At 32.0% G+C, this 144,179-nt stretch overlaps 5 protein-coding genes, 1 long non-coding RNA gene and 1 other non-coding gene across 9 annotated transcripts; 2 read left to right on the top strand and 5 right to left on the bottom strand.

The window, feature by feature from the left end:
- Window positions 1–1,833: 1,833 nt before the first annotated feature.
- LOC103498361 (putative gamma-glutamylcyclotransferase At3g02910) lies at window positions 1,834–2,762 on the top strand. The gene has a single exon (XM_008460941.3). The coding sequence runs from the start codon at window positions 2,056–2,058 to the stop codon at window positions 2,587–2,589; it is 534 nt and encodes a 177-aa protein (XP_008459163.1). The 5' UTR covers window positions 1,834–2,055; the 3' UTR covers window positions 2,590–2,762.
- Window positions 2,763–26,202: 23,440 nt separating this feature from the next.
- On the bottom strand, window positions 26,203–26,666 carry LOC127151715 (uncharacterized). Its single transcript, XR_007824848.1, has 3 exons — window positions 26,512–26,666; window positions 26,346–26,426; window positions 26,203–26,262 (listed from the first exon to the last, which is right to left on the bottom strand). It is a non-coding gene; the product is annotated as an uncharacterized LOC127151715 (long non-coding RNA).
- Window positions 26,667–42,783: 16,117 nt separating this feature from the next.
- On the bottom strand, window positions 42,784–54,239 carry LOC103498395 (uncharacterized). The gene is made up of 5 exons (XM_008460980.3): window positions 54,052–54,239; window positions 53,356–53,479; window positions 43,787–43,880; window positions 43,300–43,380; window positions 42,784–43,045 (listed from the first exon to the last, which is right to left on the bottom strand). The coding sequence occupies exons 1-5, from the start codon at window positions 54,086–54,088 to the stop codon at window positions 42,905–42,907; spliced, it is 477 nt and encodes a 158-aa protein (XP_008459202.1). The 5' UTR covers window positions 54,089–54,239; the 3' UTR covers window positions 42,784–42,904.
- A 1,815-nt stretch (window positions 54,240–56,054) lies between these two features.
- Window positions 56,055–69,739, bottom strand: LOC103498397 (uncharacterized). Of its 3 annotated transcripts, XR_539608.3 has the most exons (14): window positions 69,386–69,739; window positions 68,797–68,877; window positions 67,333–68,445; window positions 66,848–66,933; window positions 66,646–66,740; window positions 66,454–66,540; window positions 66,068–66,370; window positions 65,465–65,971; window positions 64,555–65,311; window positions 64,185–64,415; window positions 63,964–64,088; window positions 60,327–60,733; window positions 57,579–57,696; window positions 57,216–57,232 (listed from the first exon to the last, which is right to left on the bottom strand). XR_539608.3 is itself a non-coding variant. In XM_008460981.3 (13 exons), the coding sequence occupies exons 1-13, from the start codon at window positions 69,455–69,457 to the stop codon at window positions 56,285–56,287; spliced, it is 4,812 nt and encodes a 1,603-aa protein (XP_008459203.2). In that variant the 5' UTR covers window positions 69,458–69,736; the 3' UTR covers window positions 56,055–56,284. The 3 variants fall into 3 exon arrangements, 2 of the variants coding, with proteins under 2 accessions (XP_008459203.2, XP_008459205.2); XM_008460981.3 differs by lacking the exon at window positions 57,579–57,696 and having other exon boundaries at window positions 56,055–57,232; window positions 69,386–69,736; XM_008460983.3 differs by lacking the exon at window positions 57,216–57,232 and having other exon boundaries at window positions 57,576–57,716.
- Window positions 69,740–88,744: 19,005 nt separating this feature from the next.
- LOC103498398 (GPCR-type G protein 1) lies at window positions 88,745–112,150 on the bottom strand. Its single transcript, XM_008460984.3, has 14 exons — window positions 111,783–112,150; window positions 107,614–107,714; window positions 106,259–106,366; window positions 105,907–106,027; window positions 105,274–105,403; window positions 104,484–104,562; window positions 104,053–104,141; window positions 102,204–102,296; window positions 96,847–96,873; window positions 96,624–96,710; window positions 95,905–95,976; window positions 95,294–95,424; window positions 94,297–94,460; window positions 88,745–89,080 (listed from the first exon to the last, which is right to left on the bottom strand). Exons 1-13 carry the CDS (start codon window positions 112,034–112,036, stop codon window positions 94,307–94,309), a joined length of 1,446 nt encoding a protein of 481 aa, XP_008459206.1. The 5' UTR covers window positions 112,037–112,150; the 3' UTR covers window positions 88,745–89,080; window positions 94,297–94,306.
- Window positions 112,151–113,127: 977 nt separating this feature from the next.
- On the top strand, window positions 113,128–113,201 carry TRNAR-UCG (transfer RNA arginine (anticodon UCG)). Its single transcript has one exon. It is a non-coding gene; the product is annotated as a tRNA-Arg (tRNA).
- Window positions 113,202–121,760: 8,559 nt separating this feature from the next.
- On the bottom strand, window positions 121,761–122,717 carry LOC103498399 (probable carboxylesterase 12). The gene has a single exon (XM_051079086.1). The coding sequence runs from the start codon at window positions 122,715–122,717 to the stop codon at window positions 121,761–121,763; it is 957 nt and encodes a 318-aa protein (XP_050935043.1).
- Between the last annotated feature and the right edge of the window lie 21,462 nt (window positions 122,718–144,179).

Raw genomic sequence — 144,179 nt, 5'->3', positions numbered from 1 at the left:
ACAAAGTCACGAGAAGTGTACCTAAAGTGAACAATATCATACTATTGCGGAGATATTCGATAGTTTTTTGTCTTTAACAAAAAAAAGAGAGAAATTAAGGAGTTTAGAAATATACACTCTAGATAGGCTAAAGAAGCTCAAGGAAGAAGGAGATGTAGAGTAAGAGTATGGAGGTAAACATATACTCTAATAATTATGGTGGAGGTGGGAGAGCAAAGAATAAATTACTAATATAGTAATTAGCATATTTATTTACTTGTGTTTGGATTTACACTTGGAGAATGAGTTTGCTTCTTACAAAAACACCTAATGAAAACGATACATGCCTATGTTGTACGTAGACGACTACTAAAATTTTGAAAGTATTGTTTAGTTGTGGAAAGTGTTTCTTTAATTCATCTTGATTAACAATTAATTTACAATAGGAATAGTTGGTTTGAAAGTATCATGATATCTTACATATGGAATGAGAGAAATCTTGACTTGAACTCTCTACTCTCAAGTCATCCAAAAATATCCAAGTAACTTTATTTGAGGGAGATTCAAACTTGACATAGAATCAAGATGGAATAAATGAGATAGATGTTAGGTCATTTTTCACACATACAAATAACTTAATCGTTAAGACAATTTTATTTCATTTGGAATGAGCGGGACCAAATCACATACCATGTGCGAATAATCGATAATGTACGGAAGTAAGTCATAGTCAAAGCCAAAGCAAGTGCAATAGTAGCTAAGAAGTAAGTTTAATATAAAAAAAATTGTGGCTTTCTTACTAAATATTCTCTTGCCCTCATGCCAAAGTTAAAAAGATCAAAATTTGATTCAAATAACAAATGTGGTGTTTGATCCAACGAGTTAGAGTTAGAGAAACACGGGGTCAAAGTCTACTTCTCCTTTGGTTTTAGGAGATGATGAGCCAATGTTACAACGTAATTCATTGATATTATATATATTATATATATTTGTTACACTATGAGTTCCACGACTAGATTTTTTTCTATCAATGATAGACTATAACGATAAGATGCTTTACTACTTATTTGGTTTTAGGAGATGAGCCAAGCCCAAAACTCATCAATATTAGTTTATTAGTTCACTACACTAAAGGTCGGATGATTACAAATTTTTTAAGGACAATTGCACATATAGTAATAGATTCAAAATATATTAGCATATATAACAAACTTTTAAACAAAATACAAATATATCAAAATATGTAAGAATCTATAAATGATAAAAGTTCATCAATAGTGGATCACATTGCAAATATTAAGTCTAATACTAATAGACATTATGACTTTGCTATACACTCATTTTTTAAAACATTTCTATACATAATAATTATCTCTAAAATTACTATCTATTGGGATTCATTTGTGATGTCATAATTAAGTCGGGTCAGATTCCCATTTACTTTGTTTTTTAATTTCCTACGATACATGATTACAAATTAAATTATATATTATTTTCCTTTACCTTTTTCGTTTTTTTATCAAGAATAGTAATTTATGTGCTAGATAAGGGTAATTTTGGAATAACAAAAAAACATAGGTGCAAAATTATATATATTAAAAAATGGGTGAATAAAAAAATAAAGGGATGTGTGATTGTAATTGGCCCAACTCAAGGTATGGACAAGTGGAGAAAGCAAGAGGAAGCATTCTAAAATATTGAAATTAAATAAATGAAAATAATATAGATCCTCAATTAAAATAGTAAAATTTATTTTCACCTCTTATTTTATTTAGCGGCTTAAAATTAATATTATAAATAAATAAAGATACTTTAAATTTACCATTCAAAATTTTTAAAAGAAAAAAAAAACGAATATAAATGTGAGACTCTTCCCATTGATTAAACTAGAAAAGAGAAAGAAACTCTTTTTTCCCCTAATTTTTCTCGCAAAATTTTCCTCTCTCTCTCCCCAACAGCTTTCCGATTCGATAATCAAACAAACTGCTGATCTCATTGCAAAATTCTCCTCCCTCTCTTCTCTTCCTCCGCCTGCGGCTGCATCATCAAGATCTTAAAGCCAGAACTGAGGGAGCGATGGTTGCCCAAGCCAAACAAACGGTTCCTACGACTTTCATCTTCACCTACGGTACTCTCAAACGCGGATTCTGGAACCATACGTTATTGCAAGACCTGATGCGAACAGGAGACGCTTCTTTCGTCGGAAGTTACCGGACGAGGGAGAGGTTTCCGCTCGTTTGCGGACCCTTTCAAGTCCCGTTTCTGATAAACTCGCCTGGTTCTGGTCACATAGTTGAAGGCGAGGTTTATGCGGTAACGAAGGGAGGATTAGGGAGAACGGATGAACTGGAAGGATTGAGCCGCGGACACTACGTCCGGCTCCCGATTGATGTGGAAGCATCGGAGGGCGGAGGTGTAGTAGCGGCGGAGGCGTATTATGCACATCCGAGTTACGCGATGGAGCTATGGAAGAAGAAGAAGGAAATGGGTGGAGTGATAAGTTCGTATTCGGAGAAAGAAGCGAAAGGTTATGTGAAACGTAAAGATAGGCCTCAACATTTAACGTTCCTTGATCATATTAGTTTGTTTCTTTCATCTTCATCTGATTAGGCCTTTTTCTTTTCTTTTCTTTTCTTTTTTCTTTTTTTCTGCTTCTTCAAAATTTGGGGCAATTTTTGCCCTAATTTGTGATGAAATCTTGTGTGTAATTGTTGATTGAGGATTTCGTTTACTGGAAAATCAAAATCCGATGGTAATTAGGGTTTCTTCTTTTTGATTGTAAATTTTCTCTAAGACTTTGGAAAATTGGATGGATGTTAGTTGGGCTGTTTGGATACGGAGAAAATTGTAGGGTGGAAAATGGAAGGGGGTGGCCCTGAAAAAACGTACCCCTAATTTTCCCTTCAATTATAAATATCTTTCCCTTTTTGGTAGGCTGATTTTTATATTTACCCCCTTCATTATAGCTTAATAGATAAATAAATGGTTATAAATTCTAACGTAGAAGGTTCCCTTAATTGGGTTGGGGTATTCTTTTTAACCAAACAGAAAAAACCTAAGGTCCTATTAGCTTGTACTCCATATTCACTCTTATGTTGGAAAAAACTTGGGGGTAGTTCAACATGATGTTAACACGTGACATTTTGTGTGGTAGAGCAGTGGTGAGCACAAAGGGCGTCCTTGCTCAACAAAGAATGCAGTCACACCATGCTTGATAGGCTTATTTTAAATGAAGAGCAATAAATTGGGTTTTAATACATTACTTCCTTCCACCACCATCATGATCTAAAATCTTAATTCCATTATTTAATATAATATTTATTTAACACTTTCCTCTCGGGGTCTAATAAAAATAACTCGTTATATATATTTTTTTTATTTATGAGCCATAAATATTTTTCCATTCTTTTTCGGAAATTACCTTGTATTTTTTTAGATAAAAAATCAAACAAAATATCGATGCCATTAGTTTGAACATCCCCTAATTATCACAATAAAAATAACAAATTAACGAAAAATAATTTCAAATATTCAATTTTTTATTTTTCTTTCCTAATTATCACAATAAAAATAAAAAAAATTAACGAAAAATAACTTCAAATATTCAATTTTTCTATTTTTTGAATTATAGATTCAAAATTGAATCTCCCCTAAAACTTAGCCAAATATAATCAAAAAAGAATTTCAATTTTTTAATTTTTGAATTATAGATAACAAATTAAAGAATTTCAAATATTCAATTCTTTATTTTTCAAATTTTGAATCTCTCCCTAAAATCTAGCCAAAGATAATGCAATAATTAATTATTATGATAAAAATTTAAAAATTAACGAAAAAGAATTTTTAATTTTTAATTTTTAATTTTTCAAATTATAGATTTAAAATTAAATCTCTTCCTAAAGTTAATGCAATATTAATTATTGGGATAAACATTAAAAAATAAAAATGAATTTCAAAGATTCAATTTTTTAACAAATCAAAATATAATGTAAATAATTATCATAAATTAGTTAAGTTTAAATTTAAAATTCAATCCCTTCTTAAAATCATGTCAAATACTATGCGATAATTATAAAAATTAACTAATTAAGAAAAACTAAATTAAAAAATTCAATTGGAAGCAACGGTGGAAAGCGATCTAACAATCAACCGAAACCAAGTAAAAGAATGGACGTGCGAACAAACAAACGAATATGGGACAAATCCAAAGAATAACTCACTGTGGAAAGCGATCTTAAAAGTCACCGAAACGGAGGAAAGAACGGAGATGTCGCGCAAACGAAAGTTTGAAGTAATTGAGATGCTAATCGAAGATCTGAAGCAATAAATATGCTAAAGGAACAAAGATACGAAGGAAAGGAGATGACACAACAAAATTTCAAGGTTTTCAGAAGATGTGAAGTGATTGCATGCAGAAGATGTTTATTTTCTTTGGGGGAATTAAAATATTCAAGTGTGGGTGAATAGTTTTAATTAATTATAGAGTATTTGTGATATTTGTTACAATTGTATTTAGAAATCACATTTGTCAATTAGTAGGGGCATTTAAGACATTGTTTTCTCATTTATTATTTAAAAATTAACTATTTTGCTATTTTTTTAATTCAAAAATAAAATTGTTATTTATCCAAAGTAAACCTCTAATTTTTCAATTCTTCTTTGTCAGACCTTCAAAAATTCGAATCAACCCAACCCGAATTAATAATAATAATCTATATATAATTTATGTTATAGATATTTTATTATTTATTTAATATTTATGGATAATGTTTTGAATGTTGAATTTTTATGGATGTTTGAAACTTCGAATTTATAAATGTTTGAATTCTTGAATGTGAGTATTTATCGAAGTCGTACAACTCTTTTAATCCAGAATGAGAAAAAATAATACAACCCGATAACCCACCTCTTAAAATATGGGTTGGATTGAGTTGAAAATATAATTCGGATTATCAATTCAACCAATCCAAAAGTATGGATTGAGTTGGAAATGTCTCTCAACCCAACCCAACCCAACCCAACTTGTTTACACCAAAAGGTAGAGCTTAAGTTTTGAATTTTGAATTCAAATTTCAAAATTGAAATTGGAACCAAATTTGTTTTAGAATAGAAGAATAATCAGTTTTTGTTTTCTTATTGAATTCTTTATTCTTCAAAATAATTTTTAAACTACGACTCTTATGTTTTCGAACACGATTTCAAGTTGTTAGAGTTGGGTTGAATTAGAATGGGTCTATGGGTGGTTAGTTTTCATTTTTGTTTTCTTTAATTCAATGCTTTCAACCATCAATCTAGAAATGTTTTTGACATTTGGTTGGATATGGAGTCCTTTCTATAATAAGTGATGGGTGTCTTCAAAAAGAAAAAAAAAAGGATTTTTTTATGATTAATATTTACCTTTATATATTTGTAATTTTAAAATGTTCTTGTTGATTTATTAATTTTTTTTATTGTTTACTTGTTCAAAGTTTTTACACTAAAATATAAGAATAAAATTTAGAAAGAAGATGGAGAGTTTAATTCATTATCTTAAAAAAGAGATGGAGGATTTCTTTTTTACTTCTCTAAAATACATAATCTTGATATAAGTACCTAATTCAATGAGATATTAACAAAAAGAAAAAGATAAGAAAAAAAAACTCCACCCATAATAAAATTAATTTAATTAGATAATATTATTTAACTATTTAAAAAGTACTACCATGTGAAATAATTATCTACGTAATGTTTTTTCTTCCTTTTCATTTTTATTGGAAGTGAATGAAATTTTACTTGTTACTTCAATAAAATTGTACTTGCTACTATGATATTGCAATGGAAAATAATTTGGGTGCACTCCAAGCTGCATATGAACAAATGACATTGTATCCTTTTTTTCAAAAAAAGATAAATTTTTTCTTTTCTTTCTCTCTCTTTTTTTTTTTTTTTAAGAAGAGGTGGATATAAAGATAAGATTGTACCTGATAATTATCCAAAAGATAATATTCACTCAAGGATTTAATACCAATGAAGATCGACCATAATGAAAATTTGTGGTGCCCATTACTCATTCGAGTGTTTGGTCCATGAGTTTGGAATCAAGGGGATTTGGCATTTAAACCCAAACTTGTATTTGGTGTAACGAATATGGTAATTTTAATTTTTAATTATCTTAAGTTTAATTTAGACCATATTGATATTATTTTTGGTGTTATTTGAATTAATTGTTGAAATTATTTGATTTTGTAGAAATTATACTTAATTAGATATTTTTTAGAAAATATTTAATTATTTAATTAATTATTTGAAATTTGAAACTTTTGGTGGAAAGATTTGATTTAAGTGAATGCTATTGGTTGATTTTTATGGTTAAAGTTTAGAGAATTTTGGATAATTATATATGTGGATATATAATTAATTTGTTTAGTAAAGATAAGAATAATTATATTGTGGACATAATATAATTAATTAAGAAAATTTGATATTGTTTGGAGGAGAAAAGAAAAAGAAGATAAAAGTGATGATTTGATGGAAAGAGTCAACGAAGAAAGAGAATATTTAAGTTTAAAAAGAACATTTGATTGATTTTAAACGAAGAGAGAATGAGTTAGTTTATTTGAAAAATGAAAAGTAAAAAGAAAAAGAAAAGAAAATAATAGAAATTATATTAGTATTTTTGTTTAAATAAGGCTTCATAGTGCATGTGTTACTGTTTACCTTCTCATTCATTGCGAAACCCTAACCTCACAAAATCCCTAGCCGTCAACAAGGACCCGCCACCGCCGTCATTGTTCTCCTCCGTCAACGCCATCGATCGCGTCTTCTTTACGGTCGTCGATCACCGGTCAAGCTTCCAGTCGAGCCCTTCAAAGTTTGTCGCATCAAACCCCCCCTCGTTTCTGCTTCATGTCCGATGCGCCTCCACGTCTTTTTAGCTCCATCCATCGGTCACGTCTCTTCCCCGTCAACCGCCACCAAGCGTCGCGATCTGTTCATATCCGTCGTGTCAGTCGCCATTCGTGAACCGATAGCCGATTGTCCGCATCAACCAAGTCGTGTCTTTGCGTAAGTCGAGCTGCACCTGCGCCTTAGTCAAGCCCAACCCAAGCCGCACGCGACTTTTTCTAAGCCGTACGTCCTTGTATGCCGAGCCGTAGTGCGAGCCGACCCCTCTACCCGAGCCGAATTCCTCCTTTAACTGAGCTGCATGCGTCTGCTTTCCACTCTAGCCAAGCCGTTTTGAGCCGCCAAGATTATTTGTGGGTCTTTTTCACCTATTTTTTTGGTAAATTTGATTGAGTTTTAGTTAAAGCCCAACAAAGATTGATTTTAGACCTTACATAATTTAATTTTGGATTAAATTGAATTTTTTTTTCTTAAACGACTAGTTGGATCAAATTTGGAGTTGGTGATGTGAAATTTTTCCTAAATCAAGGTTGATTTGGAATTCAACCTCAACTTTGGGTAAGTTGAACTAAATAATTTTTGGGTCTTTAGGCAATTGCTAATTAAGTTATTAAACTTAGTATTTTCCCTTACTATTTAGAACTTGATTGTTTGGGAAAGTTTGGCTTTTGCTGTTAAAACTATCTTTGGTTAAGCTAATCTTCAGGTAATAGATTCTCCTAATAGACCCTTGTACTAAAGTAAGAGTTTGCATGTGATTTTCTTATTATGCATTGACGTATCTAAAATGAATAATGTATTGATGTTGATGACGACTGATAGTTATGACTGAGTTTATTTTGATGATGATGACTAATAGTTATGACTGAGTTACGTAGATGATGATGATTGATGATGTTAATATTAATGCATAAAATATTAATCTCGTGATTAAGAATGCTATGATTAATATTCACGTTATGCTCATAATGTTATGTTATGCTACATGCTATGGATAGGATGTTCTGTTACCTTTATCTATTAGAGTCGTACCCACATGGGTATCCCTCGGGATCACCACCTTTTTATGACTGTGTAGTCCGACAGGATCACCAGTCCAGTATGAGATGATATGTATATGAGTGACTTGACGAGATCACTCACAATCCGATTGTCTTACTGTTTCTTTTGAGTTCATTAAAGACCAATTTGCCTTAGGTGTTCCTTTGTGTTCACTGAAGACCAATTTTGTCTTAGATGCTCCTTTGGGTTCACTGAAAACCAGAGATGTTCTTACGGGATCACAGATTGCATGTATTCGAGAATGCACCAGTTTAGGCGTACTACTTTGCAGGATTCTAATAGGAAGTTAACAGACACCTAGTGGGACTAGTAGTAGGTCCCTTACTGAGTATATTTTTATACTCACTCTTTAATTGTTTAATGTTTCAAGTAAAGGTAGAGGAAAGCTGGCGAATGATAAGAAATGACCGTGGTGTACCATAGGGAAACATTTTGTTTCCGCTGTTATGTTATCAATTTTGATTTCAGTATTTTTTTTTTTGTTTTTTGTATTTTCATTATTACTCTTTTAAAACTAGATAGAGCCCGAGCTACTATTTTATTTTAGAGATTTATTTCTACATACATTAGGTTATTTATGATTTTAATGAGTACTTGAGGTTTTGATTATGAAAATTAGTTTTATTTTCCATTTTGATTTAAGAAAGTTTTTATTATCCTTTAAGTAGCAATGATCTCAGCTTAGTATAAAGAGTTTGGTACTTACATTTGGACACTTGAATAAAATTCTTGGGATTAAGAAACTAAACTCATGAACAATAGTTATTGTTAATGATCGATTTTTGTGCCTATTAACAACCGGTCGTAGTGATGGTCAATGACCAATAACCATGACCCTTGGCGACTAATTGTTCATGATGGTCGGTGACCAACCAATCATCTTAATCATTGACAACCGTTGACTGTTCTTTACCATTTATCCTCAACTATCTTCACAAAGACTTCTTACACTCTTTCTCATGGGTTTGAATAGTAAACACTATTCAAGTCCATGGATTACTTTTTTAGTTTTTTCTAATTCAATCTAGAAAATTCTGTTGGCCAACTTTGAACATTGCCCTCGGTGACCATTGTTGGTTGACCACTAGTATCATTTTTGACAATTTCGTCGATGAACTTCCGACCATTAACTTCGTCGACCGCTGCTAACCTTGAAAAATGAATAAAAACATACATTTGATTTAATCACAACAATATTTTTTAAAATACACATTTTCTCATTCTTTTGTTTTATTTTCTTTATGTGTTTTTTTAATAATAATTATTATTAGATCATCTTTTTTATTTATCTCTTTTCTCTTCTTTGTTTAAAATTAATAGTTCCTTCATTTAAGAAGATCTTTTTTATATATATATTTTTCATAGGTGAAAATTGATGACCAAATCTATTGTGGTCTCAAGTATAAGTCAAATATTAATATGTTGGTAATATATGAAAATTGTAAATATATATCGCATATACCATATGGTTTGTATTTAGTTTAGTAGCATTTTTCTTTTTCTTTTTTCGTTGGTCAATTTAGCTAGAAGACTTGGGACTTATTTGCATTGACTTAAAAAAAATGTTTTAAAAAAACCCATTTTTATTTAAACCCTTTGATAGAAGTGGTTTAAAATACATTGCATGTCTATCATAGGAAGACAACTTTGACCGTGGCTAAAAGTAACTTTAATTGATTTTCACTTTTGCTTGACCCTTTTGGCTATGCTATTTAGAAACTTATTAGACCCTTTTTAATGTTGCTTAATTGACACATTTCTGTAAACCCCATCAGATTGCATGACTTTTTATATTTTGTAAATGGTTTGTAGTATTCCTAATTAGACCATTCATGTTAATGCAACTATAATCTAAATTATTGTTATTGAATGTTAAAATTTTTCGTTTTTACATTATTGTCTTAAAAGTTTAACAGTGTGAAGAAAGTGAACTAGAGGTACAGAATATGAAAAAAAATCAATGAAGTTTAGAATGTACAATTAAAAAAAAAACTAAACAGATTAGCTAAACTCATAAATTCAAAACCAACACCTCAAACACATGCATTAGAAACTTGTATTTCCAAATTATGCATCTCAAACACAAGCATTTTTAATTTTCAAGTATAAGAACTCTATTTAATAAACCTAGAGACATTTAATTTTCAGGAATTTGATTATGAAACTATGTACCAAATGTCTTTTTATACCTCAAAATTAGAAGGATTCCATATATGTTTATTCTCATTCTTTAGTTACAATTGCAAGGAGATAAAAATTGAAGCTTTACAAGAGAGAAAAAGAGAGAGAACTTTATGGAGCATATGTGATCAAACCAACAAGGTTAATTGCTTTTTGTTGTAGACCCAAAATCTTTTGAGGCTTTGAGGGATGACCCTTTACCTAACCTATCTTTTCATTATTATGTTTCATTACTTTACTTTATAGGTGTAATGATTGGACTTTTTAGACTAAGACTTTTTAAACTAAGACTGATTAGGGAGTAAGTTACTATAGTTTTATATTACTATACTTTTATATTACTATAGTTTTATATTACTATAGTTTTATATTATTATAGTTTTATAATAATAGTTTATGTTGAGGATATAAATTATTTTAGTTTGGATTATAATATTATGTATTTGATGGATAGACTATTTTAATTTGATAATTATCGTTGTACAAATAAATCTCATTTTAACGGATAAGTAATGTGAAAAAGTAAAAAGCACGATGACCATTAGGCAAACCAGCAAACAGTTTCGTCACTCATCTTGTATGTCTTTATCTTTACCAAACTGTTATTTTGAAAGAAAATATTGAGTATTAAAAATACACTGTACGTAACTTGGATATTCGGGTATATGTACTCACATTACACACAAAGACACAAGGACAGAATATGTAGGGACCTAAACCTTTTCATCAACAAAGCATTATTTTTGTTTGTCCTCCTCTCAACTGAAGTAATCTTGGCAACAGGGGAAAAGGTGTCAGAGAAGTCATGACTTGACATGGGAAATTAAGGGCACGTTTGGTAACGTTCTTGTTCCCTGTTTCCTGTTTCTGTTTCCACTTTTTAAGAAATAAAGATGTTTGATAACGTTCTTTGTTTCTCGTTCTAAAAAAAAAATAGAAACGTTTCTCATTTTATAAGGAATTATTGGGAACAAAAAAAGTAGTTTCTTCTGTTCTGTTTCTCAATTACTTCTGTTGGTTTCATTTTTCTCAATTTATTTCTATTTGTTTCTTTTTTCTTTTTTTCAATTATTTTTATTGGTTTCCTTTTTCTTTTAATCAATTATTTTTATTGATTTCCTTTTCATTTTTTTCAATTATTTTTATTTCTTTTCCTTTTTCTCAATTGTTTTTATTGGTTTCATTTTCCTGTTTCTCAATTACTTTTATTGGTTTTCTTTTTCCTTTTTCTCAATTATTTTTATTTGCTTCTTTTTTTTTAATTATTTTTATTTGTTTCCTTTTCCTCTTATCTCCATCATCTTTCCCAAGTAATCATTCTCTTTCTCTTTCACTCATCGTTTTCCTCTACACACCGTCTTCCTCTTCACCTCTCATCATCTTCGTCGACAACCCAAACTCTTCCTCTTCACTGGAATATTCCTCTTCGTCGGATCCATAGTTTTTGCCTAATTGTTCCTTTTCGTCAGATCCATAGTTTTTGTCTTTCTCTTTGTGCGAATCTGGGTTTTCGTTATTGGTTTTTCTCTAAAGTATCATAGGTAGTAGAGTTAAAGGTTAAATTTTGTTTTGTTTCTTTCAATTCTGAATATTGAAGACATAATAATTTATTTTAAAATTAATATTAAATTCTAGATGTCATGAAATAACGATAAGGTTGTTGAAATCGATGGATTAAGAAGTGAGTCAACATCATCTAAGAGAAATGGCCCGAGTGAGAGATGATATTGCCAATCAAATTTGGCAACATTTGAAGGATAAATACAATTTTATGTTTATGTTATTATTTTTATTTGTGCATCGATACTTTTTCGTATTAAATTAATAAATTTTTGATAATTTTATTCTTTATGTTTGATGGATAGACCTATATTTTTGTTTAATGTTTAATTGAAGTAGATGTGAAAAATAAAAAATAAATCTAGAAGAAAATCAGTAAAAAAGAAACAGTTATCAAACACATTTTTTGTTTCTGTTTTTTTTTTCAAGAAACAAGAAATAGAAACGGTTATCAAACGCATTACTGTTTCTTGTTCTAAAAAAAGAAGAAATAGGAAACAAGAAACAAGAAACAAGAAACAGAGAATATGAACGTTACCAAACAGGCCCATGATTGCAACTTAATTAACCTATTTCATTTACAAATTTGGTAATGCATTATGCACGCATGTTTGCTTTCTTTTCTGGTTGTCCTTCAGATTATGAACCACATTCTCAATCGTTTTGTTTGTATATTAAACTTAAACATATTAACCACCCCTAACACACAACCTTACAAGATTCCCATCAATTTCATGGTTGTGAGGTCATTTCCACCATACTCTTAATCAATATTTTAAGTCTTTTTCATTCTCATAATATATTAATTAAAAATTAATCCCATGAATAAAAATATTGGGTAGGTTCTAAAAAAAACAAAGACATATAGTATGAGAGAGTAATTAAAGTTTGGCTTTGTATTTAATTTGTCTCGTCTAACATCCAAAATAGCCCATTTGTACATTAAATTAAGAGATTATTCTTCGTTTGTATTTTCTATGACAAATTCCTTTTTTTTTTTAACTGGGAGTATGATCGGTTTTTAATTCTTTTTTTAGTTGGTTGGAATCCATTTTTCTACCAAATCATCATCGAATCAATTATGATCGCAGTTTAGTAAATATTCAAACCGGCTTCGATTATAGAGAAACACAAACAGTCGTTGATCGATCGACGTTAGCTTATGTAGATTTAACTTTTGAAAATTGTCAAAAATATTCTCAGTTTGAATTTTTTTCTAAACCAAGACTGACCGAATTCTTATCTTCGACTAGTTACCTTCGATTTAGACAATTTTGGTTATAGATTGATCGATTCGATTTTTTGATCTATCATACTTGGTCGTACCAGATGCTTAATTACAAACACTACTCTAACTTAGAGTTTTCTTGCTCAATTACATATTTTACAAAAGTGATTTAAAATATGAGTTTTTTTTAAAGAAAAACAAACTATTTACCCTTGAGGGTTAAAAAAACTACTAAAAGAAAAAAAAAAACTCATTATATTTGATTTTGTCACGAAGTGTAAATATTTTGACCATTTTGCCATGTTTGACAATCTCTGGTACATTTTCATATATATCAAAATGAACTAAATCACTTACAAAATATATCAAAATTATTTTTTTGTCACCGATGGATACTGATAGGCTTCTATCAATATCAATATCTATCAGTGACATTGATAGAAATATATTAGTGTTAACCAATTTCTATCATAATCATTAATAGAATTTGAAATTTTACTATATTTTACCTAAGAACTTTGTAACTTAGAATAATTCCCTTATCTAAAAACTTTTAAATAATAATAATAATTAAATATATAATGTAACGTCACTTAGAAAAAAGTTGTAGGGTCTTAGAATATGAAAATATGTTTAGTTCATGTTTAAAAATATGAGAGAGAATTTAAAATTTTCCCCGTGGCATTTTTAAATCCATTAAAAAAATTATATTTTGCAAATAATTCTCTTTACTATTTATAATAGTTCTAAAAGAAATTATGCAGTCGTTTAACTGGTTTTTAATATAAAATTTAAAATATTAAATTTTATTTAAAGAGAACAAAAAAATTATTGGTTTGATTTTGTTATTTTATAGGAAAAAACAGTTAAAACCAATCTAAACCAAGGGGTGTTCGTAAAATATAGAGTCTTTTTTTAATTTAACGAAATTATAAAATATTTATATTGTACAGAACAATTTCAAAAACAGAAAAAATCTATAGACTCACAATGGAAAATAACAAAAATATCCTGTCAACCACATCGTCAACAACGTGCGTAATATATTTGGTACACGATCGTTTAGATTTAGCTATCATTTAGATTTAGTCGTTTAGATATGGATAGCCAAATTTAAGTGATTTATTTTTTGTATTAAATTGGTTACACGATCATTTAGATTTAGTCATTTAGATATGGATAGTCAAATCTAAGTGATTTATTTTTTGTACGTTTAATTTGGTTACACAATCGTTTATGATCGTTTAGATTTTGACTATATTTTTTTTTTCAAAATTTTGTACACAATCATTTAGATTCGGCTAAACGAATTTTTTTAAGATTCTTTTGTACACGATTGTTTATTTTTTTAAAAAAAATTGTTTTTAGATTTGGCTAAACAATTTTTTAAAAAATTCTTTTTGTACACAATCATTTAAATTTGTCTCTACAATCGTTTATTTTTTTTCTCAATCTAAACAATTTTTTTCAAAATTCTTTGTACACGATCATTTAGATTTGGGTAGTCAAATCCAAATCTAAACAACGTTTTTTCAAGTGTACACGATCTTAAACAACCAAATAAAAGTAAAAAAAAAAATCTTTTATATATTTGATACACAATCTTGAACTAAATAATAGTTAAAAAAAATATGATGGAAAAAAAAATCAAATGGCAGACGCAGACGAAGTGGGGAAGAAAGACGAGATAAAAAGAAGGGTAAATATGAAATATTTAAAATATGACTAATTTCATAGACTTTGTTTGCCCAAGTTGTAAATATTTTATCGATTTGTTATATTTACGAAAAGTTCCTTAAAATACTCTGATTTGTTACTTCAAGTATTCTATTATTTTGTACGGATGTAAGTTCAATTATTACTTGTACTTTTATTTTAATTTTTGAGTTTTCTCCCGGTTTTGAGTATTCTACATCAATTTTTGTATATTTTTTTTATTGTTTTCTTTGAGCTCCTTTTATAAATATTTTTGTTTTTTAAATTAAGTTTATTCTGTTGTTGAATGATATAACATTAAATTTATCTCACCTATTAACTTAAACTTTTTAGGACAATTAATGATTTAAGACCTCTAAAATTTTTTGATTGAATTTTATTTTTCTTTAAGTAAAAAAGCTTAAATTAATTTATAAGCAAATCGTAAAAATAAAAACAAAATTTAAAAACACTTATTTAGTTTTCAAAATATGGCTTGAATTTTTAAAACATAAAAAAGTAGAATGAATTTACAAAAGCAAATAAGATTACTAAGCAAAACTTTTCTTTCTTTTCTTATATTTATGATAATAGTTGTTCACCGCTAACATATTTTTTAGGAATGATGTAGATGTTTAAAGCTTCACAAGTCCGTCCAGTAAAGTTTATTGTGATAAACTTCGGTACAAATTAAAAAAAGGTAGGATTAAATCGTTACAAATTAAAAAACGTGGGATTAAATCAACAATAATTTGTATTTCCCTTTCTCTTCTTATTTATTATAAATATTAATAATAAATATTAAATAGAGAAATTTAAGCTATATTTACGGTCCGTATAACGAAGTTCATAAACTTAGTCATTTTTTAAATAATCCAAATTAATTTGTCCTTCCGTCTTGCTTCTCCTCTTCATCTACTTCATCTCTTTCTTCTTTTCTTTTCTTTTTATTTTTCCTTTCTTCCATCTTCGTCTGTTTCGTCGTCTTTTTCTTCTTTTTTTTTTTTCTCAGAGTGTTATTTGGTTCATCGTGTATCAAATATAAAATATCTATTTTTTCAAACTTTTTTATTTGGTTGTTCAAAATTGTATACTAAATATAAAAGACTAGAAAAAAAAACGACAATTTGGATAGCCAAATCGTCTAAACAATCATGTAAAAAAATAGCTAAATCTAAACAATCCTATACAAAGAATCCTAAAAAAATTGTTTAGATTAGGGTACTCAAATCTAAGCGATCGTGTATAAATGTAGATAAATCTAAACAATCGTGTACGAAAAGAATTTAGAAAAAAATCGTTTAGCCAATCTAAACAATCGTATACCAAATCTTGAAAAGAAAATCATTTAGATTTGAATAAAATCTAAACAATTGTGTACCAAATAATAGTCAAATCTAAACGATCGTGTACCAAATATCTAAATTCGATCGTGTACCAAAAATAACTAAATTTAAACGATCGTGTACCAAATATATTATGTATGTTGTTGACGGTGCATTTTTTGTATTTTTTATGGTAGGCTTGTGTTCTTTTCCGATTTTGGAATTATTCTATATAGTATAAATATTTTGTCGTTTTGTCATATTTTTAAAAAGATCCTTATTAAATATCTATACGTAGAATAATTAAGAAACAAAAAGTCTTCACCCACTTAACCTATGTATACTACAAACATACATTCTTCTTTTTCCTTCGAATTTTCATGTGTCAAAACATTATTATCTTATTTATTACCGATGTTTCTTAAACTTATACTTCGTTAGTATCTTTGTAATCTACTGCCTAGTTGCTTGTCTCTTGACTTATAAATAGAGGCTTTTAATTAATGTTGTAAAAACACACAACATTGATGAGATTCCAAAGAAAAGAAAAATAGTGGAAAATCCTAAAACTTTTTATAATTTTATTTTATATTTATTTTTAATATTATATATTTTCGATATTCGTATTCATGTTCTACTCCATATTATTATTTTATGATTGTTGTTGTTATTGGAAGGTAAACAATGTATTGCATACAAAAGAGAAAGTTGGAAAGTCAATAAAAGTTGCTGCTTGTTATACTAATAGAAGAATACGCTTACGTAACTAAAATAATGTTTCATATTATTAATTAATGGTAACTTTTAATTCCAAAAATATTATTGCTGTAAACATAATATTGTCATTCTCATTGCTTATTTGTTTCTTTAAATAATTTAAGAAATTATATATTTTTTTTTTATTTAAAAATTTTGAGTGGAAAAAGAAAAATTACTTTCCAAATTCCCAGTTTGCCCCTGAATGGGCTTTTTAATAGATATAGTGTAACTTCTTCAAACTTGAGTTATTAACTTTAATACATACAAAAAAAATATATATAGAATTTACATAAATATAATCAAATTCAAAAATATTTACGGCTCGTATAACATAAAATAAAAGCTCACGAAGTCGGTAAAATATTTTCATAATTTTCAAATTTATCCTTGAATATTACGAACGGTTCGTCATTTCTCTTCCGGATTTCTTCTTCTCCTCTAATAGATTTTATTTCTTCTATTTTAAAACGATTTATTCTTCTATTTAAATCTTTTATTTCATCTTCATCATTTTTGATAAAATTCTATAAAACTACTTCATCTTTTTCGTATTAAAAAATATCAAGATCGTTTAAATATCATTTTGACATGAACTAAATGATTCTTTACCATTGTGAACACAATCATTTAAAATCGTTTACCATGGTCAACACGATCATTTAAATTTGAAACACTTTTTTCCATTGTTTAAAACGAACTATATACAATCGCTTACGTTAACACGATCGTTTAACATGGTTAACACAATCGTTTAATTTAAAGTTTTTAACGATCATTTACATTAGGCTATACAATCACTTACTATAATTAACACAATCGTTTTTCATGATCAATACGATCGCTTGCCATAGTCAACACGATCATTTAACATGGTCAACACGATCATTTAAATTTGAAGTCTTTTTCCCCATTGTTAAAAAGAACTACACGATCATATATCATGACCTAAACGATAATATGATAGTAGATCACTTGTTTAGATTGTAGTACTCGATCGTTTAAAAGAAAAATACTGGAGCGTGTGTGGCCAATTAATCGCGTATTAACTTGGGCATTTTTGGTATTTTTCATTGTGTCTTGGTGAGTTTTTTCCATTTTCAGAATTGTTCTATACAGGGTAAATATTTTACGGTTTGTTATATTTTTTAAAAAAATCCCTAAAAAAATTGTAAAATAGTGATTTACCATATTTCGAACATATTGATTCTATTAAAAACTAAATAAATGAAAGTTTAGAAATAATCCTTACTCAATTTTCTACTCAAATATCTCTTACAAATCTATCTAATCCTTGCAATTGCATCCTTGGCAATAATCATCAAACTAAGCGAAGCATCCCTAACACACATGCCTTAATGGAAAAGGCGTGACAAAAATTTTCATCGTGTTGGCCTACCTCGTTGTGATAGGGATACAACAACCTTGGACTAGGAGGGATGTCCCCAACACATCAGAACTTAGAACATTGTTAATACGGCTACATTTTAAGCATGAGATTATATTCATTTGTTTCTGGGAGGAATGTCATTAAACATTGAAACACCGGAAAAGGATCATCTGTACCAAAAAAAAAACATACACACAATTAAGCCTATGGCCTTTTCAATAAATTGCAAATGAGCAAAATATATTTGTGAGACTCGAACAGCTAAATATAAATTTTTTCTATATTTGCAAAGTTTTATGAACTGTGTTATATTTGTTAATACTTTAAATCCTTTGTTATATTTGCAACAACTTCTCGTTTAATTACAAATTTTTATGTCTGAACATTTATATAGATTAAAGATTTAGGTCTAAAACAAAATTTAAATTTTAAAGGTAAAATGGTAACCTTCTGAGACCTAGGGATTAAATTGATATCAAACAATAAACTTAAGAACTAAGGTCATGTTTACACCGATCGAAGAGTGTAGGTAGACCCACTTGATTATTTTTGTTGTTCTTCACCTGTTTTCCTTCATTGTAATGATATGGAACACACATTGAAGTTTGTAATCAAATCTTGTATTCTAATCGAGGAATAATTAAAAAGTGTTCAATTGGATTGCAATTGAAAATTACTCACTACCTTTATTATTATTATTACAAAAATTGTTATTGTAACTGTATAAAAGTTATGAATTTGCCACATTTATTGTTACCGTTACTATTATTGTGATTGTTATGATAAACAATAACGATAATGATAACGGTAACAGTAAAATGGGACAAGCTCATAGTTCTAAATAAGTGTGATCAAGAGCAACAAACTTGTGTTTAAAATTCATACCTATTACGGTTCATTCAAGAATGGAGTTCCATTTTGATTACACCAATTTTTATTACGGTTTCATGAACGTGACCTAAAAGTGTAATGTTTTGAAACTAAAAGATTAAATAAAAAACTAGTTGTAATATTTAAGAAACGTGTTATGTGGAGTTAACTTGTATTGATGTTGATTTTGATCCGATTTACTTTGATTTCTAGAGTTTGATCATCTTATTCTCTCTCGGTTTAATATGCATACTTAATTTGCAAAAGTTCACACGAAATTTGCAAAGAAACGTGTTCCGTAGAGTTGAACTTGTTTTGATATTGATTTTGATCCGATGTACTTTGATTTCTAGAATTTGATCCTCTTATTCTCTTTCGGTTAACAATGTATGCTTGATTTGCGAAAGCGAAGCGCATGATGTTTTTTAAATCGAAATTTTAGAAGAATATTTGATTCTTCAAAAAACTTTGTCAATCCACAAGTGTGGTCAACTTCAAGAGTTAGAAAGTCTTATGATTGTTGGGCAAATTCTCTAGTAGCCTTAGTGGGCTTAGCTCATTAATCCATGGACTTGGCTCTTGAGAACAACTATTTTGGATTTGGACCTTATTTAGCATTTGGACCAAAATTAAGCCTATTTACGGACTCAATTAGACTTTAACCAAATTAATTAAATTAATTCAAAGATCAATATAAACACACGTAGCATCATCAGACTGTGTCAATTTATGCCCCAATTCTAATTTGGAAGGCATGTCAAATTTTTAACTAATTTCATTTCAATTATTCAGAATTTTATCATTAATTTGGTAAATGATGAGACAATTTGTAATTAAACCAAAATTTTCCATTCACCTAAGTGCCTAAATTTTAAAGATTGGTACGTATACATGTGTATATGTGTAAGTGAATCTAGAGAAAAAAATAATTTTGAATATGATCACATTTTAATTTGGGACAAATTTGGAGTTTCTGTTTACCATGAAATGAAATTTGATGTACACCCAAATATGAATATTGAGATCTAAATGGATTTGGATAGCTTCATCTTCACAATTTTAAACTAAATCTTTTCAAATGTTTTTGAGTTTAAGCAAAGATAATCAAACTTAAATATAAATCAATTTCTTAATTTGAAAATATTTGATGCTAAATCTAATTAGCCTTTGTGGGTAATTTTTTTTATAAGCTTTTCACTCTCTTTTTTCTTCTCTTGTTGGCTCTTCTTTCTTTCTTTCCTTCTCGCTCCTTCTCTTCTTCCATCTTCCATCTTCCATTTTAACTTCTTTTTTAAATTTGTAACAATCACTTGACGATGAGTGGATCAACTTTTTTTTTATTATTATTTTTTCTTTACTTTTTCACTTGCTACAGACACCGTTGTTCGACCACCATGAGAGCTCATAATGCCCTGTCATTTTCTTATGACCTACTAGAGGCAGCTCAAAAATCTTGGAAGACTACGAGAGGATATGATTATCTCAAGGAAGTTTCTAGCAGTCGTCTCCTTTGGTTGGAGGATTTAAATCTATATAGATTTTCACATTTACTTTCTTCTTACCACGTCGAACCTCTTCGAAAAGGCAAAGGTCATGAGGGCGATTGGTTTAGCTACTAGTGATACGGAGATATCAACCTTTTCAATTGATGAATCCAAAGCATAAGCTCTCGTTAAAAATTCATCATTGTATTGCTCTGCAAACTCTCGAAGACAATCGTTCAAAGGTGACTACAAGGATAAATAAATATACAAATTATTCACTAAAGTAAAATAAAAAGAGAGAAGATATATGAACTAGTGGTGTCGTAGTTTTAACTATTGAAGCCCTTGAACCCCTCCAAACAATAATCATCATCTAATGTCCTTGCTTTGAAAATATTTTCCAATAAGGATCACTCGTGCTGCTAGCACTCTCATCTTTGTGATTCCACGAATTTTTTTTTAGGGTAGGAGTCATTAGCTCAATCAAATAAATTTGTTTACCACTTAAGTTAATTCCTTTGTTCTTTGATAGTCTAGGTTGCAATGGAGGAGGAATGATGCTACTTACTAAAAGATGTCTATTGACCTTAAAATAAGTCTCGTGCTTCGTTAGCCACAAATTTCAAAGTCGCGATGTCACATGATTGTTGGGTACTAGTGTAGGGCAAGCAAGAATACCGCCTCAGATAATGTTCTACGCATCGTTCACATCCTCCACTGATATAATACATTCTTTGGGGGTAATGATAGGTACTAATTCCCCTATATATCATTAGAAATGTCATAGTATATAAAAAACAAATTGTCGACCAAATCGATATGGACTATACAACTTTATATTCAAAACATTCCCACACTAGAATGATAAGTATCATGATTGCATGCTTCAGAAATAGAAAAACCATAGGAATGATAAATCATGACCATCAATCATACGCTCATGCTTATATTGGTTCTGAATATTTGCATGCCACTAATACTTGCACTTTTGTGGATTAATTCTCGCGACTCATATTATCCAAACTAATAGACCCACCTTAGTTAGAAAGGTAAGCCAACTTTGGACCTCGAATCTTTACTGGAATAGGGTAGTGCGTGCCAAAATAATGAGCTAGCTAATCTTGAACATAATGCATGGAAAAGGGAAAATCCATTCGTCCAATTGGTTTGATGCTTTAGTTATCAAACCTAACCCAACATTTTTATTAGCTAGAACTGGGATGACAATGTTCTAGGATAGTCATGTTGGCCATTGAGCTAGCAATTCTTAAAACTTTAGGGTGAATAAAGGATCTCTTTTGCAGAAACACAAAAAGGCATAACTAACAAGATAAAAAGGCAGCCAAGTAAGTTCCATCCTTCACGTTGACTTTTATTATGACTTCTACAAACAGAATATTTTCTTTGGTGGACTATTTTTAATACTCGATTCTCATACCATCAAGATTTTGGGTAGATTTGAAGCGTGACGCCTTCTATTGCTTTCGTGTAGTGGGTTTATCATATCTTTTAGTCCCAAGGAACCAAAATGAAATCTAGAGACTAATGGTTACTTGGAAGTCATTTTTGGATGGCGTTATGCATATCATTTCTCTACATGGAAACTATTGGATGATACACCTAAAAAAGATGTTCACAAGTCTTTGGAAGATATCTCGCGAGATAATTAACTCTTTAAGAGAAAGAATTACTCCTTCATAAAAACTTCCCTTAATTGGAAGACTCCAAACGACCACATGTTGCGTAAGAAAATGGATAATTCACCTGCCATGGTGTGAAAAGTGTTTGCTGAAGGACACCAGACTTCACAAAAGGCTCGAACCACATCACATTATGATCGTAAGTGTACAAAGAGGTCGTCACTGCCAAATAAACAAATATCATAAAGGAAACGCCTATTTCAGCCAACTACAAGCTTCATCCACTCCCGATAACAATTAGTAAAGCCAAATTCTCTTGGGACTTTTGTCACAAAATCTTAGTGCTTCTAAACTTCAATTATATGGCATCTAATAATTAAAACTTGGTCAAAACTATAAGACTCGTCATGGATAGAAGATGCAAACTCACAAGTTTTCTCATTAGGATAAGGGTACTTCTACCACTAACTTAGGAAGAGTAATGTTGTTGTCTAGATTAGGCCAATAATCTACAAAGGGCTAGTTAATGGTTTCTTTGCAAGTAAGTTGAGTCCATCTTCTTTCTATCACTTCTTCTTTGTTAAATTTGTAACTACCACCTGATGAATGGTGGATTGACTTCTTTTTCTTTTCTTTTTTATTTTTTTCCTTCTCTTTTTTGTCTGCTACAAACATTCCGACCAACCATCCATGGTAGTGAGCCAAGAAGTTGATCATCGAACACGAGCAACAAAAAACGACGACACAATTTGCCACCAACCCGACGATGCATCATGGATTAAGAGTGGTGATACCATAAGATCAATGCATGTTTCGATAATAGTATCTCTTAGTATTATACATCTACTTCTAGCCTAAAAATTAGGCTAAATCCCACTAGAATTTCATTAATTTTTTCTTTTTTTCCACATCTCCTTTCTCATTAAATTATACAGTCCATACTTAATTTTTTCTAGTGATCTTTCTTTTGTAGAATAATGGTTTACTTTATTGAACAACTTTTGTCTAGAGAGACATCTTGTGATCCTTGCAGATAGAAGTTAACTAAAAAAGGATGGGTTCAGCCTCCTCGTAGAGAAATCATTAATTGGCCCTTTTGTGGATTTTTGGCTAAGTTTAAACAACATGACTCTACCTAAATTATAGAAGTATCCTTGTCTCAAGGAGAAAGCGTGTAGGTTGATCTTGCAATTTTCTATCCATGACAAGTTTCCTAGTCTCGACCGAATTTTAACTCTTAGGTGCCTTATAATTAAGGGTAATATAGTTGGGATGTCGTGAAAAAAGTCCCAGAACAATTTGGATTTACTGACTCTTATTAGGTATGGCTGGAGCTTGTAGTTGATCGAAAATATGTGACTTTTATATGATATTCGTTTCTTTGATGTAGTGATGACTTCTTTATACACATTCGACCCTACTAATTATGTGGTTCAAGCCTTCTATGAAGCCTAATATTGTTCATGTTAGCATAATACTTTATATCTATATAATAGATTAACCTAGGGGCATTCATGTTAGATTGTCAAGAATAAATTACATGTTGGATTCAATTGACGAATTGATGATGAAAATAAAATGGCTATTGTATTCCTCAACTCTGAATGTACTTAGTGAGATCTTTTATCTCGATGGGACACAAGAAAGACTGATTGCTTATTGTTTTGGTATATATTGAAGACCATAGCCCTAAGTCTCCTTATATACTAGTTCAATTAGGATTTCCATTAAATCGTAATCAATCTAGGAATAGGAATAGGCTTCTACCCATTTAGTCCACACTCAGTTAGGAATCTTGGGTCTTAATTAAATAGGTTACATAATAGGCACAATCTAATAAAATAACCCAATGTGAAAAGTTATTAATCCACATACATAGCCAGCACCTTAATTATACATATTATAATTTAAATATGTCTAACAATCTCACACTTGGGTTATGCTTGTGTACGTAATATGATTAAATCACATAAACAAGTTATTTCAATAATAGAATTCCTTTATAGTTTAATTTGGTCCACCTCCTATATAAGTAGAAAATCAAGGTGGCTTTTGTTACTACCCTTGTAACTAATATGTTGTCTTAAAGTTCCAACATTTTCTCTTCCACCATATTTTGGATCTTCTCTATTGTCCTCTCCACTATCATTTATCTCATCTTTTTTTTGTTCGTTACAACCATCATCCTTTTGTTTGTTACAACTATCAACGTCGTCATTGTTGTCAAATTCATCATTGGCTTGAGGGTTATGAATTTGATTCACTTTTCCTTGCATTAATATTTCTTCAGTCTTCGACTTCCACAATAATTTGTCTATCTTATTGTTCAATTATTCATAATTGAACAAGAAGACATTTAGTATATTAGACTATATGTATTAAATTTGTAGCTTCGAGGAAAGGATATATTCACATATCACCAAGTACTCAAAAGAAGCGGAGGGGAGGAGCAAAGCCATCAATGGTAATGGGGTCTCCTTTCACAACAAAGTTTGGATCAGCGGAACCGAAAAAGGAATAAGTATAGTACAATAATCATGAATGCAAAGGGTTATCTTTCAAAATTATATGACAGTGATTTTACTTTGTTTTCTACAATGAAGGGTTTTACGTTATAGAATATTATGTCTTACCGATTTAAGATTTGTTTCGTGAAAATTTGTAATTGTTGAACAAGGTTGTTTGGTTGTTAACATCATTTATATGTGTAGGGTTATATATAATATAACAAAAGTTTTAAAATATATCTTTGTTTGATTTTGAGATGATTATATTATTTGAGTTTTATTATGTGGGATATATGAAATAATTCAAGTTATATATATTTATTATGTGCCTTCAAAACTAGTTGTGTACTTGCCTTCCAAGATCAGAAGTATATATTATATATGGAAGGATATATATGTTAACATACCGAGGTTGTTCAAATTCAACATATACGCAAATGTTGGTAACATCTTGTATGAGTCTAAGAAAGCTTCACGTGCACACCAAGCTTTTTGGTAACTTATGTTCAAACAATGCTCAGAAAAAATAAAATGGACTATATCTATAGCTGTGCTCAACTCTAAATCAGATATACTCATTTTATTCTTTATTATGTCCACTACAAGAAATAACATAAACGATAGCTAACGAAAAACGCTATAATAGACTTTTTATAGCGTTTTTCGAGAGTCCTGACAGCCCATGTTATTAAAAGTCTGGGTCTTTTTATAGCGTTTTTTTGAAGCTATAACTAGTGCTATCGTAGAGTTTGAAGATATAGCTTATATACGTTGCTATAAAAACATTTGATAGCGTTTTTCGTTAGAGCTATAATAAGTTTATATAGCTTAAATAATGTGCTATCTTTAAGATATAATAGCCCTTTTTCGACGCTATAGTATAGTATTTATAACTATAATTTTCAGCTATAATAGCCTTTTTTCGATGCTATAGTATAATATTTATAACTATAATTTTTAGCTATAATAGCATTTTCTCGATGCTATAGTATATTGTTTATAACTATAATTTTCAACTATAATAGCCTTTTTCGACAGTATAGTATTTATAGCTATAATTTTCAGTAATAATGCTATTTAATCGTTTTCAATCAAAATATAGGTAACATTTTTCTCAAAAATCTATAAAACCATTCATAATGTATTAAAATTACCAAACAATGTAGTCATTCTAAATGTACCAATCATACACATTAACAATCAAAATACACATATTAGTAAATAATGTATGAACCACACAAATTAACCCTCAAAATACAAATAAAGTTCATCATAAGTCTACAAGCAAAGTTCGTCATAAGTGTACAATCTCTAGTCCTCTGGTGAAGACGACTCCATTTCATTCACCTACATAAATTTATAAAACATATATTAATTAAAAAAGTATAGAAAATCTTTAACAAATGTAGACAAAAAATATTAGAATTAGACAACATCCTAATGATCACTTTATTAGATGGCCATGCAACTGTACTTCCCAAAGCTTCTTCAATACATGTCATTTCTGATGTTGGCCTCCACAAATATGCATTTGGTTTTTTTGCAACATCAACCCATACTCTAATTGCATGTGGACCAATAGGAACATGATGGACCAGAGCAGTTGGATCATTAGAAGACCATCTTCCTTAAGCAACAATCTCTCCCGAGCCATACCAATCTAATAACTTGCACTTAGTTTGACTGTTGTTATTGATACTCTGTGAAAAGACAAATATGAGATACTAGAATAAGAAGATAATGACATCATAAACAATTTTCGTCCTATTACAAATAAATTTACCGATGGAGAAGGCATTGGAGGAATATTTAGTCGCTTAAGCACACTTGCAGTAGCATTTGAAAGTTCCTCACTTGGTTCAGTCTATGATAATCACATATGAAACCAAAAATATAGTTAACTACTACGAGAAAAAAAATCTAAGTTAGTAAAAGAAAAAAAGAAATACATGTTTCTTTAAATAAGATAACATAAGTGCTTTCATTTCAATCATTTCATCTTTCATTGTTTTCATTTCTACCATTTCTTCCTTCATCTTCAAATATTCTTTTTCAAGAACCTTATACTTGTGGTCTTGTTGAGACAAAAGAGATAGTTTTGAACGAGTCACACCAAACCCAAATCCTCTTACATGACCATGATCGGGGCCAAGAACTTTACTCAAAGCATCATCAACCACGTTTGTTGTTGAAACTGTCTTCTCAGCCTCAGTTTGTTCAATACGCTCCTAGCAATATATAAACAAACAGACCTTAACAATTCTTAAAGATCTAAGCTGCTGTAACTTTTAGCTATTGTTTTAAGCTGCTGTTTTATTAAAGATCTAAGCTACTATTTTAAGCTACTGTTTTATTAAAGATCCAAGCTACTATTTTAAGCTACTGTTTTATTAAAAATTTAAGCTGCTGTAACATAATTCTTAGTGGACTGTAGGTATTTTGGCTTGCTATTTTGTAACTTTTACCTACTGTTGTGTAACTTTTACCTACTGTTTTGTAACAATATATATACGCTCCTAGCAATATATAAACACATATCTAACATTATGCTTAGTCAAAGTGATGTTTAGCAATTCTTTAATACAAGCTTAAAACAGCCTCAGTCCACTAAAAATGTATGTTATGCCAACAGTGTTTAATGTATTTCAGATGCTATAGTCATTTTGTGGGAAGATGGAAGAGTTGGAAAATGAAATTAAATAAGGTTTAGGAAGGAATAAGGTTCTCCCTTTTCTAAAGGAATTTTTGTAGACATATTTGTACTTTTGTTCCTAAACTCAGGCAAAGAATCAAGTACCAAACTAGTGAAAGTTTTCTGAGCAATATGATTGAGGTTAAGACTACTTAATTCCAATATAATTATGATGTTTATGGAAATCAAAATCACTTCATTATCGACAAACACCTCCTAATTACCCATCATATCTCAACAAAAAGCTACTTAAAAAAAATGAGTCATCAAAGGTTTACCTATGAATATGAAAGAAACTTCAAATAGGTAGAGTGAGCTATAGTTTATTCAATGTTTGAGACTCCAATTATATTTGTCTTTATAGTAATGCTTACAATTTTATATTTAGACTAAAACAGTATACTCTACAAAACACAAACTATTATAAGCCACATTATAATAATCAACTCTTCCAATTGAATTGATAGAATACATTATGCACATGAAGAAAAAGTGATGGTATACTATATTGTCAACAACTTAAATGAAATAAAGCAGACACTCTCGATCAAGAAGTTAGAAACTCGAATTTTCAAATTGGATGAGGCTTCAACTTTTTATACCTTAACCTTGAAGTTGTAAGCATCTTGTCTCAAGATCTTTTATTAAAGATCTAAGCTACTGTTTGATTAAAGATTTAAGCTGCTGTAACATAATTCTTAGTGGACTGTAGGTATTTTGGCTTGCTGTTTTGTAACTTTTACCTACTGTTTTGTAACTTTAGAAGAACTAAATTGTAGGTCTTTTTCATCACTGTAAAAAATTAGAAGAACTAAACTTGCTAGTACAATGAAAGAGTAGTTCCTCTACTTAAAAGCTAAAAGGTTGACATCATTAAAAGGCAAAAAAACGACACAGTTAAAAATGGAAAACAACAATTTCATCATTAATACACTTACTAAAAACACATGGAAACAGGTACTTGATAAATTTAATTCAGTATTGTGCTGTAATAATTTCATAAGTCACAAGCTAAAGACAAATCAGATCATGACATCATCAGAACATTTCCAGACTACCTTCACAATGACACCATCTGAACGACAAGGCTATTACAGTGTAGCCAAAGGAATTAACCAAAAATAAAAACAGAACAAAACTCTTTAGCAGATTGTACACCTTTCATTTGTAAGAAAATTATACACAAGCTAAGCAAACACAATATTTGGTTGCATCAAAGTAACCAAAGTTATCAGATTAGGAAAAAGAAGGCTAAATGTAAGCAAACACGATATTTGGTTGAATATCAAAAATCGTTAGAAAAGCTAAAGATTCCTGCACACAGAAAGACCCAACAACATATATAATTAAGATACCACAAGATTCAACAACGATAATCAAGTCTAAGAATACAAACACAAATTGCAAAGAAGACATACAAGTGTCTCGGCAACTTGTGAATTCACTGGTTGTCCATCCTTCCTTTTGTGTGCTTTAGCCCATAATGCAACCCTTGTGACCGAAGATGGATCCGAACTACTTTTTCTCTACAAAATGAGATTTATACAATGAAACCACATATACGATACGAAAGCAAATTTGAAGTATAGTAACAAACTTTACCATCTCTTCGGCCAAACGAGCATACCCTTTTCTACTACATGTATGTGAGAGTTGTTTTTTCTTCATGGCTTTGTACTTTTCACTTTTCAACTACTCAAATAAAAGACATTCAAACTTCACACAAATTAATAATAATCAAATGTAAGTGTATATGTTTTGAAGTAGAGATTTACGTACCTTGAAGGTTGCACTAGTCTTCTCACTCACAAAATCCATCCAATCATCTCTATAGATTGTAAATTATCAGGCATTAGCTTCAAAATTGTATCCTTTGTTGGGGCATCTCGAATTTGTTTTACTAAACGAGATTTTTCAGCCCTTCATAATCTACCCATCTTTTGGAAGAAAAACTTTTTTTGCCAATCTTCCACATTGTACCTTGACTGAAGTATAAAAGAGTTAAAAATGAAAAATAATGTAACTTAATAAAGTAATGAACTTATTAGAGAAAAATAAAGTAACTTAATACCTGGATAGATTTCCATAACACTACTTTCAATCTTGTTGGTAGTTTTAGCCAATTCTCAAGATTCACTGGTACAACCTCCCTCACTAGTGGTCCAAGAAAAGAAGCCAATCCTACCGATTCATTACCAATGGGTTGTCCATATTCATTGAAAACAATGTCCACTCTTGATTGTTTTTCAACGGCTATTGTCTTCATTTTGTAGGTCCTCTTGTATTTTTTCGCAAAGTCATCGTTTCAAATGGTGGTTCTTCATCGACAACATGATCTTCAACTGCCTTCTCATTAGGCAAAGTTGTCGTTTCCAATGGAGGTTCTTCAAATCCATTCACGTTAGAAGTTGTTGTTTGCCTACGAATTGCTAATCTTGTTCGAGCAGCTGGTGAGTCTAATATAGGATTACCTTCAACTATCTTGTCACTAGGCTTGGGTGATAAAGTATTGGGGTGGACATCAATGGAAGAACTTTCCATGTTTTCCTCATTTGGAAGAAGCAAACTGTCGGCAATAAGCTTCCTTCGTGTAGACCTTCTCTTACCTTTTACTTTTAAGGCCATGGTATCTTGAAAGATAAAGAACAAAGATTCATTGTTAAGCACATTCATTTAAGTGAGATAAGAATACATAAAAAGAAAAACATAAAGGGAGTACAACTGGATATAAAACAAAATATAATACTCGTTACTGATGATTCACATTTCACAAAAACGAATAGTCTAATGCTATAATGAAAGAAGAAAAAAGAAGAGGATATATAGAGAAAAGTCTAATTTACAATATCTCTATTGAGATGGGCACACCAAAAAGTTATAAGAACACTTTGGTTCTTCAAAAATCTATTTCTGGACCCTGCTTCCTTTCTATTATCTTCCTGCTTGCAAAGGAGAAGAGATGACCAGCTTTTCTCAAACTACTTCTCAAACAACTTCTGAAATGAAAACACCTTCACAATCTTGTCTTGCATAAGTAAGCTCATCACTTTCATCAACATCTTCAACTGCATTACTTATGTTTTCATTACTAACCAAAGTATCATCATAATTCTCATCGTACATTTCCAAGTCGTGAAACACTCTCGGTGGTGCTTTTAATATGACATACCAATTTAAAGTGTCATTTTCTCTAGCGTAAAACACTTGTTTGGCTTGGGAGGCTAGTATGAAAGGCTCTTGTACAAACTTGCTTTGACTTTGATGTAAGTTAACAAGAGTGAATCCTTCCTCAACCTTTACTCCAATGCGAACATTTACCCAATCACATTTGAAGATTGGAAGCTGGTAGACATAATAGTCTAACAAGATGATTTCTTGTAACACTCCGTAATAAGCAACTACATCCATAACTTGAGATTTATCTTTGACACTAGATCTACATAATGTTGTAGCATCTACAGCAACACCATTGTTCTAAGTTGATTTTTCAACACTCTTTGTGTGAAATCTTTTCCCATTTATGATGTATCCAATGTAAGACATTGCATTCTTTCGTGGTCCATTCGCAAGCCATTTTAACAACTCAGAGTAACCTTCAACGGATGAATCTAATTCAATCTGATAAGAATAAACATATCTACCTGTTAGTTAAAGTATCTTACAGTTTCATATATGCAGTGTTTGATAGGACGTTTACAAATTAGTTAGTATCACCTTAGACTTCAACCACAATGGAAATTGTTCTATATGAATCTTCCAAAGTAGATTGGAATCTTTTTCTAGTCTCTTGTCTAAAACCATGAGTTCATTCATATGCATCCTGTCCAAATAAACTATCATTCATAGACTCAAATTACAATATTAATAATATTGTTTAGGGTCATATCTCACTCTATAAATGGTTCCACCTCCGATGTGTTGAATAAGACATATCGATGTGCATTTTCAAGTACATCATCGAATAGTTCAACTGAAGTTCTAGAAGATATAGGATGACCCTCTAAGATGACATCATTTTGGTATTCTTCATTACGTTGTTGACTATTCACTACCTTAACTGATTGTTTAAAATACTTGTTTGAAAAGTCAACACATTCATCAGCTAAGTAACATGTTGCAATGCACCCTTCTGGTCGTGCTTTGTTTCGTACATAACCTTTCAATACCTTCATGTATCTAAAATAAATGTTATTAATACATGAAAAATCATAATTATGAATGGACCAAAGACATGTACCTTTCAAATGGGTACATCCAACAAAATTGAACCGATCCACATATGCAGGCTTCGCGACCCAAATGAATTACTAAATGTGTCATTATGTCAAAAAATGACGGAGGAAAATACCTTTCAAGAAGACATAAAATGTCCACCACTTCTTTTTCAAGATCCAACATAACCTTTCTATCACTTATACGTTGGCAAAGTCTATTAAAATATAAGCATAACCTGTATAATGCATGTCTTGGACCTTTTGGGAGCAAGCCTCTAAGCACCACTGATACAAGTTGTTGCATCAACACATGATAATCATGACACTTCAACCCCATCACTTTGTATTCATCTAATGATACACACTTTGAAATGTTTGAACTGTATCCGTCAGGCAACTTCAGTTTGTACAATCTTGAACAAAATAATTTTTTCTCGACTTCGACAATGTATGTGGAGCCGGAGGTAGATAAGTTCTTCCTCCACAGTCTTGAGGATACAAGTCAGGACAAATTTTCAAAAGCTGTAAGTCTTTTCTTGCATTAACCCCATCTTTTGACTTTTCATTTATATCTAATAATGTACCTATAATACTCTCACATACATTCTTCTCCACATGCATGACATCCAAGTTGTGTCATATTGGTAATTCCTAAACGATCAAAGTTTCAAATAGTTTATGACATAGTTCGAACCATACTAATTTGAAATGTAATAAGATATATCATAAACTTCAAGTTGGTTTACCTTCTAATATGGTAGATCAAAGAAAATCGATCGCTTCTTCCACCTTTGGTTTGACAAATCTTTATGACTTTTGCTCTTTTTCTTTTCACGTTTTCCCCCAACAATTATCAAAATTTTGAAGTTGGGAATAAATTACACTACCTGTAGCTATTTTGGGGGTAACTCTTCTTTTATTCTACCGTCAAACCATGCTTTTTTTCTTCGATATGGATGAGCCCTTGACAAGAATCGTCTATGACCCATATATGCAAATGTTTTACTATGTTTCAACCAATAAGAACGAGTACAATCTCCACATGTTGGGCATGCATATTTACCTTTTATAGTGCATTAGGCAAGATTTCCATATGCTGGAAAATCATTTATAGTCCACATAAGAATTGATCTCAAATTAAAATGTGTGTTGCCTACAATATCATAAACTTGTATTCCTTTCCATAGTTGTTGTAAATCTTCCACAAGGGGTTATAGATATACATCAATATCATTTCCGGGTTGTCTAGGACCAGGAATCAACAGTGTCAACATTATGTTTTTTTTTTCATGCATAACCAAGGAGGAAGATTGTAAGTAACAAGCATGACCGGCCAACAACTATATCGACTACTTAAATTGGAGAAGGGGTTAAACCTGTCTGTAGCAAGGCCCAATCTAAGATTACGTGGATCCATTGAAAACTCAGGTCATTTTTTTATCAATTGTTTCCCATGCAACAGAGTCAACGGGATGTTTGATCTTTCCATCAGTATTTTTATGGCTCCAATGCCAACGTAAACTTTCACTAACTTCATTTATTTTAAACATCCGTTTAAGTCGTGGAATGATAGGAAAGTATCTCAATACCTTGGCGGGCACACCTTGTTTGATTTGGTTTGTTCGTTCATCAATCTTCCATCTTAAACTCGCCCAATGAGAACAACTTTCTAACTTTTCATTCTCATTTCTAAATACGCAACAGTCTTTAACACATGCATGAATTTTTTGGTAACCTAAATCAAATTCGTTAAATAGTTTTCTAACTTCATAAATGGATCTTGAAATAACATTGTCCATTGGGAACATGTCATGCAAAAGCCTCAAAAGGCTAGTGAAGCTTGTATTTGACCAACCATTAAAAGTTTTCAGTTTGTACAATGCTACAACTGCTGACATCTTTGTATACTTCGTACAACCACCATACAATGGCGTATTTGCCTCTTCCACCTTTTGAGGAAAATTGTTTTCCTTCCTTGATGTAGAATTGTCGTGAATGATGTCCTCTTCTCCCATATATGTGCTCTCATAGAAGTTTGTTGCTTCACACATAAAACTATCATCAACTTCATTCTCCATTTCATCTCCTTCAATTACTTCCCCATGATGGTACCAAAAGTTATATGTAGGGTCCATTCCCTTAATGACCAAGTGTTCATATATGATTTGAAAATCACAATGTGCCATGTTTCTACAATCTTTACATGGACATAAAATTTTGTTGGCATTTGGCTTCATTTTCTTCACTTCTTGCAGAAAATTCCATGCTCCTTCCATATACTCATTAGTAGCACTATTAAATAAAGTTAATTCAGTTAAATATGCATTAAAGGTTAGCTCAATATTAAAAGTTGGTTAATTTCATATCGATTTAAATGTACCCAATCTTTGTTGAACATTTTTTAGATGTTGGTGCACTTAATTGAATGACCAGTTCAATCGTCAATGACTTGGTCAACAAGCACTACTTGAGAAAAGGGATTATGAAAAGAAGTCAAGGAAGAAATGAAAAGGAACATAGATACTACTCATTATAGTTGAGAAAAGCATACATGGTTAGAAATTTGTTTAGTAACACCTTTAATACAAATTGAATTCTAAAAGAGTATTTTTATGTGGGAGAATTATTGAATTTAGTGACTGAACAAGAGCGATGTACAAGAAACAGAAATATTGGATGTGTAAAAGAAAACATTGAGCTAGAGAGAGCTCTGAATAATACTTGGCATGCTATATAAGCTCAAGTTCTGAGAATGCTTGAGTAATGAATGAATCTCATACAATAATATTGAACTAAGATTCTATAAACATAAAGCATCGAGCAACTTAAACATAAGGGACGTGAAAAAACATATTTCTTATCTTAGTACAAAAGAATAATGAAATTAACTTCAAGGTTGCACTAATTAAACCAACGACCTCCATTCGAAGGTCATGCATATGGAAGAAGAAATAAACGCCTCCATTGAAATCATATGAGTAACATTAAGCATTGGCACTCTCTTTTACAAAGTTTATGTCTTTTAAAGTACAACAAGCTAGCATATTCAGCAACCACTTACTAAGGTTGTTTTCTAATAAAGTGTGAGAAATTTTTTGGCAATCATTCTACACCACGCTTTAAGTTTGAAGAATGATGAAAAATAAATAATGATGACCTCAAATAATCAATAACCAATCACAAAACAAACATGTCATCAAAATGTTCAGATGATGTATCTCTAATTTAGAAAGATTGCACCTACAACTCAAGCATGTCAATACAAGCACAATGTCATAACATCATGAAATTGGACAAAAGAAAATGAGCACCAAGAAAAGCTCTGAATTTGAGAAATTTAGCTTTTCAAGTTTTCTTACCTTGAGTATATTGTAGCATATCTTTTTCTTTAATAAAGGTGACCGCTATAATTCTTTTCTTCAATACCTTATAACAAAGAACAAAGATTCTTATTTAAGATTTTGATTTTGATATTTCCTTTGGAAAAGTCACAATCTTTATTATTCAGTCCTACAAAATGAACAATATCTTTCGCTATGACACCACTTGATAACGCAGACCATTCCACCTTCTAAATAGATTCTGTTCATTTCACTACTACTTCCAACTAACAATAAACTTTTGTATAAATCATAGGAAGATTCTGGCAAGTAAATCCATCAAACTGAATTACCATCTTTTTTAGAAACAATAAGATCGAAAAACCAAAAACAACCTAAACATAAGTTGTAAAATATTCATAATAAGGAGTATGAAGAATGAAAGACTCCTCCAAAACTGTTTGCACGAGGTAGTACACCAAATACATTTTAACTGCAATGAACATGAGAAAGGGAGATAACCCTCCGTCCTTAGCCTTATCAATAAAGAAAGAGATAACAAAAACGTCAGATTAGTGCATTAGTCAGCAAATATAGCACCTTTAAATTCAATCAAAAAGTTTGAAAAATAGAGTGAAATACTCTCCAGCTCAGGACAATGGTTATCCCAAAACTATTTCCTAACAATGATAAATACTACCAAGTACAAAATCATTGCAAAAATAGACCATCTTCTTCACACATATCTTATATGCACACTTACTGACTCCCATTCAGCATACCATTTCTGACACTAGTGCTAGAGAATTCAAACCAAACCATAGACCTGTTAAAAATTTCAACCCTATTTGATAACCATGTCATTTTTTCAATTTAAAAGATTAATCTTAAACTAATTCTACTCGTAAGTTTTGGTTCTATTCATTCAATATTAATATTTTCAAAACACCCAAACTAAAACACGAAAAAGAATAGATTTTATTTTTAAAATTGGACTAAAAATTGAAGTATTCTTTTTAAAGAAATATGAACAAAGAGTATGAAAGATTGCCAATAACTTTCAACACATTAATCTAGAGTGAAATTATAAAATGATATTTAAATATATGAATAACATTGATAACTAGATGTAATATAATCGTTATACATTGAAAATATATCCAGCTTCAATTCAACAAAAATTATAAATAATATGCATAGTTGATTTAAAAAACATAATTTTTACTAAAAATAATATTGATAATAAAAAATAAATAGAAAAAATATAAAAATAATAATGATTTTAAAACAACATACTTATGTATACCTCTAAATATAGAATGGCCAGAATATATAGAATGAAAAAAATATAAATTCACCAGAAAAAATGGAAGAGATGAATAACACAATAAAATGAGTTTAATTTATTTGACCGGCAGAAGAAAGAACAAAAAAAAATGGATGGATGAAACAAAATGGAACATAGAGAGATTGGAGAGATATGTTTTAATTAAATTCAATAAACAACTTACTCCAATCGTAGGCAACATATAACATAATTGGTTATGCTCATTATTAAATAGAATCAAATAAATAAAACAAAGGGATCTTTTTACAAATAGAACAAAATGGCAAAATATTTATACTATATTGAACAATTCCGAAAACGGAAAAAGCTCACAGACCCACTGTGTAAAATACCAAAAGTGCTCTGTCAACAACGCGCACATAATATACTTGGTACAAAACGGGCGCACAATATATTTGATACACAATCGTTTAGATTTGGCTATTGTTTGGTACACAGTCGTTCAGATTTGGTCATTTAATTTTGCAATTATTTTTTTAATTCTATTGTTTAATTTGATTACACGATCGTTTAATTTGGTTACATTTAAAATTAGTTACACGATCGTTTACATTTGATCGTTTAGATTTGCGTAGGCAAATCGTTTTTCTTTTAATACACGATCATTTAGGTTTGACTAAACGGTTTTTTTTAAATTTTTTTGTCTGCGATTGTTTACTTTTTTTACACGATCGTTTAGATTATTTTTTTACACGCGATCATTTAGATTTGTCTACACAATCATTTATTTTTTTAAAATTCTTTAGTATACGATCATTTAGATTTGGATAAACAGTTTTTTTAATTATTTTGGTACACGATCATTTAGATTTATCTACATTATGGTTTATTTTTTTACACGATCATTTACTTTTTTTACACGATCGTTTACATTTGGTTACTCCAATTTAAATGATTTTTTTCAAGGTTCTTTATATACGATCTTTTAAATTCTGCTATTTTTTATACACGATAGTTTAGATTTGGTTACCTAAATTTAAACGACCTAAAAAAGAAGAAGAAAAGAAGACGATGGAAAGATTAAACGACATATAAAAAGAAGAGGAAATGAAGAAAGGTGATGGAAAGAAATCGCAACGGAAAAAAAGAAGAAAAGAAGAAAGACGATGGAAAGAAATCGCAGCGAGGAGGAAAAGAAAGACAGAAGGGCAAACATGAAATATTTTTAAAATGGCTAATTTTATGAGCTTTGTTACACGGGCCGTAAATAGTTTGGTGTTTTGTTACCTTCATGAAAATATCCCTAAAATAAAATAAGAAAATATTATATAGTTAATATTTCAAATATATAAGTTTCAATATCAATAAATGCACTTGAATATACTTAAAATAAATAGAATCAAATTCTTATAAATGTTTTTTTTTTTAATTATTGATAAGGTCAAATTCGTCCCAAAAATTGGCTAAATCTAATTAATGAAAAAAACTGAAAATTTAGAACAATTGTGAAATAATGAATTCAAATTAGACTATTCCTCTAAATTTTCAAATTATTAATCTATATACAGATTATTATTTAAATATGTCTAACACTACCACCAACACTCTTCACACCATGGTAGATGAACTATCCATTTCCTTGTGAGATATGTGGTCGTTTGAGAGTCTTCCAATTAAGGGGGAGTTTTTATGACAAAGTCATTCCTTCTCTGGAAGAGTTAAATGGCTTGCAAGATAAAACGAGATATCTCCCAAAGACGTGAACATCTCTTTCAAGTGTATCATTTCAATAGTTTGCTTAAAGAGAAACGACCGCACTCCCTCCAAGAATGCTCCCAAGACACCATCATTTTCTGAATTTCATTACGGTTATTTGGGAGTCAAATATATGATAAATCCTTTACATAGAAGCAAAAGAATGTCTCACGCTCCAAATCCACTTAAAATACTGATGGTATGAGAATCGAGAATCGAGAATCGAGTCTCTATTTTGGTCCTTGAGAGAAAATATGTTATTTTTATACCTTGAAGTAAAAGACAACTTGAAGGACGAAACATACTTTGCTGCATTTTTATCGTTGGTTGTGTCTATTTATATTCCCACAAAATAGATGCTTTCTTTGCCCTGGAGTTTTAGGAATTGCTAGCTCAATAGCCAACTGGACTATCGAAAACCTTGTCGTTCGAGTTCTAGCCAATATAAATGATGGATTAGGTCTTATAACTGAAGTGCATCAAACCAATTGAATGAATAGACTTTCACTTTCCCATGCATTATGTAGATGGTTGGTTAGCTCATTATTTTGACACGCACCACTCCGTTCCTGTATAGATTCAAGGTCCAAAAATGGCCAACTTTTCTAGTTAAGGTGGCTCTATTTACTTGGAAGAATATGAGTTGCAAGAATTAATCCACAAAGGTGAAAATATTCAGTGGCATGTAAATATCCAAAATAAACATGAGCGTATGACTGATGGTCATGATTTATCATTCCTATTGTTTTCCTATTTCTCAAGCATGCAATCATGCTACTTATCATTCTGGTGTTGGAATGTTTGAATATAGAATTGTTTAGTTATTATCAATTTGGCAACAAACTCCCGTTGTTACCAAGGCATTCCTAATGATATAAAGAGAATACTACCTATTATTACCCCCAAAGAATGTATTATATCAGTGGAGGATATGCACAATGCATAGAACATTATCTGAGAAATTCTTGTTTGCTCTACATTAGTACCCCTACAATCATGTGACATTGCGATTTAGAAATTTGTGGCTAATGAGGCATAAGACTTATTTTGAGGTCAATAAACATCATTTAGTAAGTAGTGTCATTCCTCCTCCGTTGCAACCTAGACTACTCAAGAACAAATGGAGTAACTTAGGTGGTAATAGATTTATTTGAAGCAATGACTCCTACCCCAAAAAGATGTTGTGAAATCAGAAAGATAAGAGTGATAGCAGCACGAACCATAATCAATTGAATAAATTTTCAAAGAAAGCAAAGAGATCGGATGATGATTTTTTTAAAGGGGTTTTAAGTGCTCTAATAGTTCCTAAAACTAATAAGCCACTAGTTCATATATCTTCTCTCCTTTTTTTTTTTCTTCTTTAATAGATAACTTATTCATGTATTTATTTTGTAGCCACATTTGAACAATCATCTTCAAGAATTTGTGGAGCAATGAAGTGATGAATCTTTAACAAGACCTTACACTCTTGATTCAGCTATTGAGGAGGCTGATACCTCCAAATCACTAGTAACTAAACAGATCAAACAATCCTTTCGACCCCTTACCTTTTTCTAACAAATTCGACGTAGCAAAAGGAAAGTAGATGTGAAAATTGAATCGACAAATATTTGAATCCTCAAACTAAAGGAGACGGTTGCTCCAAAGTGCAATTATAGAGAAAGTTATATTCTATCATGATCCTCTTAAGATCTCTGAGCTGCCTCCAATAGGTCATAAGAAGTTGATGATAGGATACCCAAGCCTTCTTAGTAGATTAGTGAAATAGTGGTTTCAAATTTCTTTCAAAAAACAACCTTACGCTTGTAGGAAAACATTTAAGACAAGTTCGCATGAACTCCTTTTGAATACATCTCAAGGCTTAGACTAGAAGTTTACACTCTTGAAGTAGGAAGCCATAGACTAGAAAGAATTGGAAGTTGCCAAGATTAAGAAGAAGTTAACAGTCTTGAAAACACCCCTACTAGTTGTATTTGAGTCTAATAATGAGTCGATGAGAACGTCTTAGTTTCTTAAGGGAGTGATAGTAACTCATCTATGGTGAACAATGGTAAGTCTTTTAACCCTTCCCCTACTCATAATGAGTTTGAAGAACTATCCTTGTTTTCTACTATGCTTATAGCATGACATGCAACAACTTCTTATGCTTTCTTCGAGCAGTTATTGTAGAAGTTATGTGGAATAAAATCTACCAATGTCACATGTTGGCCCTGGGTTGAAAAAAGCCTTCACCTTCCTCAATAAGCTCTAGCTTCCACACCTTCTTCTTCTCTTTCTTTCTCTGAATTTTGTTTCATCTTCTATAATTTTAGTAGGAGCGAGACTCTTTAATTGTCTTCTTTTTTACGGTTTACAACTACCCACCATTCGTTATCATCTATTATTGGATCTTCCTTTTCTTAGGAGCCCTTTACTACAACCTCCTATTGGAACCAAACAACAATCGACTTGAAGATCCCAAAATAGATCAAGCTTTCCTATGATCATAAATCATAGTTGACATCAAAACATTTGGAGTTACCATCACTGCAGCATGGTTTGTCTCAACTACTTCCTTTAAATCTAGCTCAACTTTTTTCTCACAAGTCAATTTTAGAATTAGCTCCTTCAGGACAAAACATTTTCTCATCAAGTGATTAATAACCCAATGATACTTGCAATAGTTGGGATTGTCTATTTTTCTACTTGTTCTGGTCGTTTACACTCTGATAATTGAATAAATTGTTTTTCTAGTAGCTACTTCAGCATGTTTGCAATAGCAAAATTGGAAAATGAGTAAATTTTTTCCTGCCTTTTTTTCAAAGTTAGGTAATGTCTTTCACCTCCGTCATTTTTCCTATTTGCACTTGCTTCTTTTTCATTTTTGGAAGAAAACTTCAACATATTGTATTGACAACCATGGATTCTTTTACGACAAGTTTGTAACAAAAATGATTTAAAATTACTTAAATTAGTATTTCTTGTTTGGAAACACACAAAGCAAAAAAAAAAAAAGTGTCAATTTACTCTTATACCCTCAAAATTTTGTAATAACTTATTTTAATAATAAAAAATTATTTCAGGGTGCAATGCTACTTACATATAATTATAAAAAAGATATTTTATAGTAAAATAAAGGAAAAAATAAAAAACCAGCACCGAAAAATTGTGGGGGATTTTACGTAAGACGAAGAAAGTTAGATACAAATGGAAGATATTTGAGGAGGAAGTTTATAAACACATCTATGGACAAAATTGGAAATTACTCGTTTTTAGATCAAAATAAGTCTATGTGATCAATTTGGAATGGAGACGTTTTATTTTAGAGAAACGCGATTTCAAATTCTAACAGAATTCAAATCTTTGAAATTTTTTAAAGATCCAAACAACAAAATTGATTTCAAATATATTATGATCTAAAATCTTCCCAAATTCCACGGTTCCGAACAAGGGGTTAGTTCCTCTATTAGAAATGCTCAGCTTTGTATCATAAGTATGAGTTCTCAACTCTTCAAACATGTGGGAGTTTATTACCGGTAAAACAATGCATACCTTGAGACATCTCTATTACGAACAGAACAACTCGCCACTTGCAGTTAAGACTAATAGCTCTCCATCAATTGATGTAGTCGATTACTGGCTCACTTTTGTTATTTTTTGTTTGTCAGCTTCATTATACTTACAGTACATTTGGTGTTGTAGAAGCGATTCAAGAATTCTCTTTCTCATTGTTTCCAACTATCAATCACTTCAAGCTCCATATCAATGTACTACTTGAAAATGTTCTCTTTCAACTTTGAATGAGCGATTGTTTGACCAATTGGTCTTCTCAACTTCTTGCATTTCTACATATTTTAATAGAATGAGCAATTTGTTAGCTTTGAATTGTCTCCTATTGGAACTTTGGAGGTTGGTACCCAACAAGCATCCTTAAGTTGTTAATCTTCTTAGTATACAACTTGGAATACATAAGAGAACTCAGTACCAATCCTCCATACTAAGCCTTTATAAAGCTCGTGATCATATCCTGTAGTTGTTGGATCGATAAGGAGGCGACAGAGGTGACGTGTTGCAGTTGGCTTTCTGTAACTCAGTTTTTCTTTTATTGTTTGTTTTAATAACGTGAGTTTGACTTGACTCGGCAATTTCAGGCAACGATTTCATGATCTCGCTTCTTGACACTTCTATTAGGAAAATATTTTCTCCCACATTTCTGCTATGGCTACCTCAACTATTACATTTGCTATCAAGACAAACACTATTTCAAAGTGCAATTCTTTCTCCGATCCACAAAAGCAAAATTGTCAAACAAAAGATTTTCTTCGATGATGATCTTGTCTTTAAGAGATTCTGTGTTAGTTGTTCCCCGCTTTTCTTCGTGAGGACAAAGCCTTAGGAATTTTTTTAATTATTGGAAGAATTCTCCTTGGATCTATCTAGATATTGTGGGATTGAACCCAATTAATTCATGGATCTGACTCTTGAGCCAAACCATATTAGATTTAGACATTGTTTAACATTTCGACTAAATTAAAGCCTATTTTCAAACTCAATTAGGCTTTAGCCCAAATCTTAGTATTTAATTTGACCAAATTAATCAACGGTCAATACGAGGACACATGGCATTATCAAGATTTACCGGTTTATGTCATCGATTTTAATTTAGAGCACATGTAACTTTTAATTAATCCTAAATTTGTCATTAATTTGGTACATGACATCGCAAGTGTTGTTGAACCAAAATTTCTATTCACACATGTTATTGTCAACAATCCCGACAATAAGAAGCAAACTTGTAATTGACCCTACTTGAAAACTCGTGATCATCTTCTTTGAAATCTCTATACCATTTTTTCAATTATCTAAACTTCTGAAAATGCACTACTAATTTTCAAAAATAAAAATTGAATTCAAATAATATATATAACAAATTCTAATTTAACTGTAACTAACAATCGATTTTAAACCTGATGAATCCAAAAAAGAAGTTGCAATTAAAAGTTGTGGCATATTGTGACATGAATTCAATATATGGTCTATAAGAAGGTGAAAATTTAAAACTACCTTATGTTGAACAATGTTTAAATTGAATTTTTACATGGTAGCTTCAATCTCGGGTTCAGCTTCTTCAACTGGGACAGCTGGAGTATTGTTTCCACCTCTCAAACGTGATGATACATTATCAATCGCTGAATTCAATTGGCTTATTTTTGCATTCAATGTCTGTCTCGTTTTCTGCATTTCAGAACAAATCATAAACTATTACTCTCTTTACAGAAATCATTTTGAATTATTTTTCTATTTGACAAACATGGGATGATTGGTCACGCTTTAACAAACAAGCCATTCAATAAAATAAAATATCACTCCGTCCTACTCTTTTACACATTATCCACTAAGTGATCTATAGATACAACTGAATCCCTTGGATAGTTGGAGACTAAATAAACACCTCAATCAGAGTTCGAGGACTTATATTTTATAGTTACCTCAAGACCTTCGTCGTAGTACATTGGACGCTTAGCCCTCCTAAAACCGTGCTCGTCTTCATTTAGTATAGATCTCCTGATCTGCATTATGTCCATACAAACAGAAACGAGAAAGCTTATAAATAATATTTGAACCTATGAGAAACCACAGAACTCACTCAAAAACGAGTAAGAAAAAGCCAGAGTATAGCGCATAGAGGAGTCTCAATTTTCCTATAACTAACAAACAGCAGCTCATGCGCATGCCATTTCTGAAATTCATATAAAGCTATGCAACCAAACGCTACATCAAAACATATGATGGGCAAAGAAATAGTTAGCCTTCTGATTTTGCATATAAAGTTGAAAATAACTCTTTAAAGTAAATTGTTGACTTCATGAAATCATCTAAACAGACATGTTTCTGCGAACATTTAAAATATACCCTAGCTGAATCAGAATGATCGAATTGCCAGAGAAGGAACTTTAGACAAAAACATTTAATCACCTGGGGAGCAAAAAGATAAGCTAAGGTTCCAAATACAGCACCCCCAAGAAGAAAACCAGCAACAAAATCCCCACCGCCACTTCTACCACCATCACTGTAACAGAAAAAACAAACCCGTAATTATTAGTCCAACTATCCTTTAGGAAGAAAACAAAGGAACAATTTCCTCGCAGGGAATAAATCTCTGGAGTAAATAGAATTGGGCTGCTTTCAAAACTTAGAAGAGGCTACATAACTTTACAAACAGGTCACTACAAGGCTAAGCTGAATTTACCTACGTAATAACCTAGAACCAGAGGAAAGAAACAAGAAGATTTACAAAGAAGTTTGCTATCATTAAAATGACTAAGTGAAATCAAGACATTAGGGTGTGTTCGGTAGCCCGCAATGGGATAGGTTTGTAATATGATGAAATCTGAAACTCATATTTAGATCAAGTGTTTTGGACCTAATTTGTAATACAAAACTCATTCCATTTCGACGGTTCTCAATCCAACCCTCTTTTTCACTATTTTCACACTTCACGATCTCATTTTTGTTTCGTCTTCAATTACTCACACTTTCTAACACTCCTCTGATTCTCATTTATCTTGATTATATTCCCTATCCAAACAGCCTCTTAATGTTTTGGCCTTGTGTTGTCAAAGTCAATATATACAAGACTAACCCATGGGCATCACTTGATCCTGAAATATTTGGATTTGAAGTCTATTCTCATTTCTCCTTTCATCACAATATACACAGTCCTTGCTTCTTGCAATTAATTTCTCAGTCTTGAGGATGCCTTGTTGGGTTCTTGTTTTAATGAATCCTCATCAATGAAGTTTTGTTATCCATATTGAAGTTTGAACAGTAAGGAACTAGTAGCAAACGCATCAAAAAAACATCCAATACTTTCTTTCAAGTCCCAGGATGGAAGAACTACTTCAGGAGTAAACAAATGTATATAATGAACTATCATTTTATGTGTAGTAAACAATCATAATTACTAAAATTCATTTGTAAAATTGAAAACCTACAATATATACACAATATATATATATATATATATAAAGAGCTATAAAAAAGATCTTGGAATTTAATACTATTTGTGTATAAATATTATTGTCAAATATTTTCATTATTGCCTTTCAGTCTTTTACATATTTGTAAGAGGTCTTTCTCTCATATAAGAAGACCTAAATTGCACATACTCAATAAGAAAAATACTTTTATTAAACTTAACATGGTAACAGAGCAAATAGCCCAAGAAGTCATGTGTTCAAACCCTACGTGATATTTTCTTCCCAACTAATATTGGCTTTCACTTGTTGGGTCATTTATGTATTCCAATCATACAAGTGAATGGAGAATTAGATGATAAATATTAGATTTACTTTCGCCCATTAACTTAACTTTTTGGGTCAATCGGTGTTTAAACACTATCTCTTGATATAAAGTACAGTCTCCTCCCTTGTACAAAATAAAAAAGAAATAAACACGAGCTTGCTTCTTTTCTATTTTATTATGTTTCTTTCATTTAAAGCCATGCACGCTTTAAAGGAAATGTTATTGTTAAAATTAGTACTTTTGGAAAAAATAAAATATAAGATTTTATTTCCTAAATCTTTTCCTTTCTTATTCCTATTGTACTCTATTTATACTCCCTTTGTACCTATTGTTTTTGTTCATAAGAAAAATAATAAAAACTAAAGTATCGTGGTTTTTCTCCCGGTTCTCGGGTTTCCACGTAAGTCTCGGGTTGTTGTTAATTGCTTTCAATATGGTATCAGAGCAAAGCAATAACGAAACCCTAGAAAATAACCTAGGAGAAACCCAGATCGAAACTGAACCCGTCACCGCCGCCGTCGCCGCCGCCGCCGGAATCGCCGCCGCCGTGGACGCCGCCGTCGCCGCCGCCATGGAGAAACTGCTCCAGAACCTACAGAAACCGCCGATCTACCCAACGGGAGTGGTTCCGCAGCCGTACGCGCCGCCGTCTGACCAGAAGTTGATTCACGCGCCGCTCGTGTCCGGCGCGTGGGCCCACGCGCCGCCGCCGTTTCACGTCACCGCCCATCCCGTTCCCTTCTACGCGCCGTCGGATGTCCAGCCGTCAAACCCTTCCGGCCATCCGCATCCTCATGCGCCATCTACGAGCTCCGGACAGCATCCCTCAACCGTAAATCTGTCAAATCAGTACAGTAAGCAGCAGCTGTACGTTGACCCTTTACAGCAACCGCTGTTTTCTGGTAACGGAATTGATCAACCCCAAAACAGATCGGACATTGAAGCGGGCGAATCTTCAACGCATTCCAAACCAACCGAGTTGCCGATGTATTCCAAGAACCCGGTAACTTCGTTCCCTAATTCACAGTCAAATTATATAACTGGCTCTTTGGGTTCGTCTACAGGGAATTTTTCAGGCGAAAAATTAAATGGTCAAAATTATTTTTCTTGGTCACAATCAATAAAGATGTTCCTCGAAGGTCGATACCAGTTCGGATTCTTAACTGGAGAGACTATACGTCCTCCACCAGGAGACGCCTTGGAACGACTCTGGAAAGGAGAGGACTCACTTATTCGGTCCATGCTGATTAATAGTATGGAACCACAGATCGGCAAGCCTTTACTATATGCAGCCACAGCAAAAGATTTGTGGGATACAACTCAGACCCTTTACTCGAAACGACAGAATGCCTCTCGGTTATATACACTGCGAAAACAGGTCCATAATTGCAAACAAGGGACCCTGGACGTAACTACCTATTTTAACAAGCTCTCTCTCCTCTGGCAAGAGATGGATTTGTGCAGAGAGACAGTTTGGGACACACCAAATGACAGTACACAATATGCTAAACTTGAAGAGGCTGACCGTGTTTATGACTTCCTTGCAGGACTTAATCCCAAATTTGATAATGTTTGTGGTCCTATACTCGGACAAAGACCTCTTCCCTCCCTAATGGAAGTTTGTTTTGAAGTCCGCCTGGAAGAGGATCGCACTAATGCCATGGGTGTATTGACTACCCCTACCATCGACTCAGCAGCCTTTAGCGCTCGGTCCTCAAATCATGACAGTGACAAGAATAATGGGAAGTCAATTCCTGTGTGTGAGCACTGCAAGAGACAATGGCACACCAAGGATCAGTGTTGGAAACTCCACGGTCGTCCCCCAGGAGGTAAGAAACGGTCCTCCAACGAGAAACAGAACTCAGGACGTGCCTACATTAGTGAGACTACACCTGCTAGCACTTCTCAATCAACTGATCCTACTGTGAGCCAGACCAAGACTCCGACTCTGGGTGCCATTGCTCAGTCAGGTATGCCTCAGTCCCTTGGGCTTATTAGCGTTGATGAGAAGAATCCCTGGATCTTAGACTCGGGGGCTACAGATCACTTGACAGGTTCTTCAGAACACTTTATCTCATATGCCCCGTGTGCCGGTAATGAAAAAATCCGAATAGCCGATGGCTCTCTAGCTCCGATCGCTGGCAAAGGACAAATAGTTCCCTTTAACGGTTTTGCTCTCCAGAATGTTTTGCATGTCCCTAAACTGTCTTACAATTTGTTATCTATAAGCAAGATCACTCGTGAGTTGCATTGTAAAGCTATCTTCTTACCTGAATCGGTTTATTTTCAGGACATGAGCTCGGGGAGGACGATTGGCACTGCCCGGCATAGCAGGGGACTTTACATCCTTGATGATGATACCTCATGTAGTAGTTTGTCTAGGGTTAGTTTACTGTCATCCTACTTTAGCACTTCTGAACAAGACTGTATGTTGTGGCATTTTCGACTAGGCCACCCAAACTTTACATATATGCAACATTTATTTCCCCACCTTTTTTCTAAAGTTGATGTCTCTTCTCTATCTTGTGATGTGTGTATCCGGGCAAAACAACATCGAGTCTCTTTTCCCTCACAACCATATAAACCTACACAACCGTTTAACCTCATCCATAGTGACGTTTGGGGTCCTTCCAAGGTCACCACCTCCTCGGGAAAGCGGTGGTTTGTAACTTTCATTGATGACCATACCCGTCTCACCTGGGTCTACCTTATCTCAGATAAATCCGAGGTTCCATCCATTTTCCAAAACTTCTATCATACTATCAAAACACAATTTCATACAAAAATTGCAATTCTTCGAAGTGATAATGGTCGGGAATTCCAAAACCATAACCTTAGTGAATTTCTAGCCTCCAAGGGGATTGTTCACCAAACCTCATGTGCCTACACTCCTCAACAAAATGGAGTGGCCGAACGAAAAAACCGACACCTTGTGGAAGTAGCCCGTTCACTTATGCTTTCCACTTCCCTTCCATCATACCTGTGGGGAGATGCTATTCTTACAGCTGCTCACTTAATCAATAGAATGCCTTCTCGTATCCTCCACCTTCAGACTCCCTTAGATTTTCTTAAGGAGTCTTACCCCTCTACTCGTCTTGTTTCTGAGGTTCCTCTTCGTGTGTTTGGGTGCACCGCCTATGTCCATAATTTCGGCCCTAATCAGACCAAATTTACCCCTCGGGCTCAGGCCTGTGTGTTTGTTGGGTATCCCCTTCACCAACACGGTTATAAATGTTTTCACCCGCCGTCTAGGAAATATTTTGTCACTATGGACGTTACTTTCTGTGAAAACCAACCCTACTTTCCTGTTAGCCATCTTCAGGGGGAGAATGTGAGTGAAGAGTCTAACAACACCTTTGAATTTGTTGAACCTACTCTTATTACCGTGTCTGACATTGATCCTCATCCCATAATCTTACCCACAAACCAAGTTCCCTGGAAAACATATTACAGGAGGAATCTCAGAAAGGAAGTTGGGTCCCCTACTAGTCAACCGCCGGCTCCAGTCCAAAATTTCGAACCTCCTCGAGACCAAGGTATGGAAAACCCTACAAAACCTTGTACTAATAATACAATGAGTGAGAATGACAAGTCTGATATTGCTGTTCTTGAAAATATGGAAGAAAAGAACTGTGATGATGAGACTGAGGTTAGAATAGAAACCAGTAACGATGAAGCTAAACAGGGTCATACAAGAAAACTTGATGAGTATGATCCCTCTCTTGACATTCCAATTGCATTGAGAAAAGGTACCAGATCATGCACTAAACATCCCATTTGCAACTATGTTTCCTATGATAATCTCTCTCCACAGTTTAGAGCGTTTACAGCAAACCTTGACTCTACCATAATACCGAAAAATATCTACACTGCTCTAGAGTGTCCTGAATGGAAGAATGCTGTTATGGAAGAGATGAAGGCTCTCGAAAAGAATAGAACTTGGGAGATCTGTGCTCTACCCAAGGGACATAAAACTGTAGGATGCAAATGGGTATTCTCTCTCAAATACAAAGCAGATGGTACGCTTGATAGACACAAGGCAAGGTTAGTTGCAAAGGGGTTCACTCAAACCTATGGTATTGACTATTCGGAAACTTTTTCTCCAGTTGCTAAATTGAATACTGTTAGAGTCCTGCTATCTGTTGCTGTGAACAAAGATTGGCCTCTATACCAGCTGGATGTTAAGAATGCTTTTTTGAATGGAGACCTTGTGGAGGAAGTCTACATGAGCCCCCCACCAGGATTTGAAGCCCAATTTGGTCAGGAGGTGTGTAAACTCCAAAAATCTCTATATGGTCTGAAACAGTCTCCGAGAGCATGGTTTGACAGATTCACTACCTTTGTCAAGTCCCAAGGGTACAGTCAAGGGCACTCTGACCATACTTTATTTACAAAGGCTTCCAAAACAGGAAAGATAGCTATTCTAATTGTTTATGTGGATGACATTGTTTTGACTGGAGATGATCAAACAGAAATCAGTCAACTAAAGCAGAGAATGGGTGATGAATTTGAAATCAAAGACTTGGGCAATCTGATATATTTCCTTGGAATGGAGGTGGCTAGATCAAAAGAAGGTATTTCCGTGTCTCAGAGAAAATACACCCTTGATTTGCTAACCGAGACAGGTATGTTGGGATGTCGTCCTGCTGATACTCCTATTGAATTCAACTGTAAACTAGGAAACTCTGATGATCAAGTTCCAGTTGATAAAGAACAATATCAGCGCCTTGTAGGTAAATTAATTTACTTATCCCATACTCGTCCGGATATTTCCTTTGCTGTGAGGGTTGTCAGCCAGTTTATGCAGGCTCCCTATGAGAAACATATGGAAGCTGTTAACAGAATCCTGAGATACTTGAAAAATACACCTGGTAAAGGGTTGATGTTTAGAAAAACAAATAGAAAGACCATTGAGGCATATACTGACTCAGATTGGGCAGGATCTGTTATTGATAGAAAGTCTACATCCGGTTATTGTACCTTTGTTTGGGGCAATCTTGTAACTTGGAGGAGTAAGAAGCAAAGTGTTGTGGCCAGGAGCAGTGCTGAGGCTGAATACAGAGCTATGAGTCTGGGAATATGTGAGGAAATTTGGCTCCAGAAAGTCTTGTCAGATCTTCATCAGGAATGTGAGACACCATTGAAGCTTTTTTGTGATAATAAAGCCGCTATTAGTATTGCTAACAACCCAGTGCAACATGATAGAACTAAACATGTTGAGATTGATCGGCATTTCATCAAAGAAAGACTTGACAGTGGAAGCATATGCATTCCGTACATTCCTTCAAGCCAACAGATTGCTGATGTTCTTACCAAGGGGCTTCTCCGACCACACTTCGACCTTTGCGTTAGCAAGTTGGGACTCATTGATATTTACCTCCCAACTTGAGGGGGAGTGTTAGAATTAGTACTTTTGGAAAAAATAAAATATAAGATTTTATTTCCTAAATCTTTTCCTTTCTTATTCCTATTGTACTCTATTTATACTCCCTTTGTACCTATTGTTTTTGTTCATAAGAAAAATAATAAAAACTAAAGTATCGTGGTTTTTCTCCCGGTTCTCGGGTTTCCACGTAAGTCTCGGGTTGTTGTTAATTGCTTTCAATAGTTATTATGTAGGGTTAAAAAGGAATATTTTTCCAATTTACTCCTTTTTTTAAAACTGATGGAACCGTAGAAAATTACTTGGACTTCTAGTATGGGAAAGGAGGATGGAATTCACCTTATCATCTGCAATAGAATTTCGTTAAATTTAAAAGTAGAACCAAAAAAGGTTGTCTTGAGCTTGAAAATCTAAGAAAAGTATGGCTCTTGCCTCATAAATAAATGAGGCGTGCTTCACTATAATTGAATCCCTCAAGTTATATACAGCAGAATTCTCAATAGCACTACTAAAAAGGATAGGACAGCCTAAAGGCAAGGGGTTGGGTAAATCCACAAAAAACATTACTAGGTATGCATTACAGTAAAAATGTAAAATACCTTGTCTAGAAAAGTAAAACCTATTTAAGTTTTAAGATTTGAGTACACTACTTTCCTTTTCAGTTTTCACTATCCATTCACAATCATCAGTCTTCCCCTACTCGTATTTAGGCCTTCCCCTTGGAAGTAACCCCAGAACAATTTCTTTCTGAAATCTAGTCACGGACAAGGTTAGAAATATGTTGCCCTCTTAGAAAAGAAGTTTTTGTTTTCCAAAAGGCAATTCGCATACCCTTATCATGTTTGCACTGAGCGGTCTCCCAATTTACTATCTCTCTCTCTTAAGAGCTCCTAGTTCAATTTGTAAGCTTATGAGACTTTTTGTAGAAAGGGGTAGATGAAGGTAAAGAGCCCACCTTGTGAGCTGGATGGTGATAGGGAAGCCTGTAAACATGGAAGAGTTACACCAGAGAATTTAAGAACTTGTAAGTTGTAACAAAGCCCTATTGGCAAAATGGTTTTGGCTGGTTCCTTGAAGGGAAGTATCATTGCAAGTAAGTATGGGTCTCACTCCTTCGAGTGGCTATCAGTTTAGATTAAAGGAAAACACAAAAATTTTTGTAAGGATATTTTCTTTGAGTTCCCCTCATTCTCTCATCGTGTCCCTTGGTTTGTGAAGGAGGGAAAGAAAATGGATTTTTTGGAGGATCAACAGGTGGGGGATAGATGGCTCTACACAATGTTTCTTCATCTATCCCAAAAATAAATAATAACTAAATCAATAAAAATGTGGCTGAAATCTTAGGTAGGTGTGGTAGCTGTCTCTTTTTCATTTAATTTATGTAACCCTTTGTCCAAACAGCTAATAAGAAAACGAAGGATGTTACAACTATCCTCTCTTTGATATAAAAGGTTAATTCTAGGATTGGGAGAAGAGATTTGTGTATTTGGAGTTCTAACTCTTCTGAGAGGCCTTCTCTAGTAGTTCCTTCTCGTGTTGCTTACTCCCTTCTCCCATTAGATTTTGTTTTTCTTGACTTCTAAAAGATCAATATTCCAATAAATGTTGAGTTTTTCTCCAGCAAGAATTATTTATGGTAGTTTAACATGCTGGGATGACCCTCAAGAAAGAGGCCTTTTTCTTATTGCCTCAGTATGTTGTATCCTCTGTCTGAAGGCCTGGAAGACCTCGACCATTTCCTTTAGAGATGCAACTTTGCACCCTCTTGTGAAGTTATTTTTTTTAGACATTCAACTTTCAGTTGGTCTGCCGTAAAGACCTGAATGAGATGATTGAGCAGGTCCTTATTTTTACACCTTCAAGGAAAATTGGTCATTTCTTGTGGCTTGTCAGGATGTGTGCTTCACAATGGGACCTTTCCAGTAGGAGGAACAATAGTGTTTAGAGGTTTGGAAAGAGACCCAAGTTACAAAGTATCCATTGCCTCAAATTCAAATTTGATCTCCTTCCATACTTCACAAGCAGCAGCTAGTTTAGGATTCCATTTACTAGCCTCGTGGCTAATTTCATTACCTTCATGAGCAAGATCACGTCCCTCATTACGAGCACATGCTTCTAGAGCTACTCGGTTAGCTACGGCAACCGGTGCATTACCCCAAGGATGCCCCAAAGTTCCTCCACCGAATAGTAGTACAGAACCATGTTCCTCTTTAGACACAAATTACAAAGGTTCTTTTTTAATTACTCGATAGGTGTTATTTTACAGAAGTGGAAGCCCTTTCTCTAGTGGTCTTTATTTTCTGTGGGCTTGCTTTTTAGTTCTGTGTATTCTTTCATTTTATTCTCGGCCTAAGTTTGATTGTCATTATATATATACATACATATATATATTTATATCCATACATATATATATACATATATATATATATATATATATACACACACACATATATATATACACATATATGTATGTATATATATACATATATGTATGTATATATACATATATGTATGTATAGATATATAGGTATGTAAATACTTATTTTACATGTTCTCCTATGTGCTCATCCCTACTCTCACCCAGTAGCTTCTTTCCTCATAAGAATGTCCGATTGTATTGCAACTGAGCAGTACAATCCATCCTTTCACTAACTTGACGCTCAAAAAGCCAGCTGTCTGAAATAATTTCAGATTCATGAAACTTTAGAAGCCCAACACTAAATGATTAATCACTATATCCACCCCATTTATCATTCATGCTGAAAATACAGCCTGTGTGACTTTAATAAGAACAAAATACTTCAACCATTAAAAAATTAAATTTAATAAGCTTTCTTCAATGAACTACATCACGTACTTGTACTCAGCGCGAACTGATAACTTGTGGTTGGTTTTTGAACACTTCCTCCGGATGGCGAGTTTTGGTGTTTGCCCAAAGGAAACGGACTTTGAAGAGAGATCCGAGGCCTTGATCAATCCCCCTAGACACATAAGAAAAGATTGAAAAGAAAGGAAAATTGAATTACCTTGTTGAAAAAAAACAAGCTACGAAAGAGAAATAGAGTTAAAAATTTAAACGACCCAAGTTCCAAAAAGCAATCAGATTACCACCTTCAATTTTCGTCCAGAAATTCAATTTTCGTCCAGAAATTCAATTTTCGTCCAGAAATTCAATTTTCGAGAGTAGTTTCCAAGAAAATATTTCGTTCAAAACGAGGGGCAAAGAAGAAAAACCCCAACAATCTATCATCAAACATTCAAAAAAAAAAAAAAAAAACTTCTACAACAGCAATATCTACATCGAAATCAACGTTAATTAAAAATCCAAAATTCATCACCGTGGGGGCATGCATAGTAAAATTGCACACACAATTGAATACAAAACTCATTTCCATTTAAACCCATCCGTTTCCATAGATTATCAGAGAAGCCTGACAACAGGCGATAACTACTACAAAGATGATCAGTGGAAAGAAACGCACAATCAAATGAATCTGCATACGAAAATGAAATCCTAAAAGTAGTATGGGAAGAGAGGAAAGGTTAGATATACCAGATACGGAGAGCGACGGAGCAAAGCAGGCGGCCATGTGAAAGGAGAGGATTCAGAGAAGAGATCTGGAGAGGAATTGGAGAAGAGCAGTGAAGAAGGAAGAAGAGAGTGTTGAGTTGAAGATAGCCGGCTCTTATTTGGGAATCTTTTTTTTAAAATAATGTAAAAAACATGGCATGAGAAACTAATCCCATTTCTCACGACTAGGTTAAAGTATCCATAAATTAGTTGTCCATCTACGTATGTATGTATTTAATTATTTTGTATTAAATAAAACAATCTACCCTGTATAATTAATTATATTTGTTTCTAAAATTTAGTTTTTTCTAATTTGTTTCTAATAAATTGTTTTTAGAAATTTTTTCAGTCAACAAACTTATGGGTAATTAAATAATAATATAAAAGGTGAGTTTTTTTCTAATTTACCCGTAACAACTTATGTTTAGTAACATTTTTTGTGGAACTTAAATTTTGAGTATTAGAAGGAAAATCAATTATTTTTATTTTTTTATTTTGTGTATACATTCAACTAATTTAAAATTGCATTCTAAAGAAAATATTCTCGTCTAATATAAAATTTTTTAAATTATAGTATAAGAATCGGTTACAAATTTACAATTTTTATTCTTATTTCAATTTTAATTTATAAACTTCATTTTTCTTTTCTTTTGCGATATTTTTAAGAAATCTAACATTGTTTTAAGTCAAAAAAAATTGAATTTCATTAAAAAAATTGTAAAATTTCTATTTAACGGGTGCATTTTAAACCATTTATAAAAATTTAAGATTAAAATCGTAACTTTTGAAATAAGTTATACGTTTTTAAAACAAATAACAAGTTTTTGACTTTTTTTAATAATAGTTAAATTAGTTCATCTACTTTTCGTTTTTTAAATAATAATTCAGAACTTCCTTCAAACTATCGAACTATTTACAATGGTTTGAGATTATATCTTATTTCTGAAATTTATTTTGATACTACCACTTTTTTTTATTATTTAGAAAAAAACATTATTGGTGATTCCATAATACCAATTTTGCAATATATAAACTCCGCTATTAATTCTACATTTATTTATATTGAATTCAGAATATATGGAATTTTTTAAAATAATTAATTGCAATTGCCTTGCACTCCCTAAAAAGATCTTTTTGTCTCGGCAAGAGTATTCAAGACAATCCGGAACCTCTTTTACCTCAAACTTTATTATTTGATTATATAATTGAAAAATTATTATAATCGTAAAATATAATTGCTATGTAGTTTTGTAAAACATAAAAAGTTTCAAACTTTATCAATAATGGAAAAACTACATAAAAAGTTTTACAGACATGATAGACTTCTATTAGTGTGTCGCTAAAAAGATAATAATAGTGCCTATCATTCAAGATATCTATGTGGACAAGTTAGAAAAAACTCTACAAATTCAAAGAAACGATGAGTTTCAAGAATAAGTAACTGCTTCTGCCATATGGTCCGAGTTTCTTGTCAGCAAAAGAGATTTCAAAGAAAAATGTTTTCCACATCTCTACATCATACCTCATATTTTCCAGTTAAAATTTGAGCATCTTAGTATAACATCAATCTCCAGATTTCTCATCTCCTAAGATGACCTTGATGGCTCAACCATATAATAATCATTTTTGGAGAACATAGATCAATTGAAACATATGGTGCCTAACAAAAGATAAGAACAAGAATCGTAGCTAAACTCTGAAATCTACTTCTATTAATTAAAAATAAATCAAACAATTAACTTCATATGAAAAACCATGATACTTCTCAAAATTTGATATTCAACATATGAACTATAGGAGGGGCAGCAGAGTGAGAGACAGAGTAGTGTTTAAGAACATATTAATTTGTAAAACCTGACTGTTAGCAAGCAAATATTATTTCTGTTTTGCATTCTACTTATATATACAAACGGCCGTAATTCTGATCTTAAAAAAGTCAAAAGTGCTCAAATAGGAATAACTAAAAAGCATAACCAGAAAAAAGGTGGGAAAAAAAGAGGTAAAATAATTACTGGTATATACTTTTGAGAGGGATATGAACAGATGGGAAAGCGGGTTCTCGCATAATAGAGCCCTTTGAAAGATGATCAACTAACATAACCTGGTATACATTTCTGTCGAATGCAAATTCGACATGATAAAGATGAGTAACAACATCGTGCTGCCTAAGTCCTCTGACAAACCCTCAAAGAGAAAACAGTGAGGTATTCACATTTCACATACCACCTATCGGGTAGAAGCTGTTTTGTTTTCGAAACAGTTTTTGCGGATTGTTGCTTCTCTGGGAATGGAGTGATAAAGACAATGTTAGGGATGTAGAGTCATCTTCTTCTTCAAGATCAATCACCTTTTCTGAGGACTCACTGTGGTTATGTTTGTCATCCACTAAATCCACAAGGAAAGGGATCATACTCTTCTTTTGTAATTTAGTCTCTGCCCCCAACGCAAGCTCTAGGTTTGGTACTGCATCATGATATTGGTCCTCATCTTTGGCTGGAAGTGGTAAGTGGTGATCCTCTTGTTGATGTGAACCAACAGGAAAGAAGTGCTTTTCAGCCATTTCGAAGTCTTCAGGAATAACGTTCACATCACAAACTTTATCACTGCCCTTTTTCTGAAATAAAAAGGTGGGACCGATATCGTTACGTGGTGAGATGAAAGGATCAGATTGTGAATTTATACCGACTGTACTACAACTATTTTCATATGAGTTACCAAACCCTGTCCTTGTTTTTTTGCGCACATTCTCTTCATCAAGCACTATGCAATCCACCTCCTCGTCCCGAGGACGATTGTTGGCACCAATAGAGACTAAAGCTGCTGACTCTAATATATCAATCTGTCGACGTTTTCTGTGATGGGACTCCAGACAATTGATCCCTTCGGTATTTAAATCTCTTTTTAAAAGACCCTCAGAGTCTGAATTCCCTTCTGCTGTACGGAGCACGGCTCTCTCTCCTTCACAGACCAATCTATCTACAATTTTTTCACAAGCACTTGTCTTTTTCATGTCATCAGTGGTCTTAATTAATGGCGGCATTTCTTCCGTTGAACTGAAGTCCAGCTTCGCTTTCTTATTATCATTAACTCCTACAATTTCTTTAACTTGAATTGATGGTTCAAATTGCTCCCCTTGTATGCTCTCCAAACGACGAGATTCCTTCTGCATGATATGAGAACATCAGTGCAACCGTTAATCAAGATGGAAAAAGTTGTTAAGACTCTAAAAGGAACAATTACACCAATTCGAAAAAGAAATGGAAAAATGGGACGTATACCACAAAAAGATGAAAGTGAAAAAAATAAAGGGAAATAGTGACGAGAAAATGGGCTGAAAGAAAGAAAAGAGAGGAAAAAATATATCTAGGATTGAGTGTCATATGTCCTGTAGTAAAAAAAAATTGAAATTCCATTCCAATCCACAATAAGTAGGAGCCAGATGCCCAATTGATAACCAAAGAAAAAACAAGTTCTAATCCACATTGTATTCGTCTCCGAAATAAGCCCACCTAATCATCAATCAATACACCCATATAACCGATGGGCACATTTAGCATCACATTAGATTTTCAGTTCATCCAAGCACCGCTCAATCTTCTGCAAGAAAGCCTTCACGGTTTGCTGGTTCTGGCAGGTTAAACCAATGTCTAGTCAAAAGAAACAAAACAATGTAGTAGAAAATAGCGATCTGATCTGTTAGGATGAACTAGGATTATAAATGAGGAACGAGTGAAACATAAGTAATGTGTGATACTAACAATTCAGGAGGAATTAGATAACATGAGACACAACAGCAAATTACAGTCGTCACCCCACACTAATCCTTCCACCATCAAAGACCAATTGAAGTTTAGAGAAGGAAAATTACACTTTTGTTCAAGTTCCAAAGTTTGACATTTTAATCCCGAGTCAGTTTAATGAAATTGTTCAAATTGTAAATGGAGCACTACATCAGTTATATCAACATTACCATATCAACATTACCAAAAAAAGAATTAGAAAAAAAACAAATAAATAAATCATACCTTCTTGTTTTTGTGTAAAATTTATAAAACACTAAATTACGAAAATTATTATTTTACAAAATAAAATCAATAGTTAAACATACAGGAACAAAATTAAATACAAAATGTTGGAGTTCTCCGATCACCCTCCAATGTTACCCGAAATTTAAAGTACAAAATGGGAATGATCTCCATTTCATTTTGGGAATAGGTAGATTCAGTATCTTAGCTCTGGGGTGTCTCTTTGAGGGGTTGATGACGTGATATGAGGGAAGATAATGGCTTGGTATCATATTAATAAAATTATTCAAACCCATGAAGGGGAAAATTAGGTGTTAAAGCAAAGCAGTTGGATATCTAGACGAGAAAGGGACGGTTCAGCAGCATTGTGGACCTGAATCCCAAAGAGAAACTTCTGAGATTTGACAGAGAAGGAAAGTAATATGACGATGAAGTAGGACTATACAATCTAAAGCTATCACAAGAAGTGTGTGTTAAAAGAAGCAGAATTAAACGGCTAAGAAAGGGGATGGGATTCAAAGCAAAGAGAAGGAAGGGTACCCTATCTGCATTAATTTTGAGCAATGGTGGTGGTAGCCTGACTATGATTCTGATATCTGTAGGAAAAACTCTTTTTTTTCCCAAGAATTGTATAAGAAGAGATAACTATACGTTTTCTTCAGAAGGAGTCCTATAGACTCCCACTTTCGGAAGCCCAAAGTGATTGGTCTGAGAGACCCTTCGAGGAAAAGGAAATCTTCCTTCAACGCAATTAGATGTGTATCCTTGGTACTTCAATAGAGGCACTTGAGAACTCCAAAGTTCCATGTCCAGATAACTATTTGAGCGATTTCATTTAAAATATGAATTTTCGGAAACTTCTCTTGCAGGGATAGCTCAACCTTTGTATTCAAGGAGTTCTTATTTGCTTTATCCCAATGAAAGACCAGTAAGACTTAAAAACCATCGTCCTAACAGTTAGATAACGAGTATAAAATAATTTTTCCAAAGACACTGAAATGGTGCTTGGTGCTATTTGTAATGTAATAATTTAGAGTTAAACTAAAATAACAAAAGGCCTTGTCAGCCAACCTAATCATATATAAAATTAATTTCTGTTTACCACACCGACACAATGAATACAATAAAATAAACTAAATATATCCAATGAACTAGCTATTACTTTGGCAACCAAGCATAGCTCTAATAGTATTGTATTAATAATTATAAAAATAAAAATAAAAGAGTATATGTAACTGCACGTGATAGAATATCAACGAAAGGACTACTCTAAACTACTTACAAGAAACTCAAGGTTAAAAAAAAGTCAATTTTTGAACCTAACGATGTCCAATAAGATGATAGAATATTTATCTCAAGTGTTTGGACATTCATTTCGGAGAAAATCTTTCAAATATAGAGTGGCCCTTCATTATCTCCTAAAGCCCCAATCTTATGGTCAAACATTGTTAAGGCCATTTTATCAGAAATTTGGTTTGAATATAACCAAAGAACGTTTCATGACAAGGCTACAAATTGGTCAGACCATTTTGCTTCAGCATGGCTTCTTGCTTCATCCTGGAGTAGTCTTTTCAAGTTTTAGCGGATGACTCCATCCAAGATATAAGCCTTAATTGGAATGCATTTCTTTCTTTTGTGTAACTTAGATGTTATGTTTTTGTATGGTACCTCTTTGATGTACCAAGATATGAACTATATAGTCCATTTAATGATTTTGCTGTATTGGGATGTGATGAAGTTGCTAAGATTGTGTCAACCTAGTTGAGATAACCCGGTACATCCACTGACACATAATTTGTTCGAGTAGAATTACTTTGTACTTCGAGTATTAGTCTCTTTTCATTTCACATTTCCGTTTCAAAAATATATAAACAAAAAAAAAGTTCCCAAGACCAAAAGTGATTAAAAAATAAGTAGTTGGGCATTTAAGAAGACCTCAAGCAAAAATAGAGAGCTGGATATCTTTAGCCGGTTGACAAATTAGACTGCATATTGCTTGCCTGCCCCATGCAAGCACTGATAATAGTTGTAGATAAAATAACAAGAGTTAAACATAAAAAAGGAGCAAGGGAAATGAGCGCAGTGGAGACCATAGCAGTCGTGTGTTTGTGTTGCATCAATGCATGATTGTGGACTGCTATTGCTAGTTTACACACAAGTGTGTGCACGCCTGAAAGAGAATTACATCTCACTTACATAAAGCAATAAAAAAGATGAAGAAAGAAACATTACCATGGAAGCAGAGGTAGTAGTTCCTTGACAAAATTCCATACTAGTAGCCAGCACTGACGATGCTTTTGTTTCAAACTGATGAACCTGACAGCCTGAATTTTCTAGGGAATTCAATGGTGCCTGATAAACGGAAGATTCACATTTGTGACACTCGGTGCTAGTTGTGTCAGACATTTGGTCTGCTGAACTGGATGCTTTGCCTAATTTGGGACTATAACAAGGAAGTATCTCTCCATTGGCACACTTGGCCAAACAAACATCATCAGAGTTTGTTGCTGTGATTTCGGGCAAGTTCTTGTCTAAAGGCACAGCTTCAGTGCTACGAATATTTGAAATCTTCAAAGCATTCAAGCAATTCGCCTTCTTTCCCCTAAACACCCCCCATAAGAAGAACAGCATATTCCAACCTGAAGAAGGGGAGACGAGGAGGGAGATCAACACATAGTATCAATATGCATTCTCATACAAAGGAGGCTAAAGCATACAGACATACAATGTAAACAATAAATTTCTAGACCAAGTAAATACATCTATAAACACATCTATGCCTATACAACAACCAAAACTTGAAGTGTACATCCAAGACAAATTGACAATAACTTGGAAGTGGTGACAGTGCAGCAAACGGAATTCTTTTTGTTACGATATTTTCTACGTGCATTTACGTTTGTTGCAGTTTTCACTGCCTCCAAATTATAGCTGCACTACAGTGAATACCTTTTTCAGAATTCACAGAGAATTCTATTAAGATTTCCTTCTGAAATTCTCTCGACTTCCCACTTGACCTTGCTCCTAAGGCATTCAATCTCTTGGTTTCATATCTCCTACTACTTTTTTTCTGAAACCCCAACAACTTGGCATCTCTGCCATTTTGTTGGTGCAGGTTCAGCTAATCTGAGTTTCAGATCCATCTGCATACTGTATATGACTCGCTCTAAAGTTGGTTACATAACGAGTTGGTCTTTGGTCAATAATAGACGTATTTTCACAAAATTCTGTAGGAAGATTCTACACTGGAAGAAGGATGTCATCAAACCAATCATATCATGACTCCCTTCAATTGTATTTTGGGGGGGGGGGGGTGTTTTGGAGAGAAAGAGAGAGACCTGTCGGGACAGTCAAGGGTGAAGAGATGGAAGAGTTTTGATTTTTTAACTTTTCTGTCGCACCATATCACACTCATAAAATATTCTAAAAATAATTATTTAGTACAACAGCATCCCAGTCAGCATTTTGTTTAGGTTAACAGTTCTGTTATCTGAGTAGAAGGTAGCATCATTGAAACCTAAGGAAAAATGTTTTTTCCTTTACTTTTATTATAAGAAACAATTTCATTGATAAATGAAGTTCACAAAAAGAGGTGCAAAGAAAAGGCCCCAATCCAAGAGAATAATCATCTGCAATTGGACAAAAGAGAGGAGAGACTATGAGAGAAGAGAATTCAATTTAAATCTAGAGGGCATAAATAAGCCACGTTGTTGGGCAGAAAGAACAGGATAACCATTTTCCTCTGAATCAAAAGTTCTTTTGTTTCTTTTGGTCCATATTGACCACAAACGGGCACAAATACGAACAAAAAATCTTCCAACTTAGCTACATCCTGTCTTTGAAGGGGTGACCTGATAGAACAATACTAAGCAGGAAGAAGATGTCCTGAGGGAGGGCCATGATCAGTTGAAGGTGTTTAAAGGACCAGTCCAAAACAGTAGGTGTCTCAGAAGTTTTTCAGGGATACTGATACCAATATGCCATGGGAAAGTTACCAAATGAATTTTAATCTTCTTTGGCTACTCATCTTTCCATATCCCCTTTATGAAGAGGATAGGGTTGTTTGAAGTTGAATGATCAAGGCTTTGTATGAGAGATTTAACAGTGAGAATCCCATTTGTCTGATATGGACATAACGAACAATGATATGGCCACAACCAATAATGGTTAAAAAGACATGTTGTTGAGTCGAGGTCAGCTCATTCAAAAACTTCATCATCTTTAAGAGATTTTTGGAGGTTTAGGTCCCAAAAATCCTGTCAACATCCCCATTTCTTATCTTCGACGGATGTTTCGTTTCTGTTTGAGACAGAAAATTTTGTGGTAACAGACAGCTAAATAGTACGGAGGCTTTGGCCCAGGAAATATGGATGGGGAGCAACTAAACTTCAATGAAACAGAATGTGATAGAGAGGAAGTCTTCAATTATCTCAAGATACCATATTCTTCGTGAGAATACCCTACCTTAGTGCCAAGACAACTTTATCCTATAGCGTCTTCTTCTTGCCGCCAGTTTTAACAAAAGCTGGGTTAGTCATCAACTGAACTTAAATGTTGCACAGGAAAACATAACTCCCATTAAACACCACCTTTCATTGAGAAAAAATGAAATAATACAGGGGCATACAAAAAAAACCAAAACCAGCCTAACAAAACAAACCCATTAATAGAAGGGAGACCAACTAAGTAAAATATTGCCCATGGAAAAGTAATAAAAGTTCTTCAAAATCATGAAATCTAACCAAAGACCAAATCTCACTGCCCCCCCCCCCCCCCCCCCCCCGCTCCCGACCCCAACACACCCTATCATTTCTCTCATCCCAAATGTCCCAAATAACCGCACACACCCCATCAAGCCATAAAAAAAAACCCTTTTATCTCTGAAGGCCGGATGGAGGAGGAACTCCTTGATCGTTGCTCTGACACTCCGTATACTAACAAAGCTAACACCGAACTTCTGAAGGAAAGAGCTCTACACATCCTCGCAAATTGGCACTCCCAAAAAAGATGATCAAAATCTTCCTCCGCCTTCCAGAAAAGCATGCAACAAAAAGGCCCGACGTGCGAAGTTCCCCTCCTAACAAGCCTATCAACTGTATTAACCCAACCAAGCAAGACTTGCCAAATAAAGAACCTAACTTTCTTAGGAACCTTAGTGCTCCAATAAGGAGTGGGATCCAACAACAAACTAAACAGAGACTTACAAGTGTAACCCCGACTAGGGTTGGGGATCCGAACGTGAACATCCCTTCTCCCCTCCCTAAAAGAGCACCCCTCAAGCAAGGAAAGAAGAGAGGTCACCTCCATCGTTTCCCCAAGGGTCAAATTACGACAGAACCCAAAAGAGAAAGACATAGAATTCTTATATATCACCAAAAGATCCGAAATAGTACGATTTTTGGAAGAGGAAAAATGATACTGATGTGGTAAATATCAAATAGAGGGAATTCTCCCCCACTCACTAATCCTCCCAAAGTAAATGTCCTTTCCATCCCCCACAAAACAACAAGAAAATACCTCACCTCCATTGTTCCCATTGTACAAATTAGCAAAAACAAACCTCACCTCAAAATCCCCACTTTCAATATAAATTTGGACATCGAACAAGAAAAGCTCCAGAGGAAGAAGGCACATCGTGAGGTGTTAAAATAAACAAAATGACACCCTTAAGTTATTAACCAAATGAAGAGATCATAGAATACACTAAATAATAAATCAAACACTCCCACTCCGAGATGTCACATAACAAATCAAAAACATCTTCTTGAAATGTTCAAACATCATTTACGAATGCCCAACTTGATGTCAGTCTTGGCACAGTTTCAAAACTTATTTATTGAAATGATAGGAATTCAAAAAAAAATCTTACGTTGTGAATTTTCAGGTAGCTGATTTGAAGAGAATATCAAGAGCTCAACGCCATCAAGGTTTCCTTTGAGGGCTAAATCATTCTTGGTCATATGATCCACTAAGCCTCTGTAGTTTCTTTCATAACTGCATAGCAAGACCTATTGTTAACAGAAAAATACAGACCGGCATGAAAAGAAAACCAAAGGAAAGACTAAAGATAAAAAAATGCTTAAGTGAAACCTGGAAATATCTCTTGCAAAAAAGTAAAGAGCAATATTATCTTCTTTAACACCACAATCATGAAATTGAGATGGCCACGTGCTCAAGCGAGGTACTTCCTTCAAAGAAATATTGTGAGGAAGTTTGCTTGCCACTTCAATAACTTTTGGTGATGCACAAGTTGACAGATGAGCCTGAATTCCATCACAAAAATCTGGAAGTTTTCCACATCTATGCAACTCAAAACCACCCCTTCAAGAAAACAATAAAAAGCTTTTTCAGTGATTGGCAAACAATAATAAAATATACAATGTTATGATTTTAAGAAAAAAAATAAAGAAGACTAAATAAATTAATCAAATCAATGAGATAAGGTAAATGAGAATCTTACTGCCATATATATTCATACTCCGGAATCACTATCTTCAGGAGAAGTGAGTTTGTTGACGCATGACCAGACAAATCTTTCATCCTAACCTTTTCAACAGGAATGGCAGTTGAATCCGTATCCTCCAAATGCGAAGGAACAGGAGTATCAAGATTGGGCAGGACAGGTAGTTTTGGAATACTAGCAGCTGGTTGCCTGTGGAAATTCGCAGCAGAGCTACTGACAATTGTCTTCCCTTCATATGCTCTTTCAGAAGAAAGCTCATTTTTTAACTTGTTTGAAAATGAAAATTGATCTTGATGCACTATTTCACTATTGGAGACTGTGCTTGATGAAGAAACCTCATCAGATGGGTCACTAAATTTTCTCTTTTTGCATATTTCAGGCCTTCTAAGCAGTGCTGCTTGAATTGCGGCTTTCAACTTGTTCTCCTCACATGTCTCCTCCCTGGAGCTAATTATATTATTGTCAGAAACATAAGGACTACCAATGATACAGGATTCTGTAGCATGTTCAGTTCCTTTACATTTGAGACAGTGACCACTTATTGGACTAGTGGCAACAGTAGGCTTCAATGGATTTGCAGAACTCTCCTTATTTTTCTCATCTAGTCCTGTCATTTCTCGTGACCTTCCATTATCATTATAAGGCGGCCTCTCAACAGTTAACGAACTGGATAATGGTTCTTCCTTGGGGATAAGATGATTTATCTTTTGATCAACAGAAGAACTGCATGTTCCATTGGTCAATAAAGCTCTAGCTGTAAAAACAAGAAAAACATGAACTTATAGTCTTGGCATCAGCAAAAAACACGCACATAGAACTTGCAAAACTCTACAATTTGAGAATAAGAAAATTGAGCGCAGAGAAGCAAATATGAAATCAATTTTATTCAGCCACCAGAATGAAATACCTGGACTGAGTGGATTATCTACACCCTTATGAACTAGACTGCTTCTAGATTTAGGGTGAGTACTTGAGATTCCATCAGATTGTATAATTTTTTGATCTCGGTTGTTGCCAAAATTTGTTTCACCACGTGATGAGAGCTTTTGCTCAACCTTAGATGTTGAAACTGCAGAACTTGTAGTTACTGAACTAATCCAAGATCGATCTACTTTTGATGGATTTTTTCTATCTAACACGTTCCTGTCCTTCCCTTGTTTAATACCTTTAGGATCCTGGACATGAGGAAATTTAGATGGTATCATTTTAACTTTTGCTTCGCTCATGCTTGCACGACCAAAACTTGGAGTTTTGAATGATTGAGATTTTCCTAAAGCTCTGGAAGACCCTTCCTTGACTTCAAGGGATGTATGTTCTCTAGGTCCCCTCGGCTTTTGGGGTATAAACTCATCTACAAGTTTGACCTTCGGTTTGGAATTTAAGGTGTTGAATGAATTTGACTTTAAAAGAGTACCTGTATGTCGAAAGAATTAGGCAAAGGAATAAACAATAAACAATCCACACAAATATGGAAGGAGTAAAAAATGGTCATAGAGAGTTGCTTATTTACCCTTGAGTGTATGAAGTCTTGAACCAACAGATGGTGAGCGTGCCATTTCCAAAACATCATTACTGCATTGATCACCCAAACACTTTGATTGAGAAAGCATCGATTTCCCTTTATCCAAACTTTTTGACGAAGAATCACGGGATAATCCAATACTCCTGCCGGGGCTGGATGTTTTTGTTGAGCCTTTGTTAGTTTCAAGGACCTGTCTTTTTGCAGCTACAGAAACATCAACATTGTCCAAATTCTTCTTGCCAAATTTTCTTATGCTTGAGCCATCTCTGCTTACTTTTTTCCCCTCGGTATCTAAGACATTCAGTGTTGAAATAAAATTAAAGTTGTTTTCAATAATGTCCTTAATGACATCTGATTTTGAGCATTTCTCTTACCAGAAACTTGGGTACTGGAACTAACTATATTTGGTCTTCTCCCTTCGTCTTTTCTTTTATAGGAAATGTAGCTTTTCCCTTCGACATCTGAAAATAAATTGCACAATGAGATCATAATAAGCTCCTAAACCAAACAATGTTCCCTTTTCTTCCAAGGTACTACATTTTCATAAACATAAATTTCAACTTCACCTTGCTTCTGGTTTTCATTTTCTTCTGCTGATTTGCATTCCTCACACAGCCAGTCACCTTCAGGGACTTCATCAAGCCTTTCTCGCATGCAATAGCTGATATTAAAAAAATATTGTTACTTCACTTGATATTTAGAATAAAAGCAATTAATAATAAAAAAGGTATGCCAAAGGATAATCAAATGAAAAGGAAACATCCTCACGTGTGTTCTGCACCATCAGTACACCTACTACATATAGCAAGCAAATCCTCCCTACCAGCATCACCACAAATATCACAAACTTTGACCTGATTCCAAGCAGAAGTATGAGACCACCAGTGTTCAAAATCAAACTATAAAACTTCCGGAAGAGAGAATAAAAGAAAATGCAGTAAAACAATATTCGCAATTGTGCACAATTTAATGATACAAAAAATGAGAAGGATAGAGTTTTCCAAAAGCACCTGCACAGTCAGCCTTTCCCAGTACAAGTCTAACCTTAAAAATTAAGGGCATGGCCACATCAAGAGTTGGCATCAAGTAAGACACTAAAACCCTCTGAATTCTACTTACATAGGGACACCAATTAACTTCCAAAGTAAGAACCAAGGAAAAAGCAAACCAAAAGGAAAGAATTGTAGAATTGCTAATTCCAAATAGAAAATAAAAGGGACTACTTAAATATATAGACTTTCAATCCAACTCACATCATGCTCGACAATATCCGATTCATCGCTCTCAGATCCAGATGCAGATTGTGAATGGTGCTCCTTCACATCAGAAGAACCAGACAAGTCCTTGAAATTTTCACATTGCTCGTCTTCATATTGAATTTTCATATCTCCATCAGGAGGCTCACTTCTATCAACATGAGTCTCTTCTTCTGACTTCGGTAAAATTTGAGAAGAAACCTTGAAATCATCACCTACTTTGTTGCATATGTTGGTGACAGATTTCTCTCCATGACGTGGAGCAGTACCTACTTCTCTAGTCAAAGAGTCACTGTGTACCAAAGATGACTCTAATGGCTCTCCCTTCACACAAGTGGGTGGTTTCTGTTCAGAACCTATTTCAGATAATGGCTTATCACTTGGAGAAAAAGAGTCCACAGTATGTGCTTCCTTTGAGCTGTTATGAACCTCTTTGGAAGCAGGAATCTCTGGAAAAGCTACCTTGGACGAAAATACAGCCTTATCAGATCCTTCTCGACATAAACTATCCACTGAAGCGGAGCCAGATGATACATTTTTATTGTCCATAATATTTTGGTGAGAAACAACTGCAATATTTGCATTACTAGATCCACTAACACATGAAATGTTGTCGTCGTGCCCCTCTGAACCCTTCATACTCTGGTGCTTCTCTGAAGTGGTTTGTATGGTTGGCTCAGTAGCAATATGTCCCTCTGGAACTATCGCACTATATAATTTTTTATGCATGTCAATATCTACTGAAAAATTCGCCGCATCAAATGACCTTATTGTTGCCATACTATCAGCATTTTCAGAAAAGGAATCGTGACTAGAGTTAACGCTAAGTAGATTACTGGTCTCGCTATTAGCATGTAATGAGCTTTCACATACTCTACTCTTTATGGAGGATATAGCATCAGCATCATTAGCAGAATATTGACTTGTAGCATTTACATGACTGGTTTCATCAGAAAATTCTTCAGTTTTTGAAACTGTAAGGGCTCGTTTAAGATGCATACAAGATGAACAAGGAGCAGAGCACACGTTACAAGTTCCAGATTCGCCTCTCATATGAACTGTCTGATTCATGGAGCAGTTGGTAAACTTTTTACTTGATTGAGGTGATACCTAAAAATATGGAAGTAAGATTAGATACAGAGAAAGGAACTCTTTTCTTTTCTTTTCTTTTCTAGCAATCACCATACTAATAAACACCCCAACTCCTTTCACATTACTGCTAGTCTGCTAGAATGGAAAATGAAAAATCAATACAACGAATCACCAAAATCCAGTATACCAAAAAATTAAATTTCCAAAATATGAACTCAGTGGCTAAGCTATAACACTAACTTTAAATATAAAAAATGTGAACATCCAATTTTCATTACGAGGTTAGACAATATGATATACACAAGGAAAAGAAAAAAAAATTATAGACTAATTCAAAACCCTAAAACACAAATTCCTCTGTTATCTCACCATATTCCACTGAGTGTCATTGTCAGTCTCATCAATACCCCTTTGTGTGCGATAACCGCCTCCTCCTAAAACTGGTGTGATCTAAAAAGCAAGGAGAAACGACATTAATAATCATCCTCTTACATTCACAAGAAACCCAAAAAATCACAGCATAAAGAAGCTTGCATCGCCACCATTTCCAAACACCAGTAACAACAAGCATTGACATATCTTAAAAGCAACAGCAAAAAGAATCGTACAAAACATCTGCAAAATCTCCAGCAGACACGAAGACACACAATCCCGAAAAATAAAGAAGCAAAACGATAAACATCCCGTTTGCCAAAAAAGAACCCTAATTCTGAAACCACAAAACAAACCACCAATTCCGGAGCAACCAAAGACAGAATATTGTCGTACAAAATTGAAGAAAACAAGCAACCAATCCGTTCTTTAAAAAAATGCTCAAAAAAGAACAAAATAATAATCCAATCAAACACCCAAAAAAAAAAAAGAACCCAAATCAAAAAAATCATAAATTTATCTCCACCCCCCCCCCCCCCCCCACAAAAAAAAAAAAAGAACCCTAATTTGAAAAGCGATTACATGCCTTCATCTCCGAAACCAGCAGGGCATCATCATAAATCCCATCCACAGTCCGTTCCGTCCTCGTCTCCGGCATCAGAGATACGATCGGGCAGAGTCCTGAATCAGCGGTTTCCCCGTAGCAGCCGATGATAACAATATTGAGCAGCAATCAGGGCCAAAGAAGCCACTGTCCTGGTACAGTTCCGGTAATTGAAGAAATTTTATGGAGTAGGTTTATGTGAAAATTATAGAGAAATATAAATGGTAATCGTAGAATTACAAGAAGAAGAAGAAGATTCACACAGATAAACAACAAGAAGGCAGATGAGAGAGAGCAAGCTTGAAGAGGATCTGGTAACTAATAGTAAAACCAAACAAGATTAAAATAAAAATCAATATATATATATATATATATATATATATATATATATAGCCAAATTTAAATTTCTTAATTTTATTTCTTTTTTTAATTATCTCTCCAATTTTCCTCCTCCCATTCCAATATTGATAGTTAATAAAAATTTGAGAAAATTTTAAAATTCAATCCAACTTTGTACTTTTCTTTTTTTCTTTTCTAGATTTCCCCGAGAAAAAGAAAAAAAAAAAAAAAAGTAAATGAGGTTATGAGGGAAAGCATTGAATTTGGAGGTCCTTATAAATTTATGCATTTATGAATAAATAAAAGTGATTTTAAAGAGTCTTTGCCAAATGCCATTTCCCATTTATTAATTCCAATTCACATTAATTTTCTTATTTTCTTTTCAGCCGGAGGAGAGGATTTATGAGAGCTATACTTTTAGTAATTATATTTACAAAAATATGTTGTTTTTATTTTCATATAAAAAAATATAGTATTTTAAATTTTGTTGAGTACAAAAATTTATATATCCCTTTGCTTCTCTTGCTTTAGAATTTGTTCAATTTTAATTTACATATTTTTAGAAATAGTTCTTAATATTAGTTTACCTTTGATTTTAAAAAAAAAGAAAAAAAAAACCTTTTTGTTATAGAAGATTTTGAGAGCATATTCACTTATATTTATTTTTATAATAATTATTATTATCATATTTAGTTCATTTTTTAAAAATTAGTTTTGAGCGGTTAAGTTTAAAATTTTGAAATTAGAAAATTGAAAATATTGAAAAAATTATTGTTGAATTGTAAATCGTGTGGTGACCATAAATTCTCTTCAAACTATTATAAAAAAAAATGTCAATCGTGGTGAAAATCTATAACAATTTTGAAAATAGCTTCAAAGTTAAGAACATTTGTTTTTTATTATAAACGATTTTCAAATTGCAATGCTAAAAAGCAGATTCAAATTTATTTTTTAATTTCAAAACCATTCACATTCTTTACAAATAAAATTACTTACTATCCCACTTTCTTTCAAAATAAATAAATAAAAATTTTGAATCAAACTTAATATAGTGATTATATAAAAATGTCCGGTAGCAAAAAAGTAAGATTTCAACATTTTCATGTTCAATTATTGAAGAAGATGTTCATTTTTTCCAATCGATAGAAATTTCATCCTTACGTTGAAAATGAGAGAAGATGTGAGGAAAATTTTTCGATAAGTTAAACGAAACAAAAACAATCAACATAATTTTCGTTTCTAGTTTGTTTGACTATTTTTAAATTTTATTGAAATTATTATTTATTATTAAATTTCAAATTTAATTAGGAATGGGACAAAACAAGCCAACTAGATCCCATCGTCTTATGAGACATCTATTTTAAATCTCAATATCTTCAATCCAAAATTGTAATACAGTTCTTCTATGACAATGGTTTTGAAATATTTATCAAAAATCAAAGTTGAGATTGCGATTTTTAAAACAACAATTCTTGTCTTTTAAGCAAATGACAAATTTTACTACTAGTTTTCTTTAAAACAAAAATATCAATTTGTATATCTACAATTTTGAAGTTGTATCAATTAAAATCACAAATGAAGTAAATAAAAATTAGACCCAAAACTTAAGGGGGAAAAAGGTAATTTTATTTCAAAAATTTAATTAAATTTTTTTTTTAACTAAACCGATTTTGTTTTATTTTTAATCATTATTCCAGCCGGGAGGAGTGGAATAATAATAAATATATAATTCGTACACTTTTTTCAAAAAGGGTACGCGCCACGTGGGAGGAACAAACACGTGTGGAGGAGGTTGGCAAATAAAGGCACGTGATTGGCATGTGGATTTTGGCTTATCAGCAGCTAACATGCGCTGGTAAGTTCCATATTGCTTGGCTCAAATTTTTTTCACCATTATTTAAATTACAAAATAAAATACCCTTTTCTTTTTTCTGTTTTCTTCCTAAGTTAAAATTCCTTTTGCGATTAGACATTCTATTTTGTTTTATTCTATTCTACTCTCTAAATTTTAAAAAACATATGTTTTAATCTTTATTTTTTAAAAAAACCTTACTTTGATTTTTTTGTTAGAATTATATTAACTCTTTAATACAATGGTGTGACTTTCATATTTTGATGATTAAGTTTTAGATTCATCATTAATTAAATTGATCATTAATCAAAACATCTTTCTAATTGATTCTATACATCTTTTATGCCAATATAGAAACATAATCAACATCCTCAAATCAAATAAACAAATTTTGTTCTTTTTTTTTGTCCAAAACTTAAATATCTCACGTCATTCATTTATTTATTTAAATTATAATTTTGAAGCAAATGAGAAGAACGACATTGAGTATAATAAAAACATAAAATAGAACTTAGATATTGGTGTTAACATTCATAACAAAGTAAAATAAACTAGAAAAATAAAATAAGTACAAAACATGTATAAAATAAACTTACGAAATTGGAGATAAATATCCTCAATGAACCACAAAACACAGAAAAGGCAAGAAGAAGAAATTAGGAGGAAGAGGAAAAAAAGCACATCAATGAATCACAAGATACCTTAAACTTGAGTAGCTAAAAAATCTGAATGTGAATGAAATTACATCTAGTATATAAGTCAATAAAATAGAGTAGAATGACAATGCATCAAAATGGTAACAATTAAAATCTTTAAGACAAGGTGACTTTTTGAGTTACGATAAAGTATAAATTTACCATATAACCTTTAATTAAAAATTAAAACCCTAAATTTTTAAGAATGATTGTCTAATTTGATAATTTAATTATTTAAATATATAAACCACCTCATCATTTGAGAGTAAACCGAACTCTAACAATAGAGACTAAAATATATTATTTTTAAAAGTTTAGAGACTAATACAAACAATTTTATAAATTTATGAAATAAAATACAACGAAATATAAGGATTATGAAAAAAAAAAAAAGAATTTAAGCTGAACTTAATTTAAAGATATAAAGGGAGGGTTATTCATGTGTTTGTAATCAATTGGATAACAACACGTGTTACTTTTCAAATGGAAGAGATATAACTTCCCGTTTTGTGATTGGAAGACTTAAACGTGACAGCCAAGTAATTATATCTTTTCCCCATTCTTTTGCTAAGAAAGGCAAAGAAAGACTTCCATAAGAAATTGTAATTAATGGAAATTAGACTTTTGAGTCCTTCCTATCCAATTTTTTATTTTTAAGTCATAAAGTATTTCATTTTTATTTTCCTTAAATAGATCATAAATTTGCATGTTATCCTTTTAGTTGTGTAATTATTGTTCTTTTTTTTTCTTTCTCTTTTCCATCTTTTAAATTTATTTCATATGTGTTTTAATTTGTTTTTCATGCCAATTATGAGTTGTTCTCCTCTTAAAATTATTACGATTCGTTGTGATGATTAGTTTTTAAATATATAATACTTTTAAGGTATATTGACACGCTATTCTTAATTTCTTTATGTACTTTGAGTAGTTTATTTATATAGTCTTTGGATTTTAAAAAGTTGTGATTTTTAGACTCTAAGATTTATTAGCTTTACCAATATATTATTATTCCTCTATTAGTGTTAGTTGTATTAGGAACTTATATTTAATTTAAGACGATGATGATGTTGATAATAGTAATAGTAAAAGGAAAAAAGTGTACGTTTAGTTTTCTGGTAGGGTTTAGGTTGTATTTGGTTCTTTGAATTCTCAAACTTCACAATTGTACCTATGTGGTTTGATGTGCTTTGGTAGCACAAGCGGTCTTTCTACAAGATTTTCAGTCAATTCTAAATAGAAAGCTAACATAACATACAATTTTTATCTTTCACCCTTTTTTTCTTTCTTTTCTCTCTTCCACCTTCGAAACTTCTCCTTTCTCGTGATGTTCATGCAATTCTTATCAAAATATTTTCTTTAAAATATAAACTAAACAAAGAAGAAGAAAGAGAACATATTAAAAAAGTATGGTCGATAGAATGTAATAGTAAGTGATGATGGCAGTCTTCAAAGAGAGAATGCTTTTAACTTTTGAGAAGAAACGAGAAAGAAGAAGAAGTAGGAGATAAAAAGAAAATAAATAAATAAATGGCTTAATTAATCTATAATATATATAAAAACTTCTATGTGAAGAAACTTTTTTATCTCAATTATATCCATTTTCTTAATACATTATCTAGGTTGCTACTTGGGTTTTATACTGTAATTCTCTTTTTAAACTTTGTATTTTATTTTTACAATAAAATAATAGACTCTTAATTTAGAGAATAATGGGTATTAAGTATAAAATAATAGGCTGGGTTATTAAATATCAATTATGGGTTTGCCATTGAAATTTTCATTGAAAACAATGTCTTTTATTTTTATTTTAAATTTGAGAAGTTTATGTTGAGAATTATTGAACGAATTAAAACTCGACTCTTCCTTTTTCAAGTTGGTTTCAACTTTTTTCCTTTTTACCTATATGAAGCAATTATCTCTATGCACATAAAAGAATAAAAGGAAGTGGATAAAATCTAGAGATTAATCCATCAATAAAGGTAAAGTTTTTTAGTTTTTATCTTATTTTATCATTTATTTTGATAATTTTTAATAAACAATCTATTATTTGAAAAATTTATTAGGTCTTCTTTTTGTACCTCATTGCTTTCTCTATATTGTTATTTTTAAATGTTGAATTTACTTAGTTACAACTTTGGTTTTATCCAAATTGTCATTTTCATTTCATTTTATTATATTTATAATTAATTATTGATTTTAACTAAAGAATTGAATATTAAATATTCTTCAACTTTACTCTCTCAGTACCGTACAAATAATTAATAGTGAATTGCTTTTATCTTTTTTTCAAAGATTTCTTTTAAATAATTAATAGTTAATTGTTTTTTCATAAACTAAGCACAATTTTTTTCATTATTCAAGACTACTAACTATTAATTATTTACAATTTTTTTTTACTATTTCTATGAAAATGACAATAAAAATAACCCCAACCTAATGACATTCTAAGTTGTTATTGTTTATTTCTCATGAATTTACATAAATTTTCATTTTAAGAAAATGATCATGTTTATTTGTTTATTATAAGTAATTAGATTTTCAAATAATATAACATTTCCATGAATTATTAATATAAATAAAAGAGATAAAAAGAAGTAGAAAGGCTACAAGATGAAATACTATAATTCAAAAAGTTTGATTGGTTTGAATTTCCAAATATTAATTATATAAATAATGATTTTACATTTAACTATATTTAATAATTGAATTTTAAGAGTTTGCAATACCCCACTCCTAGTTATACAAGGAGTTATCCTCTACTATTTTTTTTTCCGAAAATTTTAATTCATTTTTTCTTAATTTGTTTCTTGTGTATTTTTTTCTTAATTCATTCTCTCAATTTTTTTCAAGAACGCATAGCAATATTTTTGCATTAATAAGAGATTATATATGTTTTGACAAATGTTGTCAAACTAAGGTTTCAATCCTTTCGAGTTCCATAGGTATTTTCAAGTTATTTTTATACAATGGTCTTACACCAATAATAAAAGGTTATATAATCTTTTAATTCTTTCGCTATAACATTTTTCAATACAACTTTTGGCCATAACTATGTAAAGTTAAAATTTCTTTTTATTAAAAAAATATATATTTTTTAATTTGTTTTCTCATAGTTCTCTTGGTGGTAATTTTGTTATTCAATAATAAGCATGTGAAAAGGTTTCTTCCATAATTTTATTTCTAAACGATTAATAAAATAATATCATATAGTTTTCTGGATTTTTAAAGTAGTTAGAATGACTCTTAAATTTAATTGATAATTAATGTTATAATCATTCATTATTACATTTAAGTAAAGCAAATTAATGAATATATTACGTTACTTCAGGAATGAAGTTACAAAATCATTTATTCTTATTACAAATAAAACAATAACCTAACCAAATTTCAACCTCGATCAAATCACATCTATAGATCATTGGATTCAATCAAAATGAAATAACATAGAGCCACATTGAACAATTAGGTATACACATGCATGAAATTATTGAAGAATTAACACTGGAGCGTTTTTTTTTTTTTTAGATTTCTTCTTTTTAGTGTCTTATTAGCTTGCCACCTTCAAATTTGTAGAAACCTACAAAGAAAAATTAAATACAAGCATAGAAGTTATGAAAAAGGGAAGTTTATCATGTATACTCTTATTTCCTAAATTTTCTCTTTCAACATTAGAAAGGTAAATATTAAAATGATATTTTGTTAATTTATGCTTTTGAATTCTAGCTAGAGCAAAGTGGAGAAGGATTTAAGATCAAGAAGTGATCGATTATGACAAATTAATAACAATTCAAATGGTACTAAATTTGAAAAAAGGTGTTTTGAAGTTGTCAAAAATGGTGAGCCACGAAGAGTTAATAAGAAATAAAAAAGAAAATTCTAATGTTAATTAAGCTTTGAAATGAGCGAATCAAATCAAAATTTCAATTTGGTTGTTACTAAAAGTTTGTTAGGATGAAATTATTCATCTTTCAGAAGTGAATAGTGTGATTTTAATTTACACATTTCCAAATTAACCAAATTAGATTAGTTTGGTTGTTATATATGTTTTTTTAATTATTAACTTAAATAATAAAGTCATCTAATAGTTAGAATGTATATGGGAGAAAGTTTGGTGACTAATATTATCTTATGTGTACTTACTTTCGTGTTCATAGAAATCATATATGTTATGACAATATGAGATGGCACAATATAAAATTCTACTATGTTTGAATATACAAATTCATACTATGCTATTTATACAAAATTTACTTTTTTATATACTAAAATAAATTGACAAATTTCACGTGCAATGCATATGTTACTAACTAGTCATGTATAGTTATACCAGTGAGAACTTGAAAAGAACCCAAAAAGATATTAAAAATTTTTTATATTAATAATAAAAAAGTTTAAAAAATCATATAAACAAAATATGTGTTGAAGTCTAATAGAAACTATTTAAACGACCTACACTGTTAATCAAAACAAAAGTCCAACGCAAATACCAAAAGTATAATCTTTTAATAAAAAAAATTAAATTTATTTTAAGAATTTTTTTAAAAAATATAATAAAATGACAAAATATTAGAACAATTTCGAAAACAGAAAACATCTTCAAACCTACAATAGAATATAAAAAATGTACTGTCAACAACATCGTCAACATCGCATAATATATTTGGTATACGATCATTTCGTTTAGATTTGGGTAGACAAATCTATACGATTTTTTTTCAAGATTTTTTTATACATAATCGTTTAATTTAGTTACACAATTAGATTTGGTACACTTTTATTTATATTCGATCTTTTAGCTAAATCTAAACGATTTTTTTTCAAGATTTTTTTGTACATAATCATTTGGATTTGGCTAAACGATTTTTTGAAGATTTTTTTTTGTACACAATCGTCTAGCTTTGGCTATACAAATCTAAACAATTTTTTATAAGATTTTTTGCTCAATGATTGTTTAGATTTGACTATTTTTGGTACATAACCCAAATCTAAATGACGTTTTTTTCAACATTTTTTATATTTAGTACACGATCTTAAACAAAAAAAATTTAAAAATAGATCTTTTATATTTGGTACATGACAAATAACAGTTCGAGAAAAAAATTGGAAAAAAAGAAGAAGAGGAAGAGGGAGAGAAAAAAACGATGGAAAAAAATCGTAGAGAAGAAAGACGATGAAAGTGAAGGACAAATCTGAAATATTTAAAAAAAATGATCATACTCATAGACTAACTTATTACACGAATCGTAAATATTTTGCTAGTTTGTTATATTTATGAAAATTTTTCTTTTATCTTGTAAAAATATTTTTTTTATTCTAACAATTTATTAAGTACTTAATATAATATCTAGTCAAAATAAAATTTCATGAAAGTGAGAAAAAAAGATTAAAATAGTTTTGTGAAAATATCCGTATAAGTTAAATATTCACCGTATATAGTCCATGATCGCAAACTATCATAATATTAATTTTCTATGAATTTTCAATATACATAGACTAGGATGGCAAACTATCAAAAATTAATTTTTTATGAATTTTCTTGATACATAAATATTATAGAGTTTGACAGAGACGTGCATAACTAGTCCTAACACTCACGAATATTAAACAAAAAACATATTACCTATATTTAAAAGAAATAATTAGATCAGGTAAATAAAAGAATAATAATTAAATATTTTTTTCATTAGGAAAAAGAAATTATATTAGTAGTTAAAATACGAGAGAGAAAAAAGTGCAAAATGTGAATATGAGAGAGAAGATAAGAATGTAAAATAATTAATGGAAATGTGATGGGACCGCGGAATAAAGATTGATAATAAAAGAGGGAATGAGAGTAAGATTTTTTCTTAAATTTGTGGTGAGTCACTAAGTCTCACCCTTCATTTTGATTCAAGTATTTTAATGATTTTTCTTGTTTCTCATTTTCCTAAATCAAATCTAATTGTACTTAATTACTGTTTGTTCGTTAACATTGATTAATAAAAAGTAAATACAACGTTTTATTTTTCGAAAATTTTAGAGAGAATGTTATAAAAGAAACATTTTTTTCCAACATTGTAATTCTTTTTTGATAGGAAAAAAATCATCCAAAGAAGCGTTATCTCTGACAACAGACAATACTATTAGAAGAAATGGTGTTTCTTCCAACTCCATGTACAACTCATCAAAAGAAAACACTTCTTTCAGCACATTCTAATCTATCATTCGAAAAAGTGATACTTCTCTTAAGGATTTGTATATACATCATTGAGAGAAATTTTGTATGAATTATTGAAAACTATACTTAATATCTCAATGCAACTTAATTTACCGTTAAAAGAAGTACCATTATTTCTTTTGATGATATTGTTGGATTTTATATTCTAAAACTCGTAGATAGTAATATGATTAATTAACTGTTATTAATAAAGTGTTATTATTATAATTTTAATAAGTGTTATTGATTTTATTATTAGTTGTATTAATAACCCAAATCCAATAAACTAACATCATAAGTTGTTTGATGAGTATGTAGAGACCTACATGAATCAATGTTTGAGATTAGCTTAAAGGGTTTATATAGTATAAGGATAAAACTGGGTATCTTATCTTGGTAACACTATGGATACGTCTCACTTTGTATTTTATACAAACGCAATGATCCAACGAGTTCGTGTAAGTGACATGCGAGTGAAGATATCCTATGCAATGAGTTTGCATAAGACCAGACCACGAAATAGTAACCACTAGATGTAACTCTGTTAACTAGTTGGGTTTATAGTATAAGGATTAAGACTAAGTTACTTAGGTCATCCTAAGTATATTATGAACTCCTATTCGCGAGGGATTGTCCTTTTATTTGTACGGGTGAGAGTGGTTAGATTGCCGACTCAATATGCTTATCATTTTGGAGATAAGACCAAGTAGGGAGCTGGAAACATAGTCATACAAGATGAAATTCACTCCTTCTCGACTAGGTAAGTAGATAAGTGTTTCCTTAAATGGTGTATTTGGGACTTGAACAAAGGGCCCTACCTTCTTTATGGCACGATAGAGGTTTTTATGGCACGATAGAGGTTTCTGTTTAGTGGTTGTACCATAAACAGGTTGTTCATTAGAGGAGCACTGATATTTAAGAACTACAAGTAACCCATGGTTAAAACGGTAATGACCCAGTTGGTGTTACGAACACTTGTGGAGGACTAACTTACTGATATTGGTCTATATCTGTGGACACAGAAATATATCTACAGTGAGAAGAGTTCAATTGTGAATCTTTAGTGGAGTGTACACACTGTTAATGAATATTGATTAATGTGGTTAATGAGTTTAGCCAATTAATCTCATATCGTTGTAGCTTCTGATTGGTAGGTCCATTAGGTCCCCTTCCTAGCTCGTAAATAATAATGAGATTTAATTGTATTGGTTGCAATTTGAAATGTTCAAATTACTTTGGAAATTAATATAATGTATGGTGATACATTATAATATAAAGTTTATATTTTAATTAAACTTTATTATATAAATTTAATTTTGGATATGATTCAAAATTAATTTATGGGAGAAAAAAATATTTGAATAAGTTCAAATATTAATTTAATGTGAATTAAATTCATATTGAAACTATAAGTTAAAATTTAATGTGTATAGATACATATTAAAACTATAGTTTATGAGAGAAATTTATATTTGAATATGATTCAAATTTGGATTAAATTAAATATAAGATATTTAATTTAGAAATTAATTAATAGTTTAGTTTAATTTGATTAAATTAAATTAATTAAATTAAAATTATAGGTTATATTAAAAATATTTATTTAAACATGATTTAAATGAAAGATTAATTAAATATGATTTAATTAATTATTAACTTAATTAATTAATTAATTAATTTTAATATTAATTTATTAAATTAATAGGTAATGTGAGTGAATTTCCCATGTTCCCAATTTTTCTCTCAACTTCCCACTTTGTCCGTCTGAAGAAGAGGAAAATTTATGTGTAACAAAATAGTTTTATGTTTTTGCGTATGCTCTAATTCTATCTGGAAGAAGAAGACTCTCTCCCTCGCTCTCTCCGAAAATTCGCTTCTCCAATTTTGGTTCCCATAAACCAAATAATCCAGAGAATAGGAAGGTTTCCAACTAGTGGTGTCTCTCAATTTGGATTTTGTAGATACAAAGATGTCAATGATCGTAAGTTTCTTATTTGTAATTCTCTGTAATTTATTTTTAGAAGCATGCATAGCTTAATAAGTAAATTAGATTTTGCCAATGTATTGATATTTTTAGGTTCCAATTAAAATTGAATTATGGTTATGTAATACCTTCACTGTTTAAAAGCTTTCATCCCTTCAGATATTTTATGTACAACACTTCCAACAAAGCATTTTTGTTAGGAGAACCTTTCTTGACAACCCTTTTTTTTTTCGTAACTTTCAACGTCTTGAAAAAAGCTTTAACTTTGGTAGTGGAGGAATATATCTCATTGAATTTGTAGCCTAACTTAATTGGAGTAGAGGTGGAACTCATGAAAAAGAAAAGTGACACACCATTTTCTAATGTTGGAATGAATGTGTCTTTAATGTAATCGAGCATTAAATAGAAACCATCTAATTCAAATTAATTAGATTCTAAGTTAATACCACCATATATTATAAATTTAATTAGATATGTCATTGAGAAAAAGATCTAATTTTAATAATGTAATTAAAATAACCTACACTAATGTAATGTGCATGGGGTTGAAGATCCTATCCTTTTTACATTTTCAATGATATATATGTAAATAGAAATTTTAAATCAAATGTATTTTCATAAAACTAAAGCCACAATATATATTTTCCCTTCATGAATTTATTTTAATAAAAAACAATACATAGTGTTTAGTTATTATCTATTTAGTTATTCAACTTAGTGTCTATAAGTCCCAAAATATCTAAGAATTTTTGATTTGGTTGAAAAGATGTGAATTTTGAAAAACTTTGAAAGTTTATGACACAGACCTCAATTTTTATACTATAAATTTTTATTTTTAAATATTTTTTCATTGTAAGAATATTGAAGTGAATATAAAACTATGATATGTTAAACATTTATTTGTTGAGTTTCTAGTAAACTATAGTAAATGTATTTGTTCCACAATGGAAAAGTTAAAGCGACGAAGTCCAAACACTTTAAAAGAAACTATGTCTTTGATTATCTTACATCATCTTAATATAGATATAAGCTTATAACTTTAGTTTTCTTTTTTATATTCTCTAGTTTGAAAGTGGAATTAAAGGGTATGAGTGGTACAAAAAGATAATTTTGAGAGAGTACTTTATCATTGAGATCGGGTGAGAGAATCATTATGTGTGATTGTAATAATTTTTCACATAGCTATGAAATTTTCTAGTTCGTGTTTTTTTCTCTTATTTGGAGTTTTTTTACGTTAGTTTTTCTACTGTTTCTAGTTGTATTGCTTTCTTTTAATTCCTCTATTATTTTTTTTTCTTTTTTCTTATTTCCAACAATAGCAGTGACACGTTTTTTCCAACATTATTCACATGATAATATCAATCTTAGTTGTTATGAATCTAGTTTGAGTATAACTTCTTTGTTGTTGTCCTTGCTGCTTGTTTCATTCCCTCCTTGCAAAATATTCCACTTAATTTTGCGAGATTAAGGCAAAGATTTTTCATAGGAAATTAGGGGAATCAGGGTCTCCCATTGAGAAATTTTATCCGTTTATTTTATTTTTTAAAAAAGAAATCCATTAATAACTTAAATAATGGAGAATTTAGACCACATGATAGGCAAATTTGGGTGAATTTTGACTAGAGGGAAGATAGTTGGCCAAAGGTTTGGGTCATGTTAGAGATGTTCAAAAAAATCGATAACCCGACCAACTTGGATTACCCAACCCGATTCGTAAGGGTTGGGTTGGGTAAATTTTGTGTTGTGTTGGATTAGGTTGGGTTGTGTTAGAAAATTGGAGAAAAAAAAGTTGAGTCGGATAGTCGGGTCGTGCAAGTAAGAGATAGGATTGACAAACCCGATTATGCATCTTGAATTCGATAGGGTTCATTTTTTCTCCAACCCGCCTCAACCAAATTTATGTACACCCCTAGACCATACTGATCTAGTCGTCCTTAGTTTTGGTCAAGGTCGAGCCTAACAAAATGCATCATGAGCATGCTCACTCACTCATGCTCCAGACCAAATACATCATCTTAAGACCAAAATGGCATAGGCCGGGCCTAGTAAAATGCCGAATAAGGCATGTCCCTAGCATGCTCGACCAAGAAAAAAAAAAAAAGAAAAAATTTGTCCTTATGTACCAACACAATGAATTTCTTGTTTGAATGCTTATTCAAACAGGTGTTTTTCTAAATTATTTGATTTTTTTCCCTTTTGTTTGTTTGTTCAAAAAATGGTTCTAATGTTTAACTTTAAAATCAATACTTTTACTTGTGAACTTCAAATGCTTGCAAAATTGTCCCACCATCATTTTTTAATATATACTAGTTTGATGTGATACTTTTTCTAAGCTAACATGAATAATAATCAAGTAGATTTTGGCCTTTCTAACATTGTTTACTTTACTAAATACCAATTTTGAAACCTATTTTAGTTATCTTAAGATAATAAATATATGTTGTCAACTCCAATGTATTTTATTTTCATAAATAATGGTCCCAAAGATATAGATAACTTTGATGGTAATAGGGTATGCATAGCATTTGATCAATCTAGGGATTCCCTTTTTTCTTTCATGGTGGCTGTGGGCTATTTTGAGCATCTATGACATATTTTCCCCCACATGTTAGGATATGATCTAATATTGTTCTTTGCTTTGTTTTGCTTCATTCTTCGACTTCTCTTGAGGTTGAAAGAGTACTTTATGATATAGCTAACTCCCTCTTCAATGCTATGATCTTAGACTTTTTGCATACATCTAGATGGGTTCTTGAAGTGACCTTGTTCTTGTTGCTTTCTTGATTTTGTTGAGATTTGTGATGAGATTTGCTTTGTGCAACCCTAAGTAGGTAGATAGGCAATTTGATGTGTGGTTGACTGTGATTTAAGTAGCAAACGTTTGGAGTGTACTATGTCGTCTAAGTAAAATCAAATTTTGATAGTGCATTTTGTGAGTTGTTTTTAAAGCTTATTTCTTGTTTGTTTTAATAATTAATTTGACAATCTCGTATGCGTACTTGTTTCATTTATGTAGAAATTGAACAAATAAAATAAAAACAAAACAATTCAAGTATTTATCATGTAAACATCCGAGGATTCAGATCATCATTCAGAATTCGAATCCCCGACATTCCTCTACATGCCTTGCGACCTGCAACATCATCCTTACTTGTATTAAAGGCTTATTAGAGTGAAAGTCATTCCCACATACCAACACAAGTCCTTTCAACATGTTTTGTCATCACTCACATGCATCTTATGTGCTTAGCTCGGAATATATTTTATGTTCCGAGCTAAGCATACTTAACTTTGAAGTTCCTATGGTTAAGCCACCGAAAATGAAGGTGCACCTTGTTGGTATAGATAGTAACTTTTAATTTTTTAAAGTATTTTTTAACTTTACTTGTATGTCCTCAGGATCTCACTTGTTCAGATGTGATATCGGTTTATTCATGTCTCCCTCCTAAACTCAGGGCGTCACATGTACACCAGCTTCTGTTTAGTTTGTTCCTGAACCACATCTTACCAAAGAGGTTCCGCTTTGATACCTCAAGAACTTAAAAGTGAAACAAACATCTCTGTAAGAAACAATTGATACGAGTACTCCATGTAGTCTCACTATCTCAGTCAAATACAACTGTGATGAAATGTGCTAATTTCGTGAGTCTGTCGATAATAACCCAGATCATTGTATAACCCTTCAAGGTCCTAGGCAGTCTGGTAATAAAGTTCATAGACAAATTCTCCAATTTCCATTCTGGCACACTCAAAGGTTGCAACAAATTACCTACTAGCTTCTGTCTCTATGCTCTCACCTACTAGCACAGAAAACAAATATTTAATCAATTCCAATTTCAACAAAACCAAATAATTCTCATTCAAATAACTCAAAATAACACTCAATAATTTCAACATAATTAAATAAAGGGAAACTTTCCTAAATATAACAAACTACTGAAATATTTACGGTCCGTGTAACAAAACCCATAAATTTAGCAATTTTTTAAATATTCTAGATTTGCCCTTTTATCTTTTTCTCTTGTCTGCGATTTTTTTATCGTCTTCCTCTATACTCTTCATGCGATTTCTTTCATATGTTTTTTGTCTTTAGATTTGTGTAACAAAATCTATTTCTTTCTATCATATTTCTTGTTTCTCTCTCTTTTTTTTAGGTACGTGCATGTCTTTCTTCTTCTTTCTTCTTTTTTCTTTTTTCATTCACTGCATACATCCTATCGCCTTTCTTCTTTTTTTTTTCTTTACGTTTAGATTAGGTAATCAAATTAAAGAATCTTGAAAAAATTGGTTAGACATTTAAATTAGGGTAACAAAAACTAAAAGATCGTGTATAAAGAATATTGAAAAAAATCGTTTATATCAATTTCCCAAATCTAAACGATCGTCTAGCCAAATCTAAACGATCTATACTAAATTTTGAAAAATAAAATAGTTTAGATTTGGAATTCCAAATTTAAACAATCGTGTAGCCAAATTTAAATGATCGTATACCAAATTTTGAAAAAAAATGGCTAAACGATTGTGTAGCCAAATTAAACGATATAATTGAAAAAACAAATCTAAACGATCGTATATCAAATCGCATTATCAAATATATTACGCGTATTGTTGACGAGACATTTTTGGTATTTTACACGATGGGCCTCTAGGCTTTTTCTATTTTCGAAATTGTTCTACATAGTGTAAATACTTTGCCGCTTTTTTATATTTTTGAAAAGATCTCTTAAATAAAATTAAGATAATTAAATTTAAAATTCCCTTCATTTTTAGAGCGTTACATAGCAAGAACATCAAATCAATTGAAAGAAATATATCAAATCAAGAAGCTAAATGATAAATGAAATAAAAAGAATCATGTGGCCATTAACATGTACGCACAAAAAAAAAAAAAAAGAAGAAGAAGAAGTAGAAAGATCCATTGAAATGCTACAAAAAGAGCATTTGAATCTAAACGTCACAATGCATAGATGTCATGGCACTAAAAAGTTATTCATCTATTGTTGCATTGCGTATAGAAACAAGTGTGGTGTGTATTTCATTTATTGCATCACGAAGTTATATACATTATCCATATACATAATACATATAATGAACTTTGAAGTATAGTCGCAATCAGATGTTCTTTCAGGCAATAAGTAACATCCTCAAAGATTTATTTTTTGGACTAGCAATTTAAGATAGCTCTATATGACAAAAACCATATGAGTAAATGGATCAAAAGGAGTTTACCAACTAAACAAATATATTGTAAGCCTGGAGATCACTATTCTTTTAGGTCTTGTTTTAATAGTGTTTCATTCTCTAAAGAAAAGTTCTTGGTGTGGTTATGATTAGTTGGACAAGCTTCTACTTTCATCAAAATTTTCCAATGAAAATCTGTCTATTGCATTGTGTTGTGACATCAAGCTTGAATCTCTACTAGTTCTCATGAGTTGGCAAGAGTGCTATGCCAATATCCACTGTTCACCTTGTTGAGCTTTCAAACCTATATTATGATGGTGTATTTTTGGCCCATGATTAGCTGATTTTTTCATAGCAAAAACCAAACAACTTTTGGAGATTTTTTCCTCTATCGGTTGAAATGTTGAAATGTGTAGTCCAAATTTGTTGACTTGTTTTCCTATTCTTGCATGCATTTTTTTTTCTTTCCTTAAAGATCTACTCAAAGGCCGAGCCATATGTGTCATAAGGTTAGTCGTTTTGTAAGTAATAAAACCTCAAACTTAGGAAGAACCTAAGTTGAAACTGAAGTGTAGGTTTTAGGTGAGTTGTTGAGTTGAATTAAGTTTTTTGTTATCACCTTAGTTTTTTATATAACAAAAAAGTTTCTTCTCATCAGACATATAATTTTCAAAAAGTGTATTGCATCAAATTGGTTATCAACATCTATATCTTACTATCTTCTCCATCGTATTGCTTAATTGATATTAGGTTTAGTTTATTGGTTATGTTGTTATAACATTGTACTTCACTTTAGTGTTTATTATAAGTTAGGTCCACTTTAATATTTTAAAAATAAGTTATAAAAACTCAAAGATACGTTATTTTTGTTGAAGCCATAAATATCTAAAAATATTAAATGTATTTAAAGCAAGCTCGACAAATCAATCAACATAGACATTTATTCTCGAAGTGACTTAGATAGGAAAATGAGACTCTTTCTTATAAGCTTATTGAGAATGAGTTTTGGTTTGACTCATATTTTTCTAACAAGTATATGTTATTTACTATTAGGGAAATTTTTATAAATATAATAAAATTGGTAAAATATTTACGGCATGTATAACAAAATTAATGAAGTTAGTTATTTTTTAAATATTCTAGGTTTGTCTTTTCGTCTTTCTTCCCTCTTCGTATGGTCAATTGTCTTTTTTCTTTTTCTATTTTTTTCTTTTTTCTTTCATCTTCGTTTGTTCCATCATCTTTTTTTTTTTTATAAATTGTTAATTGGTTGATCGTGTATCAAATATAAAAATCTATTTTTTTCAAACTTTTTAATTTGGTTGTTCAAGATCGTGTACTAAATATAAAAGATTGGAAAAAAACGACAATTTGTGCAGTCAAATCTAAAAGATCGTGTACAAAAATAAATAGTCAAATCTAAACGATCATGTAAAAAAAATAGCCAAATTTAAACAATCATGTACAAAAAATAAATGACTACCAAAAGAATTTTAAAAAAATTGTTTGGCCAATATAAACGATTGTGTACCAAATATTGAAAAAAAATCGTTTAGAGTTGGCTACCCGAATCTAAATGATCGTGTAACTAAAACTAAACGATTGTGTACAACCAATATAATAAATCGTTTAGATTTGGTCAAATCTAAACGATTAAATCTAAATGATCGTGTAACTAAATTTAAATGATAACCAAATTAAACGATCGTGTACAGATAATTTAAAAAATAAATTGTTTAGATTTAAGTATTCTATATATAAACAATCGTGTACCAAATATATTACGCGCGTGGTTGACAGAACATTTTTTATATTTTCTATGGTAGACTTGTGAGCTTTTTTTTGTTTTCGAAATTGTTCTATACTGTTTGAATAGTTTATAGTTTTGTTATGTTTTTTAAAAGATGTCTTAATATTAAACTACCTTTATTTATTCTATATATTTTGGTTTTGAAAAGAAACCATACTTACAAATACAAATACTTTTCCAAAATTTGCAACAATGTTTTTGTTTAACAATAATAAATTAGTAATAATAACGAAGCTTTTCTTTTTCTTCATTGCTCATAAAGATGACAAAATAATGGAGAGATATGAATATTTTTGAATTTAGCAATAAATGAGAGGGAAAATAATTTAGTGTTACATGAAAGAGTAATGGCTATACATTAAATGTTTTCTTCCATAATGGGTTGCAAACTGCACCTCAACCTCCCAACCTATTTTTCCAATAAACCATAAACTTATATCTCTATTTTAACTCTCTTTTATTTATTTTGGTGACTGAATTTAGAATGGCTTTTTGGTTGGTTTTAGCAAAGTTACATTATTTAATTTCATTTTAATTTGATTTTATTTAGTCTCTTTTAACTTTTTAAAATGTATAGTTTAATCGGATCATTTAAAAATCGTTTTTTTATTTCTTATATTTTCAAAGAGGGATGATTTTTTTTTTTCATATTCACAAGTTTTAAACATAGGGGAGAAAACTGAGAAATCGAAATGGGCATTTGTTGATGTTTCATACATCAATGATTAAATATTGTTATATTCTATCAATCATATTGATAAATCATAATAAAAGTTTATCAGTATCTATTGTTAGAATCCAAAATTTTGCTTGGAAATATTTTAGTTTATTTTATTATATTAAAAAATGTCTCTAAAATTTTTGTATAATTATTATTTTGTAATGTTATATAATTTACTTATAATTATACTACGTATTCTAATTTTTAAAAAATAATTGAATTTATAACACGAAAAACTCTATTTGATATCTTTTTTAATTTCATTCTCCATTTTAAAACTTCATATTCAAAATCTAGATACTCCAAAAACAATTATTAACTGTTTTCAGAATTTGCACAATTTGTATCGTAAAATTCAAAACCTATTTTCAAAAGAAAAATTCAAATTGTCGATCAAACACATATTTGTTGAACCGATAAATCTAAAAACATAAAACAGAATATGGGTTGCTTTCATGGCCAAACATGCTATCAACCTCCTCGTATGTTCTCAAAAACACAAAACATCAAACAATTGTTGCTATGCCTTTCTATAAAAAGAGGCATCCCATTACAGAACACAATTCACAACTCAAAAAATACCAAGCATACATATCATAAACTCATCTTTTCACTGCTTGACATAATCTTGAGACAATGCTATATAGGATAATCAATAAAATTGAATAACGCTTTTACTAATGAAGGAACAAAGTTTGATACTACCAGTCAAACCTTTATCTATACATGATGAAGTTGTGCACAAAAGAATGAATCCCATCCTAAGACCATACCCAGCAACGTTCTCTATTATTGCACTCGATGCATCCAGACAACGCAAGAATCCAACCTAACTGAGAATTTGATCTCGAGGTGTTCCGTAGTCTTTGTCTTCTTGAAGCTACCCAGTATTCTCAAATCTACATAGATCATATGAGATTACAGAAGGGAGTCGGAATTAAGAAAACAATTCCATTGGCCATAAGAGATGCAAGACTTAACTTTGAAAGTACATAGAGAATTTACACAGAGAAAGAGCAAAATAAAATAAGAGTGTTCCATGAAACAAATAAGTTCAGTATCGTGGTTGTCCAAGGTGAGCCGATCCTTTCCATTCATTTGGACCGGAAAAAGGTTTGGATGAAATTTCTCCACAAGACCACTTTCTCTTTGAAATAGAGCTTAACTAAAATCCTCGGTGCTTTTTCTTTAACCGAAATTATTTTTTAATGATAGAATGAGAAGAGACTAATGCTCAAATTACAAAGACATAATAAATATAAGAAACTTGAAATCTGGATATTAATAGATGCTTTCGGCTATGTCAACTAGGTTGACACACCCATAGTATCATCATCATATCTACCTAGTTGAGATAAAGGAACTTAATAACAAAGTTAAACTAAGAAAACGAAACCATTTCAGAATACAATAATCAACAAAGAACTTGAATTGAGCACACTAAGAAGAAACTAGAAGATAGACTGAACCAAAACGATTAGACCATTCTATAGACTTATCATCGACCACTCTGATTTTGCTCGAACCTTGACTACATTAGACCACAGTAGCTTGAGCTTTAGGTGATAATGGTGGACTAACAGTAGCTGGGCTTTAGTGTATATCTGATTGTGAAATGCAATGCATTCAAAATTATAATTTTTTTTCTTGAAAAGATTATTATAAAAATGAGGTAAAGTTCAAAGTACAAGAGGGTTATATAACGAGTAATTAAAGAACTAGGGATCAGTAGATGCACCCGGACATCTCAACTAGGTTGACACCCCCTCAGTGTCCTCATCATATCCGAAAATATACAAGTGAAATGCCATAAAGCTAGTAAAAGTGGTCCAAAACATAAGACCTTTACATCAGCAGCCTATCATTAACAAAAGATTAAAGGACAAATCTAAACCGGACAAAAACAGGCCCCTTGCCTAACTCTCCTTAGCTGGACTCAAAATGACTAAACAATAAAAGCTTGTTAGTTGAGATGAATGTCGACCATGGAGCACCATGATGAAGCATTTAAACGGAGTACTCAGATCAATCGACCATACTAAAGCTGTATTGTGGAAAAAGTGTTGCTTTCTTTCAAACCATATTTCTACTAACAAGGCCTTGACTGCATTGCACCAAAAATTGATAAGGTTTTCTTTAAATTTGGTCCAAAGAGAATTTGCAGCACATTACCACTAATACTGGCATTGAAAACCCATCTGAAATTAAAAATTTGCAGCAGCCTACACCAACAATTCATTGCATAAGGACACTTGAAAAAAGGTGTTGAAGGTCTTCTTGACTCATACAACATAGATGGCACATATGAAGAGATAGGCAATGAGGGGGAAGCTCTTTTTGCAGTGAAGAGGCTTAAATTCCATTGAAGCATAATCCATACGAATGTGTTGACTCTTTTAGGGCTCTTGGTTTTCCAAACCCCGTGTAAAGAAACATCAATGGGAGAAGCAAGTGATAGATGAGTAACCAAGGATTTAGCAGTGAAGCTGTCACTTGGTTCTAGGGACCAAACTTTCTTATCTAGGATAGAGTTTACCATTTTCCCATTTAAAGAAATCATAGTGATTGAAAGCCAACAACCTCCTCCTCTTTCAATAATCTTTTGAAGTAAACTGCCTAGGAACTAGTTTGGCTATCCCAATGCGCGGAAATTGACCCTTTAGGCAAGAGGACAAAACGAGATAATCTAGGAACCTACAGTCTAGGGGAATATTATCCAGCCTTGGATCAGTCCGAAAAAATACTCTGCTGCCATTACCAAATTTGAAGGTGGATAGTGCTTCAATTTTGCGCCATTCTCTTGAAATACTAATCCATGGGCTTCTCAAACCCAAATTCTCCTTCCCGCTAGTGTGGCAAAGAAAGGGGCGGATACTGCGGATACTGTGAATACTTTTAACTACTTTGCACCACAAGGCCTTCTGTTCTACGTGATCTCCATCCTGATTTTGATAAAAGAGCCATATTTCTTATTCTCAAATCAGTTAGGCCGAGGCCCCATCTCGTTGGCTTTTGCTGATTTTAGACCAATTAGCTATGTGGTTTAGCTTTTTCCCATTATTACCTTCCCAGAAAAACTTCCTCATGATTTTTTCCAAATTATTAGAAACTGAAATTGGCATGAGGAAAGTTGACATGTAGTGAGTAGGGAGATTGGAAAAGATTGATTTTCATAGTGTCGTTCGTCCACCACGAGATAAGTTGTACCTCCTCCACTTGCTTAATTTACCTTGAATTTTATCTACAATGGGCTGCCAGATTAAGGAACTTTTTGGGTAGCCTCCAAGTGGTAAACCAAGGTACATTAAGCGAAACTTTTCTACCTTACATCTTAGTCTTGAGGCCGTTTCAGTGGTCATTCTTTCCTCTATATTAATTCCACAAATGACAGATTTTTTCCAATTGACTTTTTGTCCTGAACACCATTCAAATAAGACCAAAGTCTTTTAGAGGATTTCCATCATTGCCTCATCATTTTTATTCAAATAAGACCAAAGTCTTTTAGAGAATTTCCATCATCGCCTCATCATTTTTACAGAATATGAGTGTATCAACAGCAAACTGGAGTAAGGAAACAAGTACCTTGGGTTTGCCTACAATAAAGCCTTCAAACATTCCTTTCGCATGTATCATTGAAATTAGGCTCCTTAGAACTTCACTAACTAGGAGGAAGAGAAATGGGGAAAGTGGATCTCCTCGTCAGAGGCCTCTCTCTTGGTGCTTGAATTTACCTCGAGGTCGGCCATTTATCTTTGGAATATTTGGGATCGTGCACATAACCCATTATCCATTTGCCATCAAAATTTTTGTCCCATTACTTTTTCAAGGTCCAACTTAATCAACCACCCTATCTTCTTTTTCCTCTGTATTCTTCCACCACTTCGTTGGCAATGAGAATGGGGTCTAGAATTTGCCTTCCTTTTAAAACGGCACTTTGAGGAGGATCAATAATGCTTGGAACAATCTTCTTAAGTCTTTCAGCCAATACTTTTGCCACCAGCTTATAAGACAAAGTACTGAGACTTATCGGCCTGAAATCTTTCACCTTGGAAGCATCCATTTTTTTCTTGATTAAACAGATGAAATTTTCCATTACACAAGCATTGAGCTTCCCATTAGCATAGAATTCCTTAAAGAGGGATGGAAATAGTTCTTCAATTTATACCAGAATTTGATTCTTAAATTTGATTAAGAATTCTGCCGTGAGTCCATCTGGCCCCGACGCTTTACTTCTCCCCAACGTTTTCACTGTTTTTATTTCTTCTACTGAAAATTCTGCGGTCAATCTTTTATTTTGATCATTGGAAACTACTGCCCAGTTTAGGGGGTGAAGGAAAGTGGCCGGCTTGTGGAGCTTTTGTGTATAATGACCTGTAGAAGTCAAGAATTAATCCTTCAATCTCCACGTATGAGGAAGTTGGAATCCCTTGGTCTACTGATTTGGAAATCAGATTTCTTTTTTTTGGCAGCTAGAAACCGATGGAAGAACTTGGTGTTCTCGTCCCCTAATTTCATCCAATTTAATTTACTTTTCTGAATGAGATCTCTTTCCTCCCTTTTATATAGTTCCAGAAGGTCAGCTTTCATCATCCATTTTAAGGTACTACCTTCTGATGCCAAATCCAGCTGCTCATCCTAATCTTCTTCGTTTGCCAAAGCTTTCAGCAAGCTCTCTTCATTATGTTTCCTGGCTTTTTGACTGTCAAGGTTCCATTTCTTCAGCTGAATTTTTAAGGATCGAAGTTTGGAAGATATTAGAAAACCCGACCATCCTTGGTGACTTCCCAAATCCAAGGAGTTCTCAATGAGTCTGGAGCATTGTTTGTCTAACAGCCAACTATTACAGAAATGAAAAGGGGATGGCCCCCAACTAAAAGCCCCTGCCTTCTAATAATAGGGGGAAGTGATCCGAGAATAATGAGCTTGGCTTGTTACTCTGGAGTATACAAACAATTCATCACATTCAGAGTTAATTAAGAATCTGTCTAGCAAGGATCTGGAAATTATGTTGCCTTCTCTAGACCAAAGTGAATTTCCCATTTGAGAGTGGAATTTCAAACAAGTTTGATTCTTCAATAAACTTCTTGCTAAATCAATTAATACCCCCAGTTTAAATACTTCTTGCCCAACCGGCCACTCCACCATGTCCTAGACAGAAGAGGGAGCCAACTTTGGACTCTAATCTCAGATATGTCCACACTGCCACTCCACCATGTCCTAGACAAAAAACCGGTGCTTAAAAAGATAAACCCAATGCTAATCATGAGAAGACTCCAATTAATCCAATTGTCGAATCAATTGATAATTGTAGTAATTCTGTTTGTGGTGAGAAGGAGACGGGATGGGGGGAACTTTCATGAATTTAGGAAGAATGAAATGCTTAGAAAATGTTCGACTGAAAACAAGCAAGAATTCCATTATCTTGTCCAAGAAATATGAGAGATGGTCGTATGATACACTTTCTTCAGACTCAAACAAATCAAGACATGTTTTGAAACTAACAAAAAAAAAAAAAAAAAAAGAAGGAAAGAAATAAATACTACAGATATGTTTCTCGTTCTAGACAGAAAAATGCGAACTGAGAACCAATTCTCTTTCTCATTAGGACACAATTCCTGCATCAGATGCAGCCAAGAAAAGAATAAAAGGGAAGATTTATCCTCCTTATGACAAGCTTTAAATACAACATTTGTAGTAAATGAACCAGACAGACTATGGTCATACCATACAAATCACTGAAACATTTGCAAAGGATCTGACTTCTTTTAGGTAGTTACTACGATTTCAAATAGAATACTTTCCACCAATACACTGACAATGACTCACTGGACAGTAATCAAAAATTATATTAATCACATAGTAAACACAAATTTGATTGTCCATTTAAGGAATGATGATCTTTTGCATAAGCGTTCATGATTCATGTTAGTGGTAGAACTGATGAATCACATAGCTAGAGGATAATAAGAAGCAAATAATAAATGGTCTTAGAAGAGGAGCCATCGGAACCATTATATTTTAAAGAAACTTCTGTAAACCAATCTTCTCATGAATTAATTAAACATGATGCCTGAAAATGCCCTAACAATTGAACAAGGAATATTCATGTACATACCTTATTTGAGTTAGTCTATTGGATGTTTGTCAGCTTGCCGTGATGTATAATGCGCAGAAAGCAAAAGTAGAGAAAGAAAAGCACTGGCCACAAAGATTGCATCGAACCATCGGTGATAAAAGTCAAACTGAATATCTCCTCCTAATACATCTGTTATGATCAACCTGAGGGGATAAGAGCATTAACAATGAAATCAATATATTGCCGGCTATTCATTATAATTGCAAAGCGAGAAAGATTTACAGATGGCAGTATCGATTCATGTATTGAATAAGAAACATGCTTACAACTAGAGAGAAAAAGTTAAAAAAAAAAATAGGGGAAAACTAAAATTTTGTAACTTTTGTTCAATACCAAGGCAAATATAAACAAAAATTTCTCTGACTAGCATTAATAAAAAAACCAAGGTGATTTAATTAAAATTTGAGCAAATTGCAAAAACCATCCTAAAGTATGGTTTAGTTGCAATTAAATCCTCACACTTTCAATAATAACAATTGGGCCCCCCAAACTTCTAAAAGTATTAAAATTGGACTCTCGAGCTAACAATAATGGTAGAAATTGAATCCACGAATGATGAAAATTGAGTGCCCAAAATTATGTAATCAGTACAATTATGTAAGTTTGAGGGCCTAATTTTAAATTATGGATAAGCTTGAGAACCTAATTTTTAATTTTGAAAGTTTAAGGGTATAAATTGCAACTACCACCGTACATTAGGGGTGGATTTTGCAATTTTCCCTTAATATTTTTAGATTGTCAAGAGCTGCAACGAGGCCCTCTAAATCCAGAATAGTCATAAATATTTCTAGCTCAACTTTGGGAGTTAAAAAAATCTTCTATTCTTTCGGTTAATTCCACATGCATTGAGAATTAGAATTGGATTCCATGTCCCATTTTCTATATCATATCGTTTTTAGTACAAGTATTCTTTATCCACACAGATACTCCATACAGTAAGCTAAAACTAACTCAAATGTACAATATAATTTTATACCTGTACTCCGTTGCCAGGCTTTTTCTTATCAAAAGAATAGATGAGACAAAGTACATTCCCATAATTTCAGAGAGAAAAAGAACAACATTGCTCGAAGATCCACTTCCAACTCTAGAGACTGCAAAAAAGAACTATGCCAGCAAAAAAAAAAAAAAGGAAAGTAAAATGAATATTGTATATATTTAGGCTTCAAGGTATTGGTACAAGCTATTAAACAATAAGGGAAAATGATAAGTGGAAAATAATTGCCAAGTAACTGCATTACTTTCATCCCAACAAAAAAAAAAAAAAACTGTTGCAGTTAGTCACACTCACACAGACACATCTCGCACGGAATAAGAATATCCACTTGAATCCAAATTATAAGAATCATGAATGTTGCAACCATATCCAACTTACAATAGAGAACGGAAGCTTCAAAACCAATCTTAATTACTTTTACAACATATGTTCCTTTTGCAAAATAAAGAAGTAGCAACAAAATGGTAATACACTTAGAACATCCCCTCAGTTTGTAGAGGCATAAAATAAAATAAAAAACAAAAAGAAGGAAAGCGAACATCCTAAATATCTCTAAGAACAGGCAATTAAAATGAAAACCCAGACTATACCTTCATTAGATTGGTCAAGAAACCTCGTACAGATATTACGATCAACATGCCAATGAATAGTAGGGATATATACTACAGAAGAAATAGAAAGAATGTCAGAAAAACCAAGGTTAACAGAAACCACCAAAAGAAAAAAAAAAAACTCCACACAAACGAAAAGCTTATTTAGGGTTTTTCTTTTTCTTTTATTTTTATTTATTATTTTTTTTTATAAATAATTTATATGCCTAACAACTTCCATCTGATTTGTTCCATGACTGACGGCACTATAAACTCCAAGAAGCAGGGTGGTCAGAAAAGGACTAATAGAAGCCACAAACAAAACGATTGTGATGAATTAAAAGTTGATCATATATTTATAGCAAGTTTCATCTTCACCTAACAAGTCTATCTGATTAATTTTTCAGAAGAGAATGAAAATTTCATTCATTAATGATAGAAAAGGATGAAGTTAGTAGACTCCCACCACCAAAAGGTGTAGTACAAGAATGATCTCCAATTTGAAATCGGTGGGTGAACAAAAGAATTGGATATGGGTTCTGCCAATGATAATATTTGAAATGTTGAACAAACATTATAAACGATCGAATATGCTGACATCTTTATAAAAGATTTAAAATTTCCAATATGGCTAGAACCGTAAATTAAAGTAAATCAGGTGAGTGAAGCTAACAGTCAATTCACGATGGTGAAGTAAAATTAGCACCATAAAAGACTACCTGAGACAATAATGCAGCATTGATCCCGATGTCAAAGAATTGGAAGAATATGCTAATCGTCATTGTCACAGGATCAACTGAACCAGCCTACATTATTGAAACGTGGAAGACATCAAGTAGGTAAAACATGAATTGAAAAACAAGGATTTAAAAACATAAGAATCCCTTAGCTACATCTACAATATGAAATAATAAAATAAACAGTAGAAAATTATAACAATACCTCCTTGAAAACAACACTTTGCAAAGACTGCAAAAAAAAAAACAGGGGAAACAAATAAAATGAATCAGATACCAAGATCATTTTACTAGAAATTGAAAAGGAAACAAACTTGGAGTCATTAAAGATTACTTCTAAGCAACAAAAAAATCCAAATATACTTCTAAACAACAACGGAGAAGTTGGGGGTGGGAGGATTCAAATTGCAGACCTTTTGGTCGCTAACACATACGGTATGCCAGTTGTGTTGGGGTCCTTTGGCAACAACGGATAAGTTTTAATATTATTAAGAGATCAAGTTTGAATGATAAAAGAAATTTATAGTATAATTTAAATAGTGCATATAAAGTTATTCCTATTTCTTACGAGTATTACAATAGAGGGATTTAGGGAATGAACGATACTTCCTCATTATTTTCCATTTTACTATTGGCTTGAGAATTAATTAGCAAGAGCGGTAACCTACTAGTTGATAGTCTTCTGTTCTGAGCTAGAAGCACTATTTTGCAGGAAATCTAAAATTATAAGATAAATCATAGTAGCTGCAAAAGAAAGAAAAACGAAAATAACTAACTAGAACTCATTAACTAATAAGAGGTGAAATTATTTATTTGGAAACATAACTACTCTTGCATTAGTAAATATGACAAGCTTCATAAGAGGTCCCCTGGCTATCTATCTCTCCCAATAGCTGTCACCTTACATGAAGTACCAAGAGATACAGATTCATTCATTCAATAATTGCCACTTTGCCGCATCACTCTGCACCTTTGTACAAGGTTCTCTTGGATGGTGCATAACAGGACCAGGGGATATCATCACTCTTCCTACGACCCACCCATCCAAGAAGGAGAAGAAGACTCTTCGGCAAAACTTTTTTACAATGTATATATGTATATGGATAGAACAGAGAAATTAAAAGAAAGCTATAATACAGAAAACACAAGAATTTATGTAGAAAACTCTCAAAGGAGAAAAACCATGAACCAGAAAAATACTACTATGTGAAAAATTATTACAATCACAAAATATTTTTCAATCCCCCATCCTCAATTACAAAACCACTCTCTTCAAAACTTTTGACCACTCACACCCTTCTTACCACTCTCAAACTAAGGAAATGCAAAGGGAATTAACTAGAGTTAGCACACTCAAACTTAAAGTGTTTTTAATTGCGACATCTTAAAACAAAAGAGATGGGCTCATTTATACCTTAGGAGCCACCCCCTTTAAAAACTACCGATGTCGGATTTCTACATCTTGCCAAACCCAACAAATTCCACCTTGGCAAGGTATCAGAAGAATCCACATCTGCCTCCATCGTCTTCACCGACAATTATAATTCCCAACTCAGAGAATTATAAATCACTCCATCATAAAGAGTAGACCACTTGGAATACCACATTCCAAGATTTTTTTTGGTCACATGCCGATAGACCTTGCTAATATTTTTGGTGTAACTTTAACCTACTTTGGCTCACCTAGAAGTCTTTCTTCTTCTTCCACTTGTTGACTACCAGTATGGAATCCTCTTGTGAAGTATGTCTCTCACTCTTTAGTCTTCTTTCTTCTGATAGAAGTTTACAAGTAACCTTGGCTTCATGTGTCCATAAGAAGAAGGAAGTGATCAGATAAGTTGGAGTGTCGTATCTTCACTCCTATTACCTCCGGCTTAGAAACAATGTCATTAAGAACACCCAAATGATCTGAAACTTTTGTAATTGCCTTTATTTGCAGTAGGGAAAACTGCTCCTTCAAGTACAATCGATTTGACATGCTCTTCGTTTGATACGTTACTTTAAGTTTCTCCCAAAAGCTCTTTGGCAGTCGAAATTTTATGCACATTTGCAAAAACATTTTTTTGCCAAATTTAGTTTGATTGCACTTACAGCTCTCAATTCCATTGTCTCCCAATCTTCATCACTCATGCTGGATGTTGGACTCTCTTGGACCACAATCACCATTTGACTCTTGAAGCACCACTGTTTGGTCTTCCCTTCAAGACTTTATCTAACCTAACTGCTACAAGCCAAAAATTGAGCCTTTCATCAAATTTCTCCACATCAAACTTTACTAAACTCGCAAGGTTTAACATGTCTTCTTCACTCCTAGCAAATCTGCAAAAAGTGAACAACTCACACTATTCACAAACACAGCAACCTGTTTCGAGAATTCTTTTCTTCTGTAGAAGGTCAGACACCGTTGCATATTTAAAAATTCAAGAAACAACGAACCTGACACTCTAATGCTATCTGTTAGGACAACAACCCCTTCAAATATCTTCACAATGGTAATTGTTCACTTTGTGTATACACCCTCATGGCTTTGCTTTTGGTACAATGCCAAAAGGCTTCATACCAATAGAGATGTCCTCACTTATATACCCATGATCATCCCTTCATCTAACCGATGTGAGACTTTAGTCACATTACAATTCTTCCCTTGAACAAATTACTATCAATCCTCCCCTCAAATAGTCATCCATCCGCAAAGCTTTATCTAAGCTAACTCCTCTTTTCGGAGCACACTGGCCATCCGATAGAGTTTAACCATGAAGCTCATCATGACCTACTTTCGAGGCTTTGCTACATCTTTGTTCGACACCTAAGGATCCTACAGGGCTCTAATATCACTTGTTAGGACAACAAACCTCCCAAATATCTCTAGAATTGTATCATATTATCTACTTTGGGTAAACACCCTTATGACTTTGCTTTTGGTACCATCCCAAAAGGCCTCATACCAATGGAGATAATTGTCCTCACTTATAAACCAATGATTATCTCCTCATCTAGCTAATGCAGGACTTTGGCATTCCCGAGAATCCAACATGGTTAAGTTAGAGGCATCACTCTGATACGTGGTTGAACTCTATTGGATAGACAGTATGCTCCGAAAGGAAGAGTTAGGCAGAATGGATGACTATTTGAGGGGAGGCTCCGTAGTACTTTGTTCAAGGGGAGGATTGTTGGAAATGCGATCAAAATCCCACATCAATTAGATAAGGGGATGATCATGGATATATAAACGAGGACAACTATCTCAATTGATATGAGACCTTTTGTGGGGAAACCAAAAGCAAAGTCATGAAGATATATGCGCAAAGTGAAAAATATCATACTATTGTGAAGAAATTTAGAGGGTTTGTTTTCCCAACAAGTGGTATAAGAGATTTGGGTTCATAGTTTCTTGAATTTCCAAGTATGCTCTATGGTTGCAACATTGACTGACCTTCCACATTAGAAAAGAATTCTTGAAACGGGTTGCGGTGTTTGTGAATAGTGTGAATTGTACACTATTTTTAGATTTGCTAGGAGTGAAGCAAATATGTCAAATCTTACAAGTTTAGTAAAGTTTGACATGGAGAAATTAGACGAAAGGATTAATTTTGGCTTGTGCCAAGTGCAAGTCAATGGTGTGCTTATACAAGCTGGGTTACACAAGACTTTGAAAGGAAGACTAGGCAGTTCTTCCAAAGAGTCAAGTAGTGATATGTGTCTAGAAAAGTCCAATGGAGGTTCTAAGGCGTCCAACATGAGCAATAAAGATTGAGAGGGGATAGATTTGAGAGAGGCAAGTGCGTGCATGGAATATCAACAACCAAAGAACTTCGGGAGAAGCTTGAAGCAATGTATCAAGCAAAAAGCATGTCAAATCGATTATACTTAAAGGAGCAATTTTTCTATTGCGAATGATGGAAGGTACAAAAATCTCAGATCATCTAGGTATTCTTAAAGGTAAGAGGAGTGAAGATAGGAGATGCAGACAAGGTTCTCCAACTTATCTAGTCACACAAGACTTGTGGACACATGAAGCCAATCTTGAAGTATGGGAAAGAAACTTTAGATTTTGCTGAGGTTACTAGTAAACTTCTGTCAGAAGATAAAAGATTAAAGAGTGAAGAGCATACTTCATAAAAAAATCCAGTACTGGCAGTTAATAAATGTAAAGAGAAAGAATTCGTGCAAAAAAGGGTTTGATGGAATGTGGATAGTCTGGACACATGAAAAAGAATTGTCTTGATAGAGCAAGTTTGTCAAAAGACTCTGACTCAGATGCTAGCATTGCCTTTCTCGCTAGAAGAGACAGTGACACCCTTTGAAGAAAACAAAATTCATCCTCGTGGTATGTCCGCTTTACCGTGATAGATGATATAATGTTAGCAATTCTACAGGTTTGCATACAGCCATTGGCTTTGTGGTTATGCAAGGTGTGTGGTGGAAGTTGTTATGTCGATGGTTGAAGAACTTCTAGGTGGCCAAGTAGGTGGAAGTTGCACCATAAATATCAGCAAGATTTGTGACGAAAAACAAAATTCTTGGAAGATGGCATTCCAAATGGTCTATTCATTATGGTGGGAGTGTTTTGTAACTCTCTGAGTTGAGAATTACAATTGTCGGCGAAGCCAATGGATGTTTTAGAGATGTGAATGCTTCAAACATCTTGCCAAGGTAGAATTTTTTGGGTTGGCAAGATATGGGTAAATCCCTAGGGGTTGCTCCTACACTATAAAAGTAGGTCATCCCTTTAGTTTTTATATCCATTCCAAAATCAATACACTTTCAAGCCTTTGTGTATTGACTCTAATTAAATTTCCTTTTTGTATTCTCTAATTCGAGAGTGGTAAAAAATGGTGTGAGCAGTCAAAAACTTTGAAGATAGTGGTTTTGTAATTGGGGATGGAGAGTGAAAAATATTTTGAGTGATCGTAATAATTTTTCACATAGTAATATATTTCTAGTTTGTGGTTTTTCTCCGAGTTGAGAGTTATCCACATGAATTCTTGTGTTTCCAGCTTTATTATTTTCTTTAATTTCCCTGTTGTTTTTCTGTTTACTCGTGTGATAGAATTGGGAGGCTTTCCTCAACATGTGGATATATATATATACACACACACACACTCTTTTATCTTGTTGGGAACTTATGGTTGACATGAAACACAAAAATATTCTTGGATAAGCACCAACGCATCTATAAACTTGTTGAATCTACTTCGTTGTGAGCTTTGTCATGAAGTAAATCATCTTTTACATTTTGTAATTACAGTTTTAACTACCCTCATGTTTTATTGAATGTCTCTTGTAACTATCTACGATAAGACTTCCTTTTATATTCTATTTCATGATATCAAATGAATGGTTTCTACCCTAACAACTAATTAGAAATTTTAAGGAAAGAATTAATTTGAAAAAACTGTCACGTTTACTTCTTCATCCCATCAATTTAATATAGAACCCACTTTTGTGGCTTTAAATATCTATTGTTGAACATTATCATACAAGAGTTACACAATCAATTATTGAAGACAAGAACCGATTCTTTTTATTGACCAAAGACATAGAAGGAGCAGATTAACAAACCTTAATCATTTTATACACACAATAGATAGAACATGCATAGCCGAGTAGATTTTGCATGTGACCCCTCCAGGTACGTGAATAAGTTGCCGCCTCCTGCCAAGTCAGAAGAACTGTGAAGTAGTTTCCCAAGTAGAAAATGCTGTATCGAGAAATATATGAACCAATAAATGATTAGAATAACAATTGCTAATGCTTCATACTAGAGTGACCAACAATGCACTAGTAATTTACTAATCAACCTGGCAACTACAGCATTAATAGGTACAGTTGTGTGTATATACAATTAGAAAATGGCCTATTACATGCATCACTAGTACTTATAAGAAACAAAGAATTAGTTTTCTAAAAGAAACTTATCCAACTGTTTTGATGTGTTTTTTTTTTCCAGATTTGCAGATTATCCATTCAGATCTCAATTGAGTGCTTTAGCAATCAGCTATCTTTCTTTTGTAGTCAAGTGATAAGCATGTCTTTCTTGATTTAGTGCTTTAGCAATCCGCCCTCTAGCTCTTCCCGAGGTCTTTCCTATGCTGCTCTTTACTATCTTTTGTGTGCTCCCTCTGTTACCGCTGATGCTCCCATGTTTTCTTCAGTCTAGAGTTCAAAATCTAAGACCAAGTTCTTGTTTGACAGATCTTGCACAGGAAGTTAATACCTTAGACCATGTGCAGAGGTGTCCTCTTTGTTTGAAGCCTCCGTGGTGTACCCTGTGAAGAGGCACGTTGGAGGACTTTGACCATTTTCTCTGGAGCTGTTAATTTGCTCAGTTGATTTGGGCTTGATTTCTGGAGTCCTGCAATGTTTCCATGGCACAGCAGAGATCTTAGGGCAACGTTAGAAGAGGTTCTGGTACACCCTTCCTGCAGAGGCAGATTTCTTTAAGTTTCCTTCTTACCACTTTCTGGGATTTGGTGAGAAAGCCATCATAAAATTTTAAGGGGGGAGAGAAGTCTGGGGAGGAGGTTTGGATCAGTAGATTTCTTAACTCTATGCTTTTGTTTCACATATGTTTAATCATTACCACCTATACTTGATCCCTTTGGATCGGAGTTCCTCCTTGTCCTTGTACCTTGAGGAATTCCTTTTCTTGAATCTCAGGTCTCTTTTTTTTTTTTTTTTTATGTCTTGTATATATGTATATATATATATATATATATATTTGAAAAAGTCTTTTTAAGTATAACATGGGAGTAGTGGGGGATTTGAACCTAGGATCTCTTGTTCTCAGCAACAAACAGATACCAGTTGAATTGGCTCATGTTGGCTATGTCTTGTATATTTTTTATTTTCCTTTCTGAAAGCTCAATTTTTATTAGAAAATAAAATTAAAGAAAACTAAGATTAGTAATAAATTTAGGAATTGTCACTCCTAGTCCTAATGACCCTTTGTGAAGTTCCGTTTCCAAAGGGTTTTTTTCTCCACTTATTCTTCATCGCTGATTTCTTCCAAATGGAATGGAATTTTGTAATTTCCTCGGATGTTTTGTACATACATACCACACACACGCGCAAACAGTCCCCAGTACATCCAAGTACAGAAACTGTCAATCCTCCCTACATTTCCAGTAATATTTACATTAGCTCCTAACATAGCAACTTCTACCATAACTATATAGACATTTTACCTTCCTCTGGAAAGAAAAACATAGTAAATTACGATAAAAAAGCATAACTATCCAGGGTACTTGAAAGCCAAACTTGCAAAAGTGAAGGAAAAGGAGACCGTTTCTAGTCTACAAGCCCATACACAAATTCAAAGCACTCTTGGGCCATTATAAATGATAGTGAAGAAAATAATAAGCAATTATGCTATAAATTTCTACACTCGTACAAATAGTACAGCGCAAACCTTAGCTTGACGAAGTTCATAGATTTCCAGGAATAACTGCTTCGATAGCTCCTCCAAAGCTTGTACTTCTGCTTCCATATTTTTAATATCTTCGTATATGATCCCAGACAATTGGCAAAAATAAAATAAAGATCCAAGGTCAAACAAGGAAAGTGAAAATAAAACTACAAGGATAATCATATAATATCATGGGAGAATGAAAAATTCAGAAGATCGTGACACTTCGTTCACATCTTTTATTTTTCTGCGTTCAATTCATAAATGTTTTTAATGACTAATACTAGAGATCATACTTTATCAAGGAAAAAAGAAAGAATGTAAAAAATGAATTTCAGACAGATGCTGCAAGAAATTGAACGAGGTACTAAATAATTTGGGAATAGAAAAAAATGGAAAAGAGTAACTTTAAAAGGATGAAAGACTGTTCTAACCTTGCTCTTTTTGGTCCTCTTGTACTGATCGAACTACAGTACCAACTAGGCGCTTAAAGAAAGATCTATTCTTGGAATTCTGTAACATTCACCCATTAGCATTTGGTGATGCAATTAAATATCAAGATCTTGTATGTGTCGAGAATTTTGAACAAGTTCTTACTGTCACAGTAAGCATTCAAATTCATTAATATTTTAATATGACAACAAATTACATTTTATAAAACTGAGTTAGAGAAATCTTGGACTTTATTTTAGTGATTTCGACACAACCAAGAAAATGACCACCCACACACTTCATATATTTTTAAATGAAATACCCCAATTCCCAACTCAAAATAGACTAAACCAATACAAAATGCAAAAATTTCTTTTATAGGAAATGGAGCTTCCATAAGAAACATGGGGAAAAAAGGGAAGAAAATCCAACCCAAAGATCCAAGCCAAACTAACTATTTAAAAATGGCTTCAATCCAAAAGTAAAGACCTAACAAATACTTACAAAAATGCTATTATATTGACAACCAACAACCTATTAAAATTAACAAAGAAATAAAAAAGAATATAATATCACATCATAGTCACTTAAATTAATAACTAAGCTGAAAAACTTGCTACTTATAACCTAAACTCAAAATTAGACTCTTAAAAGTTCATAGAGAATAAAAAAAGGTCCATTGAGGCCAAAATTATATATAATCAGCATGGAAAATAAAGTCAGAAATACCTTCAAATTATAAAATTCCAGATCTTATCAGCTAATAGAACTAATATTAAGAATCTAAGATACCTCCTCTGAGCCAAGGACCCGCTCCATCTCCATTTGGGAAAGAATAATTTTCTTTTTCTTTGCAATACAAGTCTCGAGGGATTGCATTAGTTGTCTTTCCAAGGCCTTAATTTCAGTTTCCTCAATCTCTCTACAAATTATAAAATAAACCATATGCACAATGAGAAATGAAAAACTAAAACAACCTCAAGGTAGAAATAATTTTTAAAACACGTCCATTGTGGATAAACTGAACAAGGTAATATGAAGGGCTTCCCCTCATTCCTGTCAAACTTAGAACCTCCTAAATGAATTACATCTTGCCACAAAGATCTCACGTTTTAACTTGCAATATTTGAAGTGGTAGTATTTGAGAATGAGAGTATCCAAAAACACTATTGAAGGAAAAAATTGAACTGAAAATTCTGCTTAAATGTTTATTTTATTATGATTATGATTATTTTTTATTATTATTAATGTATGAAATTTTCAAAAAAGAAGGGAAGAGAAAGCTCCCATCCAAAGGGGTAACAAAAGACATCTCCAATTGGAAAAAATATTGGGAAAGAGAAAAAGAGAAAAAAAAAGAGAGAGAAAAACAGGGAACTCAATTCAGCCCAAATGATTATATCGCAAGGAACTAGTAACAGGTACCTGATGAAGAGAGACAAATAACTGTACGGCAAATTTACAGCTCCAAAACCAGATAGTACAGCCATCACAGTGACCCCAATCACCCCTATTCTGCTGACCAATTGAGGCATGGTAAAGAAGCCTGAAAAGAAAATGTTCTTTAGAAAACAAAACCAGAAACAAGCTTTTCATTTAAATGTGAAGAGTTACAAACAAACATAAATGTCAAAAGTTAAAGTATTAAGTAAAACAAACAGGTACTAGCATTGAATTTCAAGGGGGTATTCAATAACCGGTACTAACATGCATACAGGAAAATTTTAAAATATCTGGAAGGGTAGCAAAATTAAACATTAAATTCAAAACACCCAACCTTTGTCAGGAGAAGGCATTGGAAAATGAACGCCCATTCGCCAAAAAGCATAAAGAAAGGCCAGTAAGAATAACATGGCTCCAAGAGCAGCCCGTTCCTTCCTTACACCTAAAATAAATGTTTTTGCATCACATAGGAAGGTTAGGAACAATAAAAGTTATCACCAGAGCAGAAAACCTCATTCTACCTCAAAATAAATAGTCAGATCTTTTCTTTTTCTTTTTTGGTTAATTTTTTAAAAAATTTAGTTATAAGGAATACTTTCGTTCAGACAATCTCAAACTGTGCACTAGCACAGCCAGACAGTGTATTCTAAAGGCAAAGTCAGCTTGTTGTGCTTGTGCCATACACGGCCTTTACACAAATGCAACAATGACGGTACCCAATGTTTCAATCAGTAATCTCAGTTTGTCCATGAGCTTGCAATCAGCATATATTGTTGAATATTAAGTTTTAAGGAAGCCGAATTTTGACCCCAATGGTTTCAAGGATAGAATTTGCTGTCACAATAAAATGAACTCGGCAGCGCAACACAGTCAAACTGCCTCATGAAACAACAAATTTCCCATATTGATAGCATCATGTCTTCACATCAAGGAATAAAGTGGCCCATCATGTTGAGAGTTCCATGAACTGTTTATCATAAAAAAAATTGGAGGATAACTAGGAAAGAGCGCAACAAGCACCTCTTTCAAGATACGGAAGGTGCCTTCAGTAGCTCCCTTGGTCATATTATTTTCCTCACTATGTCATGTCATGGTGTGTGTATACTGCATTTTATAGATTATACCAACGGTCCTTTTTATCGACTGGAGAAATCTTTTACATAAACCGTTCGGTTTGGGCTTCACCCTCTTATAAAAAGTATATATCTATATCAAAATTTTGGTTGGTTCATTTTCTTATTATTATCTTTTGTATGCCCTTGTATATTCTTTCATTTTACTCAGAAAGCTCATTTCCCTACCAAAAAAAGAAAAAGAAAAAAAGAAACTGAACTTTTGATGAGTTGTGTTCTAAAGAAAATTGTAATTTCACTAGTGATTGAAAAAAATGCAATTTTTTGACAAATGAAAACCTCAGATTCAACCTTAAATCCCTTCAACAGAATTATTGAGTTTTTAAGTGTATTTGATATTCTTTTCATTCTGTAGAAATATTGAGTAGAGTCAAGAAAGGAATTTTAAATAACAAAAAGTTACTCTTACCTCATATGTGCAACTTTTTTATTATAATAACTAATTCATAAAACAATTGTTTTATTTAATATTTACAAAAAACATAAAAGGATAAAATAATTTTAACAAAACTAAAAATAGTGACATTCAGTTATTAGGCTGACAAGGATCTCATACCACTATTGCAAAGCATCAAGTAACAATGATAATAAGGCAACATGAAAACCAGCAAGAGTATGAGACAGAACAAATCCACCTTCCAGTTCATCCATCTTGCCCTGTAGCAATTAAAATAAACCAAAATTAATGCACCTAAATTATGAACAACTTGCATCAATTCAACCATGAAAAATAACTGTAAAATACGTGGATGATATGATGTTATTTTGTTCTGGGAAAAGGGAGCCCTTCCTCATCCTTAACCATATAGCTTTCTTTGAAGATATGTCTGGGCTAAAAATAAATAGGAGCAAGTGTGTTATTCTTGGAATTAACATAGATCAAGTTAAGTTGTGGAGGTGGGCTAAGGTGTTTGATTGTGAGGTTGGCTCTTTCCCTTCTTCGTACTTCGGCCTTTCTCTAGGTGGCAACCCAAGATCTTTGACTTCTTGGGTTCCTATATGTTAGAAAATTCGTAAGAGATTGGCAGCGTGGAAGAAAGGGTTCTTTCCAAAAAAAAAAAATGGCAGATTAACCCTAATTAGGTCGATGTTGAGTGGAATCCCTATGTATTATTTATACCTTTTCAGGGCTCCCTACCTCGGTGTGCAAGAGTACTGAAAGATATATGAGAGATTTATTGTGGGAAGGGGCGGATGAAGAATATGAACCTCACCTGATCAATTGGTAAGCGATGGGGCACCCTATGAATTAGGGGGGTTTTAGAGATCAGTAATCTAAGAATCTGCACCAAAGCTTTGTTGGCCAAGTGGCTTTGACGCTTTTCCCTTGAAATCGATTCTTTATGGCATAAGATTATCGTGAGTAAGCATGGAACCCATCCTTTTGAATGGCGACGAAAGAGGTTAAAGGCACACATTCTGATCCTTGGAAGGATATCTCTTTCGAGCTTCCGACCTTCTACCGGTTTACTCGTTGCTTTTAGGGGGATGGTAAGGATACATATTTTTTTGGGGGATTAGTAGGTGGGGGGGCTTCCCTTTGTTCTTTATCCACATCTTTATCATTTATCTTCTTTCAAAAATTGCATGATATTGGATCTTTTGGTTGGGTCCAAGAATCTCGTGTCTTTCTCTTTCAAGTTCCGTCGTAATTTAACCAATAGGGAAACGATGGAGGTTGCCTCTTTTCTTTCTTTGGTTGAGGGGTGCAACTTTAGGGAGGAAAGAAAGGATGTTCGCATTTGGAGTCCTAACCCCAATCAAGAATATACGTGTAAATCCTTGGTCAGTCTGTTGTTGGATCCCTCCCCTCATAAGGAGTCTATTTTTATGTGGTCTGAAGGACAAGGGTTCATAAGAAAGCCAAGTTCTTCATTTGGAAAGTCTTGCTTGGTCAGGTTAACGCTGTTGATAGGCTTGTTAGGAGGAGAACTTCGCTTGTTGGGCCTTTTTGTTGCTTGCTTTGTCAAAAGGAGAAGGCAAACCTTGATCATCTTTTTTGGGATTGCCAATATGCACGGGACATGTGGAACTTTTTCCTGTAGGAGTTTGGTGTTAGCTATGTTGGCCATCGGAGCATTTGAGCAAGCAAGATTCCTCCTCGATCTGCCTTTCAAAGAGAAAGGGGTTTTTATGGCTTGCAGAGGTATGAGCTGTTATTTAGGACATTAGGGGGGAGAGAAACGATTGGGTGTTTCGTGGTATGGAAAGGGATCACAGTGAGGTTTGATCTTTGATTAGATTTCACGTTTCCCTTTAAGCTTCAATTCCAAATACCTTTGATAACTATTCTATTGGTAATATTTTACTTAGAGCACCCTTCTTTTAGCCAGAGTGTTTTGGTGGGCTGGTCTTTTTGTATGCCCCTGTATTCTTTCTTTTTTTTTTCTCAATGGAAGTTGTTATTTCTATAGAAAAAAATGAAAAACAAGTGTGAATATACTTTGTGGCTTCTAAATGAGGGAGATCTGTTGTTCAATGGTTTCGCTGGGGACCATTCATGGAAGCATGTTATAGGTAGAAACTTAATTGCATTTAACCTTTAATCCCTACCATCGAACTTCTATATTTCTGATCTGGTGACTATCAAAGAGAGTATACAGCATTCCATCAGTGAGTAGATTTTCTCAGAGACACATGATGTTTGATGAGATGAAATTACAAAGAAAAGGGAAATTTCCAAAAGAGAGACAATGAAAGACCTTTCCAATTGGAAAAAAAAGTAAAAAAGTTAAAATGGTGGAATAAGGGAGGACATTTACATAATTTCAAAACCAAATTAACTATAGCATTAAAAAACTATAATAAGAGACTTCTTTTTCTTGGAAGATTCTTCTATTCTGTTCTTGCCTCATGTTCTAGCAGAATGCTGAAATAAAATTCTCCCAAGAAGCCTTTTTTCCAAAATTGCTTTTTTAGAAAGCTCACATCAGAGATACATGATGCCAACTCTTCATAAGCCTTTGGAAAGCAAGTTTGCAAAAAGTCTCCCAGAAAAGGAAACATATCTCCACATCTTGGAGATACAGAAAGTAGAATGTAACTAGGCTGTCATGCTCATCAATGCTGAGGTAATGGCAGTTCATCTCTTTTTGGCTTGATTCTTGGATGAGTTGCGGAGTTATTACTACTATTTTCCCTCGTCTTTTTCAACTTATTTGGACAACTAGTACATTTGCTAAAGTTTGGAATTTTGCTCGTGCCGCTTAGGATTTGAGTTTTCATTGGAACCTCAATAATTTGGAAACCATTGAATTGGCTAATCTTTCTCAGGAACTTTAATGATTGGTCTTGGCTGCTAGATTCTTCCAATAGTATCACAGGTAAACTCTTATGGATGCTCTTGTTGGTAATACTACACCAATTATTAACAATCTTATTTGGTGATTTAGAATGATACTTATCCAAAGGAAGATTAAAATTTTTCTGTGGAGCTTAGTCTTAGTGCAGTTAACAAAGCTAATTGTCTACAGAGAAGAATGCCTTATTTCCACCGTCCTTCTTGGGGTATTATGTTTTAGTCAATTTAGAGTCTCCTAGATATTTATTTGCTCATTGCTCCTTTGCTTCAAATTTTTGGATGACTGTTCTGGAGGCTTTTGGACCTTGGTTGGTCTTTGGCCCTAAACATCATCTATGATCTTCTATCTTTTTTTTTTTTTTTTTTTTTGGGGGGGGGGGAGGAGGGGGGGCGGCAATCTTTCCATGATGCAAAGAAATTATTATGGCTTGCTCTCGCCTCTCAACCAAGTCTTCTATGGTTCTTTGGGAGAAAATGAATGGTGACTTCTTCAGGGATATTTTTTTCGTTTGATTATTTTATGAGTTCGATTCTTTTTCATGCATTGTATTGGTGTAAATGTAAAATCGTTTTACTGATTATAGTCTCCCTACTATAATTTCAAATCAGAGAATTTTCTTGTAATCCACCTTTAGGTGTTTGGGTTTTTACCCCTTTATATCATTTTATCAATAAAATATGCTTCTCCTCCAAAAGAAAATATATATGTATCTAATTTAAAGAAGTTGCATCTCTTTTGCTTAAAAAAAGTTGCATCTCTCTACTTGCTTCCTTCTTCCTATTTTTAGAGGATAAATAATAAGGTAACTTCTTCTAAGACAATGAACCTTGCAAAATAAAGAATACAAAAACTATAGTTCTAAAATATCCTAAATAGTATACTCAAACAACCTGCCATCCTACCTAAATTTCAGATTACTTAGCTTTTTTCACCCCTCTTTGAAAATGAACCTGTTCTCAACTTCAATCGAGGAATGTGAAAAATGGGCATCTTGTAGCAAGTGTACCAAGGACTAAAGGAAGCTTTAAAAGCCAAAAAAGAGAAGTGAAGGACTCCAACCATAAAATCGTTTCAAAGCTCTTCCCAACCAAAATAATAGTCCAAGAAAAATAAAATGTCCAAGCAATTCACAGCTGATGTAAACTAGCCCTTCAAAATATTGATCCTTCAAAGCAATGTCTAATAAACCAAACCAATATATATAATCCTTCTGTACAATTACATTCCAACAGAAAATTAAAAAAGCAAACAATTTCAAATATAATCAAATAAGCAAGCACTCGAGACCAAGTACTCCACAAGAACAGAAGAGGGAAAAAAATCCAAATACCAAAAACAAGAAATAGGTCCAAATTGGCCAAAATTTCAGACATACAACCGAGAATAGAATTGACAGAGCAGAAATAGAAGACAGGGGACTCACTCTTTGGAAAGAACAGGAATGATCTCGAAGAGAACGAGCTGAAGTAGATTGCAGGAGAAAGCGAAGACGACGCTGAAGATTATTTGAACAAGGACTTGCTTTTCTTCGTACTCTTTGTAAAGCCTTCGATTCAAGAACCATAACCCTGCCCATCCAAGAAGAGAAACTGAACCCACAGCCACCACTCCCTCAAAGATCGACCACCCCCACCCCATCGCCCCGTCGCTCCCTGAATACAATACCTCCGTCGGCATTTAACGGCGGGATCTCAGTCCTTTTTTTCTTTTTTCTTTTTTCTTTTTTCTTTTTTCTTTTTTCTTTTCCTTTAAACAATTTCAATCTCTCACTCCGAAGTAGATTTCACGCTTCCTGAAAGCATACTGCCATTTTTACATTTTACATTGTCTTCTCCCCAACTTCCATTTTAACCTTCGAGTGGATATATATATTTTGCTAACATTTGATCACGAGGTTTATAATATGTACATTTTTCTACCTATGATCTATATATGACTGTAAGTTAAAAGTGTCACCTTTTAAACTTTAATAGAATATTAGTTATTTTGAGCTTCAGCTAAAGAGTAACTAAAGAGTAAAATTTTTTAAAAATATAACAAAATTTTCCATTTACATCTACTAGACACTAATAGAACCTATTTCTTTAGCCATGTCCATCAATATGACTAATAGATATTAATAGAAATTTAAACATTTTAATTCATTTCGCAATATTTGAAAATATTCATGTTTACTACTTCTATTAGAGTCAAAAGATACTAAAATTTATGCTAAAATACATTTTATGTCCTTATAATCAAGTTTACATCCAATTAAGTATATGTGGTTCTTATACTTTCGGTACATTTAAAATTTAGTTTTACAAAATTAATTTTTACTAAAAGATAGTTAAGCAGTAGTAATAATAATATTTCATATATAAACGAATGCAAAATGTGAATGTGTTTTTAAAATTTATAGTAAAAAACACTATATCTAAAAAAGAAAAATCATAAATTAACTCTAAATTAATAATCAACTAATATTTTAAGTATATGCAATAAATTAGACCATTAAAAATATATAGACTAAAATAATATTTTAACTATCTTATTTTTTTTTAATTCCGACCTATGTTTAAAATACGGTTGGAGGTTAATATTTATCAAAATTGGTTAAAGGAAGACCATGATTTTCCAGCTATAAAAAAAATCTAATTTTTACAAATTTACAGAGGATGGTTAACAAAGATTAAATGAGTTTTGAAAAAAATAATTAAAAAATAAAGTTAGGAATCATTCTTATTTATTGAATATTTATAAAAATAGGTAATTTTTGAATATCACCTGACCGCATAGCGCAGTGGATTAGCGCGTTTGACTTCGGATCAAAAGGTCGTGGGTTCGACTCCCACTGTGGTCGAGTTTTATTTTTTATTTTTTCAAGCTTTTTATTTTACATTTTTCCGATTTTGAAGAATTCTACTTAATATTATTAAAGAATTTCACAATTAAATTATTTTATTTGATAAATCAACTTTTTCTTTATAAAGTTTAACCAATTGGTTAGATTATAATTTGGTTGAGATTTTTTAATATAAATTTGAAAATTAAAATTTGGAAAGAAAAAAAAACAATGAATGAAATTTATGAAAAATTAGAGACTCCATGTTTGTTTATTCAACCCTTTAACTTTTGTCTTGTATAGCTAGTGGGCGATAATTAAGTTTTGAATCTTATATATACATATTTTATATCTACATACAATTTTTCAACACTTAAAAAAAAAATACTTGATTTACTCTATCTATTAATGACATTATTATTATTATTATTATTATTATTAGATTTTTGTTTCTTTTTATAAAAATCTTTCTGAATCACTTCCATCCTTGGTTCGTTTATAAAGTTGTTCATAAAGTTTTATTTATGAATAAATCGAATCAAGTGATAATTCAAGATGTTTGTGTTTAGGAAGTATTATGGAATCCAACACAAGTAGAGGGTATTATCACAGTACAAGAAAAGAAGAAAAATGGTTAGAAAAAGGGAGATGAAGAAAAGAAGAAAAGTACTTTTAAAATTGAAGAATTATGTGAAATAGTGTTTATATAACCCTTGCGAGGAGTTAAGTGATCATTTTTTATGTTTTGAATTGGAGTTCCCTTCATGAGTCATATGTGTTTATCCTTGCTTTCTAAACATTAGCTTGATCTTGTCCGTATATATTTTGCTTGTCCTTGTCAATGAAGGATGTCTCTCTTTGTCGTCGATGTGTGCTCTGATTGCTTTCAAGCAATAAGCTTTCATCGTTTTCGTCAATTTGTGTTATTAACTACGTGGTGAAAATAAGGATGACTGGAAAATAAAAATGGATAGATAGTTAACGGCAAACATGAAAATATGGTCAAGTGCAGGCGCAGATTTATTAAGGGGCCAAGGGAGACAATATTTATCAACTACGTGCCCCCTCACATTATTGGTTTTTGTATTTTAATATTAATTTTGAAGTGTCAGATTACGATATATATTAAATAATGTTTTATTTTAACTAAATTTTGGTTCTGGTGTAGTGGTTGTGCCCCTACGGCAAAATCACTAGATTAAGAGTTTGATTCTTCCCTATTATAACTATTTCCTAGCGCTCATTTGTTATCTAACAAATATTTAGAAAAAAATGCAACAAAGTCGATGATCCAAACTTTCACTCTCTCAACAATATTCCATGAAAAATGTATTATTCATTCATTTTTTTATGCAATTTTAAAATTCACATATTTACATTATTTATGTATATATTTATTTTATTTTATTTCAAAATTAAAGACTACAGGATAATTTTGCAACATTTCAATAATTTTATTTCTCCAAAGACTTCAAATGTCAATTTTATTGACAAATTTCAATAATGTCATAAAAATAATTTTTTAAAAAGAAGAACATAACCTAACTAAGATAAAACCCTAACTTATTTTCTAGTTGTCGTTTGTTATCTAACAAATATTTAGAAAAAAAATTCAACAAAGTTGGTGATCTTAATTTCCCTCTCAACAATATTCCATGGAAAATGTATTATTCTTTTGTTTTATGCAATTTTTAAATTCACATTACATTACAAAAAATCATGTGGAAATTGCTAGTCTTTTCTTTATTACTACAAATGTAGTGAATGTTATTGAAGCACCAGTGAAACGTCGAGATATTTTTTAACATTTTTTAGTGTGTTTATTATATAGTGTTTGGTGCCCCCTATATAAAATGTCTAGATCTGCCACTAGCCAAGTGCTACGTTAATATTAGTTGGTTTCATAATAGTGTACTATTATCAATAAATGTCACACAAAATTCTGTTAAATTAACAAGAAGGATATCACACAAAACACAAGTTTGAGTTTTGGAATAATATTTGTATCTTCAAAGAACTTGGGTTTTAAAAAGCGATTCAATCTCCATGAGCTATTGAGTCTTCTTGTTGTTGAGGGAATACTCTTTAAGCTTTCTAGAGTAAAAATTTCTAAGTCTCAGAAATGAAGAGAACTTTATGGATTATGGCTTGGTTGGTCCATTGATCAAACTCCCTCGGGCCAATCATATGGATTTGAACCTTATTTAGCATTTGGGCTAAAATTTAAACTTATTTATGGACTTAATTGAATTTTAGCTCAAATAAATAAAATTTAATTGGACCAAAATAATTAACTTGATCAATCCAACAGTCTTTATAGAATTGTCTAGTGAACTTTATGGACTTGGCTCGATTGGTTTATGGATCAAACTCTTTAGGTCCAATCATATGAATTTGGGCCTTATTTAGCATTTGGGCTAAATTAACTTCTTTTTTTTTTTTTTTTGCTCAATTGAAATTTAGTCTAAATAAATAAGAGGAATCCGTGGAAATGACAAATATAAGAATGGAAATTGTCAAAATAGCAAACTGTTATTTTTTTTATTTATTTATGGCAAAACTAACTGCCTTGAATAATTTTCAACTTTTTTCGACCGAAAATGCCCCTCAACTGATGAGAACTGTCCATAATCAAATACAGTATATTTAAGAAACCCGAAAAATCAAACAAAACATTATCACATAGCCGATTATAGTGTATTTGTAAAGACACCCACTTATGATAATTATTAACCAAATCAAATAATTATTAACTTGGAAGGTAACTCGTGAACATAAAATGTTGGGGCTCTAACTGACGTTTGACGGCCAGGCAGCTAATCTGCACAAAGGGAAATACGAACGAAGCTCCGACCGCTGGACGTGTTTGCTGCCGTGACAAAAAACGAACAAACTAAGGCAACGCTTGACGACAAAACTACGTAGAAACACGGACGACCTCATGGTGGCAGTCGAACGGAGAGAGAGACGGAGACCCACTGATGTGCGAGAAATCTTGATTCGGGTGGCTATGGTTTTTAGGATTTACTTGATAAGAAAGAAAATGAATAGTAAAACACGCTTTCCAAGGTCTATTTAAGTAAAATAATAATAATAATATAATAATTATTATTTTTCTTTATTTTTTTTCCAAAACAACAAAAACACCTTCTCCCTCCTTATTTAATAACTAATGACATTATTACTTTCTTTCTTCTTTTATTTTTTTCCCAAAATAAAATCAAATATTTCTCTCTCTTCAATTACATCCACTCTTATCTTTCCAAAATAATATATATTTTCTTAAATAATTATATTATCTTCGTAAAATAATTATCATTAACATTCATAACTTAATTAACTATATAATTACACATAATCTCATCAACTTAAATCAACCTATAACATTCAACTTAAATCAAATCTTTCAATACGAAAAGTTTCAAAATTCAAATAATTAATTAAATATTTTTCCATAAAATATCTAATTAGTTCTAATTTCTAAAAAATCAAACAATTCCCAACAATATCTCAAATTATCTCCAATTAACACCTCAATAATTCAATATAACTAAAAATTAAACCAAGATGATTAAATTAAAAATTAACTTATTTTGGGGCAATCTTATATTATCTAGACTTTTGTCTTTAATTCTACTAAATTGGAATTCTCTCTATTTTTTTAGGATAAAAAAAGAAACTAAAGGATAACATGAGAATAAACCAAAGAATAGAACCACAATGGGTAAGGAGAGAAAAAAAAGAAGAAGAAGAAGAGATCAAAGATGATTATTGCTCCTCCAATGTTTTTGAAGTCGAAGAGTGAACTAAAAACATTATTCCACCTTCGAACATGGTCAAAAGAGACATCACACAGAACTTATATACAGAAGTCTTTGCCTTACTAATGAAAAAAGAAACTTTGATAAGATCCATAAAGATTCCAAATAATACATTTACTATCTCTTATCAATCAAATCTCCACAATAACATGTCAAAGATTAAAAGAATGTCACATTAGAGAGACCGTCACATATATAACTTTTGCTTCAAGGATTTTGACCATGTTGCATTAAACTTAAATCCAGCAAGAGGAATAACTTTGAACGTAAAATGAATGGTTCTGAAGTCAAAAAACAACTATTATCATTAGATGATACCTCATAGGGTCATGAAGCACTCAACCAAAGACTGCCAGATCAATAATATTCAAGGCTCGCCAAGCAGCGTTAATATTCAACATCCATTAGTTTCTGAAAGAGGATGCCAAGTTTCCAACCCCAATAGGGTAAGGATGGAGATGAGTTAACTATTTCCTCTTCCCAACTTTACCAGCAATTATCGCCTCACAAATTTGATTAATCTCTAATATAACTTTTAATAGAAGTGCAAATTTTCGTAAGTTATTGTGCCTTCTTTCCACGAACATCTCTACACACGTGTCGTTATCCCCTTATCCTGTCTTGAAATTCATGGCTACTTGACACACAACACAATTGAGTACACGAAATGGTTTTACTTAAAAAAATGAAAAGACAATAATCAGGGAATATATTAATAGAAGGTTTAGTTAGACTGGTATACAAGAATATATATATATATATATATATAACCTAATTCTTTAAATCTTAAAAAAAAAAGAAAAAAGGAAAGTCAAAGCATTTAATTTTGATATAATTTGTGTAATAGTATAAGAAGCACTTGTTTTCTTCCTTGATATTGACTAAAACAGCACCTTCTCGCCTTTCTTTCTTATAACTTTGATATGAACTTTTAAATAATTCTTTTAATCTTCAAATAAAGTCTCAAAATTTTGACTCATTTTATAAAATATGAGTAAATGATACATAACAAACAACTAAAACAAAAATTTTTGAATTGTATTATTTCTGTTTCATTTGGTAATTATTTTATTTTTTGTTTATGGTTTTTTAAGAGAAGGATTAGTACGAGAGATTCTCTCTTTTGCCAATACCTTCTAAGCATTAATAAATTTAAAGTCACGGAAAATTATTTATTGGATATTACATCGATGTATCATTTAGTAACGTTTTAAATTATGAATGAGAGTATACTTCAATATATTTTTTTTTCATGATTATGAATCAATAATAATGATCCAATTAACTTTCCAAGCGAATCATTCCAAAGGGACAGTACATCAGTGTCATGTGATCAAGAGATGACTATGTTTCTAGCAAAATTAGTGATAAAACTATTTAAAAAATGAGAAAACAGTAATAAAAAGATATTATTATTATTATTATTTTTTCTTTGAGAAAAGACCTTCAAGTTCTTAAATATAAACAAAAAAAACATAGATAATTTGTTTTGCCCATTAAGTGAAAAATGTCGACTTCATATATTGGAGTTAAGGAGTTTGTATTTGGAGTGTAAAGTTATGATGGAGATTCTCTATAACCCTAAAAAGTGGAGAAAGAGATAAGTAGAGTTACTCAATAGTGGAAAGTAGAGGAAGATAGAAATATGAAGTTTCTCGATAAATTTAAAAAATAAAAAAATAAAATATAAAGTTTTTCGATAAATTTAAAAAATAAAAAAATAAAGTTATTTGATAAATGTGCAAACTTTAATAATATCTACCACCGAAGTTGAGTTGTTTAATAACAATCTAAGACTTTCTTTTCCTACGAGAAACAATAAAACTTTATTCCGAAAAAGCAACCACCTCAATCTCCATATAATTTAAGACAACCAATCAAGAAAATCATTTTCTCCCTCAATTTTTTCATCTAATTCTTTACTTTAATTTTCGTTTGAATCATATATATCTTTCATGGAAAAAGATTTTAGTCTTAAATTTTAAGTATAGTTTTTATTTGGTCATTAAATTTCAAAATATTACATTTTCATAGATAGTTATGTATTTGAGTCTATTATTAATAGAAAGTAAAATTTTACTATATTTATAGATATTTTTAGTAGTTTTATCATATATTTTTTTTAAATCGACTAAACACTAGCTATCATATCATCTATATAACATATTGTAAATGTTTTCGACCATAATAATTGAAACACATTGATTTTATTAATTTTAAACAATTAATAAAGCTTAAATTTATATATAATTACAATAAGAATGCTAAAAAAAAAGTACAATGATAATAATAACACATTAAAAAGAGTCAAATGGGACAAAGATTCATGTAACTAACAAACTTTTTCTCTCCTTCTTTTGTCTAAATGGGGATTCAATTATTTGGTTGATGGGATTGGGATCCCATAGAATAAATCAACATATCCACAATGATTAACTTTCTACAAAATAGAAAGAAATGGAAAAATACAAAAAGAAAAAAGATAATAAAAATACAGTGGAATTTTGAAGATCTTTCAGAATTCAATTATCCGGCTGAAGAATATAAATTTTAACGTTTATAAGTGATTATTTTTAAAAATAACAAAATAAATTAAAATATTTATGAAATATATCAAAATATCATCATTTATTTACGATGGATCGCGATAAATCAAAACAAAATAAACTACCATATATAATGATACACAATTATAGTTTATTAAAATAAATTTTAATATTTTATCCTATTTGTAAATACTTTTCTTCATTTAAAATAATTATTCTTTTGAAAATTAAAAGACTAAATGACGTATTTCGATCTTTAGGTTGAATGATGAAATTTGTAATTAATATGTTTGAATTAAAAACCTCTGTTAAAAAAAAAAAACCAATTTCTTCCTTTCCTACATCATTAAATGATTTATTATTTACTCATTTCGTGTACTTTATATATTTTCTAAATGCTACTATTGCAGTGAGGAAATTTTTAGCAATGTAAGAGTATGAAAATTTTTCCATATGGTTAAGTTATTGCTTGCCACACAAAGAGAGTTTAAGAATTATGTAGGATCATGCAATGATCGTTTGATAAATTAATAAATCAATTAATGACGTAATAAAACTAATGTATAAAAGATTTTCCAAAAGAAATAGAAAGAATTCATACGATAGAGATGTTTAAACTTCAAGTACTATATTGTATTATAATTGGGTTATGACCAAGTTGATTGAAGTTTCCAATATTTCGATTGGCAAAAACATTGAGAATAGAATTTATAGAATTAAAACTATATGTTAGATGAATGGTTCGTGCAATTTGTGGGGTCCCATATGTGAATTGTCCCTCCATTGACTTTATGTTCAATAAATTGTTTACCCCAACAATGTCACTCATCCCATCACATTATTCTTCAATCCACAACACATTAATCATCTTTTCTCTTTTTTATGAGATAGCGACTTAAAGATTGAACTTTTAGATTTTAGAGACAACGACCACTACAGAACAAGATTATATACATCCTTCTTAGAGACTGTTTGGATTGAGGGGAATTGAGATGGGAATAAGTGTGAGAGTATGTATGACATAACCATGCTTTTGTTTGGTACAAAATTTTGTAGTTTAGGCATGGGAATAAAGTCAATTCCCGTTCATCATTTATGTCAAGTAACTATACTCATTTAAAATGTTCATCATTTATGTCAAGTAACTATACTCATTTAAAATGATGAGTTTTCTTCTTTTCCACTATTTTTTCTCTTTTGATATTTTTTATTTTTTATTAAAATTAATTATTTTTTAATTAATTACATGCAAATTAAGTTTGTAGTTTATAAAATTACATTAGCATTTAACCACCCTAATTTAATAAATTAATACATGTATACATATAGAGACTTTTTAAAAGATAGAAACATTTCACAAACTATTTACACTTCATGAAATAAAATCATAAAAGATAAAAAGTTTTACGATTATTTTTTATATGAAGTCTACATATTTTGTTACATATTCTATTTTTAACAATTTTCTTATATTTAATTTTAATATATATACATAATTTTGTTTGGGAGCATCTTGAGACTTCTAGGTTCTCACCTCAAAAGCATATGTTTAATTAAAAAGAAATTCAATTTATAAATAATAATGTTACACAAGTTAAAACTTGGTTAAATTAATAAAGTAATAAATAGTGGAGAGCATTCTTAAAATATTAGGTAAAAAAATTAAAATTAATTTGTTGTGTTTAATATTTTAAATATTGTTGGTGGCAGATTAATTATATAAATTTTGAGTGGGAAAGAGTTGAACTAATTGTACTAAAGAAGCATTAATAATGTGAGATTTATGAAATAAAATGGTTTGTTTAATAATGTGAGATGAAATCTATATAAATAATTATAGCATATGAATGTAAGATCTATAACATAAAATATTAATTAGTACGCCACGCCACGCCACGCCACGCCATGCCTTCTTCCTTATTGCGCCTTCACATGTCATTTCAATTTTTCGAATTGGTTGTTTTAATCTGTCGACAGGTAAAGTTGAAAATTTTCAAATTTCATACCCAACGATAATTCTTTACCCAACGATAATTCTTTACCCAACGATAATTCTTTTAACTTAAAAGACAAAAAGGCATTTACATCCTTTTTATTTCTCCCCTACTAAAAACACACACACACAAACTTAACATCAAACACATGACACACTAAAAATTACACAACCCCACCCACGAACAACCTCCGCCTCCGCCTCCGCCCCCGCCCAGTTACCCACGGCAGCCGCTGTTGATGAACGCCGCCAGCTGTTTCACCAATTCCCCCGCAATATCACACGTCGGATTGAACAAATGGAATACATGTCCTTCTCCTTCCGTCTCCACCACCTCCACCGTTCCACCCCATCCCGATTTCTTCAAACACTCCGCATAATGCCTTCCCCTCTCCTTCAGATTGTCCTTCTCCGCCACATATACCCCCACTCTCTCCGCCGGCAGCCTCCCCAAATCCGGATCGTGCTCTGGGTTCACAATCGGATCATCTAGTGTCTTTATATCCTTCGAAACTACAAACCACAGGTTCTCCACAACGAACAAGTCATTTGGATCCCAATCATTTTCCTCTCCGATCAATTTTCCACCCCAAAAATGTGGGTGAATCAATTGCAATCCCTTGATCTTCACTCCCTCAAGCCCCTCCGTCACCGTCCTCAACGCCATCCTGTGTGCCATGTTTCCTCCGGCGCTGTCTCCGGCTAAATAAACCTGGTTCAGATCTGCGATTTCATTCAGCCACTCATCCTGTCCTTTTCCTTCCGAGTGGGACGCGATCCATTTCATGGAGGTCCATGCATCTTCAAAAGGAATTGGTAACTGGTGCTCCGGTGCTCGCCTGTAGTTGACGGAGACGGCGATGATGTTGGCTTCGGCTACCCAAGCGCTGATGTGCTGGTGGTAGAAAGGGGAAAATGCGGTTTCGATGCAGAACCCACCGCCGTGAAAGTAAACGAGAAGAGGGAGCTTCTCAGATATTTTTTCGGCGGCGGATTTGGGTCTGTAGACACGAACGGTGACGTCCGGCGAGATATCGACGTCCTTGGACTCGACGCCGGTTATGGGGTCGAGACCGGGAGGATCGATATCGTTGCCGATGAGCCTGTCGATTCGACCGTCTTTGTAAACGATGAAATAAGGTGCAGCGTTTAAGGCAATATCGTCGGAAGCCATGGCTGAATGAGAGCGAAGAAGAAGAAGAAGAAGAAGAAGAAAGAAGAAGAAGAAGAAGAAGAAAGAAGAAAGAAAGTAGGAAATTAAGAAAGACGATTCTTTCTGAATTCTTCTAATATTATTTAATAGAAGAATCTAGATACATCATTATATGTCAAATTACACTAATACTCCTCAACTTATACAAATTATTACAATCAACCCCTAAACCTTTTTCATTAATCTACCTTTACTAATTATTTTTCTTAATAATAATATTAATTAATTAACTAACTAAATTGATCAAAACGAAGTTCTATATAAGATGTAAATCTGGTGGGAAATGAAGATGTACTTTACACAATTACTTGTCAAATTGATTTTCTATCATTAGTTACGTGGTCTTGGAATGGTTTCTTTTTCTTTTAGGAAAACCTATCACTTACAACCTACGTGTTCACTTAAAAACTTACTATTGTATAGATTTTTTTTTTTTTTTTTTTTTAAAAAGCAAATAACTCCCACATGATTATATATGAATGGAATTATGTTTAGAAAATTGAAAATTTTAAACTTTTAAAACATATAGTAGTGGATATAGTGTTTGGTAAACGAATACTAAATTGTCATAATTTAAATTTAAGGAGTGAAATAAATGTAAGGAAAATTGCAACCGATGACAAAAATATTTAGAAAAAACAGTTCACAACAATTTTTTTTTCTTTTTTTGCATATTGCAAATATGACCAATATGACAAATAATTAATGATATCATACGACTATCAATGGCTATCGGAGGCCTATCAGAGGGTTATCCGCTTTTAAATTATTTTTTTGCAATTTAGAAAATGTAGTGACATTGACCCTATTATCATAAATTTTTGAGAAACCCATCAAAATAGTAAAATCTTGGATAAAAAAATAAAAATAGAAAATCCCAAAATTATTTTGATTTATGACAAAATCACATGTCAGATTATTTTTTCTAATTTTTTGGTCCGAGTATATCCCTCTATGAATGACAATTGCTCAAACAAAATATCACAGAGCACGAATATAGTGTATTTGTAAACACAATTACTTTTGGTAAATATTGAACCAACATCCTAAAGATATGACTTTAGTTTCAACATCCCCTAATTATTAGGATTTAGATCGAGTAATTCACGATTTTATATATCTCATATTATTTATAAAAAATATATTAAATAATACATATTACAAATTTTTAATAACAATTTCAATCTACATTTTATATCATCCTCTAAAATCATCCATTTGAATTCAAATTTTACGTCGTATCCTTAAAATAACTCCAAAGATAAATTCATCTATTTTGCATTTTTTATTCTTCAAATTATTTATCAAAAAATAGACATAAATAATACATAATACATATTTAATATTTTAAATTATTTTTAACATTATTTTCCACCTTAAATCGTTAGTTTTAATTCAAATTTGTAACATTGTTTTTAAATCCAAATTTTACACGTTAATTTTAGATTGTTAGTTTGATTCTCGCAAATTATGTCAAAGATAATATTGGATATATGTCCTACCCTAATTTTTCATGTTAGTTTCAATTCAAATTTTTAAAATTATTTTTAAATCCAAATTTTACACCTTAATATTAGAATGTTAGTTTGAATCCCTAAAATTATGCCAAAGGTATTTATAATATTTTAGCACAATACTTTTGAGTTAATTATTTTCACACATTTTGAATAATTGGCATGAGACGAAAGGAACTCACTGTATTTTCTTTGAAGGAAATTTGAAGAATCCACAAAATTTTGAGGAGTTTGAATCCCCTTTGAAGGAAACGATGAATGACAGAAAACGTTGAAGATATGATTGTCGTGGTTTGTGTACGAACTACAGAAAACGACAAATGTCCATTTGAACGAACGGCAGAAAACGACAAAAATCCCCTTTGAAGATGTTTCGAATGGAAGCGAAGGAACGTACGCAGAATACGAAGGGAAGTGAACGGACGAATGGTTGATTCTTCATACTCGAAGTGAAGGGAAGCAAAAGGAAATGGACGAAAGCGAACTCGAACAGACGAAGATTTGAAGATGTGAACGGATGAAGTGATGAAGCGAATGAGATGTGACGAAGGCTCGAACGGACGAATAAAGAAGTGAAGAACGGATGAAGATTTGATGAGTTTTTTTCTTTCTGTTTTGGGGGAAAGTAGATTATTCTATTGCGGGAGCAAAATAATATTTAATTATAGAGTATTTGAGGATCAGTAAACAACTGTATTTAGGAATCACTTTTGTCGGGGCATTTAAGGCATTGCTCTCCCAATTTTTATTTAAAAATGTTCTGTTTTACTATTTCGTCAATCTGAAAATAAATTTACCATTTATCCAAAGTAAATCTCTAATTTCACCATTTTTTGTCAACCTTAATTTTTTAGCTATTTTTGCGAGCGTCCGTAAATGTAATACTAGAATTTGCATATTTTTCAATTAAATATTTTAAAAGGGAATTTATATGCTATCTTAAGGGGCTTAAGAGGAAAACTTTTGACTTCTAATTATCGTGATTCAGATACCTTTGACCATGAAAAAATGACATTATTAACTTTTCTTTTGTTACAATGAAAAAATATCGTATATGCTGCATGGCACGATCGGAACACAAAGGCTGGAAAAATATAATATTAAAATTAAATATAATATAATAAATAAATAAAAAAAATTAGATATTTAGAAAATTCTAAAAAAAAAATCCATTATCTCCCATTTAATTGGAAAATCCTCCAATATTAGTGTGTCCATGTAATCCACAAAATCTCATTATTTATAGGTAATTTGACAAACATGAGGTGAGTTACATGACTAACTACTAACAAATGATGTTTCTAGACATATTTCAAGGGTGTTAGATAATTAAGGGGGTGACATGTGGCTATAGATACTAAGCATACTAATGGGTATCTATATATTAATATTTATAATATTCACCTTAGATGCCCATTAGTTATATGAAATATGTCTTGTTAAAACTTTACTAGGAAAATACTCCATGGGAAAAAATTCTTGTGAAGGAAAAAGAGTACATCTTTCATAAAATTTATACACTTACAAATATACAATTTACTCTCCTCTTGGAAATATACTTTGAGATCCCTGAGTTGCTGCATTCCAATGTTGTGCATCAATTTTTAGGGGTGTACATAAGCCGGGTTGGAGAAAAAATGTGGACCAACCCAAAGTGACCGGGTTGACAAAATTTGAACCCTATCGGTTCAATATTCAAGGGTCAACCCAACCCAACCTGACCCTAAAAATTCGGGTTGGGTCGGGTTGAGTTGGGGGGTTGGTCTTTTTTTTTTTTTTAAATTATATTGTATTTTAAAATTTTATACTGGTAAGAATTTAATTTTCACCTTTCATAGTCTTTCAACCCAAATTTTCATATTCTTTTCAAATTTGAAATCTACAATAATATTCATTCAAAAGTTCAAAATCATTAAAAAAATTAATCACACAAAATAGCAATGTCCATTAAAATTTAAAAATACATTAAAAAATTCAAAGTCATACAAAAATTAATAATCACATAAAATAGGAATGCCAATAATGTCTAATAATGTCCATTCAAATTGAAAAATAGATTCAAAAGTTCAAAATTAAATAATGTCTACTAAAAATACATTAATATGTTCAAAGTTCAATAAAAAGACATTCCAATTTGGCCTCCACAATGTGCCACGACGACGATGATTTTGGGTGATGGTTCTTTTGAAGAAAAAAATACAAACACATAAGAATTGCATATAATGTAAGTAGTAACATATAATGCTATAAAAACTCACACTAATTATCAATATTCTCTTTTTCCAAATCTTATTCATTAGTCCAAAATAATAGAGGATGACGGGTTCCCTACAAAATAAATCATGCAAAAGTAAATTAAAAATATACTTAGCATAATACATGTTATTCGAAAACAAAGAAAGCAATCAATGACCTATCTCAATATTCTCATAAGTCTTTAACTCTTCAAGTTGTGGATGAAGATCTAATAACACCGAGCCGCCTCGAATCCAATTTTGCGTACATATCAAGGTTTCAACTGTTTTAGGAGTCAAAGAATTACGAAAGGAATCAAGAATCCTCCCACATGTACTAAATGTAGATTCAGAAGCCACCGTAGATATTGGAACGGCCAAAACATCACGAACAATTGTTGATAGAATGAGATATTTGTACCCATTCATTTTCCACCAATACATAATATCAAATTCCTCTTTATTTACTACATTCTTGTTAGACAAATAAGAAGTCAAGTCATTCTCCACTTCCATTGAGCTTTCTTCTTCTCTTAAAGCACAAAATGTTATCCACAAATCAATTTCTTCATCGTTCTCCACTTCCATAGTAACACTGTTTGATTACTTAAGATCATCCGTGCTATGACCAATTTGAGTAGAACGGTTGTGTTGGGATTTGTAAAAGTCATATAGACGATACAAATATATCTTCACGCTCTCAACTACATCCTTAACAACATCACTCTCATAAACATTGGAAAGACAATAAGTCAAGTACTTTAACTTGTACCGAGGATCAATCACCATAGCCACAAACATCAACTAATTCATCTTCTCAAGCGGACCCCAATACTTATCAAACTTTGTTTTCATATTCATAGCCATCAAACTAAGAACAGAGTTGTTGTTGTTGCTCCATTTTTTCAAACCAAGTTGAATTTTGTTAATCTCCTTATAACCAACATTAGAAGTCACATATGAAGATCCACTTATTTTTGTAGTGGTTTCATAAAACCCTTTCAAAAACCTTATAAACACACTTATCGCCAACCAATTAGACGCACTTGGGGGCCCAATCTCTTATTTCCATGATCATCTTCCTTAAAATACTCCATAAAATCTGAGTCCTCTTTCTTTTCCTCTAAAATTTTGAAAGCTTTTTCAAACTTAATTTCATGTTCAAGCATTAAATATGTGAAATTCCATCTAGTAGCTACATCTAAACAAACAAGAGCCTTACACTGAATTTTTTCTTGCTTCACACATGCTTTAAATTTTTCCATTCTCTTAGGTGATGATCGTACATATCTCACAACATTACAAACACTAGCAATAGAATCATTCATATCTTTCAATCCATCATTTACAATAAGATTAATTATATGAGCACATCACCTCATATGCAATAGCTCTCCATCTAAAACAATGGATTTCCAACTTTTAAGTCTTCTCTTAACATATGAAATAGCCATATCGTTGGAACTTGCATTATCAACAGTTATTATGAATATTTTATCAATCCCCCACTCCAACAAACAACTTTCAATTGCCCTCCCACTAGTCTTCCCTTTATGATTAGCAACTTGACAAAAACTCAAAATCTTCTTATGTAAAACCCATTTATAATCAATGAAATGTGCCGTGATGACCATGTAGTTCACATTTTGTAGTGAAGTCCAAGTGTCTGTAGTAAGGCAAATTCTTTGAGAGCTTTTAAGTAAAAATGATTTCAACTTTTTCTTCTCTTCCAGATATAGTTGATATATATCTAGCTATTGTTACTCTCGATGGAACATCAAACTTAGGACATGCAACACTACAAAAGTGTCTAAAACCCTCAGTCTCAACAAATCTAAATGACAACTCATTCATAATTATCATCTTAGCACATGCTAGTCTACATGTTGATTGGCTAAACAATGTAGTCACAAAATTACTAGCATTGACTCCCTTCCCATCATTTTTAGGTACAAGAGTTAATGTGGTTTGTCCTTTATTTTCTTCTTTGTACGGGTACTTTTTACATTGATTTCTTAAATGCTTCCACAAAGTGCTAGTTCCACAACTATTTCTATCACAGGTATAATCCTTGTTACAATAGTTACACTTGCACCTAGCTCCGTCTTTAGCACTTGGTTCCATTTTTGTGAAATGATACCACATAGAAGAAGTTTGTTTATTAGGTCTCTTTCTGTTAGACTTGGGAGGTAAAGGTGGTACATGTTGTGTAGTTTGGCTTGTATTAGGAGGGGGAGGAGGAAGGGAGAAGGCGTTTCATTATTACCGGTAGCACTCGCATTCTCACTACTGCTATCCATCTATATAAAAATAAATGAAATCAGCATCTAATTAACATTCTAATTAAACTTCTAAGTTCTAACACCAACATACACATTAACTTCTAATACCAATTAAACATCAAATACCAACATACACCAATTAAATATGTACATATGTAATTCCAACACCAAAATACAATGAAAAGAAAGTGTTAACCATCAAAATATTTAACTTACCATCAAGTTAGACAATGGTGATTCCGCAGTATCTGAAATCGTGTCCGTGGTGACGAGTTTTAAAGAAACCCAAATATAAATATTTGAGGCAATGTTAAAAGAAAGTGGAAAAAAAGTGTTATGGGTCAATCAAATATGAAAACAAAAAATTAGAACAACAAAAAAGTGTAGCTTCATATCATAACCTTGTATACAATTCATAAAAAACATACCCTCAAGAAAGAGGAAGAGATATGGATTCAACATACTACAAAAATCTCCACCAATTTGTGCAGCAAATAATATTTACTCAATCTCCATATGAACAAACCACCATTATTCACTTCAATCCCTTCTCTTTTCCTCTTATCTTCCTCTTTCTCTTCTTCCTAATCTTCTCACTCAAACTCTTATCCACCAAAAACCCATCAATCAGCAACTTACCACCATCATTACGCACCTCCCACATCACTCATTAGCATCTTTTTCAGAGAACTATGGTTCTCTAATGTTTCTAAAACTAGGCTAAACCCTAAAATGCAACAAGACAGTCTTGATTATCATTTCACCATTGAAGATTTAAAAAGCAATTTTACTGGTTTAATCTATCAGATTATGCTTAAAATGCCCAAGATTTTTCGACAGTAATTTTCAAAGCAAAAAAAAAAAAAAAAAACAAAACAATTAGAAAAAAATGAAAGTTAGGTCAGAACGAAGAACAAACCTTGGGCAAAATGAAGAACCCTTGGAGAGACGCCGACCGAAATGCGAGAGATGAAAAGAAATTGAAGAACTGCCAGAAGTTGAAGCTGTGAAGGCCGCCGAAATCTGAACGTCGAAGGGATTGAACGCTGAAGGGATTGCTGGATTAAATGCCGAAGGGATCGTGCGAAGTTGGGAACTTGGGATGCATTGCCGCGAAGGGGGATGGGTGATGGGGTTGTCGCTTGTCGGTTGAAAGTTGCGTGCGACACTGCGATGGCTTATCTTCTAAAATGAAAAATTGAAAATAAAAGATTCAATTTAGGTTATATATATATATATATACGCATAAACCGGGTTGGGTTGGGTCAACCCGACCCTTAATTCCCAATCCGGCAACCCGACCCATCTTTTTTTTTTTCAATTCTCTAACCCAACCCAACCCAAAACATAATTTAACCCAACCCAACCCTTACGGTTTGGGTTGGGTAGTCCAGGTTGGTCGGGTTACGAAGTTTTTTGAACACCCCCACCAATTTTTCAAATGTTACGATTGATAATGATTTTGTAAATAAGTCTGATAAGTTATCATTTGAACAAATTTGTTGTACTGTGATACTGCCATTTTCTTTAAGATTATAAGTATAGAAAAGCTTCGGTGAGATGCGCTTTGTTCTATCACATTTAATATAACCTCATTTTATTTGAGCTATACATGCCATGTTGTCTTTGTATAATTTTGTTGGAAGGAGTTTAGACAAACTATATGATTCCGAAAATGTTGAGTACTCATTGATCTTAACCATATACATTCTCGACTAGCCTCATGAATTGCAAGAATTTTTACTTGATTTGAGGAGATGGCTATTATGGTATGTTTCCCTGATCGCCAGGATACAACAGTTCCTCCACATGTGAATAGATAATCTATTTGGCGTTCTAGCTTTGTGAGGATCAGATAAATATCCAGAATCTGCAAAACCAATTAGGTTAAAATTTGACTTATTTGAATAAAATAATCTTATATCAATTGTTCCTAGTATATGCTTAATTCCATTTGAATGTCTTTTTGTTGAAGAGGAATTGTATATGGTTAATAAATTTATTGAAAATACAATATTTGGTCTTGTATTATTAATGAGATACATAAGTGCATCAATTGCACTAAGATATAGTATTTCTGTACTAAGGAGTTCTTCATTATCATCTAAAGGTTCAAATATATCTTTCTTCATATCTAGTGAACCAATTTGCATCGGAATGTTCAATGAATATACCTTATCCATATAAAATATTTTTAAAATTTTTTATGTATAGGTTGATTGATGAGTAAATATTCCATCTACTAAATGCATAATTTGCAAGTTAAGGTAAAATTTTGTTTTTGTTTTCTTTTTTAGTTTTAGTTTCCAGATGATATGTTTGGAATTAAATTTGAGAACTTTTCTTTACTGACTAATTAAATTTGGGAGAGATGATAAAAAAATTTAAACAAATAAAGTTGATTTTCTATTCTAAAAATTTATATGTACGAATAGAAAATTTTAACAAAAAATTTTATTTAAACCAAAGTGTTTGTTTATGGATTTACAAAATTTTCAACTTGCTCATGAATTAAAAGTTTCAATTTCATCCATCATAATATTATAGGAGCAATTATTAATATTCGATAATATAGTATAAAATGACGATGTTACTGTCAATAATGTAATTGTAGAAAACCGTGTCGATGAAAGGAAAAAAATGTTATAATAAAACTTTCTTCATCCAAACTTTTTACGTATAATATAGAATGAAATACAACTCTATTTTTATTTAAATCCATTGTTTTCAAAGTAAATGCAAATGTTTACTTGATTTATCCATTGATAACAAGGCTTTTATATCTACAAACAAGAATTACAAGAGGAAAATAACAAATTAACCACACTGTAACTGCTAATTTGTCATTTTTCTTCTTGTATTCATTGCCCACACAAAAGGCTTGTTATTAATGAATAAAGCCAAACATGAGTTTATTTACATTATTGTAGAATAGCTTTGTTATTTTCACTAATTTTATAATTTAACTTAGTAGTTCAATCATGATTTAACACCTGGGAAGTTTTTAATTTTTTAAAAGTTTGGATGAACTATTTTGATGTTTTAAATTATATAGTAAAGAAATTAAAATTAAAATTTGAACAAAATATATATTTTAAAAATATCCCAAGGCGTTGGATCCGAATATTAAAATAATAGATGCAGTGCAACTAACGCTAACTAACATGCTCATATAAACGACATAAAATTGTAGGAGAACACTTCTGTTACGTCATTTACGCGTGATTGGGTGTAAATCTCAAGATGTCAATTAATAAGAATAAACAACATTTTAGTTAATTAAATAATATTTTAAGTAACCAATGAGTTGGTGCAATCTGTAAGTTAGAGGAAGAAAGAAGGAGTTTCGTTCCAAGCATTAAGCAGGTGTAATGTTAATATAGTTTTAAATTAAACAACTTTCAATTTGTAATTTGATCCATCACTTCCCTTGCACTTTGTAAACTGTTGCAATCATCCCCTTGGGTTAAAACGAGGTAGTTCACTTAAGATGCGCAAATTTGTCACAAGAAAAAAAAAAAAGAAAAAAAGAAAACTTACTCCACATTTCTAACTCTCACCAAGAATCTCTGCTGAAAGCGGTTATAATTTGGATTGTCGAAAAATAGAGGCCCAAATAGAGATATTCAACCAACCTAAAATAACGGGATATCATAATTATAATTCCAACATATACTCTATCACCAAATTAGATATAAAATAATAAATAATTAATAAAGAAAGTGAGACCACGTCGTAACAAAATCGACTCACCATAGACTAAGCTTGAAGAAGTTGCCGACCGGCCACCTTGAAGCCAAATTAAAAGAGGGGAATAAGATGAGACTTGGGCTTCGTAGACGGTGAAAATGGAATTATTATTATTATTATTATTATTATTATTATTATTATTATTATTATAAATTCAGTCTACGTATATTTGTATAAGTAACATATATGTACGGGTGATTTAAAAACTTATCTGTAAACTACCTTTAATGATCTCAATGTACTCCGGTGTCACATCAGTCCACTTAAGAAAGCAGATAAAAAACGTGTCTCGTGTTAACTAGCCAATGGTATTGGTAAAGCGAACCATCTGCGTATGGCGAGATAGGCTTGTCTTGGCCTGGAGCAATAGATATGGGGATCTTTTTATTTTGTGCAACATATCTATTCAACTCCAGGTTTCTGGAGTGTTGTCGTCTCCTGGGAGTGGGAGCAGAAGGTTCAGAGGCATTTAGGAAAATAGAATAATTTCATAAACATAACAAAAAGACTTATGCATAAATAATTGTTTATGTAACAATGACTAACTAGATATGTCACCGACCGATGAGGTGCCTGGAATGGTATTGAACTCCTCGATATTAAAATCAAATAGATCATCACTCTCATTGAAATCGGCAGGGAATTGATACATAGTACCTGTGGATTTATAAACCAAAATTAATTAAACATATGAGAGTACGTGAAACTGAATATGTAAAAAAAATGAAAAAAACTATGAATACGTGATTCGTCAGTTATTGTTCTTCATCATCGCGTTTTGAACGGATAATTATTCAGCACATTGTTTATAAAGTCGTTAATGACATGACGCACAATCGGTCTTTCCACCACTGTAGGACCAACGTCGACTCTGCATAGGGTATCATCATTAACGTGGTTAACGACACGATGATCGACAACAATTTCTGATACATATAGTTATTGATCCTTGACATTATCCACTTCGGGTACGTCCCATATACATTTATTTTGGACCACCTGAACAACCTTCTAATCGGCACCATTTTTTTGGGTTGTCAATGTAAAATACTTGATGTGCCGATTGCGAGAATGATTGGTTCTTTAGGAAACAAAAAAAAAAATGGATGTATTGATAGATTTGTACCCCAATTTCACGTGTGTTCTATGATTTTTGTTCTTGTCTGTGTCAAACCATCTACACTTCAATAGCCAAACATGGTGGCCCATCGGATATGCCACAAAAAGAACCTCTTCTAGTACACCGTAAAAATTATTGCGGTCGCTTCCACTCGCACTGCTTTCATCGACTACCATGACTCCATTATTTTGTGTTGTGCGTCAGAAATCAAAATCTATTGTGTGAAATCGTACCCCACTCGCTATGGATCCAGTGTAGGATCGAACGTAAAGTGAAGGTCCTGTTGCAAGTGAGAAGAAATGATATGAAAGGTTGTCCTTCTCACTCGTTTCGACGGCTTGAAATTGTTTTGTTAACAATTATATACATCTGTGAAATAAACCTAGGAAATTCCAAATGGATTTATATACTCCACAAACATACCTGATCTCTAAACCAGTTAGGAAATGCTCGTTGATGTCTTTTGAATAAGTCGACAACGCTGCTTGCCTGAAGACCTATCAACCTCAAGTGTTTCTTAAAGTTCATTGTTGTGAGTTTGTGACGATTATAACTTAAGAAAACATAAAGTGCTAGTGAAGTATTTAGAGTTGGAAGTACGTACTTACAGTACTCAGCAATTTCATTTACATTGTTCAAGATGTAGCAATGGATCTGATGCTTCTCTTATTGTGATAGAGATCTTGAACTTGCCACGCCTAATGGTCGTACCTTTGCATAAACACTTCAAACTCACCAACTATCTCATCCTCGGGAAGACTATCATTATTTCGTTCATCCCGAGAAAATCGAGTTTCAATCCCACTTAAATATCTCAAATAGAAGGTACTTGATTCATTCATGACATATGCTTCATAAATGAACCCTTCAGGATGTGCTTTGTTTCAGATGTATTGCTTCAACTAGCGTGCGTAGGCTTCTCTCAATAGGATACATTCAACTGTAATTATATACTATTGTATGCTTATATGTACATGACATGTTAATCTTTGGATTAAACTTGCATGTCATAAACAATGTAAAATCAATGTTGTGCGTAAATTTTGACATGAAAGACTTGGGAGAAGCTAATGTGTAATCTTGGTTATTAAGATCACTGGGTTTGAAACAGGAATTTCTTCTAATCAATCCTCCTATTTAGAGAAAATTATGAAGAAATATAACTACTTTGAAAGTAAACCAGCATGTACACCCTATGATCCTAGTGTTAGGTTGTTCAAGAACATTGTTGACAATGTTAATCAATCTGAGTATGCAAGCATCTTAGGTAGTCTAAGATATGCTGCCGATTGCACTAGGCCAGACATAACTTATGCTGTAGGGTTACTATGTAGGTTAACTAGTAGACCTAGCCTAAAGGACTGGAGAGCCGTAGAAAGATTCATGAGATGCCTTTAAAAACCTAGAACCTAGGATTACATTACAGAAAGTTTCCCGTTGTTCTAGAAGGGTACAATGATGCTGATTGGAATTCTCTCTCTGATGACTCAAAGGCTACAAGTGGCAATATTTTTAATACAGCAGGAGGAGCTGTTGTTTTGAAATCCAAGAAACAGACTATTTTAGCATAGTCTATGATGGAGTCAAAAATGATGGCACTGGCTACTGCTAGTGAAAAAGCAAGCTGACTTTAAAGCTTGTTATTGGAGATTCCCACATGGGAATGACCGATACCAGTCATACTGATCAATTGCGATAGTACTGCAACTATCACAAAAGTTCAAAACCCTTATTATAATAGTAAGAGACAAAAAATACATCGTAAGTACAGTACCATTAGAGAGTTTCTCACAATTAGTTCAGTTATAGTGGATCACATACGAACTGATAATAACTTGGCTGATCCTTTGACGAAATGACTAGCTAGAGAGATGGTTTTTAGAACCTAAAAAAGAATGGGACTCAAGCATATAGAAAAACGAATTGCTTGTGAGGCAAAACCAACTTGAAAGACTGGCGATCCCAAGAATCAAGTTCAATGGGTAATAATTGATCGCAAGTGATATGAAGAGAATCATGCTAGAACACCTCGGAGTTCCATTAATGATTAGCATGATATCTTGAATCAAAAGAAAAGGTTGAACTTAGTTCTTAATGAATTCTATACTTGATATCAAGTGAGGTACCTAGCTACCCAGATTGATTGATTCACCTTTGTGGATGTGGAAGTAAGGATCACTTCCTATGAAATTTTAGGCAAATTCTCTAGAGCATCCACTAAACTGGGATATACATGCAATGCATTAAAACACGAATATTTTAGAACTTTACTCGGATAATGTTATGTGTGCAATGCTACTAGAGGTAAAGTTCAAAACCAAGAGTTACTTTACAATATTTTGATCATTGTCACTACGTAAAGGTTTAAGTTGTAAGACACCTTTATTTATGCATAGTATTACATAGATAGACACTGCTTGATGAAAATATGTTCAAAACCAAGTGTTCTTTCTTGAGTGTTGGGATTTCGGTGGGTTCGAGCGTTGTTTCCACTGACGCAAAAAGGTTTTTTTATCTTGGGGACGACGGGACCGTAATAACTACTAGCACCTAGAGCAGTGTTTTGCAGATTTTGTCGTTTTAACAAAGTGTCTAGCGAAGCAATTTCAAAAAATGTCAAATAAAATAAACACTTTGATACAAACATCATTCGTTTTGCAAAAATCTTTCGTCTATGGTATGTTAATTATTTTTCGAACTAAAAGTTCACTTTCGTTCTTATGCGAAGATCATGTTCGCTTTTTTGTTCAAATTTTAACATCAACACATGAAATAATATTTTAAAAAATATAATTCCGATAAAAATTTTGAGACACGTTTGAAAATAGTTTAACTATATATAAATTCAAGGGTTAATATTTCATTTTAGTCTTCATACATTGATATCGTTCCATTTTCGTAATTCAGTAAAACCTAAAACTGGTCTCTCTCATCCATTATATTTGTAGATAAACACAACTGTTTTGGCAAACAAAAGTAGTAAATATGACATACAATTTAAAATTGAAAGTAAAAAAAAACATAATATATATTTTTTACATTTCAATTACTTTCTCTCTCCCCTCATCCCATACTCTGCTTCTTCGACAAAAACACTCGAAAACGTAGATGGCGAATAATTCGCGTTGATCCAGTTGATATTTTCTGTGTCCAAAATTTGAGGCAAGAGTGGTTCGTTGCCCACAACTTTTTGGTGAATAGATATAATCAACAACAGAGTTGAAGAAGATAATAATTGAGAAGAAGGAGGAGTCGATCGAAGGTGATATGTTGCTTCCTTCCTTATGAATAAATTGCTCACCATAAACAAAATTTCGTTTCTCTGTTTGTAAAGGGATTGATTGGGAACAACTCTCGAGCAATTTTTTTTTCTAAACAAAATCAAAAGGAAGAGATTGATTTAAGTGGAGATATATATATTATTGTTTAGGTGTTTTTTAAAAGATATAATGAAACTGTCAAATATTTAGAATAATTTCGAAAAAAAAAAATCCACCTGCTCACAATAGATAATAACAAAAATATTTGACTACACGATCGTTTCGATTTAAACGATTTCGTTTCAATTTAAACGATTTTTTTCAAGATTTTTTTGTCAAATCTAAATGACTTTTCAAGATTCTTTGACACACGTTTTAATTTCGTTATCGAAATCTAAGGATCGTGTACCATTATCCCAACGATTTTTTTGAAGATCTCTTGTATTGTTAGATTTGGTACCAATTTTTGTTCAGATCGTATACCAAGTACGCGATCTTGAACGAAACAATACTTTGAAAAAAAAAACAAGATTTATAATTGATTGAAAACAAAAACCATAATTTCAAAAAAATATAAAAAAAAAATAAAAATTACAAAATAAGAGAAGAAATAGGAGGGAAAGAAAAAGAAAAATTGCAAAGAAAAGAAAGAAGATAAAATAAAAGGACAAACCTAAAATAATTTAAAAAAATTGTCAACATTTTTTATTTTGTTACGCGTACGATGTTTTTTTATATTTATGAAAATTTATCTATTATTTATTATTAATAGTTTAAATAATTATTAAATATAAATATATTAGTTAGATTTAGTAAATTCCAACCAATACATTAACTTGATATTCTAATTAATAATAAATAAGCTATTTAAAAAAAAAAAACTTAAATAAGCTGTACAGGTAAAGAGTTGGATGAATCTTAGACGTAGTCTCAAAATTTTGCTATTTTTAAAAATTACTTTTGTTATTTGATAAATAACTTAAATAACATTTAATTAAAATATATTCATTTAGTGATAGTTTAAGTAATTAAATGATTAAATTTAATTATGACTACAGGTATCCTACATTCTACTAAATAATTATTATTTAGTTTATTGTCTCAACTACATTGTTGTAAATAAAACAAATTCATTTAACTTCCAAACAATTATCATCCTCCATATCCAAACACAACATTGATTATCTCAAATATTTAAAATACAAGCATTTGCGTTCAAAATATTTAATATTCATAACCTTCAAACAATATATCTGCAATCCAAAATCTCTTAGACATGCATAATCTTTGCTTTAATAGAGTCAACTTCCTCAAACTTTATGGTTGTTGTACGTATCTGCAATTTTTGCTTTAGACGACTCTATGTGTTAGTCTTCATACTTATTAAATAATTTTTTTTATAGTTGACTTTTTGGGTCAATCTTCGTACTTAGTCAAGTATATATATAATTTTTTATGAGTATGTATATACAGAAATAGAATTGGAGTTGTGTGATAAATATTTCTAGAGCTTGGAAGAACATGAAATAGAAACTAGATTATTACCAAACATATTCTTATATATTTAAAAAAAATTTATACGTAAAATTATGGTATAATTATTTTTATATATTAGATTAAAATTACCAACGGAGTTTCTATTTAGGGGCGACGAGAAGAATAGCAAAATCTAAGGTTTACTTTGGATAAATGACAAATTTATTTTTAAATTGTCAAAATAGCAAAACATTAATTTCCACATAATAAATGGGATAACTATGCCTTAAATGCCCCTACTTACTTTACAATATAGACTCCTAAATACAATAGTAAGGAAAATCACAAATAACCTGTAATTAATACATACTATGAACTCCCTTCAATTTTCTAATTTTTCCTCCAAAAAAATAAATCATCTTCTGTAAAACTTTCCGGCGTATTTGTTCTTCCGTTTTTTAAAAGGCTTTCCAGCGCATTTCCACCGTCGCTTTTCCACCGTAGCTTTCTCTTCCATTTTTCCAGCGTCGCTTTCTCTTCCGGTTTTCCACCGTCGCTTTCTCCTCCGTCGCTTTTCCACCATCGATTTCTCTTCCATCGCTTTTCCACCGTTTGCATGCCCTTCCTTTCTTAATCGGTTTGCACCACCCAAAGTATCAGTGAGTTGTTTCGTTTCACGCTTCTGTTCCTTCTTCAACCTTTGGATTTTTCCTCTGTTTTCTCATGTATCGGTAAAAATACCGAGTTCTCAAATTTTCTCCGGTTCTAACATTATTCAAATTTTCAAATTGCTTTCCACCCGCATTTGTTTTCATCCCGCACCGTCACTTTCCACCTTCTTCTTTTAGTACAAATATTCGTTTCCCTTAATTCCGGTTGATTGTCTTCCGGTGAATCTTCTATTTTTGTTTCCCTTAATTCCGGTTGGTTGGCAAAATTAAAGATAGATCATATTTTATTTGGCATGATTTTAGAGAGGGTTGGGATTTGATTCTGAACTTAAGTATTTTCATTATATTTGCCATAATTAAATCACATTTTATTTGGCATGATTTTAAGAAGGGTTGGGATTTGATTCTAAACTTAAGTATTTCCATTATATTTGCCATAATTTTAGGGAATTGTTGGAATTTGAATTTAAATTTTATTTGAGATTTGAAATTTGAATCTTTTAAATGGTTTTTTCGTTACTTTTTTAATATTTTTGTTAATAGTTAATTATTGCATCATCTTTATCATTATTTTAAGAAGTATTCATTGCATTAAAGTTATAGGACATTAATAGCTAAAGTTTGAATATATAATTATTGAAGGTAAAAATCGGAATAATTAGGGGATATTGAAACCAATTGAATATGTTTAGGGATCTTTGAAAGAATATAATAATTTTTTGATTTAGTTAATAATTATCATAAGTGGGTGTGTTCACAAATACACTGTAATCAAATATGTGATATTTAATTTGATTTTTCTATCTCCTTAAATATACTGTATTTGAATCTGGACAGTTCTCATCCGTTGAGTTTTATTTAATCATTGTCGGGAAATTTCGATATAAGTAACATAATCCAAGACACATCCTTATCATCAACAATCCGAATGAGTTTCGAATTGTTGCAATCTTTCCAGTAAACGGTCAATCTAGAGACATAAACTTCTGAATTTGGAAAAAGTCTACGTTGGATACAATTTGCAAATTCTTGAAACAAGGATGAAACTGGAACATACATCAAGGAGGCAATAGTTAATATACCGGCAGGACTCAATCCATCTACCATCGAATACGGTCTTCACTCGTTGTAAAGCCATGGAAAAAATTCAAAGGGAACACGTTTATCGAATAAAGTATTCACTACTAGATTGTATATGGGAGGGATGAATATTAAATTAAATTATTGTTTCATATATTATACGGGTACATGTTTTATTTGTAGGGATCACGTTTTAATTTGATGTAATGGTCGGATATTACGAAAATATGGTAGACAAGGGCAAAGAAATAAAATGTATATAGCATAATCTTATGAATATAATGTTGGGAAGGCAATATTAGCTATTTTTCTAAAGTAGTTTAGAATATAAAGATGTTAAAATTTAAAAAATAATATGGTTTGCTCCGTTCTTCGTTGAAATTTATGTTTTAATGGCCATGAACGTTTCGGTGAAATTTCAAAAAGATTGTCTTTAGGTGAATCTTGTGTTTTGATTTCGATTAATTCCGGTTTGTTGGCAACATTAAAGATAGATCACAATTTTAGGGATATTCTCAATTTTAGTGATAATTACAGTTTGTGTTTTGGCATGATTTTAGGGATAGTTGGGATTTGAATCTAAACTTATGTATTTCCATTATATTTGCCATAATTTTAGGGAATTGTTGGAATTTAAATTTGAATTTTAGAGATTTGAATTTTGAATGTTTTAAATGCTTTTCTGTTAGGTTTTTTTAATGTTTTTGTATATGGTTAATTATTGCATCATGTTTATCATTATTTTAGGAAGGAAGAATTCATTGCATTAAAATTTTAGAACCTATTCATTGCGTTAATAGCTATTGAAGGAAAAAATCGATAGCTAAAGTTTGAATATATAATTATTGAAGGGAAAAATGGGAATAATTAAGAGATATTGAAATCAATTGAATATGGTTAGGGGTCTTTGAAATAATATAATAATTATTTGATTTGGTTAATAATTATCATAAATGGGTGTGTTTACAGATACACTGTAATCGGCTATGTGATGTTTTGTTTGATTTTCCGGGTTCCTTAAATATACTGTATTTGATTATGGACAGTCCTCATCCGTTGAGGGGTATTTTCGGTCGAAAAAAGTTGAAAATTATTTCAGACGGTTAGTTTTGCCATAAATAAAAATAAAATAACAGTTTGCTATTTTGACAATTTCCATTCTTATGTTTGCCATTTCCACAGATTTTCCTTCTATTTATATGATCAACTTTTCCCAAACCGCTAAGGAAAGCTTATTTTAAGAGTTTGGAGGATAAACTATTAAAGAAAACAATGAGATTAAATAAAACTAAAAAATATATTTTTGTATTAAAAAGAAATATTCATTTTAAAGTAAACAATAAGTTGGGATTCATTCAGACAACTCTAGAGTGAGTTCATCAACCAATTCAATTTTTAAAATTTTTACTTATTTGAATCCAACACAACCAGCCAATTTAAAGAAGTTAGTAATCCAAATCAAACCCATGAATCAACTCAATTCCATAAATGTTTTTGGTTTGAATCGAGCTTGGATTGACTTTTTCAATAATTTATTAAGTTTCACTTTATTTTAAACCTAAAAAATCTATATCTTGTCTTCACACGAGATTTTTAGAGAAATTTGATTCGTGGAGTTATACTTGTGTTGGTGTTTTGCTTGTGTTGATTTCATGCGATGTGGTTCGATCTCTAGAATTTGATCATCTGATTCTCTCTCAGCTGGATGGATGCTTACACTTGATCTAAGAAGCGGAGCACGTGATGTTCTTATATCTTCGAACAAACTTCGAGGGTGGTTCCTGTATCTTCGAACAAACTTCGAGGGTGGACGACTTCAAGATTTAGGGTCTTCTGGTTCTGGGGAGAATTCTCTCTAGACCTTAGTTAAAAAATTTCCACCCTTACAAGAGAACTCCTCTATTTATAGAGTTCTATAGTGGACTTTTATGAACTTGGGCCTAGTTGGTCCATGGACTTACCAGATGGGTTTAAGTCATATTTAACTTTTGGGCTAAATTAAGCTCATTTTTGGGCTTAATTGAATTTTAGCCCAAATAAATAATATTTTTTGTTCAATTAAATATTATTAGAATTAGTTTTCGAGATTTGATCTAATTATTATAATATTTTAATTGAACAAAAAATAATTAATTTGATCTAATTATCATAATAAAGACATGTGACATTATTAGAATTAGTCAATTTGTCTTTAATTTTAATTTGGAAAACATGCCAATTTTTAGTTAATCATAAATGCAATTATTTTAGTGAATGAAGTAGCAATTTGTGATTGGTTCAAATATTTCTTATTCAACATATGCTCCATTTTCGAGATTTATTCACGTATATGGGTGGGTGAATCTCGAAAAAGATAAATTTGAAATCAAATACGAGCATTTTTCTTCTCAATTCGACATATCAAATTAACCAAACTATGAATTTAGTACCTGAGTTTGATTTAAATTTGAAATAAAGGTTGGAATATGGCCAATCCTTAATTTGAGAAAAGTTCAAGGTTTTATCCTAAACTTGATTTGATTTGAGGATAAAAATTTAAAATTGATTTTTTTTATAAAAGTTTGAACCAAATTTTAATTTGAGATAAGAATGATGCTTCTACCATATCCTAATTTGTCTTGAGAATGCACAAGAATTTTGAATGACCAATTTTAATTTTGAGATAAATAGGAGAGCTCAAAATCTTGGGATAAAGTTAGATTTATGGCTCCAATTTAAATTTTTGAGATAAAAATGGAGGTCATATATGCAAGTTAATTTGACTTGAATTTTGAACCCAAATTTTAATTTTAAAATTGGAGGTAAAATCTAAAATTAAAATATTTAAATATGCTTATTTATCTCAAAAAGTACAATTCGAGATTTTATTCCAAAGATAAAATAACATAAGATAATTGAATTTTAATTTTATTTTAAAAAAATTAAAAAATTAAAATATGTTTAAATATCTCAAAAGTGAAATCCAATATTTTATACAAAAATAAAACAACATATAATAATTGAATTTTAATTTTATCTTTTTGAAAAAAATCAAAAATTAAAAAATACTTAAATACCTGAAAAGTGAAATTCAAGATTTTATTCCAAAATAAAATAACATAAGATAATTGAATTTTAATTGAATTTTATTATTTAAAAAATATTTAAAATCATTTTAAATCTTATTAGGAATTAGACTTGTTGACCTTGTAAATAGACTCATACTTGATCATTCTTTTCTTATCAAGTATAACAATGGTATGAGAGAAAAAAAAACTTCTTTTCTCCCTATTTTCTTTTTAAATTTTATCTTTTCGTTCTTTATTATTTTTCTCTTTTTATAGGAACTAGAGTTGTCGTGTCTCTCTTTGCTTTCAAACATATCTTTAAAAGGGGAGGATTTTTTTTGCAATCATTTGTAGAGGTGACTCCTTCAACGATCCAACTTTTACTAACGGACAATTGGGTATTTGCCGTCAGATCCGCCGTCCTAGTACGAACGATTGGACATCTTCGTTCTGCTTCGTCGTGAGCGATCCAACTTTTACTAGGAGACGGTCGGGCATTTGCCGTCAGATCCACCGCCCTAGTAGGAACGATTGAACATTTTCGTTTTGCTTCGTTGTTAGTGATCCAACTTCTACTAGAGGATGATCGAACATTTACTGTCAGATCCACTGCCCTAGTAGGAACAATCATGCATCTTCGTCCTTCTTCGTTGTCAGCAATCCAACTTCTACTAAGTACGATCGGGCATTTGCCGTCAGATCCATTGCCCTACGAGGAACGATCGAATGTTCTGCTTCACCGTCAGCGATCCAACTTCTACAGACAATGATCGGGCATTTGCCGTTAGATCCATCGCTTTAGTAGGAACGATCAAACATCTTCATTCCGCTTCACCATCAGCGATCCAACTTCTACTAGATGATGATCGGGCATTTACTGTTAGATCCATTGTCCTAGTAGGACCGATCGGACACATTTTCTCTACTCTGTCATTATTCTGAAGAGGCAAAACTGCACCATCTTCATCTTGGAGAGGCGGAGGTAGAGT

Source organism: Cucumis melo, chromosome 11, assembly GCF_025177605.1.
Source record: "Cucumis melo cultivar AY chromosome 11, USDA_Cmelo_AY_1.0, whole genome shotgun sequence".
In the NCBI taxonomy this organism is placed as follows: domain Eukaryota; kingdom Viridiplantae; phylum Streptophyta; class Magnoliopsida; order Cucurbitales; family Cucurbitaceae; genus Cucumis; species Cucumis melo.
The sequence above is the reverse complement of the archived record's forward strand: the minus strand, read 5'-3'. Positions and strand labels throughout refer to the sequence as shown.

Excerpts from the sequence above, each read along its gene's own strand:
- LOC103498361 (XM_008460941.3), top strand. The coding sequence starts at position 2,056 with ATGGTTGCCCAAGCCAAACAAACGGTTCCTACGACTTTCATCTTCACC.
- LOC103498395 (XM_008460980.3), bottom strand. The coding sequence starts at position 54,088 with ATGGCCGCCTGCTTTGCTCCGTCGCTCTCCGTATCTG. Across the intron at positions 53,480-54,051 it reads TCCGTCGCTCTCCGTATCTG|GGGGATTGATCAAGGCCTCG; the intron begins GTATATCTAACC and ends TTATGTGTCTAG. Across the intron at positions 43,381-43,786 it reads CTTATCTTTTTGCTCCCCAG|ATCAGGAGATCTATACTAAA; the intron begins GTGATTAAATGT and ends GACATAATGCAG.
- LOC103498397 (XM_008460981.3), bottom strand. The coding sequence starts at position 69,457 with ATGCCGGAGACGAGGACGGAACGGACTGTGGATGGGATTTATGATGAT. Across the intron at positions 66,741-66,847 it reads ACTGATGGTGCAGAACACAC|CTATTGCATGCGAGAAAGGC; the intron begins GTGAGGATGTTT and ends TTTTAATATCAG. Across the intron at positions 65,312-65,464 it reads AGATAATCCACTCAGTCCAG|CTAGAGCTTTATTGACCAAT; the intron begins GTATTTCATTCT and ends TTGTTTTTACAG.
- LOC103498398 (XM_008460984.3), bottom strand. The coding sequence starts at position 112,036 with ATGCCGACGGAGGTATTGTATTCAGGGAGCGACGGGGCGATGGGGTGG. Across the intron at positions 107,715-111,782 it reads ATTCCTGTTCTTTCCAAAGA|GGCAAGATGGATGAACTGGA; the intron begins GTGAGTCCCCTG and ends TAATTGCTACAG. Across the intron at positions 96,874-102,203 it reads GTGTGTATAAAATGATTAAG|TCTTTGCAAAGTGTTGTTTT; the intron begins GTTTGTTAATCT and ends TTTTTTTTGCAG.
- LOC103498399 (XM_051079086.1), bottom strand. The coding sequence starts at position 122,717 with ATGGCTTCCGACGATATTGCCTTAAACGCTGCACCTTATTTCATCGTT.